The sequence below is a fragment of the Bubalus bubalis genome, chromosome 1 (genome assembly GCF_019923935.1).
Source record: "Bubalus bubalis isolate 160015118507 breed Murrah chromosome 1, NDDB_SH_1, whole genome shotgun sequence".
Taxonomy (NCBI): domain Eukaryota; kingdom Metazoa; phylum Chordata; class Mammalia; order Artiodactyla; family Bovidae; genus Bubalus; species Bubalus bubalis.
The window spans coordinates 142,198,732-142,303,265 of NC_059157.1; the positions used below are offsets into that span (position 1 = coordinate 142,198,732).

Sequence of the window (104,534 nt, forward strand, 5' to 3'; positions counted from 1 at the left end):
TCTCCAGTGGATGAAAGTGAAAAGTGAAAGGGAAGTCGCTCAGTCGTGTCCGACTCTTAGCGACCCCATGGACTGCAGCCTTCCAGGCTCCTCCATCCATGGGATTTGCCAGGCAAGAGTACTGGAGTGGGGTGCCATTGCCTTCTCCTAAGTTTAAGTATTGGTTAGTAAATAGCTATTACATTGGTGTTTCATGGTCTCCTCCTACCATGTTGGCTGTCAGTAAGAGCTGAGCAAGACAGTGTGTGTGCCTGTCTACATGTTAAAATTCCAAATGATTAAGAATGGGGGTACAGAGGGGGCTATGGTGGCCTTAACACATTCTCAACTTCCATTAAGCAGCACAGATACTAGATGCAAACTAACTGGTACTGGGTGGTCTAGAATTTCTAATTCAGTAGTTACAGATGTCTCAAGTAATATAAACCAAGAATTTAAAGGTTATAAATTTGAAGACCAGTTCTGCCCTCTGATCTGATAAATGGTTTGAGGCAAATGCTTTCTTCTTGTCTCCATTCGATGAACTATTGATAGTGACCTACTAATACAGCCTATTAATAGGCCTCCCTGGTGGCTCAGATGGTAAAGAATCCGCCTGCAATGCGAGAGACCTGGGTTCAATTGCTGAGAAGGCAGTGGCAACCCACTCCATTATTCTTGCCTGGACAATTCCATGGACAGAAGAGGCTGATGGGCTACAGTCCATGGGGTCACAAAGAATGGGACACAACTGAACGACTTTCACAAACTTGTCATACTAATATTAATTATGAAGAACATGGAAGCAAAAAAAAAAATGGGTGAAGTGCAAATGTTCGATGTAAATTCATTTTATTTTTATGAAGTATGGGGAAGAAAAGTCAAGTAAATATTTGTCAAGCATAGCAACAGGCTTCTGTTTTCATTTATACTTTCTGCTCTTTTCCATTAGAAAGAGAAACTAGTTAAGCTTCTTCCTGCTTCCTTGATCCACAACAACAAATATTTTTTTTTTAATATCAACAATTATTTGTTTGAAATATTTTTAAGCAGCGAGTCAGATGCTACAAGTTTCTTCAGTTTCACAAAAGAATTGCAACTATTTTTTTCCCATCTCATTTTTTCCTGTAGCTTTTCATTGATTTCTACTTGTCATGATGATGATGATGATGCTCTTTAACTTTCTCAGAGCACTTTTATTTTTTCCTGCCAATCCTCTTCCCTTGCACTTTACTCCCCTTATTAGTTTAATGCTACTATTTCTGCCAGTGCAAAGTTTCTTCCCCCTCACTGACTAGACTTCCTCCTTGGGACTTCATTCTCCTCTTAACTACCAAATGAATATTGGGTCTACAAGATTCCAATTCCCATTTTAAATAAGATGAGAACCAGATGTTTAAAAACTAGTAACTTCCTGAATGTCATATAGCAATTCTTTTCTTCAGGTTTTAACTTGGGCTCTGTGCAGTTGAAATGGAAGTAAGAGGAAGAAAGCAAAAGCAATAGCTGGAAAGGGTAAAATAAAGAAAAGTAATGCCACAAATGTTTGAATTTTCAGCTTAAGTTTCAATAAACTTGAAAATCAATGTAACATATATTAAGTATTTTGTCATCAAAATACTTAATGGAAATTTCATGAGTGTTTAGAGAATTTAGCAAAGTTTGACTTGCTGCAAATGTGTGTGTGTGCTGGTGGGGGGAGCGGGGGAGGGTTTCCAAAAAAAAATGAGGAGTCATGAATAACCCCCTGATGTTCCCAAGCTATAATTCAAACTTGCAAGTTGAGAAGTATTGTCTAGTTTATAGGTAGTGCTGGACTAAAGAGCTCTCAGTGCTTACTTGCCTTTGAGATCTGTACAAAAAATTCCATTCTTAATAGAGAGAAATTGAGACAGAGTTTAGGTCATGTGCCAAACCACTTTGCTGATCAGCAACAGAGCAGGGGTTAGAACTAAAATGCATCTGACCCTCAATCAGTGAAGTTTCCATTCTTTATTTTCTCAGGGAAGCTCAGGTGAATGATTAAAGAGGGGAGTCTTGGGCCACCAAAAATAGAGTGAGACTTGCAGTGGCCCCCCCATGGGGTTGGCTGCCAAGCTCTGTGTCTTGTCCTGGCTCCTGTCTCACCCTCCTAAACCACATGGCAATAGAAGCAAGTCTTCATGTAGCTATAGTTGACCTTGCCCCCTGTCACTGCCAGTTGGACCAGGAATAGACACCTGAGCCAAGCTAGGCCAATGAACACCTTCCCAAAGATGATTGGAATGAGCACTGAAAGAGTCTAGCCTCAGCCTAGCTGGCCTATTGAGTGGAGGAAATATAATCTCAGGAGTTATTGGTGGTCACACTTGCTGTATCATGGAGAAAAGCAGTGTAAGCTGGTCTACAGAGAGAAGCCAAAATGAGGCAGGTCCAAAGAGAGGAGCAGATGGAGTGCTGATAACACCTAAGTCTTAGGTTCTAGTTTGGTTCCAGGCTGAGCTGTTCTCCTGTCCTTGGATGATCCTGCAGCTTTGAACTGAATCCCCCTTTTTACTTGAGCTAGTCAGAGTAGGTTTCTGTTACTTTGCACCAGGGAGTCTGAAGAAGTAGGAGGTTACCATAGTGGCAGAAAGACCCACACACTTCAATTTTATGTATTGCTGGACTTAGTTATAAACTGCCAAATCTCATTAGCAACTGAGTCCTCAACCAACCCAAACCAAACCAAACAAACAATTAAAAAAACACCCCCTTTTTTTTTTTTTTTTGTCTTTGGCATATGAGATATTTAAGGATCCTCTCACTTAAATGTAGGAGTCTGTGGATCAGTACTGTTGAATAAGAACTTCCTGCCATGGTGGGTATGTTCTATATCTGTGTTGTCCAGTAGGGAATCCCTACCTAAACCTTGAGCACTTGAAATGTGTCTGGTGCAACAAAGAAATTGATTTTTTTTTTTTTTAAAGCTGTGCCATGTGGCTTGCAAGATCTTAGTTCCCTGAACAGGGATTGAACCTGTGCCCTTGGCAGTGAAAACTCAGAGTCCTAACCACTGAACTACCATGGAATTCCCCAATTTTTTAAAATATATCTAAATAGCCACTATGTGTGGTTAGTGGCTACCATATTAGACAACACAGCGCTCTAATTATAGAAAATAGGTTTTCTTCTGTAACAAGATACAAATAGTAAAGTCTGTTTGCAGTGTCAAGATGAGAATCAAGAGGAAACTGGGAGCAGTGCAGAAACATTAGGATACAATTATGAAGCACCTGACCCAGTAATTGTAAACTGCATCACTTACATCCTACTCTTAAGCTATAACTTGGGAAAAGGATAATAAAAATTACCTGTAAATACATACAAAAAGAGAGAAAGGAACAAAACAAAGAAGGAGGGAAGCAGAAACAAATAAAGTCATTGTGAAGAAAAAGCATAGTTCTCTGGTCAGAGTAAAACAACTGATAGAATGAACAAATCTACAAAATAAATATATCCCTCCGTAAGCTATCCAGGCAGCAAGATTAGCAAGGCTATCCAAGTTGTGGCAATGAATGCACCAGCCTTAAGGTACCCAGAAAGCTAATTATGTATTGAATCTCCTTTATTCTGATTTCTTACCCAGGAAGCAAATTCTGATTATGATTGGACTTCCCAAAGCACTGGAGTGCAAATATTCCAGTTCCTTTCTAACTGTAAACAAATATGCGGCAGGCTGGTTGTGTGTACCACCGGCTGTGACTTTGGTTAAAGTGAACCTGCCTGCTCACAGACCAAATCCACTCTTGTTTGTTGACAAAATCAAATATCTGAACCTTCAAGGCAAAGAGCCAGGCTCTAATTAGTCCAGATAACATCAGCTGGGTCCTTTCCTGGCAGACAGCCAAATGACCTTCCCGCATACTCCTTGACCTATGACTAGTCTTTCGAAATACTAATTCCTAAAGAAGGATCAGGAGAAACTGTAGAGCTCCTTAGTGGATTCTGGCATGGTCCAGAGGGAGAACCAGAGGATTCAGGAATGGAAGACTATGAGACAGAGGAGTAAATTAAATAGGATGGATAATAGGAAAAAGCAAGGGCGAATTGCATTCTTGGGCTTCACAGGTGGTGCCAGTGGTAAAGAACCCATCTGTCAATGCAGGATCGATCCTGGGGTGGGGAAATCTCTTGGAGCAGGGCATGGCAATTCACTCCAGCATTCTAGCCTGGAGAATCCCATGGACAGAGGACCCAGTTGGGCTATGGTCTCATAGGGTCACAAAGAGTCAGACAAAACTGACTTAGCACAATTGCCATTCTTGTTTACAAAGTATTGGAGAGACAGGGTTCAATACACTCTTTAAGAAAGTTGCTTGATAAGACCCAGAACTGACTTACTAAAACAAAGAGTAGCATAACCATTTTTAAAAATAGAACATACTCTTTTTAAATAGAAAACTTTTAATTTTCATTTCCTCTCACCCCAAAAGTACCCATTAAGTCCCTGAAGCAATATTTCCCAAAGTGTGGTTTATCAAGCACCTGGGCCAGTTATCTGAGGAACTTTTTAAACGAATAGTTCCCTGGGCCCTGGAATTACGTAGTTAGACTATCTCAGAGATTGGAGCACAGAAATCGCTACTTTGCATAAATGCCCAGGTGCTCCTCTGCTCTCTCAATCTGAGAAGCTCTACACCACGAGCAGTATAAAGAAAAGCACAGGGAAGAATTCTCCTCCCTGAACTGTGACCAGGGATGCCCACAGAAACAGGATCCCTCAGACCAGCCGCTTGGGCAGGCAGGGCAAAGTCTTCCCTGAGAAAAGAGCCAGGCTCAACTTTCCAAACTTTGTCAGCTGTTCCACCATGCTGAGACCAGTTTGGGTTTTTTTTTAATTATTCTTTTACAAAATTTGCCAAATTAAGTGAAAAAGAGCACCTGGAATTTTATCTTTCCTTCTTTCTTGGATTGTAATCTCCCTGGCAGCAGTCAAGCTGTCCTAACTTTTCCTGAAGTAAAAAAAAAAAAAAAAAATTCTAGAAATAGAAATACTTCCCAAAATAATATTAAAATTCTTTCAAAAACAGTTTCATAGAAAAAAAAAAAAAGGAAAAGCACAAGGTTGTAAGACTCAACCATATTTGTGAGTTAATTACAGAAGTGAAACTTTTATTTCTTAAATGTTTACACACATGAAGAGAGGGAGTATTATATTCTCAGTGTTCAGTAATTGAAATATTAAGAGAACAAGAGAAATATAATGGTAAAAATGAGACAAGATAGGTAGCAAAATTAAAAAGTTTTATACCCATTGACTCAACAGTTACTCTTCTGGAAATTCATCCTAAGTTAATGGACAAGTGCAAACCATGGACAAGTGTATAATAAGGTTGTGTATCGATGTTGTTAATAATACAGAAAGACTGAACCCTTCTAATGTGAAATACATAGATCATGATGCATGCAACTCCTCCATCCTCTTATGACAGAAACCACCCTGCTCACACTCCCTTACTGTGATTCCGGACTTTTCTTTGAACAAAGGATGGATGATCACGGGACTTCTCAGGGGGCGGTCCAGTGGTTTAGACTCTGCACATCCACTGCAGGAGGTGCCAGTTTGACCCCTGGTTGGGAAACTAGGAAACTGGGATCCCACATGCCTAGTGGGGCAACCAAAAACAAAAAAATTAAGGATGATTACTGAGTGGATGAGGAGTGGGATCCAAACCATAGGCTTGTCAACAACTTAGTCTTAGCCTGACCCAAAAAGCTGAGTAAGAGAAGTTGATGATAATTAATTAGGCCAATTAAACTTTCTCCTTGTATGATTTAACATAAAAATACAGACTTAGCCAATTGGAATTGACATATACATTTTTATTTATAAATTAATTATAAAGTTCTATACTAAAACCTCAGACAGTAAGATGGTTATTTGCAAATATGCCTAAAATAAGTATGAAAGTTATTTTCCTAGGAAAAATATTAACAACTCTGTTGTTTTATCCATTAATGTCTCAATCATTTACCAGTTAAACTAGTTACAATAGGTGGTCAACATATTCTTTCAGCTGACAGCATGGGAAATAAGTGTTGATAATAAAGTCTTATATTCTTAAAGTTAAATATCTTGAATTTTAAAGCTCACTAGAATTGGTCTCTGTGGGATATGAATATTTTCTCTGTTACTGAAATCAGAGACTGGGCTCCTAATGAATAGGTTTTCTTTACACAGGTAATATAGATTTTAAAGAAACCACATGGGCTCATTAAAGGGCAATATAAATGTGAAATTACTACCCTAAAGTTCCATTAGCCACTTTGTTGATTTTTAAATAAATCAGTTTGTCGAAAAGAAGCTCTGCATAATATTTTCCTCATGTGCTTCTGTTGCTTTCTCCTGGATGGACAAGGGCCAGGCATTCAGTATGTTTTACACATTTAAAAATAGACAAAATAAACATTGTATTAGCATAATTGTAAGAAAATGGATAACAACTTGCCAAGAAATGTTACCAAATTACTTAGCTGTAAACAATTACCCACACTGCTGCAGGCTCCTCAGGCCTTCCACCAAGTATACACCGCAGAGTTCACAGTCAGCCCAAAAGGAAGTGAGTCCAGTCTCCAACAGGCTTCTATGACATCATCAACACCCCAACATCTGCTCAGACATTCAACTGAGAACTTCACCTAAACTGGAAGATCTCTGGTTTCCCCTCTCCCAAGTTTGGTCCCTTGCTTCCAGAAAGTGATGCCAAGTATGACACTAACGCCATTGACTGCCCAGAATACCAAAATGTCAGAAATACACATCTGCTGTTGTCAGCTGTATACAATTTCTATCCTAAAGGATACAGTCTCTCTGCCACCTCCCCTTTTTCTTAATTTTTTTTTTTAATTTTTTACCGTGCTAGGTCTTTGTTCTTGCCTGGAGAATCCCAGGGATGGCGGAGCCTGGTGGGCTGCCGTCTGTGGGGTCGCACAGAGTCGGACACGACTGAAGCGACTTAGCAGCAGCAGCAGGTCTTTGTTGCTTTGTGTGGGGTTTTCTCTATTTGCAGCGAGCAGGGACTACTCTTCGTCACAGTGCACAGGCTTCTCATTACGGTGGCTTTTCTTGTTGCACGGGTTCTAGAGCACAGGTTCTAGGCTCACAGGCTTCAGTAGTTGCAGCATGCGGGCTCAGTCGTTGCTGCTAGCAAGCTCTAGAGTGGGTCTTAGTAGTTGTGGTGCACAGGCTTAGTTGCTCCAGGCATGTGGGATCTTCCTGGACCAGGGTTGAACCTGTGTCCCCTGCATTGCTGAGCAGATTCTATCCATGCACCACCAGGGAAGTCCCTCTCTGCACTTTTATATGTTATATGTGTTAGTTGCTCAGTCACATCTGACTCTTTGTGACCCCATGGACTGTAGCCCACCAGGCTTCTCTGTCCATGGGATTGTCCACGCAAGAATACTGGAGCAGATTACCATTCCCTTCTCCAGAGGATCTTCCCGACCCAAGGTTTGAACCCTGATCTCCTTCATTGCAGTCAGATTCTTTACTGTTTGAGCTACAGGGAAGTCCTCTGCTCTTTAATTCTTATCAAAATACAGTTGTGAGGAATGCTATTCATCAAAGATTTCCTTGAGCACTGGAAAGCCGTTCACTCTTCTTAGGCATGTTATGTCTTCTCCCCCTTAGATTTTTTCCCCCACCTTGGATCAAATCAACCATTCAAAGTCTTCATACTTGAAACAAGGAGAGATCGCCTCCTTGGCAGGATTTTTGTAAGAGCCACCTGTCATCTGCTGGTTGCGAATGGTATTCCCTTTATGAGGACTCATGAGAGAAATTTCTGTTGAGCTTCAACTGTTTTGCTTCTATCGCAAATACTAAAAAGGTTGTTATTAACCAGGTTTCCCTTCAGGTACTTTGATGCTCAGAAGCAAATTTGTAGGCTACATCCAGACACAGTTGTGTGTTCACTCTACACTTGGTTTGATTTTATTTCCCACCTAATTTCTCATTGCTCTTATTTCATCCATGAGACAAGAAATAAAGGAGGGTGGGAAAGAAGTTGGAGGTAAAACAGAGAGAAACCAGAAGTTCTGACTAACTTACACCATTTGTCAAATCCTCTCACATACAAAGGCAAGGCCAATGTCCACCTTATAATTACTAAAATGGCTTTCAAGGTATTTGTACCAAGACAGTCTCAGAGCTAAGAGAGAAAAAAAAACTTTGTTACTATTTCCATTGAAATAGTATTGTCCATAGAATTTAATCAGATAATTTTGTTAAGGAACAGTTATCCATTGTATTTACTTCAAGTCACTTAGAGGTGGAGGATTATAAGAAGACCTGTTACTGGAACCAGAAAGCTCTCATGCTCCAAGGTAACCTGGCACCACCCTCTTTCCTTCGTAACTTTGACTTACATATGGCATCCTTTTGGGCTTCCTAGGTGGTGCTAGTGGTAGAGAATCCGCCTGCCAATGCAGGAGACCCGAGACAAGCAAGTTCCATCCCTGGGTCAGGAATGGCAACCCACTTCAGTATTCTTGCCTGGAAAATTCCATGGACAAAGGAGCCTAGCAGGTTACAGTCCATGGGGTCACAGAGTCAGACACGACTGAGCACGCGTGGCATTATTTAACTTGAGCTCTTTTATGTTCCTACATTTACATTATCAAAAAGAAGACTTTCATGGGCTCAGAATGTCCATCTAAGCCCGGCTGTAGTAGTCAGACTGCACTGGGGGGTGACAGGAGACCACCTCTTGCCTAAACTGCTGGAATGCGGGTCGCAGGCATTGAAACATGACTGCCTAGAAGAGCCTTTGGGCAAGGCAGTTTCTTCAGAGGGAATGAAGACAGTCATACCCTGGCAACATCTAGTATACCATGGAAGAATTAGATGGGAATAAACCGTTCTCTCCCTTTAACGCTTACTGAAATTCAGACCACCCTGCAAAGCTAGAGTCAATCCCCCGGGTCTTTTGTGAAGCTTTGTCTGTCCATCTCTGCCTTTCCTAATTTCACAGTCATTTACATTTACCACATTATGTCTTACAGTGTTATTTTACAATCTCAGATTTTCATCTATATTTTAAGATCTGGCAGGGTGGAAACTGCATCTTACTTACGTCTGTCTTACCACAGGGGTTGGTATGGGTCTTTACATCATACTCTCAAGAAGTGTTTGTTCTTAACTGTGCAAAAGTTGATACCGTCAGTCTTACTGCTAACCCACCAAATACATTAATAATCCTTTTGTCAAGATCCTGAAACAGAGCAAAAATCCCATTTTTAAAAAATAAATAATTTCTACCAACTTTTGACATTTCTCTAGTATTTAGGAAGAATCTCAGAATTGTCTTTAAATTGAATAAAAATCAATTGATCACAGGGAGGAAAGAAGAGGTAGGTTTTGTGCCACTTTCTTAGGCCCTTCACCCACTTCCTTCCACTCCCTTTCAGAGGCCAGGAAAGTCTCCAGTGACTGCAAAGTTTAGATATGCCCTTTGCCTGTATGTGTATAAGGATGCCCTTTGGAGCCAATCAATATGGCCACAGCCTATCAGTCCAACTGGGGCACTTCTGACTCTCCACCAGAAGGAATTTCCGGTCTGGCTGACACCCTTGGTGTACAGATTCTTTATCATTAAATCAACACAGACAGACTCCCCAAGGGACTGCCTTTTTCCTGGTAGGGCATTTCCTACCAATTCTTGCTTTGTCAGTTCAATAAGCATAGTATTGTTTAATCCATTCTGACTAGATGCTAGAATTCTCTACTGACTGTCCAAGAGGTGGAAATGGCCAAAAGTTGAATTAATACCTCTGGAAAAAAGTTGAGATATGGCTCAAGTATAGGTTCAGGTCTACTGTGGGGATCACTACTTTGGCTAAGGATATAGCCTAGGCCTATGCTGTTTGGTCTCTAGTGTTGGTTCATACTCTCTCATTCTCTCTTTCTCTCTCTGGCATTGGATTTAAATGACTTCAGATAGAATTTGCCACGGCCCCACCACTCCCTATCACTGACTCTGGCACACATTCTCATACTCAGCAATTACAGCCACTCCATTACAAAGATCCCCATCAGTTTTCAGTAATTGATTTTAGTAACCGCTGATGATCATTGCCTGGATCCATTGTTTCCTTAGGGGCTGCACTTATTTACTCCTTCCTCATACATTAGTGGGGATGTTTTTTAAAAAGAACTCTCAGGACTTCCCTGGTGTTCCAGTAGCTAAGACTCTGTGCTCCCAATGCAGGGGGCCCAGGTTTGACCCCTGGTCAGGGGATTAGATCCCACACATGAAGTGAAAGTCACCAAGTTGTGTCCAACTCTTTGCAAGCCCATGGACTGTAGCCCACCAGGCTCCTCTGTCCATTGGATTCTCCAGGCAAGAATACTGGAGTAGGTAGGTAGCCCTTCCCTTCTCCAGGGGATCTTCCCAACTCAAGGATCAAGCCCAGGTCTTGGTGGCCCATACTGCGAAGAACTAGATCCCACATACTGCAACCAAAAAAGATCCCACATACTGCGATAAAGATCTGAGATCCTGCATGCCACAACTAGAACCCAGCAGAGCAGCCAAATACTTTTTTTTTTGTAAAGGAACTCTCCCTTTCCATCTGTTGCTGGACCTGAAATATAGCTTTATGTTATTGTTTTCAGAAACGGCAGGATATTTGATTCTTTCCTTTTATTTACCGGTTTTCAGAAGGATGAGCATCCTCTAAAGATAACCAAGGAGTTTTGGGGGGCTTTAATTTCTTGTGTCCTTATGAACTCATAGATTTCAGCACATTTCATGTATCTCAATCCATTACAGTGTGGTTTTGCTCAAAATGTCCCACTTGGGGGCTGCTAAGAACCCACTGGGGCTGCTTTGGTTCTTAGAGATGGATGACCCACAATCATGTGAGCACTTCCTTTCCCATATGACTAAGAACTGCTTTCCAAAACTTACAGAATGATGTTAGGATTTATATAATGTGATATTTGCAGCCCCAAATTAATGTGTTAGTAGAATGTAAGAGGACGCTACGTTTGGTTGTGGAGTCAGCCATCATGCAGATGGTTGGCGTCAGCAACAGCTGGAGGAGATGCTTCTCTTACGTGTGTCATTGGCGTTGCACCCATGCGGAGTCTGGTTTTGCAGAGGCTGTTTCTGAGAGGCTGCTATGACCTTTACTCTACAAGACTGAGATTGGAACGTATCATTTTTCACTAGTATCTGCATCTTCCTGAACCTTCATTAAAAGTGAAGTCAATGGAGGACGTCCCTGGTGGTCCAGTGGCTGAGACTCTGCATTCCCAATGCAGGGGTCCCAGGTTCTATCCCTGGTGGGGGAACTAGATCTTGCATGCTGCAACTAAGACCCACTGCAGCCAAAATAAATAAATATTTTAAAAAGATACCTCTAAAAAATAAGTGAAGTAAATGAATAAAGTAAGCATAAAACCACAAGAAGAAAAATAAAAAAAGAATTCAAGAAATGAGGGCAAAGGGAAATGTGAGACTGATGGGGGAAGGAAGCCCCAGAATGACAAGTGTGTTCCAATCCAGTGTAACACATCAGCGTGAGAAATGACAGAAAAATGACACACTTCCTAATGTTTGAATGCACTGAGAGAGCCTTATTGTGTAGTGAGAAAATCTGATAATGAATGAGTGGTTCGTAGATAAATAAAAAAAGTAAGCAAAGTTTTTTTTAGACACTTATGAATTCTAGAAAAAAAATTATTTCAAGAAAGGAAATTACAATACATTACTTGGCTCAGCTGTGAATAAAATTGGCATAGTAATAACGATGTAAATGCTCTATTAATAACCAAAATGATGAAATTGCAATATAACTATTAATATATTTAGAGGAGAAAGGGGAGACAAAGTGTGTGAGTGTGCATGTGTGTATGAACTGTCATCTTCTATATGAGAAGTCCTTAGACAGTATAAAACTCAAAAACTTTAGGAATAGTAAGAACACCTTATTTAGAATTATGGAGGTAAGCCTGAGAAGAAACAGCTAAAAAAGCTGAAGGTGGTTGTTCCTAGGAAGTGGGAATCTGGACTGTGGAGGTGGGACAGGGAATTTTAATTTCATTTCTATTCCATATTTTATTTTAAAACATTAAAAAATTTTTTATGGAGGATAGTTGATTTGCAATGTTGTATTAAGGCAAACAGCACAATGAATCAGGCATCAGTTCAGTTCAGTTCAGTCCCTTAGTCATGTCCGACTCTTTGCGACCCCATGAATCGCAGCACACCAGGCCTCCCTGTCCATCACCATCTCCTGGAGTTCACTCAAATTCACGTCCATCGAGTCAGTGATGCCATCCAGCCATCTCATCCTCCATCGTCCCCTCTTTCTCCTGTCCCCAATCCCTCCCAGCATCCGAATCTTTTCCAATGAGTCAACTCTTCGCATGAGGTGGCCAAGGTACTGGAGTTTCAGCTTTAGCATCATTCCTTACAAAGAACACCCAGGGCTGATCTCCCCTAGAATGGACTGGTTGGATCTCCTTGCAGTCCAAGGGACTCTCAAGAGTCTCCTCCAGCACCACAGTTCAAAAGCATCAATTCTTCAGCACTCAGCTTTCTTCACAGTCCAACTCTCACATCCATACATGACCACTGGAAAAACCATAGCCTTGACTAGATGGACCTTTGTTGGCAAAATAATGTCTCTGCTTTTCAATATGCTATCTAGGTTGGTCATAACTTTTCTTCCAAGGAGTAAGCGTCTTTTAATTTCATGGCTGCAGTCACCATCTGCAGTGATTTGGGAGCCCCAAAAAAGAAAGTCCGACACTGTTTCCACTGTTTCCCCATCTATTTCCCATGAAGTAATGGGACCAGATGCCATGATCTTCATTTTATGAATGTTTAGCTTTAAGCCAACTTTTTCACTCTCCTCTTTGACTTTCATCAAGAGGCTTTTTAGTTCCTCTTCACTTTCTGCCATAAGGGTGGTGTCATCTGCATATCTGAGGTTATTGATATTTCTCCCGGAAATCTTGATTCCAGCTTGTGCTTCTTCCAGCCCAGTGTTTCTCATGATGTACTCTGCATAGAAGTTAAATAAGCAGGGTGACAATATACAGCCTTGACATACTCCTTTTCCTATTTGGAACCAGTCTGTTGTTCCATGTCCAGTTCTAACTGTTGCTTCCTGACCTGCATATAGGTTTCTCAAGAGGCAGGTCAGGTGGTCTGGTATTCCCATCTCTTTCAGAATTTTCCACAGTTTATTGTGATCCACACAGTCAAAGGCTTTGGCATAGTCAATAAAGCAGAAATAGATGGTTTTCTGGAACTCTCTTACTTTTTCCATGATGCAGCGGATGTTGGCAATTTGATCTCTGGTTCCTCTGTCTTTTCTAAAACCAGCTTGAATATCTGGAAGTTCACAGTTCACGTATTGCTGAAGCCTGGCTTGGAGAATTTTGAGCATTATTTTACTAGCGTGTGTGATGAGTGCAATTGTGTGGTAGTTTGGGAATTCTTTGGCATTGCCTTTCTTTGGGATGGGAATGAAAATGGGCCTTTTCCAGTCCTGTGGCCACTGCTGAGTTTTCCAAATTTGCTGGCATATTGAGTGCAGCACTTTCACAGCATCATCTTTCAGGATTTGAAATAGCTCAACTGGAATTCCATCACCTCCACTAGCTTTGTTCATAGTGATGCTTTCTAAGGCCCACTTGATTTCACATTCCAGGATGTCTGGCTCTAGGTGAGTGGCTGCGTGGGGGCAGGAGGACCTAGAGGAGCTACTCCACATTCAAGGTCAGGAGGGGTGGCAGTGAGGAGATACCCCTCGTCCAAGGTAAGGAGCAGCTCATGCACTTTGCTGGAGCAGTCGTGAAGAGATACCCCACACCCAAGGTAAGAGAAACCCAAGTAAGACGGTAGGTGTTGCAAGAGGGCATCAGAGGGCAGAAACCATAATCACAGAAAACTAGTCAATCTAGGGCCTTGTCTAACTCAAGACCACAGCCTTGTCTAACTCAAACTAAGCCATGCCCTGTGGGGCCACCCAAGATGGGCTGGTCATGGTGGAGAGGTCTGACAGAATGTGGTCCACTGGAGAAGAGAATGGCAAACCACTTCAGTATTCTTGCCTTGAGAACCCCATGAACAGTATGAAAAGGCAAAGTGATAGGATACTGAAAGAAGAACTCCCCAGGTCTGTAGGTGCCCAATATGCTACTGGAGATCAGTGGAGAAGTAACACCAGAAAGAATGAAGGGATGGAGCCAAAGCAAAAAGAATACCCAGCTGTGGATGTGACTGGTGATAGAAGCAAGGTCCGATGCTGTAAAGAGCAATATTGCATAGGAACCTGGAATGTCAGGTCCATGAATCAAGGCAAATTGGAAGTGGTCAAACAGAAGATGGCTAGAGTGAACATCGACATTCTAGGAATCAGCGAACTAAAATGGACTGGAATGGATGAATTTAACACAGATGACCATTATATCTACTACTGCGGGCAGGAATCCCTTAGAAGAAATGGAGTAGCCATCATGGTCAACAAAAGAGTATGAAATGCAGTACTTGGATGCAATCTCAAAAACGACAGAATGATCTCTGTTCGTTTCCAAGGCAAACCATTTAATATCACAGTAATCCAAGTCTATGCCCCAACCAGTAATGCTGAAGAAGCTGAAGTTGAACGGTTCTATGAAGACCTACAAGACCTTTTAGAACTAACACCCCAAAAAGATGTCCTTTTCCTTATAGAATCAGGCATATATATATATATATACACACACACAAACTCTGTTTAAACTATTTAAATTTGTATATTTACTAATTACTGTATTTTTCATTAAAAATGTGTTACATTTCTATGTATCTTTAGTTTAGATAATTCTGCTGCCAGGAAATTAATCTCAGTCATGATTTGGGATTCTTCCCACCACTAAGGTCCTCCAGGAGTCCCAGATGGTCTAGTGTACTGTAGAACATATGGGGCAGGTTGTCTGGTCTCTAGTGCACATAGAGCCTCATGCCTCACCCAAGCCCATAATCTTGTTGGTTCTTGGGCCCTGCTTGGGCACAGGAGTTTTTCTTTGCTACTCACTGCTGCTAACTTGCTTCAGTCGTGTTCAACTCTGTGCAACCCCATAGACCGCAGCCCACCAGGCTCCCCTGTCCCTGGGATTCTCCAGGCAAGAACACTGGAGTGGGTTGCCATTTCCTTCTCCAATGCATGAAAGTGAAAAGTGAAAGTGAAGTCGCTCAGTCATGTCCAACTCTTAGCGACCCCATGGACTGCAGCCCACCAGGCTCCTCCATCCATGGGATTTTCCAGGCAAGAGTACTGGAGTGGGGTGTCATCTTACCATTTCCCAACGCTTCTCTTCAGAAAGGTCTTGCCACCTCATGGGCCCTATGTGGAGTGGGATCAATGCCTCTGCTCAGAAGACTGAAATCATAGGCATTGGCTCTTTCTACACTCTCTTCCTCCCCAGCACTTTCCTTTCCTCTCTTCTTAACGAAGAGGAAACCCAGTATCTGCTCCTCTTTGCTGTAGGGAAGTAGTGAGAGAAGTTACCAGACAAAACCTAGGATATGCCTTAGTCCCTCCTCCATAATCTTGTAAAGTTCTACATGACTCTTCGTGACCTCATGGACTGTAGCCCATCAGGCTCTTCTGTCCATGGGACTCTCCAGGCAAGAATACTGGAATGGGTTGCCATTCCATTTTCCAGGGGAATCTTCCCCATCCAGGCATCGAACCCAGGTCTCCTGCACTGCACGTAGGTTCTTTACCATCTGAGCCACCAGGGAAACTCAGAGCTTCTTGGCTAGATCTCATGACCTCTCACTTGGCCCTCCTCACTTGGCCACACCCTAACCAACAATTCTGCAACTACAACTGAGGGAAGCCTACTGTTCAGGTTTTGTTGTTGTTTTTTTCTCCCTTACCCATGTTGCTGCTGCTAAGTCACTTCAGTCGTGTCCGACTCTCTGCGACCCCATAGACGGCAGCCCACCAGACTCCTCCGTCCATGGGATTTTCCAGGCAAGAGTACTGGAGTGGGGTGCCATTGCCTTCTCCATTACCCATGTTATTACATTGTTAATATTTTACTTTGGTTGTATTTGTGCAATCTGTGTCTTGTTACAATTTTTATTGTAATTTTGTTTCCTTCCAATTATAATCACCTACTGTCCCTACTCCCCAAAGGAGACTGGGAGTCCTTTGCCTCATCTAAGGCAGCAATTTCCAAAGGGCCGGTGTACTTTACAGGATACGTATGATCATCCAGGGTGAGAAGAAGATACCCAGACTTCTATCCATTTGTTTGTTTCTGCTGTTGTATGTCTCCAATGTTTATTTATAAAATATGTGTGTGTGTGCTCAGTCATGTCTGACTCTTTGCAATCCCATGAACTGTAGCCCTCCAGACTCCTCTGTCTGTGGAATTTCCCAGGCAAGAATACTGGAACGGGTTGCTATTTCTTTCTCCAGGGCATCTTCCTGACCCAGGGATTGAATCCATGTCACCTGAGTCTCCCTCATTGGCAGGTGGATTCTTTACCACTGAGCCACCTGGGAATTCCATTTAAAAAGTATACTTATAAATTAAAAATTTTATATTTAGGGACACATTCTCAAATCCTTTTTCACTGATGAAGTGTGTGAACTAAGCTATTTGAGAGTTATGTTCCAAGGCAACATTGCCTGATAGAAACATAATGTGAACCACAAATGTGAGCTCCATATGCAACTTTGTTTTCCCCAGCCACAATTTTTAAAAGTGAAAAGAGGTCGAATTAATTTTCATATATTTTCTTTAACCCAATATGTCCAAAATATTCCCATTTCAACATGTAATAAATATTAAAAAAATTATGAACAAAATATTTTACATTCCTTTTCTTTTACTAAGTTTTGGAATCTGGCGTGGACTACAGTGTCAGGTCATCTCTTGGATGAGCCACAGTGAAAGTGCTCAGCAACTCTTGGGGCTCCCGTTAGACATGGCCTCTTGGGGACACTAGAGGGGTGTGTCCTGACTCTAAAACTGCTTCCACCCAATGACATACCTCCTAAGTCTAAGACAGGCTGGGGCTCCTTTATGTGAAGTCAGTCTGCAGTAGATTACTTAAATACTGTATTGATTTCCTATTCTCTTGGGTACTTATAAAAAAATTATATTCTTGAACGCCCCTATCTATGTACCTGCCTCATAGCCAAGCTCACCCAAGGCAGTAAACAGAAGAGAACTACAGTTCATTGAGCATCTACTCTGCTTTTAAATTCTCACATCCATTTCCTTCCATTTTCCAGCACCTCTTTGAGAGAAAGAGAGATTATTAAACCATAAATAGATGAAGAGGAATTCCCAGTGGTTACGACTCCGTGCTTCCACGGCAGGATACGTGGGTTTGGTCCCTGGTGGGGGAACTACGATCCCTCACGTTGGGTGGTGTGGCAAAGGGGAAAAAAGAGGAAAAACAGAGGCTCTGGTTATTTAGAATCGCAGTCTTCTTCATCCAAAGCCCTAAACTTCAGATTCCTCTGAATGACAGTCCATTCTGTCTTCCAAAAGTTACTGGAACTGATTCCACTTAACCACTGTGTAACACTGTTACCTATTGAGACTGCTTTCATGTCACAGGATAGGTGAGGGAAGCCTGCAGTCAGACCCCAGAGCTGTCACAATGCCCGCTCCCACCTCCTGAAAGAATGAAAAATGCAGATTATACCCCAGGCCACGTTCCTGCCCTCTTAGACTCTCCAACTGTGCACTGTCAGATTTCCTAGCGGGGTATGTTCCTGGTTGGGGCTCCTTTATGTGAAGTCAATCTGCAGTAGATTAATTGAATACTGTATTGATTTCCTATTCTCCCGGGTACTTCTAAAAAGGTTATATTCTTGAAACCCCCTCTCTGAGCTAGTAGAACATTTCCCTCCGCAAACGTGATACATGGAACTTTATCACCATCCCCCCATCCAGACATCATCCCACTGTCCCCAACACCTGGCATAAAATCTGACTTTGCCTTTCCCAAAATACTGTCAGGGCAAGAAATGGGGAAAGGGGTCTTGCTGGTTTTCAGGTCATGTTGATTTAACAATGCATGATTTATTCATTCTGGCTTTCTTGTAGCTTTTCATTTTCGCATCCTGTTAAATACCTTGCAGGGGTGTTGTTCCTCTTAATTAGCTAATGTTTGTAAAGCACGTTACAGATGAAAGTGCTGTGTCAGTGCTAAATATGAACTCTCAAGTATCCTTGAGCTGTTCTTTGTCTGTACAGAGGTTTTCAGTGTAACACAAATCGTGAGAGATCTATCTGCCTTTGGAAAAGGCTTGGGTATTCTCCCCTGAACTACTCTATTAAAATATACATACTTGGCAATGAAGAGCTGCAAGAAACGTAGAGTGTTTTGCATTCACACTGTGCTTTCCCCACTTAGTCAAAGTGCTATGATGATGGAGAGTGAGAACAGAGCTTCCCTGTGAATTGGGCAAGTTTAGTGGCAGACCTTTCACCTTCCTGATATGTAGCAAGTAATAAGTCATTTTTTTTTTTTTGGTTCAGTGAGTGGGCGACTGAAACAATTAACAGCATTTCCAATGTCTCTGAGTTGGAAAAAAGATTCATTTAAAATTACAGTGTGTTAAATTGTGTTGAGTAATATTTCACTAAAAAAATGTTTAAATACCAGTTTCATTTACTTTTGTTAACATATTCACTAAGTCTGAGTTTATCAAATTTCTAAATGTGTAAAGAACCAAGTTAAGCAAATTAATTAAGGTATTGTTTCAATGGCTCATCTATGAACACAAACAAAAATGTTTTCTTTTAGCAGGTTGATACCATTCTTCATTGTCTTCTAATCCTCAGCTTTTAAACTAGGTTTATATTTTAAAATATTTTAAAATAAGAAATATTTTAAAATATTTTAAAATAAGAAATATTTTAAAATATTTTAAAATAAGAAATATTTTAAAATATTTTAAAATAAGAAATATTTTAAAATATTTAAATAAATTTTTTAAATAAAATATTTTCTAATCCTCAGCTTTTAAGCTAGGTTTATATTTTAAAATACCTTAAAATAACAAATATTTTAAAGTAAGAAAATTGTTGAAATGGATCAGAGAAAAATTTGCAGGCTTCTCTTTTAACAGCGTGGGTTTATGAAAAACATGACTTTTGGGGCATCTTTCACTATTTTTCATAAATAAAAACATAAACATATAGCCTAAAGCACACTTTATGCTTCCTTTCCAATCCACAAAATGGCTGTTACCAGCAAGTGATTCACAGTAATAAATGATACACATATGATGACATGTAATTATATGTAATATAATGAATAATCAGTAAGAAATTTAAAAAAAAGCTAATAAATGTTGTTTTGGCTGATTTAGATTTTATTCTAAGACTACAGCAAATTATATTTCATCTTCTAATAGCTTTTCAATATAAGAAAATCCTAGGTTTATTTTTATTAATCAAAATTCCTAAAGGCTCCAACAGGATCCTCAGTCAATGTAAATTTACATAATTCATCTTCCACTCAACTTGTTTTTCTATAATTAGTACAGCCGTCAGCAGGGAGCCATGGTGGGCAGGTAGCTATGGGTACAGCAGGCAGTCTTCAGTCAAACATTTCCTTTTAAACCATCTATCAGTTTTCGGCCTCATTTCAGATGAGTTGGATTCTAGAAAGAAGAATTTGTCTCTGACCTAACAGACTTCCCTTTTCAAACCTGAACTATCATTCCATAACTTCAGCTCCTTCTCAAGGTCCACTGTGCAAAAAGATATAAATGAAATTCTAATGAATTATTTGGTTAAGCGAACTTACAGGCTGCAAACATATTTCTCCTTATAGCTTCTGTATTTTTATCAAGACAGATCCTCATTTCAAAATGTAGTTATAAGACTGTTAAAAACACAGCCAGACCACACTAGAAGTACAATGACAAAGCAAACTTCAGAACGATACAGTACATATCTAGCTTTACTTCTTTCTTGTATGTAGTCCGTAAATGGCCTTTTGGGTTTTTAATATAATTTTCCTCAGTAGAGGTACATGTTCAGCCTCTTCTATGATTGCTTCATTTGTAATACTTATTTTGAGAGCTAAGCAGTGGCATTTAAAGTCCTCTAAATCTTCACTATAAAAATAATTTCCCTTTACATAGTAAATGGATGGGGAATGCTGATTCTAGTAGTATTTAGTGAGCGCTTCGTGTGGGCTAGGTGCTGTGGAGTAAACAAAGAAGTATATATGTGTCGCGATACTTAGGACATAAAAAGAAATTAATTAAATATAAACCATGGGTTTTTAACTTAGATGGGAAGAAGATGGCAGATCACCTGCATTTAAAACGCCACCACTGCAAAGCTGTTGACATCTGCAAAGTGACAAGTGAAAGATTCTTACTGACTGTATTTTATGGCTCTACATCTTCTGAATTGCCTGGATCACAGATGATTTCCGGCTAGGGAGCATCTCGCAGGCAGGAGAAAGCCCCAAACACAGATGCTGTCTGGAGTTTGGGGTGGGGGGCGGTGCAAAGAGCTGAGTGTCTTCCAGTGTGAAAGGGACAGCTTCAGGAAGGCCAAACCAGCAGTCAGCCAGGATGGGGGGCCTAGAGGAGGTGAGGGAAAGGAAAGAGGAGACCACCATGCCAAAGCCAAGGTGGAGGCCATAAATGACAGTGGCCTGGGGTGGGGCATCAGGACAAGGTTCAGAGCCCCGGTGCTGTTGTCCACATTAGGAGGAACAGAAAGGGACTTACAGGATGTGCAAGCCTGAAAGCCAGGAATTCCAGTGGACAGCTGAATAAGAGACCAGGAAACTCAATTATTGGGTCCCAGGAGCTAGGAAAGACTGTGAGCCTGATGAGGCCTCCTGGGAGCAGGCCCAGGAGGAGAGCAGTTTAGGAGCTGGAAGTTTAGCTGAGCCAGGGACTGAAGAGGGAAGTGGAAGCAGGACACAGCAGTTGCAGCTGCCAGCAACAAGAGGGGCTGTGCTGTTGACCCTGTGAACATCATTTCAGGACTTCCCACCCCTTCCTTCTTAGTCTCAAACCTATGCTGATGCCCCTCCAAGGGTCAATTCAGGGTCCCTCATCTGATGCAATTCAACCTGAAAGAAACTGTGCCTCAGCATGGTGGAGGCAGCTAGCAGGCCATCTATATCCACCCACCTCGTCTTCCTGGACTCACAGCTCCCTGACATTCCTCAGCCTCTCCTGCTTTAGGAAAAGCCAGAGGACTGAGCTCTAGCCAAAGCCATGTAAGCCTACGTGAGACAAGTCACTTCCAAGCCAGGGCCTTAGCACTTCCCATGAACATGCCTCTTAGCTTTTTCCTTTCCTAAGTCACGTAAGACCTGGTGCCCTGAATGTCAATGGGAAACAACTTCATCCTCCCAGCTCCAGAGCCAGAGCATCTGTCCTGGGCTATTAGGAGAGGAAGAAATGAACTTCCATCACCATATGGGTCTTTTTGTTACAGCAGTGTAGCTTGCATGTGCACATAATATTTCACTCAGTTGTGTTGGACTCTATGCGAGCCCATGGACTGTCGTCCACCAGGCTCCTCTGTCCATGGGATTTCCCAGGCAAGAATACTGGAGTGGGTTGCCATTTCCTTCTCCAGGGGATCTTCCCAACCCAGTGATCTAACCCAAGTCTCTTGCATTTCCTGCATTGGCAGGCAGCTTCTTTACCACTGAGCCACCTGGGAAGCCCCGTAGCTTACTCTGAGTAATACTCAGTGAGGTCAGGGGTTGCCCAAGGTCCCAAAAGAATTGCTGTAGAGAGACTGCTCCAGGGCACCGCCTTTATGTGTGTTATGGGTATGGCCGCCCATGCATACACTGAGGGACTGTTTCCATGGTAACACTAGGTCCACTAGTTTGCTTGTCTGTTCTTTGTTTGGAACATAGAAGATCTTTCCCCATATAGATGGTGTTAGAAATGGCATGAAGATCCTCACCCCTACCCTTGTTGAACCTATAGTACCAAAAGCAGTAGCTGAGTACAGTCCACCGTCATTTATCACATCTCTTTGCCTGAAAGCAGAGGGTAAAGGGAATAGAAAACTGAAAAGGGGAAATCAGACATGCTTTGTGTCAAGTCAACATTAATAGAAAGGGACTTTGTAAGGTTACTCCAGGTTTTAAAAGGAGACAAATGCTCTTTTAAATCCCAAGGACCCAAGACCCATGCTAGCAAGGAGAGTATGAATCTTAAATGTAGACCTAGAGATGTAACCATAGGGTATTCATCTTCACAATGCAAGATGTCTGAGTTTTTTGAAAGAAATTTAAAGTGACCAAATTAAAAACAAACAAACCGAAAACAAAAGTAAGGCAATTGCTGTTCTTTCCTCCCCTCCTCCAACCCCTGTGTTTCCCCAACTCATTTTAGCAGCAGAGATGGGCGTGGGGTAAGAAGAGCAGTTACTCTTGTGGTAAAGGAGGTGGGTGGGAGAGGGTGGGAGAGGAAGGGGGATTCTGGGTGGGACATTCGTCACTCTCTTTAGAGGGCTCCCACATGAGGACTCCCACGGCATGTGGGTGAGACCCTGAAGTTTTGTGAGCTTCTAGGGATAGGATTCTAACCGAGAGGTGCAAAATCTCTGTTTTCAACCTCATCCCCGCTCCAGCCCCCACGAAATCCCATCACAAGGAGCCTGGAGTACAGATCTAATCAAATACTCTTCTGGGTCTGTGAACACTGATTTTGATGGAAGAGCTTCTGAACTAGATCCTCTGCTCCCCTGGCCCAGAGCAAGCACCCAAGATACCTTGAGGGGGCTCAATAGAGACAAAGGGCATGGTTTTGGGGAATCATGTTGGAAAAAATTTCTCTGGGTCATCATTTCTTTGCCCCTGAGAAGAACTGAAGTTCCTCTGTGGCCAAAGCACAGCGGCAATATGTCCTGTTTACCTCTAGAAGTCATCTCAAGGCATCATCCCATCAGAGATTCTTTGGCAAGGGGGTGAAATGAGGAAGGATTAAGGTTCAGATTTCCAGAACAATATTTCCCAGTTTTGCCACCTACGTTGAAGTGGCTTTTGAGTACTTCTGAGAACCAAATCTCTCTTCAGGGCATGAAATGTGCTGCCACAGAAGATTTTCAGTGGTTACGGTGACTTATTCACCTGGTTAAGGAGACAGGGGAAATATATACACCGAAATTCTCTCCAAAATTCCTCATGCAAAACAGAAAACTAATAACAAGCTAAAATTAGTCTACACTTTTCAGTCTCTACAAAGTTTAAGGGATCCCTTTCCCCTTGATTTCCATTTATTGCCTGAGTAACTTATGGCTTTCTCTAAATGCTTCTATTTACATCAGTGCTGGGGAATCCACAAAACCCCAGAATGATTCACCTTCCCGACTACAGCACAAAGTTCTCTAGCCTAGGTCAGCATTTAGTGTGTGGGTGAAGGCCCTTCCCTGGTTCTGTTTTCCAAACTTCATTAAAGCATAAAAAAGATCTGCGTGGTCTATAAAAAATTCCGGTTCCCTAGTCCCAGCTCTGCTGGAGCAGTGAAAGTTTCCCTGCCAACCTCTACTCACAGTGAAACCACAAGCCAGTGGGAGTACAGGGCTTTTTCCAAAGTACAGGGCTAACGTTTGCTCACTCACTCATTTATTTATTCATTTAATAAATGTTTCTGGAAGGTCTTTGTGCCAAGCATTGTTCTAGGTGCTGGGACTGCAATAGTCAATGAAATGGACATGGCCCATATCCTCATGGAACATACAGATGGGTGGAATTGACAGATGATGGTAAAATAAATCAGCAATACACCATTATACGTTGTGAGAGAGATACTGGGAAGAAAACAAAATGTAGTGATAGAGGACAGTGCGTGTGAGCATGCTAAGTCACTTCAGTCATGTCGGACTCTTTGCAACCATATGGCCCCCCAGGCTCCTCTGTTCATGGGATTTTCCAGGCAAGAATACTGGAGTGGGTTGCAATGTCCTTTTCCAGGGGATCTTCTCGACCCAAGGATCAAATTCATGTCTCTTACGTCTCCTGCATTGACAGACAGGTTCTTTACCACTAACACCACCTGGAAAGCCCAGAGGACAGTGGAGAGGGCTAGATAAGGGGGCCCTAGGTTGTCCTCCCTGGGGAAAAGGCACACATGCCTGAAGTATATAAGGTGCCCACCTGAGCAAGGGGAAGAGGAGAGGAGGCATTGGGACAGCACGTGTTAAGACCCTTAGGTAGAAACAAGTGTGGTAGGAAAAAGATTGATTAGAGGGACTTCCCTGGTGGTCCAGTGCCTAAGATTCTGCACTCCCAATGCAGGGGACCCAGGTTCAATCCCTGGTCAGGGAGCTAGATCCCACATGCTGCAGCTCAGAGTTCACAGGCCACAACCAAAAATCCTGCATGCTGCAATGCAGATAGAAAATCCTGTGTGCCGCAACTAAGCCCTGGTGCAGCCAAATGAATAAATATGTTTTAAAAAGGAAAAGACTGAGTCGCAAAGAGTCGGATGTGCCTGAGGCGACTTAGCATGCTCACACGTCTGTCCCCTATCGCTGCATTTTGTTTTCTTTGCAAAGAAAGAAAGGCTGAAAGAAAGGATGGGATTTTGGTGTTTGATTGGATGTTTGATTCCCGGTCCATGAGATGCTGGTTGCAGCTGAATGCATCTCGGCTGGTTGAGCCAGGAACCACATCTTCCTCAGAGGAAACGGAACGAGCAGGAGGGTGCTGTATGACATAAGGGCAGAGCCACATAGCACAGGCCCCGAAGGAGAGGGGTTTTTACACAAAAGCGGAGGAGTAATAGTATGCAGTAGTGTTCAGGGAGCAGGAGAATGCTCAATCTGGGAGCCATCAGAATGAGCAGCCTCCACTTGAGAGAGATGCAGGAATGGGCAAAGGGAAGTAGAGTGCAACGAATGGGCTGAGGAGCTCAATGTTGGTTTATCCACAAAGGAGGGTCCCAGTGGGCTCAGAGAACTGTTAGAAAGGAAAGGAAGAAAGAAGATTGAATTTGGGAAGGGCGAGAACAGAGAATGGAGGCTACCTTGCTGGAGTCACATATTGGAGTGTCGCTACAAATAATAAGCATACAGATATAACTAACTCCCAGATGTCTAAAGGAACAAACCTCCACAGTCGCCTAGTGGATTGGAGGTGTGTGTGTTTTGGGGGGCACCCTGGCTTCCCAGAGCAACCTGAACGTCTTCTTCTTCTTCTTCTTTTTTAATGTATTTATTTCTAATTGAAGGATAATTGTTTCACAATATTATGCTGGTTTCTATCATACATCAACATGAATCAGCCAAAGGTACACGTATGTCCCCTCCCTCTTGAACCTTCCTCCCACCTTCCACCCTATGCCAGCCCCCTAAGTTGTCACAGAGCCCCAGTTTGAGTTCCCTAAGTCATACAGCAAATTCCCATTGGCTATCTAAGTTACATATGACAATGTATATGGTTCCATACTGCTCTCTCCATTTGTCCCACACTCTTCTTCCCCAACCTGTGTCCACAAGTCTTTTCTCTATGTCTGCCTCTCCATTGCTTCTCTGCAAATAGGTTCATCAGTACCATCTTTCTAGATTCCATATATATGCATTAATATACAATATTAGTTTTTTCTTTCTGAATTACCTCACTCTATATAATAGGCTCTAGGTTCATCCACCTTATTAGAACTGACTCAAATGTATTCCTTTTTATGGCTGAGTAGTTAATTCCATTGTATATGTGTACCGCAGGTTCTTTATCCATTCATCTGTCAATGGACACCTAGGTTGCTTCCATGCTCTGTCTATTGCAAATAGTGCTGCAATGAGCATTGGGATACATGTGTCTTTTTCAATTTTGGTTTCCTCAGGGTATATGCCTAGGAGTGGGAATGCTGGGTCGTATGGTGGTTTTTTCCCTAGTTTTTTAAGGAATCTCTATACTATCTTCCATAGTGGCTGTATCAATTTACATTCCCACTAGCAATGCAAGAGGGTTCCCTTTTCCCCACACCCTCTCCAGGATTTATTGTTTGTAGACTTTTTGCTGAGGACCATTCTGACTGGTGTGAGGTGCTATCTCATTGTAGTTTTGATTTGCATTTCTCCAATAATGAGCGATGTTGAGCATCTTTTCATGTGCTTATTAACCATCTGCATGTCTTCTTTGGAGAAACGTCTGTTTAGGTCTCCTACCCACCTTTTGATTGTTGTTCAATTGCTCACTTGTGTCCAACTCTTTGCAACCCCATGGACTGTAGCCTGCCAGGCCCCTCTTTCCATGGGATTTCCCAGGCAAGAATACTGGAGTGTTTTGCCATTTCCTTCTCTAATCCTAAACTTCTAGATCAGAGGAAATCGTGGTTGGGTGAGGCCAGCCACAGGATTATTTCATTGGTTAGGTGTTGAGGTCCTTTAATGGACAGGAACCTGGTGGTCTGGAGTCGACCGATAAGAAAGTAAAGGAGAGAGAAAGAGGCTGATATTTCTTGGTTTATGCAGAAAGCCAATAAAGCCCCTGCAGGGGCTTGCTCTGTTCACGAAGGCCTCAGGTGCCTTCTCCAGAGGGTCTTAGAAGCCTGGGCAGGAAAGTGAACTCAGAGAGCCTCTGCTCTCTAGGGGATCAGCCTGAAAAAGAGAGAGAGGGGGAGAGAGAGAGAGAGAAAGAAAGAGAAAGAAAGACACGGGGACCAGAGCTCTGATGGAGCAAAGGTGTTTTAATCAACATGGTGTGGGCGTATATACTGTCTTACAATACTGTTATTCTCAGCAAAGATAAAGATTAAAATTCCAGACTTACAAAACATTGGCAATCCATATTAAAGAGAGAGAGTTGTAAACAATCACTTTTACCGTTTGGTTCACAAGAAGGAAGAGGGTACTTATCATTGCATAGAAAAACTAATGAAGGAAATGCCTGGGTTCCCCAGCCCCCAGGAGAAGCTTGCCTCTCCTCTTAATTCCTGAATACTCAGGAATTAATCAGGAACAGAGAATTCCTGACAGATCCAGAACAGCACACAGGAAGCCTCCTGTTAAATGCTTCCTGACAGTCAGGTTCACACCAAATCTTGGACAGAAGCAACAGTTTCTGATGGGCTATCACACAGTTCTGAGTGCTTGAAAGAAATGCGTCCTGGGCTGCTCAAGAGAGGGTAAAAAAGGTAGCTAGTGGGAAGCTACAGTACAGAGCAGGGAGCTCAGTTCAGTGTTCTGTGGTGACCCAGATGGATGGGATGGGGCAGTGGGTAGGGAGGGAGGGAGATCCAAGAGGGAAAGGATACATGTATACATTCAGTTGATTCACTTTGTTATGTAGCAGAAACTAACACAACATTGTAAAGCAACCACATTGTTGTGTTAGTCACTCAGTTGTGTCCGACTCTTTGTGACCCCATAGACTGCAGCCCACCTGGATCCTCTGTCCATGGACTTCCTCAGGCAAGGATACTGGAGTGGGTTGCCACTTCCTTCTCCAAAAGCAACTATACCCCAATTTTAAAAAAGTATATTTCATATATTTATGAAGTGGGAGGCGCAGAGCATGGAAAGATGGAGCACACCATCTCAGGAAAAGGCTGGCAGGTTTGAGCCAACATGGATGGTTGCAGAGAAGAGGCCAAGACCAGACTTACAGAGCTGACCATCAAGGAGTTGGCTAGACAGAGTTAGAAGAATAGTAAATTGATTAGTTGTAATTTCTCAGGAGACAGAATTTGGAGCAAATGTTACATAACTGTCTTGAGAGGCTATACACATTGGAATCATATGGACCTTGAGCAAGTTTCTTAAGCTCCCTAAAACTTCATTTTTCCCCCTGTCAGTTGGTGAAAATAGCACATAATACAGGCTAGCGGGTCTCTGAATTGAACTTGAGACCACCTGAGGTGCTGGCCTCAGTTCCCACCTACACAGGCTTCAGTTCAGTAGTTCTGGAATAAGAAACAGTCGCCGGATTGTTAGGATTAAATGAGACGTGCGTGAAATGTTTAGTGCATGCCTGGCCCATGTCAGCTATTAAAATCCATAAATAGTATTTCTATTTGGGTGGACTCAACAGCAAGGAGCAACTTTCTTTGGAAAACTTAACTTCCTTTGGCATCACTGAAAATTAAACAGAAGTAAAAATCACCAGTCCTCATCATAAGTACAAGCTTTCCTTTTATATTTTGAAACACATAAAGGAATTCTTTTTTTTCTCTTTCCTTTATTTCTATCACTACAGAAATTTGTAAAAATATATTTATCTATTCCCCATTTTTTGGTAAAATATATGCCTTTAAACCTTTATCAAAGTATAGTTGTGGTACAATATAAGCTCTATAGGTTAAGTCTAGTGATTCACAATTTTAAAGGTTATAGTCCACTTATAGTTAATATAAAATATTGGCTATATTCCTATGTTGCACACTATATCCTTGTAGCTTATTTTGTACCTAATAGTTTGTACCTCTGAGTCTCCTACCCTATTATTACCCCTTCCCCTTCCCCTCTCCCACTGGTAGTCACTAGCTTGTTCTAGATACACTGCATGATACCACTTATATTTAGAATCTAAGAAGTACAACAAATTACTGAATATAACAAAAAAGAGAAAAAAAGCAGACTCACAAAAAGGAATTCTTATACTTTTAAGAATACTTTGTAAGCGGACAGATTTCATACTTCCTAGTTGCTCTTACTATCAAGTTACAATGTGCAGATTATAAAGTGGTGTCAACATCACAACAAATCTAAAAAAAGTTGTTGATGAAAAACCTGTGAAGGAGAAGGTGTGAGGTTGTTTAGCGCAGCTCACGGCAACACTGTCGAGTGGTTTTCAGCAGTGAAGTAAAGAACTGCCTGGAACTGAAGCATTCTCCAAGATCAATTTTCAATGGGATTAGCAGGAAAATGCCTTTCCTTAGCAAACGGATTCTTTCCACTATTTACTTGCAATACACAAGTGTTTAGTATTTGTGAAATAGCAACGTAGTTAAAAAAAGTTTCTTGAAATCATGTCTTTCATGGGTAATCTGGGTGTCTACAAACATTCACGGGTTAAATCTGAGATGACATGCAATTGTCGATATAGAAATTTCCACAACTAAAGACTAGAGAATTTCTTTCATTTTGTTTTAATTGAATCCGTATTTAAATGACTAAAAATCAGCCCTGGTTTTATTTTCAGCTAAAGGTATCATGCACAGGTGGAAAATTGCCTAGACAGCATGAAATATGACATGACTGGCCTCTTGCTGGTTATATCCCCAGTCCCCAGCACATAGTGGGTCCTAATTTGTGTTGACTAAATATGGAAGATCTAACACCCTAAAGTTTCTAAAGAAGGCAAAGCAGTTCTATGACAGCTTGCCAGACTCCCAGATAACTATGTGAGATTTCCTTCAAAAGAGCAATTCAAATGTTGAATTTGAATAGTTCTGTAAAATCCACACACACACGATGAGCACCTGGAACCTCTTGGTAACTGGCTTGTAATGAACACACTGCCTCCTTCAGAGGGTGAAAGTGCTGGTAACTTTGACCTTCATTACAGCAAGAGACTGGCCTCTGGTGGTGGTGAAGCAGATGGAATCACCCGTCTGCGACAGAACGCGGCTACCTCCCCTTTCCACGTCAGACCTCACTACTTGGGAGAGAATGTTAATTTTTATTTCAATCATAGGAAATATCCCCTACCTAAAAGGGTGACATACACATCAACATTTTTTTCGTTTTAAACCTAAGCCAATTTTTCTGGAATGAATTAATTCATTTATTCCTTACAATAAAACTTTTCCATTACAATATTGTAATTACTCTCTAATCAAAAATAAAAATTAAAAAAAAATTCTCCAAATCCTGTCGAATCAGCATAGTGCTAGACACATTACATAGCCTTCAAATAAAATTTGAAATATGAAATGAAATAAAATTTTAAACCTAAAGACGGTAAGAATAATGTAGTAAAATATCCTCTTTAACACAGATTCAGATTTCTTCTTTAAAATATTGTTTCAAATTGAGTAAACTTTCAAATGATTCACAAGTGCAAACATTTTCTTAAATTTAAATATCTGATTGTTAAGTAAAAATCAAGTCGAGAAAGTATTTTTTCTGTAAAAAAGATTATAAAATGTGAGTTAGAATTAGGTTTCTGTACTTAACTGTCTTTACATGATTTTTCCTCCTAAATATATCATAAATAACATAAAAAGTCATCAAGTAAAACCACCCATGTTGCAGATAGTTTACATGATGGAAGGTTTAAACCTGGTTACATGGCACTACTTCTAGAAACCCAGCAACACTTCACTTTTGCAGGAAAATCAAAGCATCGAATTAAGGATTTTGCTAGAGCCTTTCAATGGGCTCTTTTTTCCCCTCCCCCACAGGGTTCTTTCTTACAAAATTAGAATTTGCTTCGGACTTGCTAAACTGTCAGTGGAAACTTGAGCTAAATCTCTCTCAAGTCTAGTGAATACGTCTAGCATGGGGTTTAACTTTTATAGCCCGTAAAAGATCATATGAAACAGCCGCTTTATTCTTAGAAAACCTGTAATTCCATTTTCTTCAGTAAAAATAGTAATTGGAGTACAAATATATGTTAATGCCAGTAAGGCACAGATTGCTATGTAAAGGTGAACTGCACTGTCACATTTCAAGCAAAAAATCATCTCAAATTCTGAGCTGGATCCATCTTAATTATAAATTTCAGAGATGAACTGTTAAAAAATCTAAGCAGAAGCATCTGACAATTTTCTCTCCCATTTTCACGTAACTTTCAATTCATATTTCTGAGCACAAAAGCCAAAAATCATCTTATATATGAATACTCTCTTTCTCTCTCTATATATAGTATTTATGTATATATTGTGTGCATATATATACATATTAGAGATAAATATCTAAGTTATGTATATTTGATTTCATAAAGCTTTTTGGAATCTACCATAAACCTAAAAAAAATGTCAAGTAAAAATTCATACAAGTTTTACTGGTAAAGCTGATAACCTATCATGGCCACATAATATTTTACTGCATTTATTTGGCTTTTATCACTGTACTTTTTTTGTGATGACAACCGTCTTTCTTAGTATGTCTGGTCTCTATCTCAAATGTCAAGGGAAGAAATTCTGTTTATTAGCCTTATTTAGCACCAAGGCTATGGTTTTCCAGTGGTCATGTATGGAATGTGAGAGTTGGACTGTGAAGAAGGCTGAGCGCCGAAGAATTGATGCTTTTGAACTGTGGTGTTGGAGGAGACTCTTGAGAGTACCTTGGACTGCAAGGAGATCCAACCAGTCCATTCTGAAAGAGATCAGCCCTGGCATTTCTTTGGAAGGAATGATGCTAAAGCTGAAACTCCAGTACTTTGGCCACCTCATGCTAAGAGTTGACTCATTGGAAAAGACTCTGATGCTGGGAGGTATTGGGGGCAGGAGGAGAAGGGGATGACAGAGGATGAGACGGCTGGATGGCATCACTGACTCGATGGACGTGAGTCTGAGTGAACTCCGCAAGTTGGTGATGGACAGGGAGGCCTGGAGTGCTGCAATTCATGGGGTTGCAAAGAGTCAGACACGACTGAGCGACTGATCTGATCTGATAGGGAATGGTAACCCACTCCAGTAATGTCTGGAGAACTCCTTGGACAGAGGAGCCTAGTGGGTTACAGTCCACGAGTCAGACATGACTGAGCAACTAACACGTTTTTTACATAGCAAATTCCAGAACATTCTGGAACAATGAACTTTGGAAATAAACTACTCAGACTATATGCGTCTTAACTGATTCCTTAAGCCCTAGAGGAGAGGAAGGTAAATCTATGAAGGGAAACCACCAATTATACCAATGACTCCCCGTTGGGTGCTGTCCAGAAACCAACCTGTTGAAGACTGGAGACTGATTTTACCTTTCACGGAGAAACCAGTTGCCCTATCAATTATTTGCTCAAATGCAAAATTTCCTGAAAGCTTCAAACTCCTGTTTGGACTCTGTTTTGGTATTTGACTAACACAAAGAAAACAACCAAATTTATGGTTTGGTATAGGGGATATTTGGGGCTTTCCAGGTGGCTCAGACCGTAAGGAATCTGCCTGCAGTGCCAGAGAGGAGGGTTCAATTCCTTGGTCAGGAAGATCCCCTGGAAGAAGGCATGGCAACCCGCTCCAGTATTCTTGCATGGAGAATCCCATGGACAGAAGAGCCTGGTGGGCTAGTCCACGGGGTCACAAAAAGTCAGACACGACTGAGCAACTGAACACGCATGCACGCATAGGGGATATTACGATAAAATAATAGAAAAGACACAGCAGATCAGTCTTTGGTGGTTTTAATATACCAGCTCTAGCTATTTCATAAGTCAATAAAAAAGAAAAGCACTTTGAATTTCATTCTCCTTGTAAAAGAAAAGAAAGGTTAAGTAATGTTGAAGAGGTTTGAAGTGTGAGACGCCAGGCTCATGCTTGTTTATAGAAGAACACGAGCTACAGCTGAGAAAGGAGAAGTTCTGGAACTCTAGAATAGATCACTGTAGAACATACTGTTCTGTTTAAATTTAGTTTTAAATTCAGTTTTAAAACTAGTTAAAATGCTCTCTCTTCAGCTGATTTTTTACTAATTTGTTTTCCAACATAAGAGATGCATAGACGGGTGAGTTTAAAAATACACTGAACAATATTTTATGAGTAAATGTCTACAATATGGCATGAGAACTACCAGAATGCTGCTCTAAGTACAGCAAAATTCCAAACCCTAAAATTTTCATTTTTCTTCTTGAACCAATTTTGAATACACCTTTGTTCTTACACAAAACTCTGATACACTACATAGTAAACATGCTCCAATCCTGATGAGTATTAAACATTTTATTTAAAGATTTTAAAGTAATTTAAAAAAAGGTACACAAATACAGATTACATTAGACCAAGGCAGTATTCTACATGACAAAAATCAAAACAAAAAAAATTATTTTAAGTAAATGTACAGGTACTAAACAAGCATAATACCTGAAATCCTTTTCAGGCTCAGGCTGCATACACAGAAAATGATTCGACCACATACATGCTTATGTAAAATAAATTTTTTCTTAGAACACCAAAATTCCAACCATTCTGTCAACTGTCTTAGTCCCCTGGTGAGTATCTGAGACAACTTCTATGTAATATAAAAAGAACTGTCATGGCACATAAGGACTACAAAAAAACAAAATACAGTTAAAAACATATTTGTAATGCAATTCAGTATAAAATATACACAGTAAATCTTATTTTAAAAAAAATTAAAAAAAAAAAAGGCCACCCTGAATAACGGTTAAAACCTCATCACAGAAAAATGTCTCATCATTTGTAACATTGATAGAAAACTGATAAATTTTTTTAGGAGATATCTAACTTGAAGTCAATTATTGAAAATTTATTTGAAATTGTAGATAAGATAGTAACTATCTAACCCTTCTCAAAATGTTTTATCATGAATACTCTTTCTAATATGTAACTAAGGACAAAATAAAAGTAACTAAAAAAACAAACCTGCTTCTCAAACTGAGGTCCCGAGACCCAATAGAATTCTAAGGTGGGTCCAACAATGTGCTTTTTATAACAAACTTACTAGGTGATTATTCCACATTCTAAAATTTGAGAACAAATGTCCTAAGGAAAATAGTACCATTTAAAAGCAAGATCATAAAGTATTTTCTGATATGTCAAAAATTTTTATAAATTTATGATTTGAAGTAAATACTGTTTTTTGTCCTAAAACAAGTTTCAGGTCTTAAGAGAAACATATATACTTCTTAAATAAACATGTGAACTATATAAACATTTCCTTTGAGGTTTCACTGCTTTCAGACTTATTCAAAGAAAAGAGAGTAGTACATGGACAGAAACTTTGGAAAAATTACATTTCAAATGAAATGTAGCAATCCCGTCAAAAAAGAGACAATTTATTAAATGCCTACATATACTAAGTCATTTTAAATTTAAGACTAGATACCTTTCCTAAAAGTTACATTTTACTAAGATTGGACATTTATAAGTAATTTAAATGATCATGCTTATTTTTTAAGTCCCTTTTCATAAAAAAATATTTAAAAATAAACAACAGGACACTATCATTGGCATCACTTTAAATAATAATTGTTAAGCACTAATATTAAAAATAATCTGAAGAACTCTGCCCCTGATATGTATTCTACTCTGATTACATGTATTAGCTACTTCACTAAAACTCACTTAAGCAGTTGGAACTGTGATGAGTGTGGATGTGTGTGCACATCCTGAACATTTATTCATGTTTATTCTTTTTTTCCTGAAGTTCATTGAAGGCTCCAAAACAGGATATGAAAGTATGGTTTGGGGAAAAAACAAGCATGGTTAAGACACTATTTGGAAGATAAATTATTTTCCTTTATACTGAATTACAAGGAAAAAATAGTATACATTCTGTGTCCACTGGATAATGGAGTGTTCTTACAAGTTTTTGGTAACAAGCTAGTGCTTCTTTATTATTTAGATCAAATCACAAAAAGAGACTGTGGGATTTACTTTCCAATAAAAAATAAATATTACCATTGCACTTTTTTTTTTTAAGTGTTTTTAATTTTTTTTTTTTTTTTTTAATATACTGAGAAGTGTTCCACTTAACAGAAGTCTGGGTTCTCTGAACTACATTTATTAACATTCCAGTTACAGTTCCCACTGCAGGGACCAACTCAGAAGCTAACCCCTCACTATAAAAGAAATCACTTGAATCAGTTTTTCAAAGCCAGCCAGCTAATAATTTGGAATCTGGTTCTTAATAAAATGTGTCCATTCTCTTCCTCAGAAGACTCTGTATTCCTCAATTCTAAGCAACCAACATCTTGTATTATTAATAATTGTTGCCTTAAAAATCAATAAATTAATCTTCTAAGGCAATGACAGAATTTGCAGCTGAATTTTTAAACATGAATAACTCAGAAAGTAACAGGTAATATAACAAGTTGTATTTTGAATTACTCTTTTATTCCAAAATTAAATACTTAAGTGACCTCATGAATATGACAAAAATCATAGGAGGTTTATGATATAACCCCACCATGTCCCTTAATGCAACAGAAACTCTTTTTAGTATTTCCTTTGCACAAAAAAGACAACTTTATTATTCATCAGTAGGTTGCTGGATTACCAGTGTAACTAAATTTTGACAGGATTGTCTGGAAAGTAGTTTCATTTTTTTCGTAGTTAAACTGAGATGTAACCATTGACTTTTACAGCCAACAACAGAAGGTACTGAGTGTTTTTTCTGTAGGTGAAAAATATAAAATGGTTCATTGCATCGGACTGGTAACAAGTTTATCCATGCATTAAATGGCAACACAAGCAAAATGCACAGTCGAGCAGGGATGATCAGACGCATTCTTCTGCAGACATCAAGAGAGGATTAATGTACTCAAAACCTTCAAATTCAGACTGATCGATCTTCCTCACAATGTCACTGTTGAAAGAAAAATAATGTTCACCATTAAGATTTGTTCGATTTTTTTTTTTACTTAAATGGTAAAATAAGATTAAAAATTAAAAATAAGGCTAATTTATAAATTATGGGGGGAAAATCTACAAGTTTTTAGATTAACCCCCAAACATTTTCTAGAAGAATCAGCAGTACTGAAAATCAGAAAAGACTTATAATCCCATGAGCAAGTTTGGAACCAAAAGGTAGTCCAAAACTGAAGACTGGGAATAAAAAAGGCACAAATAGTCACAATCTTAGGTAATCTTAATTTCTGACCTAAACAACATTCTTGCCTGGAAAATCCCATGGATGGAGGAGCCTGGTAGGCTGCAGTCCATGGGGTCGCTAAGAGTCGGGCACAACTGAACGACTTCACTTCCACTTTTCACTTTCATTCATTGGAGAAGGAAATGGCAACCCACTTCATATTCTTGCCTGGAGAATCCCAGGGACAGAAGAGCCTGGTGGGCTGCCGTCTATGGGGTCGCACAGAGTGGGACACAACTGAAGCGACTTAGCAGCAGCAAACAACATCATAATTATAGGTGAACACCCAGGGCTGAATCAGCATGCAGTTTAGTGGACTGTATAGGCCATGGGGTCGCAAAGGGTCAGACACGATCGAGCGACTTTCACTTCAACAACCAGATGGAACATAGTGAAAAGAAAGCCCAGAAGTTAACCAAAACGAAAAAACTGGAGGAAGTACCCTGAAAGATCCAGAGGGCCACCACAGGGAGGCAGTGGGTCACAGGGAGCAGAGAGGCTGGCATTCTGCTACACTGGGCTTCTAGTTAAGTATACAAGACTATTACCATCAAATATTTTAGTACTTAAACGCACCTATCATACTGCAGAGAACAAAGTTACACAGGATATGGCCCCTTCCTTCAAGAGGGAAGGTACTTCATATAACAAAACAGTACCTGCTGAGTCTCCTACACGACAAGCTAAGCCCTGTTCTAACCGCTGCTGCTGCTGCTGCTGCTGCTGCTAAGTTGCTTCAGTCGTGTCCAACTCTGTGCGACCCCATGGACTGCAGCCTACCAGGCTCCTCCGTCCATGGGATTTTCCAGGCAAGAGCACTGGAGTGGGGTGCCATTGCCTTCTCCGGCTCTAACCACTGCTGCTGCTAAGTCAGTTGTGTCTGACTCTGTGATCCCGTAGACGGCAGCCCACCAGGCTCCCCTGTCCCTGGGATTCTCCAAGCAAGAACACTGGAGTGGACTGCCATTGCCTTCTCCAGGCTCTAACCACAGTTCTAAAGAAAAAGGTGACTTCTACTTGGCAAAATCAAGAAAGGCAGCATCATTCCACAAACACTAACTGAATGGAATTATGAGAGACTATGGTAAGTCTGGGGAAAGGTCAGTAATTTATTAGAGTTGGAGCACAGGAATAGAAGGCAGAGGATGCTGGAAGGAAGGTAATGGCTAGCTCAAAGAAGCCAGTGATGTTAACACTAAAGAGGTCCATCTTGATCTATCAAAGGTCTGATTACATCTGAGGGAGCTCTGAAAGATGGGGAAGATTTCAACAGGTGAAAAGGATGAGGAATAGAGAGGAAATGTTAACAGCATGCTATCAGGGAATGGTGGGTAACTGAGCCTGATGAAAACACGGCGCTTATGTTATGGTGAGAGATATGGCTAGAAAGTCATGCTCGAGCAGATGATGGGAGACTAGTTACTCACCAAGGGGACAGATTTTACCTGCTAGGCAAGGTAGGAGTTTACTGAAGGAAACTGATTAAAGGAGTTGGTACTTTGTATGTACTGAATGGGTTGCAAAGAAGGAGCCAATTAGAAATGACATAAGTGATGAAGTAAAGGAAAAAGAGATAAGAACTTGGCAGCTGAAGGTATTATACAGTTTGGTAAGGAAAAGTTGGAGTCAACAACCACTGACTCAGATAATTGAATCTGAATAAAGGAATACATGGTGGTACAATGAGCAGAAAAGGGTAAATAAAAACAAGGACCTGATTGTGAACAATTTACACTTCAGATGTTTGAGGTGCTTGTCTGACAAACTAGGAGAGATGTTTGAACTATTAAGGGGAAATGAAGCTCAGGGGAGATAAGAGGGCGGTGGCTCAGAGCTTTAGAAACCGTTGTTCATTTATTCTTTACAGCAACCTTGGGAAGTAGGTGATATGAATAGACACAGACTCAGAGAAGTTATGTAACCCAGACCCAGGGTACCCTGTTGGTAAGAGGTGGTGAGGGGATTCAAATTTCCATCTTTTGATTAAATCCAGTGCTCCTTCTAATACACACTGCTGTGAGAAATGACAAAAGACACTATGCTAAGTACTACACATTCAAAAACAATCAAGGCTTACTGCCTACTAGTGTCTTTAGTCAACAATTATTTGCCAATTTAGCTGGGCGGCATTTAATAGCTGGTTTCCATGCTACGGGGCTGGCTGAAATCTCCAAGGAATAAACTGCATGTTGCAAAGAGAAGGCAGTCATGAATAGAATCATGGAGCATCCTAGTCTCAAGGGGACAGGGTAAATAAGATGACAAGTGGTTAAGGAGATAATGCAGAACCAGGATGGACAGCACCAACTAAAGCAGGCCATCAGTGTCGGATGCTTTACAGACATCGGAGGAGACGGGGCAGATCAAAAAGTGCTTTAAAATCTAGAAATTAAGAAGCCAATTCAACCTTTAAAAGCTTAAAGAGCAGGTTCAATTGTAAGAGATTAAAGTGCTGGCAGCAAGAAAGTGTCAGACAGTCAATGTTGATTACTTTGAAGGAATTTATTAGAGACAGTGCTTATTTATTTTTCTTTTACCATAAGCATCTATTAAGTATTTCTGAAAAAGCTTGAAGATGAAAAGAAGATGAGAGAAAAATGTGGTGGCTCAAAGAAGTGGGGAAAATTACCATATTTGAGCATATTTATAAGCAGAGAGAAGAAGCTGGAAAAGAGAAATTAAGGAAGGTGAAGGAATGGGGATAACTGACACAATGAATCCTGGAGGAAATGAAGGAAACAGATTGAGCAAAGTGGGAGGCTACCCCATGCATAAGAGGGACACCCTTCCAAGAAGCAGGAAGCAGCAAAAGTTTGGGACGAGTTAGAGAGCAATTCTGAGACGCACGGCGGTCTGGCGATGGCTGGAAATGGAGCAAGCTCACAGCAGGGAGGTCTCAACCCTGGCAGGCCACTCAAGGCAAGGTTAATCCACTTAGACTGATGGAGGCAGGGGGAGCACTGAAGGCTTCTAAAATGTAGAGAGAGTTTGGAACAGCTGCGGTGAGGAATGTGATGAGAACTAACCAGATGTTAAAGTAAAATGACTGCCAAGCAGAAAGGGCTTCCATGACATGACAGAATGAATCGGTTAACGACAGCTGAAGGATCAAATATCCCCAAGTTATTCTAAGCCATATCTTTCCAAGATACAAACACAAAAAGTATGTCAGATCACTGCTGCCTGGATCTGACACACTGATGTAATCTTTTTAAAAAGTAATTTGGTAATATATATCAAGAGCTTTAAAAACTTCAAACCCTTTGACCTAATTCCCCCTCTAGGAATCTATCTAAAGGTAATACTCAGGAACTCAGACCAAGATGGTCACTATCACAGTGGGAAGCAGTGCAGTGCAAAGAGCACAGGCCTTAGTCAGACTTGGGTGTGGATCCTGGCTCTGTCAACTCACAGCTGCATAACCTTGCTTAACCTCTCTGAGCCTCGGTTTCCTCGCCTGTAAAATGAAGAGGACGACGACGAGGTTTGTAAGACTGCTGTTGAGAATTAGAGACAATACATGTCAGCAAAGGAGAAAATGACAAGTACTGTTTTTGTAACTGTATAATTCAAATGTCCTGTAACTGGATGATTAGATAAAATCAGATAATCTGATCATGGAACACTGTGTAGTTATTAAAATATGGGACTATCAAAGCACTTTAAAAATATTTCAGTCTACAGAAATACTTACTCATCATCAGGAGTGAGCTGGACAGGTTCATTAGTAAACTGAGAATCAAAGTTGTCCAAACCAAATTCCCCAGAAATATTTGGTTTAAACGGAGGTACCACCTGCTTTTGCTCCATCTAGAAGAGACATAATGGGTGACAGCTCAAGCCCACATTCTTAGAAAAATTCCACCTCTGTGCGTCTCCTCTGTCCTCAGGTATTTCCCAGTCTTATTAAAGTGAGTCCCTGGGCCTGGTTCTACAATATTCATATGATGGAAATAATTGACAAATCTGAACATTGATGCAGGCCCCAATACTACTACAACCTGCTCCATTAAATTCATATTCTAAGCTTTCACAGTTTTAAATGCTTTTTAAAAAGCACTTAGAATTTTGTTGTTTTCTGTCATTTAAAGTGATTTTAAAACAACAAAATTCTGTAAAGCAATTATCCTTCAATTAAAAAATAAATTTTTAAAAAAGCACTTTAAAGAGTGGTTTTAAGTTATGTAAGCTCTGATACACTGATTTTTCAATATTCTTTTACATTAATAAATTTTGGCCCAAGAAAATAATGAAAACTAATATTGGAAGGACTGATGCTGAAGCTCCAATACTTAGGCCACCTGATGCCAAGAGCTGACTCATTGCAAAAGACTCTGATGCTGGGAAAGATTGAGGGCAAGAGAAGGGGACAACAGAGGATGAAATGATTGGGTGGCATCACCAACTCAATGGACATGAGTTTGAGCAAACTTTGGGAGACAGTGAAGGACAGGGAAGACTGGTGTGTTGCATTCCATGGGGTCACAAAGAGTCGGACAGGACTTAGCAACTGAACAACAATATATAAAATAATCAAAATGTACATACCATATCCCAATCAACATTTCGGAAGAATGGGTGTCCCTGAATATCAGCAAATCCTGTTTGTGGATGACAACCCAATCGTTCCTTTGGGTCCTATGGTGGAAATGTTTCAAGAGCTGGGTGAATACTCTGCTTCAGAATAAATCACCTTTGTGATCTGTGTTTTGTGTCTGTTATATGATACCTTTATATCTGAAATCAGAATGGTCTACCTTTCATTTCTAGAAAATATAACACTAGATAATCAAAGGAGTATCTGACGCTTGTGACAAGCAAGATTTCCTCACAGCGCCTCTCCAGCTATCCTTGTAACTCACGTGCAGAGATGTCACCACACCTTGCTAAAGAAAAATGGGAAGAAGACAAAGAGAGCAGCAGAAGTATTTGGGCAACACCCAACTCTTTCTTTGACACGGGCTGGAGTGATACTCAAAACACACAAACCCTCGAACTTCACCAGTTTGTTTTTAGCTCAATTTAAAAGCCCTGTGTCCAATTATAGCAACAACCATAATTTGTGTACAACAACGATACAACCATTATCTGAATCACTGGACTGAGAAGCAGCCTGCAAATTATACAACTATTGTGAATGAGAACATGTTCCCAAAGCAAAAGGCATTCTGCTTTGCATACTGACACTTCTCACCTTCATTTTTCACTGTGTTTAAAACTAAGGTTTCCAGTTTAAATCTTTCCTCACATAAAATACTCATTTAAAACAAGCTTGAATTTATTTTATTAAAACTCATTATCTTATTTACCTCAGAAAATAAACACACATCAACCTACTTTCTAACCTACCATTTATTTTTAAACAAGATTTTTAAAGTAAGAGGATGGAAAACCGGTTGGTGGTGTGGAAAGAAACCTACACATTTGGTGTTAGAGCGTTATGAATAAAAATAATTCAGAGTCGTAATTTTAGATCCTAAAACTTTTCTAGGGACTTCCCCGGTGGTCCAGTGCCTAAGACTCTGTGCTCCCAATGGAGGGGTCCTGGGATCAATCCCTGGTCAGGGAACTAAGAGCCTATATACTGTAACTAAGACCCAGTGCAAGCAAATAAAATAAAGATATTAAAAAAAAAAAATCTTCTAGCCTATCAACTGCAACAAACAATGACAGAATGGTGTTTAGACTTTTTAAAGAGACAACATTTCAGCATTTTATTTTTTCTGAATAATTTCTAATTATAGGGTTGTGATAAGAGAATTTGCAGAGAACACTACTGTACCAAGTGCTCAATAAGTTAAAACATTCTATAATAATAATCTAAAGGAAACTGAAAAAATAGAGATGGAGGTACAATTGAGGCTATCCCCAAAGATGCAGTTCTTCTCTAATTGAGCACGTGGTGTTTTCTGTTTACATTAAAAACACCACACGCATGAGCCCACACACTCTGGAGCCTATGCTCCATAAGAGCAGCTCTGAGTGCCACAATCAGACACGAGTCCATGCACCACAGTGAAGACCCAGCGCAGCCAAAAAACAAAACAAAACAAACACCACACGTGATACAAAGCTAGGGGTAAACGATACTGGCAGAACGGAAAGGATGACGCATCTCAGGATCTCATTCTGCCAAGGCACCCTTTGGTGAAGAGACAAGTTCCAGATCTAATGGAAAAATTATACACTTTGATGTTTTGGAATTTTATGTCGCCTGAAACTCTCCTTACCAGTGCCATTTGTATAGGGATAAATCACTAACGATTTTATATACAATTTATACCTTGTTGAGGAAACTCTTCAGGACACTTGCAGCTTTTACAGATAAAGAACGCGGTATGCGAATTTGTTTTTCCAAAATAACTAGAAAGATAAAATTTACAGCATTATTATAATTAACTTTTACAGGGTTTTCATCTTTATATTTCTACTATAAGATATTTAAGGCATTCCAGCAGAAAACAACAGACATTACAAACACTATCTAAGCATCTTGTGTACCTTCCCAGTCCTAGTCCTTTCCTTCCTACTCAGAGCCTCTACTCTGAACAGTTTTGATCACTACATGCGTAGGTTCTATTCTTTGACTACCTTACTGTGTCTGTTGCCTTATCTGTAAAATTGGAATAAAAAGAATACCTGATTCATAGGGGTGTTGCTGTTGTTTTCTATTTAGTTGCTAAGTCGTGTCCAACTTTTTTGAAACCCCATAGACTGCAGCCAGGCTCCTCTGTCCATGGGATTATTCAGGCAAGAATACTGGAGTGGGTTGCCATGCCCTCCTCCAGGGGGTCTTCCTGACCCAGGGATGGAACCTGCATCTCCTGCATTGGCAGGCAGATTCTTTACCACTGAGCCACCAAGGAAGCCCTCATAGGAGAGTTATAAGGTTTCAACAGGTTAGTGTCTGTAAAATGTGTGGCATGTATTACTATATTTGATTGTATTAGACTTTGCCAAATTATTTTCCAAAGTTGTCATGTCAGTTTTCACTCCATCCACCAGAGTTCCAGTTGCTTCATATCCTCACCAGCACTGTTATTAACCCTTACTCACACTGGTGTTGTCAGACTTTAAAATTTTTGCCAAATGTGTAGGTATGTGATGGAAGCCCATTAATTTTTAATGTGCACACCCCTGACTAAGGAGGTTAAAAGTGTTTCCAGATTTTTCACAGAAAGCTAGATTTCCTATTACATGAAATATCTATTCATTTTCTGTAATGGCCTTAGTCATTAAATGTAGAATTTCATGGCAATTTTTGCACTTCTTTGGATGGTGTGTTCGGGGTCCTTGTGCTTGTCTGCTTGTTTCTTTTCTGTTCAGTTCTTTGTATTTCCAACTGCGGAGCTTTTTCCTTGACCTTTTGATCCTTTTTATCTCCTTAGTACTCTGCTTTTTCCCATTATTGCTCTTGGATTTATGCATTCAGCATTGTGGTCCAGGTGAAAAGACTGCCCTCTCCGGCCACACAATTCCTTCCTCCAACCTCTGTGATGTACAATCTGAAGTCACCTCCTTATCGTTCTTGAGTATGAGAAGGTAACTGGCAATTGGGACCAAAAACTAAGCAATAGGAACGATAGATCAAAACAGCAAAAACAAACTCATGTGTTTAGGGGTATATTTTCCAGATTATTCTTCCTCTTTCTTACTAGAAAGTAATAACTATAGCTGTCTTCATTCATGCCTTAGGATGAGTTATTCACAGAGACTGTAAAATACTACAAATTACCTTGAAAAAGATAATCCTCTGTGTTTTGATCAGGGTTATCCGAGCTCCCAACAATATCAAATGGAGACCTTCCTGCCATCATCTCAAACATGAGTACTCCAAGAGCCCACCAGTCGACACTGAAACCTTCAAAATGAAATTTTAAAGCAATAAATTATCCATTCCACATTCTAAAATGTCAGTAATTTGAGATTAATTTTATTATATAATTAAAAAAATAAACATAATGAAAAAGTAAACTTGAAATGCATTATCATGATCATGGCAGGCATTGAGGATTACAAGAACATTTCACTTATCAAAGAAGGGAGGTAACTAAACGATAACTTTAAAAAATAAAATATAGAAAATGAAACACGAGTTTCTCTTCCCAAATATGTTTGTTGGTTACACTAAGCTGCAGAGACCAATATGTCTATGCCAAGTTATACAATTATCCTGTACACTCTGTCCCATCAAATATGTTTATAATTACAGACTCAAGAGCCTGCCTCTAATACTTTGTTTTGAGGACATAATTAAATTATATTTGAAATAACCTTTCGTGGTGTGAAACTTGATCTTCTGCTACCTGATTAAAGATCCTGAAAGGACTTTGGAACCAGATTATAAACAGCTATCAGAATAGCCATCCTTCTTTACAACTGCTGAAATCAAAGGGCCAGAACCCAAAGGGCCAAATGTTTTCTTATGAAGGGCCAGAACCCAAAGGGCCAAATGTTCTCTTAGGATAAACACAACCTCTGGTTTCTGACAAGCAGGGAATCTTTCCTCCATCTTTCAGATTCCTGGGGGAAATACCCCAGGAAATCTGAACAATCTTACAGAAGTTTATGATTCTGAAATTACATGGTTGATTAAATCCCAACTCTGCCACTTTCCTGCTACATGACCTTGGGCAAGTTATTTAATTTTTTTGTCTACCAGTTTCCTTGTTTGTAAAATGTCAATTAATTGTGCTTATCTCATAGGATTATTAAAAGGATTAGATTAACTTAGTTAATATATGCAAACTGCTTAGCATAGTGCCAGTACTCTTAAGTGCTTGCCATATTCAAATTGGCATCCCCAAATACTATCAAAGTCCCACTGTTTCTGATTTCAGAATTTGGAGTTTTTAGTAGGTTTTAAGATGATCAAGAAAGTTTATGTTAATAAGCTCAGTACTGAAATACTCTAGTATACTATAATGCAATTGGTATCACATCTAACCACCCTTCCATCACATGGCCAAAATACCACCAAATTATTACCATAATCTTCTCCTCTTAAGATTTCAGGAGCGATGTAATTAGGAGTACCACAGAAAGTGCTAGTTGTATCTCCTGGCCGTAATCCTTCCTTTTATTTAAAAAAAAAAAAAAGGAAGAAAATAATAAGATGCAATATTTGTTTTAAATTAACCTCTTTTATTTCATTTTCATATAAGGTTAGCCTCTATAGGTAGTATATTGAGCTTAAATAAAATATCACTAGCACAGCTGCTTTTATTATTAAAACCACAGGTTGCTACTAAATACCTTAAAGAAAACTTGACCTCATTAGATATGGTAGAATTCAATTAAGATGAAAACGGCATTTAAAATAATTTATATTCAAGTAAAATTATAATATAAAAATGTAAATTACATGAGTCAAAGGAAGCATATTTTATGAAGAAAAGCTTTTAAATCCCACTTCCTAACACAACCATGAAGCATTATGTTGTTTCCCTTCTGGTCATTTCTCCTAAGTCACATATTTATTGGTTTTGTATTTTAATAGCTACAGGGTAGAGGAAATTAAGGTAGAACACACTAACGTGTACAAATAGAACAACTACACAACAACAAATGGAACAATCACCAAGAAGCTAAAAGAAACGAGTATGCAGCTAACAATACAGCCTCAAAATGCAACTAGTAAAAATGGGCAAAATAATTAAGAGGATTTCAGAGTCCCTGCCATCGTCTGAATGTTGATGTGCCCCCGACACTCAACCTATGTGACAGCACTGGGAGGTGGGGCCTCTGGGGAGGTGATTCGGTCATGAGGTTGGAGCCCCATGATGGGCTTCATGTTCTTATAAGAGAAAGAGAGCTAGCTCTCTGTCTGTCTCCTCACCATGTGAGGATACAATGCGAAGATAGTCATCTGCAAACCAGGAAGGGTACCTTCAGACACCAAATCTTCCAGAACCTTGATCGTGGACTTCTGTCTCCAGAACCATAAGAAATAAATGTTTGTTGTTTAAGCCACCTAACCTATGGTACCCTGTTATAGCAGCCCAGACTGATAGTACAATCCCCAATCATGACAGGTGATTTTTAAAACATCTATATAAAAAAAAAAAAAAAGAAAGAAAGATTATACAGACAAAAAATTAGTAAGCAGAGGGAGATCTGAACAAAAGCTAAAGTTTAAAATATGTATAGTATATACACATATAGAATATATATATATGTGTGTGTGTGCGTGTGTGTGTGGGAAAAGGAGGGAGACAGAGACTTCTTGCATGCAAAATAGAGATTGCTAAGCTGCTAAGTCACTTCAGTCGTGTCCGACTCTGTGCGATCCCGTAGACGGCAGCCCACCAGGCTCCCCTGTCCCTGGGATTCTCCAGGCAAGAACACTAGAGTGGGTTGCCATTTCCTTCTCCAATGCATGAAAGTGAAAAGTGAAAGTGAAGTTGCTCAGTCGAGTCCGACTCTTAGCGACTCCATGGACTGCAGCCTAACAGGCTCCTCCATCCATGGGATTTTCCAGGCAAGAGTACTGGAATGGGGTGCCAATTACATATGCTTTTTAAAGTACATTTGGGATACTGACCAAATACAAGGCATAAAGGCAATTTCAACATATTTCAAAGCACCATTATCATTCAGACTATTCTCTGATTAAAAGAAAATTAAATAAGAAATCAACAATAGAAAGACAATCTACCCAAACAGCCAAAACAATTTTGAGAAAAAAGAACAAAGCTAGGGGAATCATGTTACCTGACTTCAGATTATACTACAAAGCTAACGTAATGAACAGTGTGGTACTGGCTCAAAAACAGGCATATAAATCAATGGAACAGAAATAGAAAGTCCAGAAATAAACCAAGCATTTATGGTTAATTATTCTATGACAAAGGAAAGAATATGCAATGGAGAAAAGATAGTTTCTTCAATTAGTGGTTTTGGGAAAACTGGACAGCTGTATGTAAAAGAATAAAACTAGAACATTTTATCCTACCATACACAAAAATAAAATAAAAACAGATTAAAGACCTAAATTTTAAGACTAGAAACCACAAAACTCCCAAAAGAAAACACAGGCAGAACATGCTTTGCTATATACTGTACCAATATGTATATTTTTTTATCTGTCTCCTAAGCCAAAGAAAACAAAAGCAAAAATAAACAAATGGGACCTAATCAAACTTAAAGGTTTTGCACAGAAAGGAAACCATTTATAAAATACTACTACTGCTGCTGCTGCTAAGTCCCTTCAGTCGTGTCCGACTCTGTGCGACCCCATAGACGGCAGCTCACCAGGCTCCCCCGTCCCTGGGATTCTCCTACTCAGCCACAAAAATGAATGCGATTTTGCCATAAACAACAACATGTATGGACTTGGAAGCTTCTATGTTTAGTGAAATAAGTCAGACAGAGAAACAAATACTGTATGCTATCACTTATATGTGGAATTTTTAAAATAAAACTAATGAATATAATAAAACAACAAAACAGACTCATAGATACAGAGAGTAAGCGAGTGGCTACCAGTGGTGTGAGTGAAGTAGCAAAGTAGAGGTAGGGGATTAAGGGGTACAAACTACCATGTATAAAATAAATAAACTACAAGGATACATTGTACAGCACAGGGGATACAGTCCACATTTTATAACTATAAATGGAGTACAATCTGTAAAAACTGTGAATCACAATGTACAGTTAAAATATATAATACTGTAAATCAACCACATCTCAATTAAAATGAAAAACAATAAAAGGCTAAATACAAACTGAATAATACTAAATATACAATTAAACATCTGCTTTGTTTTTACTTTGTAAGTATGTAATTTCCCATGTAATTACAGATTTCCTATTATTAATAACTACAAAATTCAACTCAACATATGTACCTAGAATTTAACCATTTCCCTATTGTTAAATTACATGGTACAAAATTCCAAACAAAAAGAGGGAGAAAATACAGACTCAAAATCAAGTCTTCTTCCCATTCTTGTCTGACATATCCAGTTTCAGCTTCTTAGAGACAACCACTGTTATATGAGGTTCTTATGAATTCCTGCAGAGATATTCCTGGTATGGGGTATGTATTTTTCTTCAGATTTTATACTATTATATATAATATGAATATAAATATCTAGAAGAAATACTTAGTAATATATATTGTGACTGCAAGGGTTTTTTATGATCCCTAACAGGGGTATATATGTTATTTTTATATATAGGCATACCATGGAGATACTGCAGTTTGGTTTCAGATCCCAACAATAAAGTAGATATCACAATAAATTGAGTCACATGAATATTTTTGATTTTCCAGTACACGTAAAAATTATGCGTACACTACACTGTAATCCATTAAATGTGCAACAGCATCATGTCTGAAAACAAAATGCATACCTTAATTAAAAGATACTTTAAACACAATATTGTAAATCAAATATATTTCAATAAAATTTTTTTAAAAACTTCATTGCTAAAAAATGTTAACCATCATCTGACAACACAGGGTTGCCATAACCTTCAATCTGTAAAAAACACAGTATCTGTGCAGCACAGTAAAACAAGGCATGCCCTACAAAGAAATATGAATGGGATTTAAGATGTTTTGTATTAATGGCAATGGCTTGACATACAGTGATGGTTTATGACATGCACTTGCAGGGTAAGAGTCAGAGGCAAGGGATGTAGTCTGTTAACCTGTAAAAGAGCTGTACTAAATCATTCAGCTTTGGACTGGATATCTGAATATACGTCTATCAGCCAAATTACTTACAGCATAAAACAGATATTATTATGAAATCCCCCTGCTGATAAAAAATAGTTGGAGGCACATCAATTTATAAAATAGCTAAAGTTTTCCGTCAATAAAAAAATCAATATTCATAAAATATTTCAAACTCTGAAGATGTTAACTGTAGTTTTCATATGCCTCCAGTCATCACTATTCTCTGCATTCCTTATATAAAAGCATCTAGTGAGAAACTGAAGAAATTAAATTAAATAAACCTAAAGAAAGCATTTCTAGAAAAACTATGGAAAAAATCTTAGTGTTTTAGATTTCTCAAAGAATAATTATAAAGATGAGAAATTCATCTAATATTTGCCTAAGGTCAGACTTTAGGCAAGTTTAAATACTGACTCTTAAGTCATAACATAGGAACATTACAATTTCCAGGGGACTTTTTTCCCACAAGCTTTAATATTGAGTGTAAATGTATTAGGTTGGAAAAGAGACAAAGTACTGTTGGTAAGGTCTCTGAACACAAGTTCAAATTCTGGGATCGCTTCCTACTAATAACATTAAACAACTCCTGGAGAAGGAGGCAGAAAAGGAGGTAAGTGGAACAACCAATTTGAAGAATTACTGAAAAAAAAAAAAAAAACCTCTAGAAGATTTATCAAACATCTTGATTAATTGATTGAGGATCTCTGAAAAGAATGAGAGTATGTAACAAACCAGTATTATTTCTCATTAAGAGTAAGAAAAGATCAAGTAATAAGTTTTCTTTAATATCTTCTAGGCAAAACAGGATGCTCAAGTTTCTTTGAATAAAAGAGTCAGGCTGGGATTTCCCTGGGTAGTCCAGTGGTTAAAAATCCACCTGCCAATGTAGGGCACACAGGTTCAATCCCTGGTCTGGGAGGATTCTACATGCCACTGGGCAACTGAGCCCCTGCAACACAATTACCCAGCCCAGGCGCCTAGAGCCTGTGCTCCAGAAGAGAAACCACTGCAATGAGAACCCCGAGCACTGCAACTGGAGAGTAGCTCCCCCTCACCGCAACTACAGAAAGCCTGCGTGCAGCAACAAAGACCCAGTGCAGCCAAAAATAGATATTAAAAAATTTATTAAAAAAAAAAAAGAAGCAGGCCCTAGAGGCACTTCCCTTAGGTGAATGGGGAAAAGCAGTTAACACATTCACATTCACAGGCTTGCTACCACATTTACCGTGTGAGGAAAATTCTGTCTAGGTTATTTTGACAAGGAGAGTAGTCCCCTACACATTTTCTGAAAAAAGACTGGACCTTTAAATGAAACACTGTTACAAAATGAATAAAACACGCAGAAATAAAGGACATGTCCTGAGAATAACTAAAATTCGTAAGTTTGCTCTATTGTACTTTATGTCAGATATTTAAATATGAAAAAATGTTAGATTCCCTGGGAAAATCTTGAGTGCATTATAAAGAGTCACAATCAAAAGGCAAAAACTTGGAAGATGATATGCAAGCTGTTGTGCTAAAGTCTGGGATTGCAGATAGTCTTTACCTACAGATTTTATTTAATAGTAGCACGACTTTCAAGATAAAAAAATACAGACAATAAAAAGAAATGAACTTTTACAGCACATGTAACTTCATAGAAAATGTGGAATTTCATAAATGGATAGGAGATCAGTACAACTGTCTCTGTTTAGGATACTTTTTGCCATTTTAGCACAAAGTAGCAACTATTTCCCCAGTTTTGACTGTAAAATTATTTGACCAAAACAATTTCCTGAGCTGTTGAGATCTTCTCAATAACTAGAAACTTCCCTCACCTTACACATGCCATAGTCAGTGAGTTTAATGTGTCCTTCAGAGTCCAGCAACACGTTGTCCAATTTCAAATCTCTATAAATTATCCCTCGTTCATGAAGATAATTTAATGCTAGACTGATTTCTGCAGAGTAAAATCTAAAATAAAATGAAAAATTAACTCATTTGATTCAAGTTTTTAAATCGTGGTAAGTTTCTAGAGGAAGGTATTTAAATCCTACTTCCATCTGCAAACCAGAACATCAAAATCATGTCAAAAGATTTTTTTCCTCCCAATGTTTTTAGGAATAATACCAAAACACAAATTGAGGCGCCACTTTAAAATAGCTGAGCCCCAAACACAATTATAAAAGTTCCAGTCTAAATTAAACCCATACTTTTCATAAAGTTTAATTTGAAAGTCTCAAACAGGGATTCCTAATCTGGGTCCTTGGATGGACTTCAGAATGTCCACACTCCTACAACTGGATACAAAGTTGTATGGATATCTTTTATAGTTTCCACAGTTTTCATCACTTCTCTAAGGGACAAATGACCTTCCAAAAGGCTAAGAACCACTGATTGGTCAAAAATGGAAAGAATACTGAAAGCTGACCACTCAAATAATAAAACCCACACCAAAATTCTAAAAAATGAGTTAAATTATTCTATAACAGGAAGACATTTTCAGAACTGCCACCAACTCAATGGTGATAGGAAAATTTTTGACCTGAATAAAGCTGCTTTGGTGAGTATTATGGTGATCATGTTTGGAGATGTGTAATACACACCTTCTAGCTACGTAATTCTAAAAACAAGGAACTTGAGCCCTTATCCTGTATCTGGTTCCTACAAAAGCAAAGATGGTTTAAAACCAGAATGGGCACTTTAATAAAATAAAAACTAGGCTACATTCCCTTAGTCCAACGGAACAAACAAGGAACAAATACTGGCTATATCCACAATTCAAAATATCATCTGTGGCTTTGCTATGAAGGGTGACCATTTGTCAAAGCTGAAATAAATAATGAACATACAGTAAATTAAACAACAAGATAGATTAATACACTTTACACCTTCCTATAAAATTGAAGGTTATTAACTCTTTTTGATAAGAAATATCAATGAATAGCAAGATTTCCACTAAATAAGTTATTTTTTTAAAATGAGTCTCCAACCTTTGTTAAATACACATGCAAACTCACTTGCTTCCTTTTGGCATTACTCTCGTGAAGTGCAGAAGGGTAGAATTATTTCTAATTATGAGTAAAAAACAAAACAAAATACGGCACTGACGGATTAAACTTCTTATCCAAGGCCATGATCCTTCCCCACCAAAGTCCTAGAGAAACTATTTACTATCTTGTATAATAATATCAAATTAAGGGCACTAAACAAATGATATTTAATACTCTTTTCTCTTATTAATCAACATATATGGAATCAAAGGGGGGAATGCCAAAGGCAGAATACTTCAGAAACTATAACTATGGAAGAACAGTCAGAATTACATCATAGTTAAGAGGAATTGTTTCATTACGCTCAAGTATATATGAACAATAACCTTTATTCTATTTTTTATTTCATTTTATTGTCTGTGCTGTGAGGCATGCCGGAGGGATCTTAGTTCCCTGAGAGGGACTGAACCCATGTCCCCAGCATTGAGGGCACAGAGTCTTAACCACTGGACCACCAGGGAAGTCCCAACAATCATCTTCTAACAAAAAACTGTCAGAGATCACTGCATACATAATAAGATTAATATGTATTTATAAATTCATTAATTATTTCAGTGGCTGATACTGAATAGACAAAATATTTGAAAATAATTGAGCTTAGTAGACTAAAGGTTTCCCCTTGAATACTGTTTATACCTCTCAACTGCTTATAATTATATTATTAAATATGTAATATATAATGCTATATATGTAATATTACAATATAAATTAACTTTTAGCTCAGCCTCTACATGACTTACAGAGAATTAGTTGGAATCAAAATAAATGATTTATCTACTGTTTTGAACCACCGACATACAAAAAGTCCCAGAACTACTCCTACCAAAATCCAACACACAGAAACAATAAACACAAAACTTACCTGGCATGCTCTTCAGGAAGTTTTCTTTGTCGTTGCATATGAAACATTAAATCTCCTCCATTAACATACTCTATAACAAAGAACAATCTAAAACACAGGAGAGAACACATGAAACCAAGACCCAAAATAGGGCTGTGTCACTTCTGCAGTTTAAACACTAGAGACCAGTCACAGTTCAGAGAGCCTTCTACAAGATAAACCCGTAACAAACATTCCAGGAATTTGGTGGAAACAAAGGGTGACTGGAGGAGAAATCACAGAAGATACAAGAAAGCAAACCAAAGATAATAATTCTGTAACTTGCTACTTTCATTCTCAAGTAGTACCACTTGCGATCCTGAACTCTCACTCCCACCCCAATTTTAGAATGTGCCATGTAAGTCATTTCCAATTGTCATTTAAAGTGAAAGAAGTTAGGATTTACCACCTAATTAAACTCTAGGAAATTTTAAGTCCTAAAACTAGAATTTTGGCGATATTTAAAAGGTTGGATATCTACTTTCTCCTGCCATAATTCTGACTTTTTTTTGGTGTAAAGCAATTTCCTCGGAGAAGGCGATGGCACCCCACTCCAGTACTCTTGCTTAGAAAATCCCATGGACGGAGGAGCCTGGTAGGCTGCAGTCCATGGGGTCGCGAAGAGTCGGACAGGACTGAGCGACTTCACTTTTGCTTTTCACTTTTATGCATTGGAGGAGATGGCAACCCACTCCAGTGTTCTTGCCTGGAGAATCCCAGGGACGGCGGAGCCTGGTGGGCTGCCATCTATGGGGTCACACACAGTCAGACACGACTGAAGCGACTTAGCAGCAGCAGCAGGTAATTTCCTAATGCTGATCCAACAGGAGTTGCAGGCAATTATAAACACAGTACTGTTGTGTTTCCAGGTGATTTCCACTTCAGGAATTACTGTAAAAAGGGTTCTTACTGTATAATATACCAAAATGTTCTTATTGTGTCAAACCCAGGAATCATTCCATTATCTTTCAACCTTACCTGCTTTCTGTCTGAAAGCAAGAATGCAGCCCAACAAGAAAAGGATGATTGGATGCCTGTTCAAAAACATGTTTCTCTGTCTGTACCCAGTCAATATCCTATTTTAAAATATGAAAGAAATTTATGTCAAACTAGAATGACAGTATCAAAACTATGACAAATTTGTTCTTAGTAATTCTATTACCATAAATGCAATTACTAATTAGGCTAAACATCAAAAGCATTGATAATCATGAAATAATAATTTATATACAAAGAGAAACTACTACCCAGCAAATCTTTCAATATTATTAAAGAGTCTAGCAAACTTTTACAAAGCTCAAGTACTTTCCCTTGATAATAATATGGTTTGATGTTTATTTTTTTTTAAACCTAATAATCATCAGACTACTTTAAATATATATTTTAAGCAGTCTGAAGCATGTATTTAGAAAAGCAGACTAAAACAATAAGGCACAAACATTGACATCTTTTCTGATATCATACGCTTAAGCCAATGTAATAGTTTAGAGGTAATAAAACATCATTGTGCTTACCTCATCATCATTGACAAGCTCTTTTTTCACAACTTTCATTGCATAAATACGATCTGTTTTTTTTAATCGTACCAACAGTACTTTAGCATAACTTCCTCTTCCTATTACTCGGAGCAAATCAAAATCCTGAAGACCTAAACTGGAAGAAGCTTTGCCACTTTCCCTGGTGTTCATTGCCTGTTGAGAACATTTATATCAAAGAGCTATACCTGAAGTATTTTGCATAACACAATATACTTCTAACACCTAGATACACCTGTAAGATTTTTAAATATTTTCTGATTTAAATTCTTAATTATTTTCTTACATCAACACAAATGATACAATCATACTACTTAAGAGATAGGATAAATTCATGAGTTGAGGTCAGAGGGGTGGTGTTTGGAATGGAGAAGAAGCTGAAACCTGGGAAACTTTAAAAGCTGTCTTTAAAAGAATCTGATAACTTTGGGGTATGGAGGCAATGAAGATACAAGCATTAAAAAAAAAAAAAATGACACTAACTTTGGTGACCAGGAGATTGGAGGTATCACTGACAGAAAAAGAAAGTGTGAGCACAGGATAAGATTGGCAGAGTTGATGAGATAATGAGCTCAGTTTTTCACACTAAAGTTAGAAGTTACAGTGAGAAGTTACTCATCAAGATGAGTCTGCTAGGAGCTTAATGTATGAAAGCTGAGTTAAAACTACAGGCAGAAAGCAAGCATGAGGCAGCTCAGCTAATGTAAAACATTCTTATTTACACAATATCAAGGCTCCTTTGGAATGACAATCAGCCCTGTAAATCATTCAGAACCAGAAACTTAGGCTTCTGATTCTTCACAAAGATGACTAAAGATAATCTTTTATTAGATGCCTGCAAAATTCTCAGCATACAACCAACAGATGTACCCATGAGAATTAAGTGTGAATTCTCTGAAGTGAAGAGTATAAACAAAAGCAAGGAGCAACTTTTCAGAAGGATAAACTAGTAAGCACCAATGGGGGTGGGGGTGGGGAAGTATTATGAAAACTGAAGGAGAATGATGATTCAAAAGAAAATGTAGAAATAATAATCTGACTTGGGAAACAAGGATAAATAAACAGGAGTGAAAGAAACCAGATTAGGGCAGATTAAGAATGCAGAAAATGGTTAAAAAGATAAAGCAATGTATAGACTAAGTATGGTTAATAGGAAACCATAAAAGAGAATCAAATGGAGTGAAGATAACAGTTTCTTCACATAAACAATAAGTCTGAATGAAATGACAGAAGCCAAAAACAGTGGAAAGTCACCTTTTAAAGGGCCTAAACCCCCCTCACCCCCAAAGTTCTACAATCTTAAAGCCTATAAAATAGCCTTCAAAATGAAAGTGAAAGAAACACATTTTCAGACAAACAAAAACTAACGAAATCCATCACTAGTTGTTCTCACTAAAGGAAACACTGAGTTTTTCAGGAAAAAGATGATCTCATATGGAAGCAGACACACAGGAAGGAAACAGAACAAAAGAATAAGATGTGGATAAACCAAAGTAAGGACTGACTGTTCAAAAACACTAACAAGCACATGCAGAATTTTAAAATAGGACAGAAAAAGCACTAAAGGCAAGAAGTGAGCATGAGTGAATTTAAAGTGCCCTAAGGTCCTTGCATATCCTGGAAAATGGTAAACAATTATTAATAATCTGTATTGAATTTAAGTAAGTTAAGGGTGTAAGATGCAATCCCTAGAACAATCAGTAATAAAACAGCAAAAGAATGTCAAACAAACTAAAAGAGATACAAGAAACTGGGATAGGAGACTAAACAGGTAACCAACAGATGTGCTTCAAAACAGTACAGGAGTGAGGGAAGTGAAAGTCGCTCAGTCGTTTCCGACTCTTTGCAACCCCATGGACTACAGCCTGCCAGGCGCCTCTGTCCATGAAATTCTCCAGGCCAGAATGCTGCAGTGGGCAGCTGTTTCCTTCTCCAGGGGATCTTCCCAACCCAGGGATCAAACCCAGGTTTCCCATATTGCAGGCAGATTCTTTACTGTCTGAGCCACCAGAGAAGCCCAAGAATACTGGAATGGGTTGCCATTCCCTTCTTCAGGGGATCTTCCTGACCCAGGATTGAACCTGGGTATCCTGCATTTCAGGCAGATTCTTGACCATCTAAGCCAAAGGGACTGAGAGAAGCTGGTAGACAAAACATGTACAGACAATTGTTTTAACTGGGTAATGGACACAGGGGGTTGTTATAGTATTCTGTTTACTTTTATTGATACTTGACATTTTCCATAATAAAAAGGTAACCCAGAGTAAAACATAATACACTTATCAAACAATGGAAAGAGAAAAGGAGGAGGCAGTATACTAGTTTGGGTGCTAGTGGTAAAGAACCTGCCTGCCAATGCACGAGATGTAAGACATGGGTTCGATCCCTAGGTGGGGAAGATCCCCTGGAGGAGGGGCATGGCACCCCACTCCAGTATTCTTGCCTGGAGACTCTCAAGGACAGAGGAGCCAGGTGGGCTACAGTTCATAGGGTCGCAAAGAGCCAAACACAACTGATGCGACTTAGCACAGCACAACACAGTATACTAGTTTAAACCTTTCGTGGCCAGAAGTATATAAAGTTGAAAAACCTGAAAAAGAAAGGGATAAACACATTGTGGACACAACTAGAAAAGATTAAAAAAGGTTGTTTCTCAGAAGTCAAAGTGGGAGTGAAACGTGTGAGGCATGCTAAATCTTACCATAAGCTTTTTTTAAAAAATTGGTTATCATTTTAATTCAACATTTTAAATTAAACTGTTTAAAAAACTGATAAACTGTTTAACAGTCAGAAAAAAAGATGGGCAGTTAAGATGTTTAATTATTTATACTTTAAATAAACCATTAGTCCGTAAAATGGAAGGATCGAGATTTTTAAACAATACTACCAAATATTTTGAAACACCATTCTTAAGTACATTATAATTTTTAGATTATGCTACCTTAAAATGAAAATAAGTTATCCCACCACACCAGACTATTTAATTTAAATGATTTTAGTAATTTAATTAACAAATTCAATCAGAATAAAACTCTAGAATCATTAAAAATCATCCCTGTATTTTTCCAGTATGACCTAAAATTTAAGCAAGTCAATCTGTCATGGTTTTAAACTGTCATGTGTTATTAAAAAGCTGATGACATAATTTACCATAAGACTAATTATCTTACCTCCTTTTCTTCACCAACTTGGTCCAAACTCTCATGACTTGAAGGATTATATGGAATTACTAAAAACCCAATCCCAAACATTTAAAAAAAAAAAAAAAGAAAAACACAGTACACATTAACTAAGTTACACAAAATTTTCTCATTTAATTTTTACTTTTTATTTTTCAATAATTGTTCATCATTTAAAACTGAATATCTGTCCTATTAATAACAAATTATACACAAATATCAGTTAAATTCTAATCTCTAATGAGGGTAAAGAGAACGAACCAATCAATAGTGACTACTGATTTTAACAAACACTTTTGCTATTTTAAAATATATTTTTCTTCTTTACAAATTCCTTCTAAAAGGGTAACCCTCTAAACCCTATTTAATTATATTAGTATGACTGAGACATAAAAGATGGAGGGTCTCTAGTTTAGACTAGATTGGACTCCAGGTTTCTATTCCTTAAAGCAGCTGGGGCCAAAAAAGCCTACATTTCATATAACTAGCTTCTTCCATGAAGAAGATGCCACATTCTGTCCTTCTAGAAAAAGTCCCTTTTTCTTGATTCATCCCAGATCAGGCTGCCATGTCCCATGTAATTGCTCTCCAAATTTCTCAGAGACATACTGAAGGTTTTGTATCTACTAGACATTTGAACTCACATGATCTTTTTTGAATTTTTGATACAGCATCTCTGTATCTTTTACATCATTTCTTCATCTCATAATAGAGTTTTATTTTAAAATGTCACTTGAATAGAGTCAACAGTCCACAAAATCAATACATCTTCATTATTGAAAAAAAATAGATTTGGTATATAAAGAGGTCTCAAAGAAATTTATCAGAATTAAAGGAAACAGTCATTTGCTGTAGTTTACATAGTTGTCTTTTAAAAATGCCAAACATATATGTTAAATACTGTGATTGATGTTAAATCCCCAAAATATGGTTACATGGAGAAGGAAATGGCAACCCACTCCAGTGTTCTTGCCTGGAGAATCCCAGGGACAGTGGAGCCTGGTGGGCTGCCGTCTATGGGGTCGTAGAGAGTCAGACACGACTGAAGTGACTTAGCAGCTTAGCAGCATGGTTACTTAGGTTTTATTTGGGAAGAATATAAATGTCTTTACATTTAGGCGAAAGATTCACATACAGAAGCCTTTAGGTGACACTTTGTTAATGAGCAGTAGCTTGTGCCTCCATCATTCTTACCTGTCTGTGCGTGGTCTGAGTGCACGGATGATTGGTCCATGGGCATCATGGGTTCCTACAATCATTTCCAAAGACACAGTAACTTAGTGGACTCTTTTTAAATATCAATACTTCCATAAATCCAGAAACAATATCATTTTGATGAGACACAGCATATTAAAATTTAAATTTGAAATGTAACTTAGTAAGGATTATACTACTATATACAATTTATTTTTAATTGTATTACATGAAACAATACAACATTCCTATGAATGAGGTAATGTTAGCCACATTTTACAGATCGCGGAAAAACCAAAATGAATTTCAGTCCCTTTTAAATCCTTCTGCATTTATGAACTCACACAAGTCATTCCATTGACTAAGAATACTCAAGAATATATCAGTAATCTGGATAAATTATTTTCACAATTTCTGGCTTTCTGCTGTTGTTAAGATTGGCTTTCAACCTCTCTAACCATAAATCCATTTGTAAACTTATATGAACTAGCTAAATAATGTTACTATCAATGAGCTACCAGTTAAAACCTACTTTCACAATGTCCAGAGTAGGTACTAAGGATAAATATGTTATAATCATTCTAAAACAGTGGTCCCCAACCTTTTTGGCACCAGGGACTGATTTTGTGGAATACAATTTTTTCACAGACCCAGCATGTGAGGGTTTTGGGATGATTCACACTCATTACATTTATTGTGCACTTTTTCTATTAATATTACATCAGCTCCACCTCAGATCATCAGGTATTAGATCAGGCATTAGGAGCCTGGGGACCCCTGTTTAAAAGACAACTTAGAAAGACAAATGCAGCATTTCGTGCGCTCCTGGGTCCCCATGGATCGGCAACCAGTGAGCGGAGCGGAGGGGTGCGGACCACAGATCCAAGGCATGATGGTTACTAACAGACTTCCCACAGTACTTCTTCATTCCATGTGGACTCCTTCAAGGGCAGTGGAGCATCACAGCTTCCCTTGAACTTCTTCTGGAATATATAGGTGAACTATAAAGAAAGCTGAGTGCAGAAGAATGGATGCTTTTGAACTGTGGTGTTGGAGAAGACTCTTGAGAGTCCCTTGGACTGCAAGGAGATCCAACCAGTCCATCCTAAAGGAAATCAGTTCTGGGTGTTCATGGGAAGGACTGATGTTGAAGCTGAAACTCCAGTTTTTGGAGAGCTGACTCATTTGAAAAGACCCTGATGTTGGGAAAGACTGAAGACAGGAGGAGAAGGGGATGACAGCGGATGAGATGGTTAGATGGCATCAGCGACTCAATGGACACGAGTTTGGGTAAACTCTGGGAGTTGGTGATGGACAGGGAGGCCTGGCGTGCTGTGGTTCAATGGGGTTCGCAAAGAGTCGGACACGACCGAGCGACTGAACTGAACTGAACAGAAAAACAAATGCTGTTCAAGGACACTGAAAGAACCCTGATGTTGAAAATCAGATCTGTATTGTGAGCAATGCTTAGAAATCCATGAGTTGACACACAGTATTACGCCTATCATCCTTGTAGTTCCCTCAGTGAAATATGTTGCGAAAAGCTCTTCCTTAGTGGTATAGATTCACGAAGAGGCTAAATAGCATGAATCCTTTACGTTGACAACTGTGAATTTAAATCTCCTGTGAATCCTATGTGACAACCACACATACCAACATGATTTATTAGTATTTTATCAATATTTTCAGTCCTACTGTATTTCAACTAAAAATGTCACTATACAATGGTACATGAAGTCAAGACATAAAATCAGGGCAAATACAAAATATTCCATCCTTTGAAAAAGGGAGCGAAAAAATAATGTGCTTTGCCTATTGCATTTTTATGTATTAGATCCTTAAGTATTTTATTCACCACACCCAACTGAATGGTTCACAAATGTTTCAGAGAGGAAAGGATTATTTCTCTTTAACAATGAGGAGTTCAACTGCTCTCAAAGTAAATACCAGACGGTAATCACCATGAAGGACAAAGTTGATTATTGATATTTATATTACTCATTCGTTAGCTTGCCAAAGGTTCTAGATCTGTTACCACATTTTTTTTAAATAATATTTTAATAATATTTAAAATAATATTTTAAAATAAAATAAAAAAAATGTGAAAGTGAAAGTGGCTCAGTCGTGCCTGACTCTTTGTGACCCCATGGACTATACAGTCCATGGCATTCTCTAGGCCAGAATACTGGAGTGGGTAGCCTGTCCCTTCTCCAGGGAATCTTCCCGACCCAGGAATGAAACCGGGGTCTCCTGCATTCAGAAAAATCATGTCCTTTGAATTTCCATTTTACTGTATAGGATCACGGCAATGTGATTACATAAAATTGTTTAGTTTCCTTTACGTTTCTCCTGTTTGATATAGATATCAGCCTTTGGTTCTATCACTAGCATTGCAAGTAAAAAGAAAAAAAATAAAAAAAAAAAAGACAAATGCAGATCTTTTTAAAAATGCTCATCTTTTAATCCAGTAATTCTACTTCTGCAGCCTTAAGGAAATAATAAGATTAATCTACCAGGAAGTTCACTATGATTTTCCTTATAGGAAAATGTAGAAAACAACTCAAATGGGGAACTGGTTAAATAAATTATGGTAAAGACACAAAAAAAAATGAGCAAAAAAATGAAGAATATATAGGTATAGAAAGATGAACAAAATATATTGTTCAGCAAGAAAAATGGGTTAGAAAACAGTAAACACAAAGTCTTATTTTTGTTAAAAAGTGTGTAACAGAACAAGACATAAAAACATTATATGCTTTTTGATGGATAAACACACCACCTTCTATGAAGTAATCTCAAAACAACTCACAAAAAAAACCAAAAATCATAATCTAATCAAACCTCTTCACATTCAACTGTTAACACACAGAAAATAAAGAGGACAGGAGACCATTTTAAACATAACCATGAAGAAGCAAGAGAAAGATTCTGAAACACTTTAAATGATAACACTATTTCTTCTACAATTAAATTGTAAGGGAAAGAGAGAGAGAGGGAAGAATCAGTAAATTTAAAAATATCTTAGATGTATCAATTAATTGTAAATATGAATTTAATTTAGATCCTGATTCCTAATGAAAATTATGAAAACAAAATTACAACATTTATGTGACAACCAAAATTTTGAACATCGGCTAGATGGATATTTGACAACTTCACTGCCCCCTCACAACCCCCTGGTGGATCCAGGCTGAAGAATCCAGTAGTCAAGTAAGTGCAGATGCAGAGCAAAAAGAGGAATTTGTTTCAAAATACTATAGGATGAAAAAAAAAAAACACACCAAAATACTATAGGATGAGTGCAGGCTAAATGGGTATGGGCAGAGATTGGTCGTGAGGTGGTAACTGTTGGAGCTGGATAACTGGTATATGAAAGTTCATTATACTGCTCCATCAGGTCTTATATATGTTTACAAATTTTTTAATATAGAAGGATTTTTAAATCTTTATGCATATAAATTTGCATAGCTCTGGAAGAATATGCACCAAATGACCATTACCTTTACATAGTAGATTTAATGGGGGATATTTATTTAATTTTTTTATTCATCTTTATTCTCTTTTTTCTATGATGAACACGTTTTAATTTCATATTTAAAATAGAAAGTGAAAAATAAAAATTTTAAGTGCAAAAGCTTCCCCATTATCTCACACTTCACATAGCAAACAGGAAGCCTCTGACTCTTCTCACCTGATTTATGCTTAGTACAGATGCTACAATAATGGGAGCTTAGACTGAAGAGTAGCTAAAAGAAGAGAAATATAGCTTTTAAATGATTCTCCTTACATTTTTCTAATTTAGACCAAAGGATTTTCCAGCAGGTCAAACAAAGAAGTTAACCATATCCTATAAACAAATTTGTAGTAATCTATTTCCAAATTCACAATATGTTAAGTGGACTCCTAAAGTGTTCCTAGTCACATTCTGTAACAACACTGTTGAGCTTTGATTCCTTAACGTTCCCCTGTTTTAGTCTTCTGTTCTAGCAGTCATAAAAAATGCTCTATCAAAGAAAAATGAGACAATGGTGTCTTACCGGTGGCAACGAATGCCGCCCACATTCAATTGTGACAAGTTTGTGGCACTTCTTATGAACCAGGAGCTTGCAGTTGATACACTTATATCCTTGACGTCCAAGTCCCCAAATTCGGTCAGTGCAGATGGCACAGTGCGCACGCTGGAGAGATTAATTCAACAGTATTTTTTTTTAATTAACAAAAAACACATCATAAACTTTCCCAACAGTTTGCTCATAGAACAATGAAATAAGTAGTTTTCTTCTCTAACTCAAATTCCTTCATCATACACAACTTAAAGCTATGATGGTCATGGGAAATAAACAGAAAATAGAGCTTGTTTTAAAGAGACAGTGAAATTTGTAACCATGACGTTTCCTAAGTCCATGGATTTTCAGTCTTTTTCTAATTAGGTTCAGAGTAATGAAAATAGGAAAAGTGAATTAAACTTGAAAAACACAGCAGAAAACCTGTGCAAGGACTCTCAAGCAAACATAAACCTTCCAGACTGTTCAGAGGTCAAACATGTCTTATGCAGCAACATCTAAAGCAACTTTTCACTTCAAAACTTTTAAAATATCTCTGCAACTAGGAATAGGAATTTGGGAACCTCAGGTGGTGGCTTCTGTTACATTAATGAACTGAGAACTCAGCACAGTTAGAATGGAAATGGAATCCATATATTTGTAGTTGTCAAGAGTAGGTAAAAACATGGACTTCTAGAGAAAGACTGCTTTCAAACCTTGGCTCTGTCACTTACTAGCCGGGTTATCTTGGGCAAGTTATTTGACTATTTTGCACCTCAGTTTCTTCATCTCTAAAATGGAAAATAGGGACTCCCCTGGTGGTCCAGTGGTTAAGACTCTGTGCTTCCACTGCAGGGGGCATGGGTTTGATCCCTAGCTGCAGAACTTAAGATCCCTTAAGCTGAGCAGCGCAGTACATGTCAAGCATTCAGAAGAGTGCATGGTACATAGTAAAAACTAGGTAAGTGTCTGCAATGATCATTTTCTAAAACAGAAAACTAAAGAAAAAAACCCAATAGTAAATGGTTTGCAAACTAAACTTTGCTTATTTTTTAGCTGTCTTGAATTATATTCTAAATATCCAGTTTTCTTACAGCTATGGTAATCATATAACTAATCATTCAATCTGGAACATTTTTAAGAGTCAAGAGATGCTATTAAAAAGTACTTCAAGATAGCAAATGTACCACACTGGGCAAACTGGGAATTACAGGTCACCCTACTGGTGACTCAGGCAGTAAAGAATCTGCCTGCAGTGCAGGAGCCTCAGATTCCTGGGTTGGGAAGATCCCCTGGAGAAGGGAATGGCAACCCACTCCAGTATTCTTGCCTGGAGAATTCCATGGACAGAGGAGCCTGGCGGGCTACAGTCCATGGAGTTGCAAAGAATCGGACGTGACTGAGCAACTAACTCTTTACTTACTCCTTTAGAAGGGAGTAACAGTAGAGAGGAAAAAAACAGATTTCTCAAATTATCAACATTCAGCAAACTAAGGTTTACCCTGTTGAAACGCTTGGCTTGAAAAGTGTGTCCATTTGCACAATAAAGCTTTCTCCAGCGGCGTGCACCTCGTCGGTAAATGGATTCTAAACAGAGATTAAAAGTTTTTAAAAAAGAGCAAGTGTGATTATAAGTCATTTTATAATAAAGTCTATGATTTTTTTTTATGATAGTCACTACAAAAAAAATATATTGATTAAAAACCTGAAAGTGAAAAAATAAAATAGATTCATCAAGAGATCAGATGAAAATAAAGTCCATGGAGTATAAATATTTGAAAAACTATTACTGCTTTTCTGTTATTTTTTCCCTTTTAATTTTGAAAAAATTGTAAGCCCACAGAGAAGTTGAAAGAATAGAACAATAAATGCCTTCATCTTTCAACTACATTTATCAATTACAATCACTTTGCCACATTTGCTTTCTTCTCTATTTACACCTATACTTTTTTTCTGAATCATTTAAAAATAAATTGCAGACATCGTAACAGTTCACCTTTAAATATCCAAGTATCCACGGCCTGAGATTAAAGACACTCCCCCTAATTCTATTTGACCACAATACCATTACGATGTCTTAGAAAGTTAACATCAATTCAATAACATCTAATGCAGTTCATATGCAAATTTCCCATTTGCCTGAAAAGTATCTTTCAGTTTTCTTTTTCTCTCCGGGATCCAGTCAAGATTTAGGCATTGCCTTTCCTTACTATACCTTTTCTGTCTCTTTAATATATGCTAAACCAATCACTCTATCTCATTTACTGTTGTTTGTTTTTTATGATGTTGAAAAAGTTTAGGCAGCTGTTTTATCTTAAGTCCTACACTCTGGATTTGTCTGTTTCTTAACTAGACTCAAATCTAATATGGATTTGTAACACTTCCCAGATATTAAATACTTTTGGCAAAAATAACACATAGGCGATGTGTATTTCTTACTGCATCACATCAAGAAATATACAAATGTGAGATTGTTGACTCCTACAAGGTATTCAATTACTCTATTAAAGACAGTGATGGCTAGTTTTCTTCGTTTTAAAAGTATAGTACTGTATAACGAACATTTTGTAACCTCAAGAATATTCTCTTCCACAACAATCTTTCATTCAATGGCTTTTATATTTTTAAATACTCTAAATACTTTCCCTAAACAAACTAAGAGATTCCATGAGATCAAATCAACTCTACCAGTGTAAGTTTGGTTAAATCAATCACTATTACATATATTTCCTATTTAGTCATTCCACAGTAACAGAAATACTGTGGAGAGTCCATTAGCTTTCTAAACTCATTTTAAAGCAAATATAGCACTGGGTCTATTATTTAAAATTAATAAAGAATAAAACAGGTAAAATGCTCTGAAATAGAAATCCTGAGAAGCATAATGTGTGTGCTGTCCACCAGGCTCTTCGGTCTGTGGGACTTTCCAGGCAAGAATACTGGATTGGGTATTCTTATTCCAGGCAGGAATACTGGATGGGTTGCCATATCCTCCTCCAGGGGATCTTCCCCACCCAGGGATTGAACCCGCACCTCCTGTGTCTCCTGTACTGGCAGGCAAATTCTTCACCTCTGAGCCACTAACATGTGTGTGTGTTAGTCATGCTTAGTCACGTCCGACTCTCTGGGACCCCAAGGACTGTAGCCTGCCAGGCTCCCTTGTCCGTGGAATTCTCCAGGCAAGAATACTGGAGTGGGTTGCCATTTCCTTCTCCAGTAGATCTTCCCAACCCAGGGATCAAACCTGGGCCTCCCACCATTCCAAGCAGATTCTTTAACATTTGAGCCACCACCAGGGAAACCCTAATACAGAACCTCAAATATGTATGCTTTTATTTTTAATTATTTATTTTGTTAGGAATAACCAAAGCAGAAAGTTTGTTACTATCTTAAACTAAGAGTATCTTATTTAAGAAACTTTCATGAACTATACAACTTGATATATCTCAGATTTAAACATGTTAATGTTGCCTAGGAATTAAAAGAGCCAGGATATCACCTTAACGGTTATCAATTTTCCTTCATGCTCTAGTTTAGTAATATTAATTATATCAAGGAGGAGTATATCAAAATCTCCACCAGCAAATTTTAAAGTGGCAATGTGAGCATGAAATATAATGAAAAGTTAGGAAATGACATTTTATCTGGGAAGTGTACTACAGACTCTTAATAGATTTGCACATGGGGTTGTGCAAGCAAGACTTGCTACAATGACAAGACTTTCAAAACTCTCACCTGGACAAAGAGAGGACAGCTGCTTTTCCAACACCTCTGTGAAGGCAGCCCATGCTGGCTGTAACCCATCTGCCACCGGAAATCCAGTAAAATACTCCTAGCTGAACCCAAACCTAAATGTTTCGCTATTCCTTCAGAGCCCTACCTACTCCTTATATTTCCCCACCTTCCTATTAAGTTGTTACTGTTGTTCAGTCACTAAGTCATGTGCGACTCTTTGCGACCCCATGGACTGTAGCCCACCAGGCTCCTCTGTCCATGGGGTTTTCCAGGAAAGAATACTGGAGTGGGTTGCCATTTCTTTCTCCAGTCTATAAAGTACACAGCCACAACTCTATATAGAAACACCTAGTTCTTTAATTTTTCCATTTTACCAAGTTGCATAAAGAGTTACAGAATTAAAAGTTTAGAGCTATTTCACTTAATAGAAAACAAAACATTTACCACTATTCCTTCTAAAGTCATGGATATGTGCAGAAACCACAAATAAAAATGGGTTCTTTAATATCTATAACCTATAAATTATACCATATATCAAAAGTAATAACGTGATAAAAATCACTGCAGATGGTGATTGCAGCCATGAAATTAAAAGACACTTATTCCTTGGAAGGAAAGTTATGACGAACCTAGACAGCATATTTAAAAGCAGAGACTTTACTTTGTCAACAAAGGTCCATCTATAGTCAAGGTTATGGTTTTTCCAGTGGTCATTGTATGGATGTGAGAGTTGGACTATAAAGAAAGCTGAGCGCCGAAAAATTGATGCTTTTGAACTGTGGTGTTGGAGAAGACTCTTGAGAGTCCCTTGGACTGCAAGGAGATCCGACCAGTCTATCCTAAGGGAAATTGGTCCTGGGTGTTCATTGGAAGGACTGATGTTGAAGCTGAAACTACAATATTTTGGCCATCTGATGCAAAGACCTGACTCATTTGAAAAGACCCTGATGTTGGGAAAGATTGAAGGCAGGAGGAGAAGGGGACAACAGAGGATGAGATGGTTGGATGGCATCAGTGACTCAATGGACATGAGTTTAGGTAAACTCCGGGAGTTGGTGATGAACAGGGAGGCCTGGCGTGCTGCGGTTCATGGGGTCCCAAAGAGTTGGACACAACTGAGTGACTGAACTGAACTGATACGTAAGTTTGCATTTTCAAATTCCATCAGACTGAAGAGTTGTCTGACTCTTTCAGCTCATCTCATTAATGTTAACCAGTGGATTAGATATTCAAAAGAAAGTCCCATAGCAGTCCCTAAGGATTCATGATAAAGTATTTAGAGGTAAAGTGTCATGTCAACTACTTACTCTAAAATGACACAGCAAAAAAATAAAAATAAGTGTTTGTTGTGTATAGACATGTATGTATATGTGTGCACAGATACAGAGATAAAGCAAACATAGAAAATGTTAATAACTGGTGAATCTAGGTAAAGGATATATGGGTATCTTTGTTTTCAATGTTTCTATGTTTTTTAAACTTCTCCTAAGGTTTGAAAATTTCCAAAATTAAAAAATAAGAAATGACTTATAATGAGCTTAATTTTCCTTTCAAATGCACAATAGACAATTATCAGTAAGTTGTAATCAAAAACTACCTGCTTTTTTTTTTAACTGCCTGATTTTGATCTAGCAAAAGTAGAGAATTTAGGCAGTGTGCTAATATATTCTCAATTAGACTTAAGAATGGAAAAGAAAAGAAATTAATTAAAAGTTCTAGTTCTGATTTCATTTCACTCGTGCCATTTTATCATAAATAACTCTACTCAAAGGTATGATGTAGATAAATACTTACTATCTTCCCCTGGACAGGGCATTCCAGGACGTTCTGGTACACAAGGGAATACTGAAAGACAACAAATTAAAATTAGTACAGCATGTTTAAAAACATACAAATTATACAGAATTTTAAATTAAAAAATCATATAAGTTGATCAAAATGTCAAGACCCTCTCATGACATAAGATATTTTAGTATATGGTCAGTATGATTTTTGGAAGGGATCCATTTTACCAAGGCTATAATGAAAGAAGCTCTTTTGAAAGCAACATCCATAAATAATGTATTAGAAGCTCAAATTACTCATTCCTGTCTGTATTACATCACCAACTGACTTTTTTGTCATAGAGAAATCATTAACTATTTCCTTAAATCTTTATTGTAGTAACAAATCTTCTAGGATAAAGGATTAAAATTACAAGATGTATTCAAATATAAACATAAGCCACGATAGTTTTTAAAAGATGTATATACTAAACTTCATTGAAAACCATACCCAAATACAAAAACATAAGCTTTGTCTAAGGAACGGACACATTCATAAACATGCTAATTCAAAACATTGTTATAAAGAGAATATAATGAAATAGCACATTTATGAACATTTAGTCAACTCTTTGTGATGTACAAAAAGGACGTGGTTTAGAGCACAGAGTATGGGAAGCACAGTTCCTTAAACATTTTTAAAAGTTGAAATATAAGCTAACTTCTAAAAACAGATCTGTGATACAGCATAAAAAGCAACACTTAAACTGCTCAAGACTATGGGTCTATAATTTCTTTAAACATCCACTGTAGTTTTATTCTAGAAAGAGACGATCAAAGAATGACTTCTAAAGTTCTTCCAGGATCTCAATAAATTAGAGTGTAAAATCTTTGGGTGCCGGCAGCCGGCATATTGCATATTGAGTGCAGCACCTTCACAGCATAATCTTTCAGGATCTGGAATAGCTCAACAGGAATTCTATCACTGCCGGGAGCCAGCGTGAGGAACTCCTCCCGTGGCAAAGGTCATGAGGAAGGAGGCTCGGCATACGCAAAGGCGGGATAGAGCCTTAGGAGTTCCCCTGGAAATTCTCGAGCATCTACTCCCAAACCAGAGTTTGCCTACTTTCTGCTTTGTGCTCTCACCTACACCTCTGACTTTACGGGGGGCTGTCCCCCACTACCTCTCTCTGAAAAAAGAGTTAGCTTACAGCTCCAGTTAATAATTCCTGGGTGTGACAGTGTTTCAACCTACAAACTCCTTTGGAAATCCTCTAGCCTGCCTGAATAGGTTTTTCCGGCCACATGTGATTGTTCGGAGCCTCCCAACTGTGAGAGGCAGGAGATGTTCTAAACTGTCTAAACACAGATTCCTTTGAGTAGTTAAAAGATTGATTAGAAATTGTATTGGTGAAGGGTTTTTCACTTATTGGGCCAATGTTTGCTGCTAAGTCTCCATACTCCTTACCTACTGTGTCCTTGGCAGTGTACTGATTGATATAATGGGTGTATAGAAATGTAAGTAGTAGCCTCAATGCTTGTAACCTTGGACCCTTGAGTTAATTCTTTTCTTGATTGAACCCACCTCACCTTTGCCCTATAGGAATGCAGCTTTGTCCAATGCTTTTTTAGAGGCTGGTGCCTGACTTTGGAATAATCACCTTTAGAGAAAAATAAGTTTCTTAAAATGTTAACAGGCCTCCGGGCCAGAAGATGATGTAATTCACCTGAACTTTTGCATATGATAAGTTTGAAAGCCTGGCTTCGATTAGGACCAGGAACTGCTGTCCTTGCATGACTCCACCCCTTCCCCCATTATCCTCTATGCATAACTTAAGGTATAAAAACTACTTTGGAAAATAAAGTGCGGGCCTTGTTCACCGAAACTTGGTCTCCCCATGTCGCTCTCTCTCTCAAATTCTGGCTGAGTCTCCATCTGGAGCGCGGAACCCGCCATGCTTGCTAATTATGCCTGGGCTTCTAAGATCCGACCGGGGAGGCCTCAGTGTCTCCTCTCCTTCGGGAGAACGGAAGTACGCCTGCGGCCTACATAAGTGGTGCAAACTTCTTGTCTTGAAGTTTTATTGGTCTCCCGCGTAAACCAAGCTACTCAGCCTCTTTTCTCCACTGAATTTTCCTACTGAGCTATCCTCATTCTATTACTCTTTATATCCTTAATTAACGTTTAATTAATCAGTTGTTTCCTGATCCTCGCCTACGCCGTCTCTCCTTCAAATACCCTGGATCAGCCGGGGCTGGACCCTGGCATTTGGGAGTCACTATGTCAAATTCCTAAGGAAGACAAAAATCAAACTATTGTTTTTTAAGAAAACACACTGTAAAGGAAAGTACAAAGGAATGACAACAAGGTAATGAAATGAGTCATTACACTGAAGGGAGACGTGTGTTTGTTTCAAGTTTTAAAGAGTTCCCTAGGTTTGGTCTCCTAAGGCTCCCAAAAATGTTATATGAAATACTACTAATGTATTACAATTATATTAATCATATTAAGTGGGTTCTACATGACATAAAAAATTTGAGGGGCAGGATGGCAGAATGAAAAGAACAGGTTTGGGATGAAAATATCTGGATACACAACCCAGGTCTACAGTGTACCAGTTACGTGATGGCTGAGTTTCAGCCTCTCTTTCTATACCCCTGCCCACCTCTGAGGCTTGTTGACCTTTAACACATTAAAGTTTATGATAACTACGTAAACAGTTTCACGGTTAACCCTTAAACGAAAGAACGAACTTTTAAGACATCTTACTTCTGGAAATCATTATTTGAATACATTACAAAACTGCAAGAAGATGACTTAGGTTCTGCTGGGCACTCGATTCTTAAATTGCATGCTAAAACTTTGCTGTGAAACACTGATATGATCACAGTTTAATATCCAGGAAGGCATACGCAAATAAGAAATATCCCAAGATTATAGGAAGAGTAAGAAATGACTACTCCTTACCATGAATCAACAGTTCAGAATCCTTGTTTAGCTCATAAAGCCTAAAGGCTTCTTCTAACTCCAACTGAGATGATACTGTACATGGGTCTCCTAAAAAATATAAAAAGGAAAAGTAAAGCTCATATTTTAAATCCTCTAAATGTGATTAGTAAATAATTTCTACTATATAAAAGCTTGAGGAGAAACAATTACATACACACAGAGAAATATTTAACAAGGACAACTGTTTAGATATTTATTTAGATAATTCTATTCTCTGAAGCAGGTAATGTAACTTCCATTCCTATTTCTACAAAATATTAAATGAGGCTCATAGATACAAACTTTATATATATATAACCATTTAATTCCTAACAATATTTATATTCAAAATATAGCAAATCGAATCTACCCTAATCACATTTTAGATTGTCACTGCAATATGATTAATGGCCAGGGATAATTTACTTGTTTCTTTAAAAGAGGAAGTGAAAATGATTTTATCGACACATGAGGTCTCTAATCATTTTGTCAAATTTATCATTCACTTGAGAGCATTCTCAAGAGGCTCACAGACAGGAAGAACAACTACTAAAATACTCTGGACTATAGAGTATTCCTGCTTGATTGCTTTTAAATGTCAGTTCAGTTCAGTCGCTCAGTTGTGTCCGACTCTTTGTGATCCCATGGACTGCAGCACGCCAGGCTTCCCTGTCCTTCACCAATTCCTGGAGCTTGCTCAAACTCATGTCCATTGAGTTGATGATGCCATCCAACCATCTCATCCTCTGTCATCCCCTTCTCCTCCTGCCTTCAATCTTTTCCAGCATTGGTTTTTTCCAATGAGTCAGTTCTTCACATAAGGTGGCCAAATTATTGGCGTTTCAGCTTCAGCATTAGTCCTTCCAGTGAATATTCAGGACTGATATCCTTCAGAATTGACTGGTTTCATCTCCTTGAGGTCCAAGGGACTCTCAAGAGTCCTCTCCAACATCACAGTTCAAAAGCATCAATTCTTCTGCGCTCAGCTTTCTTTATAGTCCAACTCTCACATCCATACATGACTACTGGAAAAACCACAGGTTTGACTAGACAGACCTTTGTCAGCAAAGTAATGTCTCTGCTTTTTAATATACTGTCTAGGTTTGTCATAGCTTTCCTTCCAAGGAGCAAGCGTCTTTTAATTCCATGGCTGCAGTCACCATCTGCAGTAATTTTGGAGACCAGAAAAAACAGTCTGTCACTGTTTCCATTGTTTCCCCATCTATTTGCCATAAAGTGATGGGACTGGATGCCATGATCTTTGTTTTTTGAATGTTGAGTTTTAAGCAAGTTTTTTCACTGGTGTTATCAATCACCTAGAGCCAGACATCCCAGAATGTGAAGTCAGGTGGGCCTTAGGGAGCATCACCACAAACAAAGCTAGTGGAGGTGATGGAATTCCAGCTGAGCTATTTCAAATCCTAAAAGATAATGCTGTTAAAAGTGCTGCACTCAATATGCCAGCAAATTTGGAAAACTCAGCAGTGGCCACGGGACTGGAAAAAATCAGTTTTCATTCCAATCCCAAAGAAAGGCAATGCCATTGAATGTTCAAACTACCACACGATTGCACTCATCTCACACGCTAGCAGAATAATGCTGAAAATTCTGCCAGCGAGGCTTCAATAGTACGTGAACCATGAACTTCCAGATGTTCAAGCTGGATTTAGAAAAGGCAGAGGAACCAGAGATCAGATCACCAACATCTGTTGAATCATCAAAAAAGCAAGAGAGTTCCAGAAAAACATCTACTTCTGCTTTATTGACTACGCCAAAGCCTTTGACTGCGTGGGTCACAGCAAACTGTGGAAAATTCTTAAAGAGATGGGAATACAAGACCACCTTACCTGCCTCCTGAGGAATCTGTACGCAGGTCAAGAAGCAACAGTTAGAACCGGACATGGAACAACGGTCTGGTTCCAGATTGGGAAAGGAGTACGTCAAGGCTGTATATGGTCACTCTGCTTATTTAACTTATATGCAGAGTACATCATGCATAATGCTGTATCATCATGCACAATGAATTACAAGACTGGAATCAAGATTGCTGGGAGTAATATCAATAACCTCAGATATGCAAATGACACCACCCTTATGGCAGAAAGGGAAGAGGAACTAAAGAGCCTCTTAATAAAAGTGAAAGAGGAGAATGAAAAAGCTGGCTTTTAAATATAAATGCACAGTTTAGTAAACTTACACACAGAGAGGGGAAGAAAGAAACAGCTCCCTTAGTCAACCGCCAATGAACTGAATCATCCCCCTGCATCACGGCATTCCTCAATGAAAAAGTCATTTTGAATATAGGTGGCGCCTGACCTGGGTCCTGCATGCTGCCATTCTTTTGCTCATTCCTGTGGTTACACCAAGAGATGCCATCAACCCAGTCCAAACCTCAGTCACTCACAGCAGGGACTGGTCTACTACTTGAGAGAGAAAAATGAAGTGATCTCCTTCCCTTCTGACTCAAAGAAACGAGTGTCCCTGTTCTTTTCTCCAACTTGGCCACTGAATCCCTCCTTCCTTTTATCTTTTCTAGGAGTTATTCCACTAGTCCTCCCCAGTCTCACTGTTATTTTTTCTTTCCTTCCACTAGCTCTTCTCAGGCAAAGGCAGGTTTGAGTCTCCTTCTTAAAAATTTCTCTCCCGCCCAGGCTGCCATTCATTCTGCAGCCACAATGTAGTCTCAAGAGAAAACTGCAAACTGAGCTGGAAGCAGTGCGTGAAAAGCAGCAGAAGGGGGGCAGGGTCTTTGAATTTTGACTTCATACTTTTATATTTTTTAAATTATAGGTTTATAATCTTTTAGATTTACTAGTAATAACATTTCTTACCATCAAGAGTGACCCACCCTGCTTTCTCTATGTTCCTATCTTCCAAGCATTTCTCCCAATTCTGCTATCAGGTTTTAGTCCAAACACTACTAAAACGGCTGTATCTAAGGTCATTAAAGCAGCTGCGGAAATCAATGGCACGTTTTGTCTTTACTCTCGTTGACCTCTCTATATCATCTAACAAAGTTACCCACTGATCATTATAGAAACTCTGTGTCTGGGTTTCTAAAACACCATTCTCCTGGCTTACCAACTCTTCTTTTAACTTTTTAGTTTGGAAATTTTCAAACGTATTACAAAATCCTGTTCCACCAGCAATACTCACTCACTTATTCCCCTTCACCATATCATTCTGAGCAAATCCCTATAATTCTAGATAAAATTTTCTTAATATATTCATAATATCATTATAAACCCATAAAAACTGACAAAAACTCACTATAAAATATCCAAACAATCATAACACTAGCCCTAACCCCACCTCAAAAAAACCCACTTCCAATTAAATAGTAATCACTCCCCATTTCCCCCCAACCTCTCCTCCAGCTGTCAGACCTAGGCAACCAGCGATTGATTACTTTCAGTCTCTATAGTTTTGCCTTCTCTGGACATTTCATATCAGTGGAATCACAAAATATGTGGTCTTTTATATCTAGATATTTTTGCTTGGAATGTTTTCAAGGTTCATCTGTGTTGGTGAGGATGCAGAGAAACTGGAATCCTTATCCACTGCCAGTAGGAATGTAAAATGGTACTGCTGCTTTGGAAAACAGTTGATAGTTCCTCAAAAACTTGAACACAGTTACCATATGACACAGCAATTCCACTCCTAGATATACATCCAAGAGATATGAAAACATATGCCCACACAAAAAGTTGTAACCAAATATTAATAGCAGCATTACTCATAATAGCCAAAGAATAGAAATAACCCAAATGTCAACCAATTGATGAATGGATAAATAAAATGTGGTATCCATACAATGAACTATTAATCAGTCATTAAAAAAGGATAAAGTATTGATGCTTTATATATCATGTCTAGATTAGGCAAATCTGTAGAAACAAGAAGTAGATTCGTGGTTATCTAGGTCTGGGAACTCTAGGGGTAGGAGCCTGGGGAAGACAGTAACTGCTCATGAGCATGGAGTTTCTTATTTGAGTGATGAAATGTTATAAAATTGATTGTGGTGATGGCTGCACAACTTTCTGCACAAATACAGTAAAAAACACTGAATTGTACATTTTAAATGATAAATTATTTCTCAATAAAGCTGTTAAAAAAATTTAGTGTAGCATTTTTATAAAAGTGAATCCAATAACAAGTTAATATTCTAGTCCAAAAGCAAAGTTTGTTTTCACTTGTCTCAAAGAACTAAAGTAATTCTTTTATACAGACTCACTTTCTCAGTTATTTAAATTTCTCCTAATTTGCCATACACATGAAAGTGAAAGTCATATAATTATATTCCATTTTAAATATAGGTTTTAAAAAATAACTTGCTTCTACAGAAGTATATTTAAGTGCAGGTCAAAGTTTAAAAAATAGAAAAGCAACGTAAAAGAGAGTAAGAAAACTTCACATTTCAGTAAGTATGCAAATTATTCTACCAGTTAGACAAATAAGCCAGTTTTAAAAAAATGAAAAACAAACCAGTTGACTAAATTAATTCCAAATAATGAAATAGTCAAAGAATTCTAGAAACAGAATGAATCTGAAACATAATTAATGCTTCATTTCTAATTTTCCAGGTGAGGGAACTGAGATAAATCATATACAATAAATTATGTTACTAGGAAATGCCTGAGTCCTTATAAAAGGTCTTTAAAAAGCATCAAAAATCTCCCAAAGACATGTCCTACAGTGCTTCACACACAGATTCTCTCCCAGACTCCAAATCCCGTCACTCTTGCATGATTTCAGCAAAGTTACTTCTTTAAGCTTTCATTTTCTCCTATGTTAAAACAAGGGCTATTACCTGTATTGCAAGGACAATGGGAAAACTAAAGATCTTATATTAAAAGTGACTCATAGAATGCTTAGTTCATTATAGGTGTGGCTTTTATTAATGCACCTTGATTAAAAGCCATGAGTGGAATTAATAATTTTTAAAGGTAAAATAACCATATTTTTAAAAGTCAGTCTTACCCTTCTGCTAGACAGTTTTCTTGCTATGCCAGTATCTGCTTGCTGTTGGTTGAAATCTAAGTCAGGTCAAGTACCTGCTTTCAGTATGTACCTAGTGATGGATGCTTTTGAATAACCACAAGGAAGTGTGAAAGTAAGTGTTAATCACTGACACTGTGTATACTCAAATCTACTTTGTTTTTATTGGATTGAATGTTTTTGGTTCAGGTATTACCTTTTCAGGCCAGTTGCTTAATGCCTGATAAAGCAGCACATGTAACTCAGAAGTAAAACATTCCATGCCTAGTCATCATGAAACAAAGATGAGACAGAAAGCTATTTTCCAAGGCCCACTCAGTTACTAAAGTCCAAATTCATATCCTAAAACAGGCAAATACCTAGAGTGAGATCAGCTCAATTTAATGAATTTCAGTGTAATAAAATCTGTATATTAGTCAGCAGGCCTGCTCTTTTTTCAGTGCATCTACATTTCCTTTTCACCTATTAAAACAAAGAAATTAGAGCAGGGAAGCTCAAAGTGTTTGGTAAATATGCAAGATTCAATTATTTATGAGATAACTTCACGAGGTATAGAACATGAGACAGGAATATAACACTAGCTATATTAGATATTTTAGCATATGGCTGAATTCAGTGCTACATGTCAGAAAGAACCAACATAGCCTAAAACCAAAGCTGGCAACCTTTAATATTGCCTGAGATAGCACCACCACACTGTTCTTGATCTTGGAGCCTGACATAGATTTACAGATTCACTCACTGTTCCCACCAAGATGTTACCACTCTCCCCCTCACCCCTCGCTTCTGAATACTGGGTTCAAGACACTGTACGCCACTTATGAAAGTCAGGGCACCCCCTACTCTAAATGGCTACACTGCTTAAAATGAAGACTTGCAAAAATTTTCCAAGAATACTATGGTATTTAGGTGGTCATCCTTTCACTATTAGGCCCAGTCACAGATATTAATAGACTTCTGGTTTCTTGCTTCCTTTTTCTGGGAGGTGGAAATCAGTGGTTCCAGAAGTATGTACTCTCCTATCAAGCTACACACCCTCAACTTCCACTTCTGGAGAAGATAAACTAACAAGAACTGGATTTAACCTTCCACCTAAAACAAAAGAAAAATTAGACAAAATTAATGACAAAATCGCTTCTCGGCCTTTTGGCTAAGATCAAGTGTAGTATCTGTTCTTATCAGTTTAATATCTGATACGTCCTCTATCTGAGGACAATATATTAAATGGATTTTTGGAGCAGGGAGTTGGAATAGGAGCTTGCTCCATCCACTCCACGCATCGAAAAAAAAAAAATTAATGACAAAAAAGTGGTTCAAGATATTGGAAATCAAGCAATGAAGGATCAGCTATTTCCAAGTAACTTAAATGCATCTCAGAACAAAAATCAGAAACTTTCATATAAACACAAACATATTCAACATCCAATAAGGCAAAAGTCACAATGTCCAGAATCTGATAAACTAAAACCACGCATGTGAAGAAGCAGGAAAATATGACCCGTAACAGGAGAAAGGTCAATTGAAAGTGACCCCAAACTGACACCAATAAAAGAACTTGAAGACAAGGACATTAAAAGTTATTATATCTGAAAGGTTCAGAAGCAAAGCATGATAAGTATATACGGAAGATATTCTTAAAACACCCAAATTTAATGTCTAGAAATAATGCTACAATGTCTGATATGAAATATGCTTTAGAGGGAATAAGTGGCAGATTAGATATCACAGGAGAAAAGACTGGTGAACTTGAAAACACAGCAACAGAACTATACAGAATGAAATGCAGAAAAAAAGACAGAAAAAGGAAAAAAAAAAAAAAGAACAGAGCATCAGTGAGCTTTATGACAAGTTGAAGAAGCCTACTATACATGTAACTGGAGTCCCTGAAAGAGGAATCTGGCCAAAATTTTTCCAAATTTGATGAAAACTATAAATCCATGGATCCAAGTAGATCAACTATACAAAATGCATACAAGACAAGAAACATAAAGAAAACTAAACTAAGGCCTATAATTATCAAATTGCTTCATCCAGCAATAAAAAGAAGAATCTTAAAAGCAGTCAAAGAGATATATCACATACAGAGAAACACAGATAAAGATAACAGCAGATTCTGCATCAGAAACAATGCAAGCGTACGAAACAGTGTACTGAGTGGAAAAAAATTATCAACCTACAATTTAACCAGCAAAATTATTTTTCAAAAACAAAGGTGATCTAGAGGCAAATTCATAGAGAAACTTATTGAGACAGAAAGGCAAATTCATAGACAGAGGAAGTATAAGAGAGGTTATTACCAGGAACTGGAGGAGGAGAGTAATTGCTTGATGGGTATAGAGGTTTTGTTTGCGATGATTAAAAAGTTCTGGAAGTGAGTAGTGAGAATGGTTGCATGACATTCTGAATGTGCTTAAATGTCACTGAACTGTACACTTTTAAAAGGTCAAATGGCAAAATTTTATATTATATACAGTTTGGCACAATTAAAAAAAAAAGGAATATACTAGAATAGACCTCAAGCCATAAGGCCTAGGAAAAAAGAGGGGGAGGAAAGTTTCAAAATACGTGCTGCTGCCATACGACCCAGCAATCCCACTGCTGGGCATACACACCGAGGAAACCAGAATTGAAGAGACACGTGTACCCCAATGTTCATCACAGCACTGTTTATAATAGCCAGGACATGGAAGCAACCTAGATGTCCATCAGCAGATGAATGGATAAGAAAGCTGTGGTCCATATACACAATGGAATATTACTCAGCCATTAAAAAGAATACATTTGAATCAGTTCTAATGAGGTGGATGAAACTGGAGCCTATTATACAGAGTGAAGTAAGCCAGAAAGAAAAACACCAGTACAGTATACTAATGCATATATATGGAATTTAGAAAGATGGTAACGACAACCCTGTATGCGAGACAGTAAAAGAGACACTGATGTATAGAACAGTCTTTTGGACTCTGTGGGGGGGGGGGGGATGATTTGGGAGAATGGCATTAAAACATGTATAATATCATATGTGAAATGAATCACCAGTCCAGGTTCGATGCAAGATACAGGAAGCTTGGGGCTGGTGCACTGGGATGACCCAGAGGGATGGTATGGGGAGGGAGGTGGGAGGGGGGGTTCAGGATGGGGAACACGTGTACACCCGTGGCGGATGCATGTTGATGTATGGCAAAACCAATACAATATTATAAAGTAAAAAAAAAGAAAACATATACCAAAAAAAAAAAAAATCTTGTAATAACCTATGATGGAAAATAATTTCAAAAACAATATATGTATATTTGTATAACTGAATCACCTTTCTGTATACCTGAAACATTGTAAGTAATTATACTTCAATAAATTATATATATAAAAAAAAAACGTGCTGAATAACACCACTGATATGAATTTAAAAGCCTATAAAGGGTTTTAAATTTGTATATATATGTTTGTATATATATATATGTATATATTTGTATACATACATATACATTTGTATATGTATATGTATATATTTGTATACATACATATACATTTGTATATGTATATGTATATATTTGTATACATATATATATTTGTATATATATGTGTATATATTTGTGTATATATATATATTTGTGTGTATATATATATATGTATATATATATATATTTGTATAACTGAATCACCTTTCTGTATACCTGAAACATTGTAAGTAATTATACTTCAATAAATTATATATATATAAAAAAAAAAAGTGCTGAATAACACCACTGATATGAATTTAAAAGCCTATAAAGGGAATTCCCTGGCAGTCCAGTAGTTAAGGCTCAGCACTTTCACTGCCAGGGGTCGGGGGTTAGGAGGGTGGGGGCCAGGTTCAATGCTTGGTCAGGAAATCAAGATCATTCAAAGTGTGCAGCCTGGTCAAGAAAAATAAAGTTAAAATAAAAAACAAAAGTAGATAAAAGCACTATACTTTGTCATATATATATATGTATAATAATGAAAGATTAGTGGTTGCTTGGGGATGGTGGGATAGGAGTAAGAAAACAGCTTAGACTATAAACTTGTCCTATGATAGTAGCTGCCACTTACAGAGGGAAGGAAGACAACGCAATTGGAGATGGGGATGCCAACAAGAAGGACACACGCTCTCAGAAAGCAGAGCATGTCTGGGAGCCCTGGTGCCCTACTGGGCTCCTATGTCCTTCCTCGTTCAACTCTCAACACATCTCCACTCCACCACTCCAAGGGGTTTCTCTGAGGTGGGTCCCAGCCTGATCCTTTTGCCTCTCAGGCAGCACCACAGCCTGGTATATAAACAGTAGCCAGAATTTACCGGGCACAATGTCTGGAGCATGGAGCTGGGGCAGAGGCCAGAGCTGAGAGAACTGCTCGGGATTTCTTAAAGTTAGCTATCTTCTCATGGGATCCTCTACCCCTGTGAGCACAGGAAGACTTTCCAGGGACTACCATGCTAGACAGTTTATTAAAGGCTCCCTCTTCTTCAACTTCCATATAAACCCCTTTCCAGAAACCATCTGCCTGAGAACATGCCTGGAATGTAGCACCTCACCTCACCTCCTCTTCAAATTTTTCTTTTCCTATTTTATTTTTACCAAAGCATATATAACTATCTACCATACGATCCAGCCATTCCACTTTTAAGTATTTACCCAAGAGAAAAGGAAACATATATCCATTCAAAGACTTGTATGTGACTGCCACAACACTTTTATTTATAAATAGTTTATTATAAACTATTATTTATAATAGCCCCAAACTAGAGACAACCTCAGTGTCCATCAATAGATGAATAGAAAAACAAATTATGGTACATCCACATGTTGGAATACCACTTGGCAATAAAAAGAAATGAATTACTGACACATACAACACAAGAATCAATAATTATGCTGAGTGAAAGAAGCCAGACACCTGCTCTCAAAAAAAAAGAGGCACATGTTGTATGATTCTGTCCCTATAAAACCCTAGAAAATGGAAACTAATCTATAGGAACAGAGAGCAGATTATTAGTATCATTAGTTGCCTGGAATGGAGGAATAGGAGTGAGGAATTGCAGAGCACAAGGAACATTTGGAGATAACAGACATGTTCTCTACCTTGCTTCCCATGATGGTTTCCATGGTGACAAAATTCATCAAACAGTATGCTTAGAATATGTACAGTTTATTGTATTTTAATTATACCTCAATGAAGAAATTTTTAAAGAAGAAACAAAGGTATGGAAAAGCTAAAAGAATTCATTACCAGTAAACCTCCAATACAGAAATGTTCTCCAGTACAAGAAGTCCTCCAAGCAGAAGGAAAAATACCAGTTACAAAACAAGGTCTGCTCAGAGGTACTTGGATATTATTACTTATTTATATTGATTTTCAATTTTTAATTTTCAGGTTTGGAATCACAATACTGCTATCTAAATAACTGAAGTTACACTGAATATACATTCAGTCAAAAAGTTTTCACTCACTGTTTTTTTCTGATAAAGAAAAAGTATGAAGAATGATTTACTATTTTAGTTCTTAACATATCAGCTAAAATTACACCAGACTAGAGATGTTTGGAAAATATCACATAAGAGAAATATGTTTCTTCCCATTCTCAGTGTGGTTCTGTTAAACTCTGGCACTCTATTTTCTCTCTGTGAATATATCAGATTTTATAATGCAAGATGTTTAATCCAGAATTCAGAAATATTCCATACTCTTTGTGTCAAAGGACAATTATTCTCATTTTAAGTTTCCGTGAATCTCACCTATTGAAGCCAACAGGATGTGAATTGAAGAACTATATCCAAAAAACACCTTCTCCCACTCTTTGCAAATCAATTACATTTCAGCTTTTTCCCTCACATAGTCTTTTACGGGGTGTGAGGAAAAGAAGTTCACAAATGCCACTGGTGAAAGTATAACAAGGGGTACAATATTTACTCCTTTGGAGGTCAATTTATCATCAAGGACACATTTCATTTTAGGGACTTTACAGATAATATAGTATAACTGTTCCAAAAATACAGGCACAAAGGTATTTACTGCACCAAAATTTTTGACAATTAAACTGCAAACAATCCAAATATTCATCAAAATAGGATTATTATATAATACTATATATATACAGGCTTTAAGAAGAATAAGATATATCTATTTGCACTTGTATGAAAAGAGATGGTACACTTATAAGATGCTAAGTGAAAAGCAGGTTAAATAACAGCTTGTAGGGAATTTCCCTGGTGGTCCAGTGGCTAAGACTCTGTACTTGCAATGCAAGGGGCCTGGGTTCGATTCCTGGTCAGGGAACTAGATCCCATATGCCATAATTAAGAGTTCACACGCTGGAACTAAAAATCCCACATGCTACAATGAAGATCAAAGATTCTGAGAGCTACAAGTAAGACTTGGCGCAGCCAAATAAGTACATATTTTTTAAAAAAGAAATAACAGTTTGTATAATATTAGTCTATTTGTAAGATAGAAAAAAATTGTTACCCTATCCATTCGAGTTGTATATTCTCAGAAAAAGAGACATTGATTTGTTCATAGCAGCTATTTTTGGAGATTTGAAAATCCCCAGAGATACTTTTTTCTTCAAAGAAGTCAATATTTTTGTTAAAAAAGCATGCATTACTCTCAATAAAAACTTTAATAAGAAACAGAATACCCAAAAGCTAGTGACAGGAGTTAACTAGTTTCCAGTAAAAGAGAAGTGACACTGTTAAATTTAAATCAGGTAATCAGACCCTGAATAAATTAGAATTTATAGAACTAGAAATTTAGAAAATACTTAATATTAGGTTGTAATATTTTTAAAGTACATCCTTGGGAATTCCCTGGCAGTCCAGTGGTAAAGACCTGGGGTTTCACTGCCATGGATCCGGGTTCAGTTTCTGGTCAGGGAACTGAGATCCGCAAGCTGGGCCGTGCCACCAAAAAAAAACAAAAAAAGGCAATAAAGTACATCCTTAAGGAAAAACAGTCACACATATAAGGAATTAAAAGCCACATTTATTACTTCCTGTCCCACACTCTCACTGCATATGAGAACCAGGATATAACTATTACAAAACTACTATTCATTCTAAAATGTTTAGTTAGATTAAGCAAACCAGCTTTTCTACATGCACATCAAAACAAATCAGTAAAACTGGCTTTGAACACAAAGAAAAAAAGCAGCTGTCATCAGTCTATTTAAAGAAATGAAGTAAGCGTGTGATCCTTATTTGATCTGATATAAAATCCCACAATCAAACGTTTAGTTTCTAGAACAATGACTCTAATAAACCAGAGAAATCAAATTATAGTCTTGTCTTCCACTGATCCTAGAGAAAATTTTTTCTCCATGTAAGAATGCCCTAATACCTACATGATTAAAAATAAAGGGGAAAAATTACAACTGAAAAATAATTGCAAGGAACTTAAGAATAATTACTACTGGCTCTGTAGGCCTAAATTAAGAAAAGACAGGTATCAGAATTAATCAGGGTAAGAAGGATCATAGGGGAATCAACAGACCTTAATGAAAAGTTAAACCTTTTATTTGAATGAGGCAAAGGCTACAGTTTTATAGATTTCCCTGGAAAATTAGGGCACTTAATAATTATTTAGGGAGAAAGAACTATGAGTTATACTATAAAAGGATAAGACTGTTTCATCAAAGACCTAATTTAATTTACTATGTGACTCCTTTAATTAAAATACACTATTAGGTTAAGAAAAAGCAGAATACACTGCAACTCCCAATGCTTAAATCTCTAATAAGTGATATAAAACTAACCCTGGAAAGGCTTGCTACCACCCTTTGTACAATTTACAAATATTCTTTCAGCATGCTATAAATAGTGAGAGACTTTATTTTGGGGGTCTCCAAAGTCACTGCAGATGGTGACTGCAGCCATGAAATTAAAAGACGCTTGCTCCTTGGAAGGAAAGTTATGACCAACCTAGATAGCATATTAAAAAGCAGAGACATTACTTTGCTAACAAAGGTCCGTCTAGTCAAGGGTATGGTTTCTCCAGTAGTCATGTATGGATGTGAGAGTTGGACTATAAAGAAAGCTGAGCACCGAAGAATTGATGCTTTTGAACTGTGGTGTTGGAGAAGACTCTTAAGAATCCCTTGGACTGCAAGGAGATCCAACCAGTCCATCCTAAAGGAAATCAGTCCTGAATATTCATTGGAAGGACTGATGCTGAAGCTGAAAACTCCAATACTTTGGCTACCTGATGTGTAGAACTGACTCATCTGAAAAGGTCCTGATGCTGGGAAAAATTGAAGGGGGGAGGAAAAGGGGATGACAGAGGATGAGATGGTTGGATGGCATCACTGACTCAATGGACATGAGTTTGAGTAAACTCCGGGAGTTGGTGATGGACAGGGAGGCCTGGTGTGCTGCAGTCCACGGGGTTGCAAAGAGTCGGACACGACTGAGTGACTGAACTAAACTGAACTGATTACTGAGTACTGCTCTAGACACTGGAACTCCACAAAAAAGCCAGGATCTCTGCTTTCATGGAGCTTATAGTCTACACAAACAAGATACAAAGTGAATAGGGGTTCAGAAGAAAAACAGGGGTTCTTGAAGAACACAACATCTGAATTAAGACCTGAATGACAAGAAAGAGACAACCATGTGACAATCTTGGAAAAGAACTCTCCAGGCAAAGATGATACAAAGTATAAAGGTACCAAGACCATTTAAAATGGATGGCTCTAAACCAATTTCATTCATTTATTGGTTTTTTTATTTATTTCTGGGGGCACATCACCTGGCATGCTGGATCCTAGTTCTCTGACCAGGGATTGAACCTGTGTCCCCTGCAGTGGAAGCTTGGATTCTTAAGCACTGGACTGCCAGGGAAGTCCTAAAACCAACTTCTTTTAAAGAAAATGCATTATCTAGGGAATTCCTCAGTGGTCCAGTGGTTAGGACTCCCTGCGTTCATTGCTGAGGGCCCCAGTTCAATCCCTGGTTGGGGAATTAAGATCCCACAAGCTGTGCAGCATGGCCAAAATAGATAAAATAAATATACGTCTTAAAAAAAAACAAACAACCCACATTATATAGTGACTTCTATATGCACTACAGTTTGAAAATCACTGAATGCAAAAGCACTACATGGTGAATAAATAAAAAGAAATGATCAAAACAGGACTAAAATAACACTGACTTGGGTAAGAAACAGTATATTGATACTAACTATATTTTTCTTTTGCTTTTCCTTTTTTCTTGGCCACGCTGTATGGCTGAGGGGATCACAGTTCCCTGACCAGGAATTGAATCCAGGCCATGCAATGAAAGCGCCAAGTCCTAACCACTGGACCCCCAGGGAATTCTCTATGCTAGCTATATTCTATGCACTGTGCTAAATTATACAGTTTCATTTTCAGGCTGAAGACGTATTATGAAATATCCACATCATTTATAATTAACAATATTTAAACAAACCTTTAGATCAGATCAGATCAGATAGAGAAGGTCAAAAAGTAGTTGAATAGATGAGAAAACTCAGTCTGACTCTTAAATAGTACAAAATATAAAATACAAAGCTAGAATTTCACTTATTAGATTTAAAAAACGTTCAGTTCAGTCGCTTGGTTATGTCCGACTCTTTCTGACTCCATGGACTGCAGCACGCCAGGCTTCCCTGTCTATCACCAACTCCCGGAGCTTGCTCAAATTCATGTCTATTGAGTCAGTGATGCCATCCAACCATCTCATCTTCTGTCATCCCCTTCTCCTCCCTCCTTCAATCTTTCCCAGCATCAGGGTCTTTTCAGATGAGTCAGTTCTTCACACCAGGTGGCCAAAGTATTGGATTTTCAGCTTCAGCATCAGTCCTTCCAATGAATATTCAGGACTGATTTCCTTTAGGATAGACTGGTTGGATCTCCTTGTAGTCCAAGGGACTCTCAAGAGTCTTCTCCAACACCACAGTTCAAAAGCATTCATTCTTTGGCTCTCAGCTTTCTTTATAGTCCAACTCTCACATCCATGCATAACCACTGGAAAAACCATAGCCTTGACTAGATGGACCTTTGTTGGCAAAGTAATGTCTCTGCTTTTTAATATGCTATCTAGGTTGGTCATAACTTTCCTTCCAAGGAGCAAGCGTCTTTTAGTTTCATGGCTGTAGTCACCATCTGCCGTGACTTTGGAGCCCAAATGTTAAAGACATAATACCTGAGGCTGGTGAAGGCAAGAGTGAAGGGATGTTCTCATTCAATGTAGCTGTGCCATAACTGGTTTAACTTTCTTAGACAGCAAACTGTCACTAGCTACCAAAATCTACAATGTGCATACCGTGTGCATTTACTACTGAGAGAGTCCCATACAACAGAAGAAATTTACATATAAAAACGTTTATTATATAGTAGCCAAAATCTCGAAACAGTCCAATGACCATCAATCAAAGATTAAAAAAATCATGAAATATCTACAATATGGAATATTTCACAGGGTTATAAAAAAGATAATGATATAAAGTGAGGCATACTGAAATGAAACAATGTCCAATACTCATTATCAAAGTTCACTGGCTTGCATATATTTCTTTTTATGTGAAATAAGCTGTTTATTAGTGATGTATAGAAATAAGAATATTTATATATGCATAGGATATATCTAGAATGATATACACTAAGCTGTGGTTTCTTCCCTTAGGACCAGGACTGGTGAGGGAAGAGAGAGGATAAAGGGCAAACAGAAGATTTTTTAAATTTCATAATCATCTCTACTACTTTTCCCCCGCAAACAGTAAACATGGATTACTTTAGAGAAACTTTAAAAAATGTCTTAAAAAGTGAGAATGGGCTTCAGTTTATCCATAGCTTGAAGCTAGAAAAATATCTTTTCAGGGCTCTTCATATCAGTGAATACAGAAATAGCCAGCCCCAAATATTGAATTAAAATGCCATTCCTTAAGATTAAATTCCATGAGTATTACAATTAATTGAGAACCATTACACAAAACTAGCATATTCAGGCATCTTTCAACTATACTTCAGTGACATTCCATCATGTAAAATAAAGGCTAATGTGGTTTGCAAAGCCTTCTGGGATCTAGTCCTATGCTTCTCAAACTGTAATATTCATGCAGCTCACCTGTAGATCCTGTTAAAATGTAGATTCTGATTCAGTGATGAGGCTGGAGAGCCCCCTTTTCTACTAAGTACCACAGAATGTACTTCAAGTAGCAAGGATCTAGCCCAAGTTCCTTAGCACTCCCCATCCTTAATTTTGAAAATTAACTGATTTAAAAAATAATTTAGAAACTAGCTTTATCTTAAGCATCTCTCCCTCAGCAGTCATTTTTTTTAAAGTAAATTAACATAAAATCTCAATTTTTATAAAGCCCTTTTGGGGCAGCAATAATAGCCCTTATGAATAATCAGCATCTGATCTGAATAGCAATTGAGTAGTATTTTAATTATTTGCTGGCAGGGGGAGCTATATTTTAAAAAGGAGCATTAGTGTAATTAGGCCTCCATGGTTTCTGGTTAACACATTAAGTATAAAAACACTCCACCACCTCCAAAGTTTCCACCACAACCCACAAAGTTGCCACATCCATCTTAATGACCTCTTTGTGATCCACAGATTGTGTTTCTTGTTTAGGAAGGGCCTTTTTCATGTCACAGCTCATCCATTAATAGAGTGGTATTTCTGAACACCAGTTTTATCAACTGTGTCATGATCATCAAAAGTTACAAAAGCAGGGACTTCCCTGGTGGTCCAATGGTTAAGAATCCACCTTGCAACACAGGAGATGCAGGTTTGATCCCTGGTCAGGGAACTAAGATCCCACGTGCCGAGAAGCAACTAAGCCCACACCCTGCAACTACCGAGCTCACACGCCTCAACCAGAGTCTGTGCACCGAAATGAAAGATCCCCCATGCCGCAACTCAGGCCCGACGCAGTCAAATAATAAGTAAATAAATATTTTTAAAAAGTTACAAAAGCAAATCCTCTCTTTTCTCCACTCTACCTGTCTTCCATAACTTCTATAGTTTCAATCTTGCCATACTTTTCAAAGCAGTTGCTCATATTCTTCTGCATCTTCTTTAATACCATCAACAAAAATTTTCTTTGCTTTCAAAAGAGCATTAGGCTTTACAGAATCCTCCAGAAACAGCTCCCTGGTTTCACCAAACACCCAGCAACTTCCTGTGGTTCTGCACTCATTGCCACGTCCACCTCTTCAACACTGGAGTAAGTCATAAGACTGAAAGTCCTAGAAAGTTTTGTCTGGGTGTCTCTCATCACTGCTTGATCTGTCAGTGTGCCCATTTCTCAAAATGTGCTCTTAAAATGTCGTCTGTAGTTTCAGAGCAGAGTTCTCAACTGTGCTGGTTCCTCTGGATCATGGCCCCCCTCCTTCTGGTGGTGGCCAGCTGGGGGTGATCTGGTAGTGGTTTTACCTCTGTTCCCTGGTGGCTCAAATGGTAAAGAATCCACCTGCAATGCAGGAGACCCAGCTTCGATCCCTGGATCGGGAAGATCCCCCGGAGAAGGGAATGGCAACTCACTCCACTATTGTTGCCTGGAGAATCCCATGCACAGAGGATCCTGGCAGGCTACAGTCCATGAGGTCGCAAAGAGTCAGACATGACTAAGTGTGACTAACGTTTTTACTTTCACTTTGAGATCAGACTTGCCTCTTCCAACTCAGGTTCAATAATGGGACCAAGAGGAGGAGGCCTCCCCATTCTTTCAACTTAGTGAATTATTGCCCTTCCCCACATACCATGTTCTTCATACCTTCATGCCTTTTTATGTCTTATACTTTCTTTTTTCTCTATTTCTTTCTGGTTCTTCCCTCACCTACTCCCCTTCAAAAGCTTTTACTCTGTTAGAGGTTTAGTTCAAACTTTGCAGATATTTCAGGCATATGTGAATGCTGTTTCTTTCTTATTCTGAGACTCCTATGCATTCAGGGTTGACTGTCACACTTGTTTTTTGTTAAGTTTGAGGATAAAAAATATCCCTTCTCAGCACACAGATATAAAATAAATGCTTTCTGTGTACAAGTCATTAAAGAATTAAGTTTCTAGGACTTTCCTGGTGGTCCCATGGTTAAGACTCAGCTCCCAGTGCAGGGGGCCCAAGTTTGATCCCTGCTCAGGGAACTACACCCCACATGCTGCACCCAAGAGATCGCAAGCAGCAACTAACGATGCCATGTGCCCCAACTAAGACTCTGCACACCCAAATAACATTAAAAAAATAAATTCTGCCACCACCTTTGAAATAACGGTTGTCACAATCACTTTTTCATTTAATTAATTAATTTTGGCTGTGCTGAGTCTATGTTACTGTGCCAGCTTTTCTTTAGTTGCAGCAAGTAGGGGCTATGCTCTCTGGTTGTGGTGTGATGGCTTCTCATTGCAATGGCTTCTCCTGTTGCTGAGCACAGGCTCTAGGGTATGTGGGCTTCAGCAATTACAGCTCATGGGCACTAAAGCACAGGCTCAAATAGTTGGGGTGAACAGGCTTAGTTGCTCTGTGGCATGGGGGATCTTCCAGGACTGGGAATAGAACCTGTGTCTCCTCCATTGGCACTCGGATTCTTTATCGCTGAGCCACCAGGGAAGTGCCTCTCTGGTACTCTTTTAGAGGGAAAATAAGAATGGCATCAAATTTCTAACATACCTTTCCCTCCTTATATTAATTAGAATTTTTACTACACTTTAAAAACAGACAATAGAATGGCATCTGAAATCGAATGCTCACACAGGCAGCCCTCTCTTTGCCACTCACCTTCCTCATCTATCCATTTCATGGTGAAAAGTTGTTCGTTGTCAAAAGAACACATGTCTCGAACCTCATTACAAAGACCCTCGAAGGATATTGAAGGTTCAAAATGTGTTATCATGATATCCCTGAAAAAGAAAAAGGAGTTTTAAGTTAGAGAGTGACTAATAATGCCTGATGTTTTGATGGACTTCAGAGATTCTGTGTGAGCATCAACACGTGTCACTTCCAGTAAACTATCTCTGTAAAATATAAAACACCAATACTTAATAATGCTTAAAAATAAAAACAGTGGTTTTGTGAGAAATCTTAATCTCCCCTCCTCATTCAAGAAGCCCACCCTACCTGCTTTAACAAATAGGAGGTCCACTTTTGCTTTAATGTTAGTTATCAGAAGCTCACTCTTTTGTAAGCACAATACTCCAAAGACAAGTAGCTCTATTATTGGTCGGCTTCTGGATTATACTTAACTGAAATATCTTACAGTCTCTAATCGCTAATCTCCCCTTCCCTAGAAGTCTATCTTCATCAAAGAGATGGCCCTTCAAAAATTTAATAAGGATCTGTCACGTCCTCTTCTTCAGCCTTAACTTCCACAGACTAACCACCCAGATTAGCAATCCAATCCCCAAAATTGACTCTAAAATATAATTCATATTATAAGGTAGACACCCCCAAAACAAAGGAATAGACATAAATGTGCATTTATTTTCACATTACTGTTAGATAAATCGTAACACCTAAATAAATCCACCAAGCAGCTATTTACTACAAGACTCAAAAACACAACAAAATGTTTTAGAACAAAAGCCTGGGTGTTCCTCCAAGGAACCATGAGAAGACTCCCTGTGATCTGATCCCCACGGAGTAGCCAGCCACAGTCATCCTTTCCAAGGAAAGTCAAATAGACCCAATGACTAATTCAACAAATATATAGCGATCTCCATGTGCCAGGCTCTGTCATAAGGGTTTTACAAAATTAATGTTGTTCACGTCTTTCCTTTGCTTTAAACTCTCCAAATGCCTTTTCCAAAAGTAAAGGGAAACCCAAAGTCCCCAGCAGGGTCTACAAGGCCCTGTAGGAACTGGCCCTTGCTGCCCCTCTGACCTACCTCTTCTACCACTGGACAGATAAACCAGTGTTTAGAGTCTACCATCTACCCCAGCTACAAATGTAAGCTTGATGAAAGTAGGAATTTTGTTCATTATATTCCTGGTGGCCAACACAATGTCTAGCACAGAACGGGTATTCAATAACTAGTTGTTGAAGAAAGGAAGGAAATGTGTTCGGGACTGTGTGAACTGACATGGGTAGTTGGAATAGAGAAGGTGGAGTAAGAAGTAAGGTGTTAAAATTATTAGTCATCTGCAAAAAAAAGTTAAAACTCCAGTCTTCAGAGACTCTACAGAAGCTTAGCAGAGAGCCACACATGGAAAGTGAATGGCCTTTTCTTGAAAACGAGTCTCTTCCTAAGCATATCATGGTTTCATGCCCCTGTCTCTTAGAACTCTCTTGCCTTGGCTTTCGTAACAGTCTGTTTCCGTCTCCCTTTCTACCATTCTGAACACTTATTAAGTCTCCTTCTGTCTTCAATCATAAGACATTCTTCACACCTTCTCTCATATTCCTTCTCTGTCTTTCTCTTTCTGAAACCTAATTCACTTTTAGTGTTTTATCTATTAACTCTATGAAAGTATCTCCTAAATCTGTAATTTTAGCTTTCTTTGTAGTATTTAATACTCTAGATAAGCTGGTTCCAATTTCTATTCTTAACGTGATCCCACCATTTCCAGCACAAACACTCTATTATAGACATCTGTACTCACAATCCCCATACATAAGACTTTGATGATCCAAGTTTTAATCCTGTCACTTCCTCAGTTTAAGGAGGGAGGTAGAAATTTTTCTTCAACATCATCTTTTTTCTTCAACATCAACTTCCATTAAAACTTTTTTAACCTCATAGCCCCAGTGGTCTACACTTCTAAACCTGCCCAACCTGTATCTTATGCTCCATTTTTTTGTTATTCAATTAATTACATACACACATCCTTAGCTAAATTATAAACTGGAAGATAAAAATTCTTGACTCTTTACTACATTCATGTAACTATTTTATGTACACAATAGGGACTCAAATATTCCTTAACTGAATGTAGAAGATTGCCAGGAGAAATATCAATAACCTAAGATATGCAGATGACACCACCCTTATGCCAGAAAGTGAAGAGGAACTAAAGAGCCTCTTGATGAAAGTGAAAGAGGAGAGTGAAAAAGTTGGCTTAAAGCTCAACATTCAGAAAACTAAGATCATGGCATCCGGTCCCATCACTTCATGGCAAATAGATGGTGAAACATTGGAAACAGTGGCTGACTTTATGCTTTTGTGCTCCAAAATCACTGCAGATGGTGACTGCAGCCATGAAATTAAAAGACGCTTACTCCTTGGAAGGAAAGTTATGACCAACCTAGACAGCATATTAAAAAGCAGAGACATTACTTTGCCAACAGAGGTCCGCCTAGTCAAGGCTATGGTTTTTCCAGTGGTCATGTGTGGATGTGAGAGTTGGACTATAAAGAAAGCTGAGAGCTGAAGAATTAATGCTTTTGAACTGTGGTGTTGGAGAAGACTCTTGAGAATCCCTTGGACAGCAAGGAGATCCAGCCAGTCCATCCTAAAGGAGATGAGTCCTGAATATTCATTGGAAGGACTGATGCTGAAGCTGAAAACTCCAATACTTTGGCCACCTGATGCAAAGAACTGACTCATTTGAAAAGACCCTGATGCTTGGAGGGATTAGGGGCAGGAGGAGAAGGGGACGACAGAGGATAAGATGGTTGGATGGCATCACCGACTCAATGGACATGAGTCTGAGTAAACTCTGGGAGTTGGTGATGGACAGGGAGGCCTGGCGTGCTGCAGTCCATGGGGTCACAGAGTCGGACATGACCGAGCAACTGAACTGAACTGAATTGAACTGACAAGGAAATACCACAGTTTATGTTTCCTTAGCCTATAAACATATACAGATTCTTTAGTGTGTTTCAGGTGTTTGAACAAACAGGTTATATGATTTTCATAATAACTGTCAAACTAATCCTGTTTTACAGATTTAAAAAGCAAAAGCACAAAGGAATATTTGCCAGAGTTTCACAGGAAACAGAAAATTAATTCAAATCCACATCTCCTAATGACACTTGTGGATGCTGTGATCTGACCATTCCTCTCTCCACTCCACCTTCAGAATTCCCCATTAGCAATAGAGTACCTGTCATACCAGCTGCCGGGAATGCTACCAGCAGACATCCCCAGTCTTCAGCCTCTTTCAGAGATTTGACTCCTCATCTATAGTCAAAGCCCGTTCCTGGTCAGCCCACAACCAATTACCAATTCAGTATAAAGGTCCTACATGTGACTTACAAAAGCTATGAAGTGCCAATTCATCTTTAGAACTCCCCAGAGGGTGAGCTAAGGTTTCTGTTGAGACTTCACAGCATCTTGATATTTCCCTACCTAAGCTTGCTTCCTTCCCTCCCCTTATGTTCCATAGCTATCAACCCCAAAAGTACTCCTGAAAAACCACCTGAATGCTCATCTGCAGCACTACCTCCCACAACAGCATCCACCCAAAGCATAGCTACCATCAGATGTTATTTTGTGACAAAAGCATAATGGGTACAATAAGTCAATCTCGCTTTTAAGAGACTGGCTAATAAAAACTATAATCCTTGTTTCAGAGATTTAATGAGTCTAATTTAGTACATGGGCTTCCCAGGTGGCTCAGATAGTAAAGAAGCCACCTGCAATGCGCGAGACCTGGGTTTGATCCCTGGGTTGGGAAAATCCCCTGGAGGAGGGAATGCCAATCCACTCCAGTATTCTTGCCGGGAAAATCCCCATGGACAGAGGAGCCTGTACAATTTAGTACATGAAACTGATTTTTTTTTTTTTTCAGTGAAAATACATTGCCAGCACCAAAAATTTATACATATTCCCCCAACTAAATGTAAAATTCAAGAGAGTAAGCATTTTGTTTTGCTCATCGCTGTATCACCAGTATCTAACACAACATCTGGCCCAGAATGGATGCTCAATTAATATATGTTGAGTAAATGGAGGTGTCATATGTTGGACTCTAAAAAAAGCACGAGGAAATGTAAAATAAAAAGCATTCCACAAAGGAGGAATGACATATTCGAGGTAGCCATAGTATAATGGTTAAGACATGAGAGCTAAAGCCAGTATGTTTGGGTTTGAATCCAGGCTCTATCACTTACCAGCTGTATGGTCTTAAGTTAATTATTTGACTTCTCTGTTGGCTCAATTTCCTCACCTATAAAATGAGAATAATATTATCTCCTATGGTATTTTAAGGATTTAATGTGTCAAGTGAATTCACACTTGTAATACTTGGAATAATACCTAGCATATTGTTTGTTTTTTAGTTGCTAAGCTGTGTCTGGCTCTTTTGTGATCCCATGGACCGCAGCCTGCAAGTCCTGGGATTTCCCAGGGAAAAATACTGGACTGGTTGCCATTTCCTTCTCCAAGGGATTCTCCCAACCCAGGGATTGAATCTGAGTCTCCTGCACTGGCAGGTGGATTCTTTACCACTGACGCACCAGGGAAGACCAACCTAGCATATAGCTTAATGTGTTCAACATACCCTTAATGTGTTCAAGAACTTTTAAAACTTTATGTATTCATATAATACTTTAAATAAAAGTGGAACCTTATTAGATGAAAATAATCCAGCTTTCTAAAGACAACACACAGATTATTCAATATGGTAGAGGGAACAAACATCTATATCCTTTCTGAGTGAAAGTATTAGTTTCTCAGTCATGTCCAACTCTTTGTGACTCCATGGACTGTGGCCCACCAGGATTCTCTCTTCATGGAATTCTCCAGGCAAGAATATAGGAGTGGTTTGCCATCCCCTTCTCCAGGGGATCTTCCCGACCCAGGGATTGAACCCAGGTCTTCCGCACTGTAGGCAGATTATTCACTGTCTGAGCCACCAGGGAAGCCCCTTTCATTCTAAGGGCCCACTGAAATGACAAGTTTATCAAAGTCTTAGAAAACAAAAAAAGGCATCAACAGCAGACCAGAAAGTATGAAAAAATCCTGGATGACTGAAAACAGATGAGATAAAATTGATGGAGAAAACATACCAGCCCCCAAAATTAAAGTTAACTGGAACCCTTTAAAGAGAAAAGTTTTACTGACACAAAATTACTTTTCCTTCTCTAAACATCTAATCACACTTCTTTGTTTTTCAAGTGCATCACACTTACATAAGCATTCATTATAAGTGCTTTTAAAAAACTGCCTTAAAAAATATGAGTTAAAGAACAGAATAATGTTATATACCTTTACAATGTAAAAATTAACAAGAAAAATTGAGACGTGAGAAAGCAAAAGGAAGTATAAATTCAAAAACATGTCTTTCCTAATGAAGAGTCAACACTCTTATCTAAAATTAATAATTAAATTTAAAAGCAGAGAACAAGAAAAAAAATAATAACCTGAATTTAAAAATAGTCAAAGGACTTGAACAGACACTTCTCCAAAGAGTATATAGAAATGGCCAACAAGCTTAAGAAAAAAATGTTTATCATCACTAATTATCAGAAAAATCCAAATCAAAACCATAATGATAGGGCAGAAATTAACACAACAAACTATATTGTAAATCAACTACACACCAATAGAAAAAAATCACAATAAAATGTCACCTCGTATCCATCAGGATGGCTCCTATAAAAAACCTAGAATAACAAGTGTAATCAAAGATGTGGAGAAACTGGTGCCCTGTGTACTACTGGTGGGGAATGTAAAATGGTACAGCAGCTATAGAAACCAGTACGGATGTTCCTCAAAAAATTTAAAAAAGTATTTCCATATGATCCAGCAATTCCACTTCTGGCTCCATATATCCAAAAGAACTGAAAGCAGGGAATCCAACAGATATTTGTACACCCACATTCACAGCAGCATTATTCACAATGGCCAAAAGGTGGAGGCAACCCAAGTGTTCACTGACAGATGAATACATAAACTAAATGTGATATACAAACACAAAGAAGTATTATTCAGCCTTAAAAAGAAAGTAAATTCTCATACATGCTACAATATGAATGAATCTTGAAAGTGAAATAAGCCAGTCGCCAAAAGACAAATACTGTATGACTCCATGTATATGAAGTATCTAAGTACTAAGGACTAAGGATTCACTCAGTCGTGTCCAACTCTTTGCGACTCCGTGGACTGTAGCCCACCAGGCTCCTCCGTCCATGGGATTCTCCAGGCAGGAGTACTGGAGTGGGTTGCCATTTCCTTCTCCAGGGGATCTTCCCAACCCAGGGATCGAACCCAGGTCTCCTGCATTGCAGGCAAACGCTTTAACCTCTGAGCTACAAGGAGTCAAATTCATAGAAACAGAATAGTAGTTGCCAGGGGTTGGGGGTTGGAGGAAGATGGAAGAGTTGTTAATATGTAACTTCAGTTTTGCAAAATGAAAAAGTTCTGGGGATTGGTCACATAACAATGTGAATATAGTTAACACTACTCAACTGTACACTTAAAAATGGTTAAGATAGTCAATTTAAAACATTTTACTATAATTATAAATAAAAGAAAAAGCAGGAGGAGGTATATTATTTAAGCTTCAAATGTAACCACAAGAAAAACTAAAAATTGTGAGGAGAGGAGGCAATGAAAAAGTGCTAAATTCCTTATCTTTCATATTGATCAACAGATATAATAAAAAGAAAGCAAAATTTTAATAGTAGTTAAATCTTGGTGGTGGAAATGGGGATTAGGAGGAGACAAGAGATAGAAAGAAGAGGTACTTTGTAAATATTGAAACCCTTCTGAATGGCATAGATTATTATTAATTTTTCTACCATGTAAAGGTATGATTTTATGATACATGTTACTCTGTAATAAAATAAATATAAATAAAATATAAAACAAAATTTAAATTAGTTATACATAAATAAAATTATTGTTCTAATTATTTTTAAAATGTGTATTTCAAAAAGAAAATTAAAGCAGAAAATAGTTCCTTCCTCTAGTGACATTAAAAGGCAACTTGCTTACCTTAAAGCAATCTTTCTTTCAAATTATCCCCCAGGTTACTATTATGAGGGGGTGAGGATTGGGAGAATACATTTTAGAACTAAATCAGAAGAGAAGAAAAGGCTTCCGCTGAACTTCCCTGGCAAAGAATAAGTGTGACATTATCTCTTTGAATGCAAAGAGAAGAAATTAGTATGATCAGGTGTCATCAAAATATGAGTTTCTTATTAAGGTTCACTCATAGTTACAATTAACACTATGGAAGCATATTTGTAAATAATACAGATTTTTCAGAAACTTTATTTTTCAAGACCTGTAAAATATTTACCAGACTGTGCAAATACTTTTAAAACATGCTTTAAAAATCCTTTAGAAATCATAAGTACATACATCCTAAAGAGACTCAGTGAAGCAGTGAGGCTTTATCAACTGCCACTCCTTAAGTTCCAGGAACTAAAACCTTTAAGGGACTTTTTTTTATAAATACCCCTCTAAGCAATTGGGTAAGCACTATGTTCATTTATCCCACAATCACCAGATCCTTATTATAGTACCAAAACTAAAAATAAACTGCAAAATAAAGATATTACTTCTAAGGTACAAAACAAATTATCCATGGAAGATTTTTTTTTCCTGGTTTTAACTTCAGTGTTGGCATAAATTAGCTTACCACTGGTCTTCAACAATACAGTCTGCTTCACCACAGAGATGCCCAAAATGGTAAATTTAGATATAGTTTTAGCTGAATTTAAAAAAGAAAAAAAAAAAAAGCATTTTTAACTGTGCTTCACCAAACAATTTTAAGCATTCATTATGTTCCTATGTTCTAAAATAAAGAATCTAAAGCTTTTCCTTAGGACTAACTGCTTTAAAAAAAAACAACCTGAAAAAAAAAAAACATATTCAGTCCTTTCGCTATTTCAACATAACCTTTTTTCCTAAATTAAATATAGCAGAATCAGAAAAAAATTTTTACTTGCATTCACCAATATAATAGATTTAGGCACGATTATCCATGGCTGTAATACCACTAGGTAAAAGGTGGTGAGGAAATATTTGTACCATCTCAAAGTATCATCCCTCAAATTAATTGTTAATTATAAGAAAGCCAAAATGCAACATCTGTATTTTAATAGTCAAGGAGATAGAAAAGAACTATGAAATATGAATTTGACAATAAAGTAATCTCAAAAAGACCCATCAATATATTAACAGGGCAAAGGGAAACTTCTCTGAAGAGTAAGACTCAACTTTGTATTGTGGTTTACTAAGCCTCAGTATTATCATCCATAAAATAGAAATGATATCTACTTCTCAATATTGTTTAAAAAAAAATTAGCGTTTTTTGCCAATTGTATTTGCAAGAATTTAAAAGACCGATAAGATGTAACGGAATCATAAGGAAAAATGCTTCATTTGTACACTGTTATTGGGAATGTCAATTGATACATTTTTGGAGGACAATATCAAGTTTTAAAATAGGCATATCTTCAACCATGCAAGAATATATATTAAATAAGGATATTCCTTCAACATGACTTGATAGAGCAATTTAATGAAAATTCATCAACCAGAAAAAAAGATAATATAAATTATGGTGTAACAATAGTATGCAAGACTATGTGCCAATTATACAGAAAGAGGCAGATTGCTCTATGTGTATCTACCTGCTTATCTGTCTATCCCGACATGGAAAAGTGATTATGAATGAAAAAACTCAAGGTACAGAAACACATATAAACATGTGAACACATTTATAGGAAAAATAAACATGTGTGTATATGTATACATATAATACATTGATATGATGTAGAATATCCCCAACTGTTAACAATGCCCTCCTCAGGAAGTGAGAGTGAGAGGTTATGGGGGAACTTTCTACTTTATATATTTCTGTATTTTAAAAATTAACTCTGGTGCCTCATCTTTATGATCTGTAGTCGGCTGCTAGTGGCATTTTTGTTCCTATCATTCTTCTCAGCCATATTCCTACATAGGTTAGCTGTCTGTCACGTACAGTGCTGGGGACACAGAGCAGGCACACAAGAAACAGCTGTTCAATTGCTTCTGGACATTTCCATCTGGATGCCCCCAAAGCAAATTTTGATTACTTGTTCAGGGAATTAATTACCTTCTCTAATAAATCTCTTATTTCTCTATTCCCTAGTCTCTCCAAATGAGAAAATCCAAGTCAGATTCAGACCCTCTCTCTTTTCCACAAGCAATCACTCTCTAATTCATAATGATTCCCCCCCCCCGAAATCACCCCAAATCCACATCCTCTTTTCCATCTCAGAATCTCTCACCTGGACTCCTTCCAAAGCCTCCAGATAAAGTTTCATCCATTGCTCATTCATCTACTACACTGGTTCCAAGAGTGATCTTTCTAAAATAAAAATCTAAATCATACATCCCTTACTTAAAATCTTCACCAATGAGAAATAGTCTGAAGTCCAAAGTATGATATTCGAGTCTTCCTCATCCAGTGCCTGTAACCTTCTTACTAGCTCACTTATCAGTGCCCACTATACACGTTATGTCCTAATGAGAAATGACTATGGGACTAACAACTAAATCCATCTTAACTCCCCAAGCATATCATGCAGCTGTGCAATGCCTGGAATGACCTCCCACCCAACATCGTAGTCCACCAGACAAACAAACTTATCCTTTAATAGCCTCAAACACTGCATCCTCTAGGAGGGCTTCCCTCAACCCAAACTCCTCCCCAAGAGCCATCCGTACACATAAACACACACATACACACACACACACACACACCACTTTATGAACTTTTTAAAGTCTTTCCTCCTACAAGTCTCTTGGTTCCTCAAGGGCAGAGCCTTATACCTACCTCGACATCCTCTGTGACCACTCTGGTACCATGTACCTGGCTCAGAGTAATTGTTCAACAGTATTTATTAAACTGAGTTGAAACACCCTTTGGTAAAATGTGAAATCCTAAACAAGATTGGGTTTTCTAAAATCTGTGTTTTGATTAGGCTCATTTGAATCATGAAAGAAACAAACACTCAAGTAATCTTAGAAAGAGGGTCCAGGAGCTGTATTAGAAAGCTATCAAGAAACATTGCTTTTTTTTCTCATTTCCTCAGCCCTTCAGTTTGCACATGGCAAGCCTGGCCTCACCAGCGTCTCTGGTAACTCTTCAGCTTCAGTTCTCGCTGCTGACAAGCGGTTTATCTCCACATTATCTAATCCAAATTTCTGAGAGGGTTGTTTTGGGTTTGGCAGCAGGCCACCATGCCCTTTCTCTCTCTCTGGTGAAGCTATGGATCTGCTGCCTCTGCTCAGGTGCCGGGCCAGACAGTCTAGGACCAATAACTGACCTTCCCCTAACTTTCAACTCAATATATCATTCTTATTTCCTTAGAACCCATACTGGAAGTATATCTCTAAAATTATTTTGTAATACTTTTAAAAACACGTCTTGCCAAGACTTGTCCACAGTGAGAAAATCCTGCATACTTCGTCACTGAACCAGCTATACTTTCCAAATATGTAAGGAGCTCATCCCATTTTGTTTGTAGTTGTGCACTGAAAGAATCCTCTGGATTTGTAACTGCTCAACAGCGGAGGTTTACAAAGCTTTTCGCAAAATTTCTCTTATGTTTATTATGCAAGGAAATGAGTAGTCCAGATATTTTCTTGTTAAATTCTACCCCGTAATATCCAGTAACTTTATATAAGGATAGCACACACAATGGCAATCTACCACTAACCCACAAAACCTGTTTCTCCTCCTCCAAACTAACAGTAGGTAATGATTGAAGAAAGGCAGGCTACGCAGTGACAAGCTCTTGGGAAGAGGAGTACAGGCCAGGAGACAGGCACTCTTAGGTGGTACACAATAAACTCACATTCTCAGGGCTATTAATCTTCTGCTTAAAAACTCGAAAAGGGCTAATTAAATATCTTTTATATCTAGGGAGACAGCACAGTTGCACTAAGAACAAATTTAACATGAGAACACTAAACATCATTGAAAGGGGCAGCAATTCATTCACTAAAAAATTCTGGTTATTCCAAGATTTCAATATTCACTGGAAAGAAATATTATTAGAAGGGGATAAGGGGGAAACTCTCCCATAACAGCCATTCTGATGATGTGAAAGAAAAGAAACTTTTTCATATGCAGATTGTCCTCACACTTCGTGATGGTAAGGGAAGAATTTTCTATTTAAAAACCAGGCAGGTGTTCTAGACAGCCAACCTGTTTATTTAACTATCCTTACTGGTGACTCATTTTAGTTTCATCTGTAGTAATGAGCAGCTGACTACACAATATAATAACCATCAGTTTGGGCTATTGTTAATAAACATATAATCTTAACAGATCTAATTTCAGAGGTCAGAAATTGGAACAATTTGGAGTGCTGATGTTGTCTTCAAATGAGGCTTGAAATGAAGGCACTATTAGAAAGCTTTCATTGAATAAAGGCACTAAATGGCAAGAGGTTGATTCACTACTAATCAAAATTCATAGGTTTTTAAAAATAAGCAAAAAAAAATTTTACACTGAGTGTCTTGGAGACATTTTAGTCAAGCATTAATAGGGTTATAAGTCCTTATCCTCCTTTTAAAAAAAAAAATAATTAGAGCAGTACCTACATTCTAAAGTAGAGCAGACTTAGATTTCTTTGCAAGGACAAGGCAATGGCACCCCACTCCAGAACTCTTGCCTGGAAAATCCCATGCACGGAGGGGCCTGGTAGGCTGCAGTCCACGGGGTCTCGAAGAGTCGGACACAACTGAGTGACTTTGCTTTCACTTTTCACTTTCATGCATTGGAGAAGGAGATGACAACCCACTCCAATGTTCTTGCCTGGAGAGTCCCAGGGACGGGGGAGCCTGGTGGGCTGCCCTCTATGGGGTCGCACAGAGTCGGACACGACTGAAGTGACTTAGCAGCAACAGCAGCAGCAGAGGCCTATTTGGGCCTGTACGGTATCAGTGGTAAAACATCAGCCTGTCAAGGCAGGAGTCACTGGTTCGATCCCTGGGTAGGAAAGATCCCCTGGAGAGGGAAATGGCAAACAGTATTCTTGCCTGGAAAATTCCATGGACAGAGGAGTCTGGTAGGCTACTATCCATGGGCTCGCAAAGAGTCCAATACAACTGAGCAATTAAGCACAAGGCCTATTTGCAATTGTCAAACTAATAAAAACAGGAGTAAAAGGAAGAAGCACTATTTTCATGATTCATAGTTGGAATCGTTGAAAACTACCTAAATTCAACGTCAAGAGTCAGAAAAGTAAACCGGTGAACTAAAAATAATAGTTTAACAATAAATATGAGAGGCATAGGGGAGCAAGGAAGCAGAGGGTAGGGTGTACCCAGTTTATCATCTTTCGGAGGAAGGAATCGCTAGATACCATCTAAAGCTGATAAATCACAAAACGGAAGTATAAAACTTTAAAGTAAGAAATAAAGGCAATCTCCAGAAGAACAAGAAATGAACTATCAATAATAGTTAACTCTTGAGGTCGGGAGGACTGGATGGGGAACACTTTTCATTTTATATTTTTGAACAATTTGCCCATTCCTACTGTGTGTGTGTGTGTGTGTGTGTGTGTAAATCTAGCTTTTTAAAACTGTCAATAATCAGACACTATAAAAAAAGAAAATGTACTATATTTCATTCTCTGTACCTAACAACTCACAGGCTGTCAACTTTATAAAAGAGAGCAGATTCTAAAGTGAAATATTTCATCTGTCCAAGATAAGGTAAAGGAAACAAAGCATTTTTTTTTTCCAGTGCAAAGTACAGAGCTAGTGTTTTCAAATCAAGACTTCCTTGATTAATTTAAGCAAAACCACTGTTACTGTCCAAAATAACTCCTTTAACTACTCCTGAATACAGTCAAGCTAATAAACAGAGTCCGAGGCTTCACTGCAGCAAACAAAATAATAAATCCTTTTATCAAATCAATAAGACACATAGGAGCTTATATTTTCTTTGAAATCAAAACAAGGGAGGCATTTTGAAAGTTTGCTATCTTCACTGATCCTCTCAGGAATGTAAAAGTATGCACTGCAGTTTCAAACCTCCTAGTGCTTGAGTTTTTTTTTTTTAAGCAATTTACTTCTGCTTGGACAAGCAGTTACGACAGGCCACAGAAGTTGGGTTTTCTGTTAGCCCTCAGTTTCAAACCTTTAAGCTCACACTAATAGTTCAGCTTTCTAATGTTCCTAAATGTAATTATCTCAAAAAAAATTTCACACCTCAACTGAACTCAAAGGAAGGGGGACACTTCAGATTACTGATTATGGAATATGATTTAATACTGTGATTTTAGGACTGGGTTATTTTTGGTAACCACAGTAGTTGTAACTTAGGTGATAATATGAATAAAGATCACAGATTTTAAAACTGCTTACTCTCACCCTCTTCTCTTCTTGCAGGACAAGACTTAAAAAAAAGACTTAAAGCAACACTGACAAAGAAGTGTTCACGAATTTTAATTTACACATACACAACCTAATCTAGGCGAGACCTAGTACCTAATGCATATCCCTGAAAACACATCAACTTTACTCAAATATAACCCCTACGTCTAATATACTGGCAGCCTGATGATATTCCTGATACATGTCGGGAACAAGACAAATCTGACTTAGAAAACCAGAGGCTATAGGCCTGCTGGTAATCAAAAGGGTCAGCAAACGGAAGCAATTCCGTCTTTAAAACCTAATAGTAAACTTAAGTTAACTAAGGCATCACTCAGAATCAACTCTCAACTCCCAATACATCCAGACTTAAAAGACGTAAAGCTCTTCGTAAATCTTAGTAGGCGAGTCTCTCAAACCCACCAGGGGGACCTACTTACTCCAAGGCTCCTCCCCTGGACCCTATTCAGGATTCTCAGCCGTGCGGTTCCAGGGCGTCCTGCACCACCACTGGGTGGTGGTGTCCCCATCCAGTGCCCGGTGTTCCTCCCCCGACCACTCGGTCATCCATCCCGAGTCCCCCGGACTAGCCCGCCCAAACCATTCCTCCCACATCTCCAGCCCCACATTCGCCCCTCCTCCAGGCCAAGCCGAGCTGGTCTTTCTCCACCCCTGCCACCCCCACCGCAGGACACTCACCCGCGGTAGTAGGCTTTCACCCGGACCTGGTGAGAGTGGTCCCCAATGCCGCCGCCTGCGATCGGGTGAGACATGGTGCTGCTGTCTCTCTGGGTCGGCATCTCCTTATTCCCCCGCCTCGCCTGAGGCCGAGGGTTCGGGGGGCGCGCCGGGCGCCGCAGGGGACTCCGCAGCTCGAGCCTCCCGCAGAGCCGCGGCTGTCCTTTCGCCTACCTGTCGTCCCCGCCCGCGGCGCGGACCCAAGTGTCGCCTCGCCCGGGCAGCCGGAACCGCACGGCTCCTCCCACCGCCGGCGGCCGGCTCTGCCTCTACGGCCACCCGGGCCCTGCACGCCTCCCGCCTCCGTCCCTCCCACCTCGCTCGCTCCAAAGGCCCACATTCCGGGGGAGGGCGGGTGCAACCATTGATCCAAATCAAGAAGCCTCAATGTCCGGCTGAACCATTCTTACGGGAGTAAGGCAAAGGGGAGGGAGGATGGGGGAGGTGCTGAACATCATATCATATTCCCCGGCAGGGGGCCTTTTGTGGGAGCTGTAACTGAGAGAACGTGAAGATTCAAATAATTATACTTTTGTAAAAAGCCCTCCCTACAAATATGGTTGGAGACAAGTGCTGCGGCATCTCACCCCAGTTTCCTAACTTGGTCGCGTCCGCGGTCAGCCGACTGGGGACTCGGAGAAGATTTAGAGTGCGGGTTTCTGGGATTTGGAGTCCCCGTGGAATTCTGGGACTTGAGGTTCCTTACGCGTAGAGAGCCCCGCCTTCTCTCTGTCTGTCTCCGGCTCGTGCCCCAGGAGACTTTGGCGTGCAAATCCTGAATCCACCTTGGGCATCCGAGGACATTGGAAATGATTGGGATTCGTCACAGTCTAGACTT

General features: G+C 38.6%; 1 protein-coding gene and 3 non-coding genes across 5 annotated transcripts; 3 read left to right on the forward strand and 1 right to left on the reverse strand.

The window, feature by feature from the left end:
* The first annotated feature begins 24,226 nt into the window (after positions 1-24,226).
* TRNAG-CCC lies at positions 24,227-24,299 on the forward strand. Its single transcript has one exon. It is a non-coding gene; the product is annotated as a tRNA-Gly (tRNA).
* An 8,479-nt stretch (positions 24,300-32,778) lies between these two features.
* Positions 32,779-104,084, reverse strand: PRKCI (protein kinase C iota). 2 transcript variants are annotated; one of them, XM_006057466.4, is made up of 19 exons: positions 103,658-104,084; positions 93,745-93,800; positions 89,472-89,593; positions 70,701-70,790; positions 67,764-67,814; positions 63,736-63,821; positions 62,229-62,369; positions 58,192-58,246; positions 56,989-57,047; positions 53,798-53,974; positions 53,262-53,359; positions 52,266-52,352; positions 50,189-50,324; positions 44,675-44,762; positions 43,422-43,547; positions 41,970-42,049; positions 40,235-40,324; positions 39,381-39,496; positions 32,779-35,401 (listed from the first exon to the last, which is right to left on the reverse strand). In XM_006057466.4, the coding sequence occupies exons 3-19, from the start codon at positions 89,584-89,586 to the stop codon at positions 35,314-35,316; spliced, it is 1,683 nt and encodes a 560-aa protein (XP_006057528.1). In that variant the 5' UTR covers positions 89,587-89,593; positions 93,745-93,800; positions 103,658-104,084; the 3' UTR covers positions 32,779-35,313. The 2 variants fall into 2 exon arrangements, with proteins under 2 accessions (XP_006057528.1, XP_006057527.1); XM_006057465.4 differs by lacking the exon at positions 93,745-93,800 and having other exon boundaries at positions 103,658-104,082.
* Positions 76,850-77,041, forward strand: LOC112587504. Its single transcript, XR_003112025.3, has one exon. It is a non-coding gene; the product is annotated as a U2 spliceosomal RNA (small nuclear RNA).
* On the forward strand, positions 81,941-82,013 carry TRNAA-UGC. The gene has a single exon. It is a non-coding gene; the product is annotated as a tRNA-Ala (tRNA).
* Positions 104,085-104,534: the final 450 nt, after the last annotated feature.

What these genes read in the sequence shown, in the direction of transcription:
- PRKCI (XM_006057465.4), bottom strand. Translation starts at nt 103,758, where the DNA reads ATGCCGACCCAGAGAGACAGCAGCACCATGTCTCACCCGATCGCAGGC. An exon ending in CTCAGACCACGCACAGACAG is followed by an intron (nt 57,048 to 58,191) that starts GTAAGAATGATG and finishes TTGGGTTTTTAG; the next exon opens with TAATTCCATATAATCCTTCA. An exon ending in CTGACTATGGCATGTGTAAG is followed by an intron (nt 44,763 to 50,188) that starts GTGAGGGAAGTT and finishes TTTAAATAAAAG; the next exon opens with GAAGGATTACGGCCAGGAGA.